Here is a 101,204-nt window from a genome sequence, read left to right on the forward strand (position 1 = left end):
TTATGACAAGTTCTCACATCACTTATACGCCTTCACAAGTTTTCTTTTTCTAGCTTTCCCATCCTCCCCTACAACTTTCCCATCCACCTTTACACGTCAACAGAGCGTTCTACAAAACACTCTTCAACCGTTCACGTGGGCGCTTATCCAGGCAGAGCCGTGAGATGTTCTTTCTTCTTCTAGAGGTGTCCTTGGTTCTCATGCTGTTTATCTTGCTCCGCAGCTGTTGCTATGAACAGTTTTTCGGGTATTCCCATGTTTTGTAGCCTGGGAAGAATATGGGGATGTTGTCCACATGTGCAGAGATGAGAGCAGGAATGGCAAGACACAGGTGAAACTGAACTTGGCGAGGGATGTGAATAATAACAAGAAGGGGTTCTACAGGTACACAGGCAGGAGGCAGACCAAGGAGAGTGTTCCCCTGTGAGAAATGAAGACAGGGTAGTGGCTTCCTTGGACCTGGAAAAAGCTGAGGTGCTCAATAAGTGTTTTGCCTCGGTCTTCACTGGCTCTTCCCCATGTCTGCCAGGACCCTGAACCTCTAGATGCAGGTGAGAGGAGCATTTCCCTCCCACTGTAACAGTGGAACAAGTCTGAGAACCCCTCATGAAAGTGTATGCATGTAACTCCATAGGGCTGGATGACATGCATCCCAGAATTCTGAGAGATGGCCGATGTGCTTGCCGAGCTGCTCTCCTCCATATTTGAAAAATCATGTTTGGGTGAAATCCCTGCTGACTGGAAAAAGGGAGACATTACTTCCATTTTTAAGAAAGGTAGAAAGGATGACCTGGGGAACCACAAGCTGGTGAGCCTCACCTCTGTGCCTGGGAAGGCCATGAAGCAGATCCTCCTAGAAGCTACGGTAAAGCACATACGAGACAGCCAGCATGGCTTCACCAAGGGCAGATTGTGCCTGGTCAATCTGGTGGCTTTCTATGATGGAGAGACAGCATCTGTGGATGGGGAAAGGGCAGTGGATGTCATCTACCTGGACTTCTGCAAAACTTTTGACATGGTCCCTCACCACATCGCTCTCCCCAAATTGGAGAGGTGTGGATTTGAAGGATGGACTGTTTGGTGGATTAGGAATTGGCTGGCTGGACGCAGCCAAAGGGCTGTGATCAATGGGTCTGTGTCAGGATGGAGGCCGGTCACAAGCGGTGCCCCTCAGGGGTTGGTCTTGGGACCGGTGCTCTTCAACATCTTCATCAGTGACACAGACGATGGCATCGAGTGCACCCTCAGCAAGTTTGCAGATAGCACCAAGCTGAGCGGTGCAGTCAATACAGTGTAAGGAAGGGAAGCCACCCAGAAGGACCTGGACAGGCTGGAGAAGTGGAGCCATGAAAACACAAGGAGGTTCAATAAGGCCACGTGCAGGGTGCTCCACGTGAATGGGGGCAATCCCAGGTTGTCACAGAGTTAACTAGATCAATCTATGCCCGTGACAGGGGGGCAGTAGGCCCCTCCCTTCCCCCCTCCCCCTTAACGGCTCCACAAAATGGGAAGGAAAAGGGTAAAGGAATGGGGATATGGGAGCTGGGCTCAAGGAAGGAAAAAAAAAACAGCTGCAACAATGTATGGAGGAAAGCTTATTTTATTAACTACGATATCGGAATACAATATCACACAATATAATACAATCTAATTGAAATTGAGACTAATAAATCAAATAAAATAGGCGAGAGAGAGTCCTGTGACCGAGTCAAACCTGAACAGCTTGGTACCTGGTCAAAAACAGTACCAGAAGCTGGAAGGACCCAAACTGCTTTTCCTAACATGCTCTCTACATGAACTACAGAGACTTTACCTCCCTCTATGGTATGTAGGGAGCTGGATTGAGTAGGACCATCACGACTGATAGATCCTCTGGTATTGACCAACCAGGTGGCTTCTGCCAAATGCTTCTCCCAGTGCTTAAATGTTCTGCCACCCATTGCTTTCAGCATGGTTTTTAACAACCTGTTGTAGTGTTCGATCTTACCAGAGGCTGGTGCATGATAGGGGATATGATAGGACAAATTTCTTTTCATTTTCTGGTAGTTCATTGTATGGTGGGGCCCCTTTAGCACGTGATACTTCTTCTCCTGGTGATGTTCTAAACCTTTTACCTTCAGGCCAGTCCATGATGACCTCTAGGATTCCTGGACAGCAGAGGCTCCCCATCCGTGCTCATTGTGTAATCAGTGCAATCCTCTTACTCCAAGTGGCATCAGTAGCAGGATGGGTGGAGGGAACCTTCCCTTTAGACATCCAGTTCAGCACTGGCAGTCAAGGTGCCAGAAGCAGCTGCATTTCAGTACCAACCACTTCAGAAGCAGCCCGAACCCCCTCATATGCAGCTAACATCTCCTTCTCAGTTGGAGGGCAGCACCCTTTGGACCCCCTGTACGCTCGACCCCAGAATCCCAGGGGTCAGCCTTGGGTCTCTACTGAGACTCTTTACCATGGACTCCAAGTGGGTCATTTCTCTCCAGCAGCAGTGTAGAGGATGTTCTTTGCATCCTGTCCCATCCGTACTGGCCCCAGGGCCACGGCACGGGCTATCTCCTGTTTAATCTGCTCAAAATCCTGCTGCTGCTCAGGGCCCCACAAAAAATTATTATTCTTCCGCGTCAGCTGATAGAGGGGGCTTACAATGAGGCTATAGTTTGGAACATGCCTTCTCCTAAAGCCCACTACACCCCAAAAAGATTGTGTCTCTTCCTTACTAGTGGGTGGAGACATAGCGGTGATTTTGTTGATCACATCTGTCGGGATGTGACGACGGCCATCTTGCCACTTTATACCTAGGAACTGAATCTCCTGGGCAGGTCCTTTCACTTTGCTTCGCTCAATAGCAAAACCAGCACGCAGAATTTGAATTATTCCCTCTCTTTCTGTGAAGACTTCTTCTGCTGTATCGCCCCGCACAGCGATATCTCAGGTGCACTGGCCTGTTCCAGTACAGTTTGGATTAATCCATGGTAAATGGTTGGGCTGTGCTTCCACCCCTGGGGCAAACGGTTCCAGGTGTACTGAATGCCCCTGCAGGTGAAAGCAAAGTGTGGCCTACATTCTGTGGCCAAAGGAATGGAAAAGGAGGTGTTAGCAATGTCAATGGTGGCATACCATTTGGCTGCTTTTGACTCCAGTTCATACTGGAGTTCTAACACGTCTGGCACAGCAGCACTCAGTGGGGCTGTGACTTCATTCTCCACTGGCTTTATGCACTGCCCATATGGGACTGTTAAAAGGCGAATGAGTTTTGCTGATCACTCCCTGACTCTCTAGTTGACGAATCAACTTATGAATGGGGAGCAAGGAATCCCTGTTGGTGCGGTACTGCCGTCTGTGCACCGTTTTTGTGGCAATTGGTACCTGCTGCTCTTTTACTCGTAGCAACCTCACCACAAACAGATCTTCTGACAGGCCAGGCAAAACAGACAGCTGCTTAATGTCTGTTTCTACAGCAGCTATTCCAAAGGCCCATCGATACCCCTTAGGATCCTTGAAATGCCTCCTTCTGAGGTAGTTGATACCAAGTATGCATGGAGCCCCTGGGCCAGTCTTTGCCATAGGATGTTTTTGCCAGTCTTTGCCAGTGAGCCTTATCTCAGCCTCCAACACAGTCAATTCTTGAGAGCCCCCAGTCACTCCACTCCAGAAGCGAGGACACCATTTCTTGCCTTCCACTAAGGGCAACTGACACTGTTACTGGTGTCTCCTGTGATTGATCAGATGTGACTTGGAGATTTTCCCCTTTGGCTTGAACCTCAGCTCAGAAACTCTCTCCCTCCAGAATAGTGTTATATAGGGCACGGTAAGCACAAGCCAAGCCCCAAAGAAGTTGTACCTCCTTAGGTCTGTGTAAGCTGCACCGTCCCTGACTCAAATACTGGCTGAGTTTCTTGGGATCCCACAGGTGTTCAAGAGTGAAATCCCATGACATTGCAAGGCCCCATGCTTCTAAGACTTTTCCTAAACCTCTCCATCTTCCCTGCCAGTCAGCATTCTGTGGTTTTGGAGGAGACTCCTTCCACAGAACACGAATGGAGAGGTTTAGGAAAAATCTTAGAAACCAAAAAAGACAAAACCATGACACAGGTACTTATGCAAACTGGAAAATCTCCTGGACAGCAGCCCTGCAGAGAAGGACTTGGGGGTGCTGGTGGACAAGAAGCTGAACATGAGCCAGCAGTGTGTGCCTGCAGCCCAGAAGGAAAACTGTGTTCTGGGCTGCATTAAAAGGGGTGGCCAGCAGGGAGAGGGAGGTGATTGTCCCCCTCTACACGGCTCCTATGCGGCCCCATCTGCAGCACTGCGTCCAGTCCTGGGTCCCCCAGTACAAGAAGGACGTGGAGCTCTTGGAGCAGGTCCAGAGGAGGGCACTGAGATGGTCAGAGGGCTGGAGCACCTCTCCTATGAGGAAAGGTTGAGGGAACTGGGCTTGCTCAGCACTGAGAAGAGAAGGCTCCAGGGTGACCTCATTGTATCCTTCCTGTACTTGAAGGGAGCATACAAACAACAGGTGGATTCTTTCCTAAGAGATTTCTTTCAGGGAATTCCTTCCAAAGTACATACTTTAGTGGAAGCCTCTTATGCTGTGCTTCTCACGTGTTTTTTTTTTTCTTCTTCTTTTCTGTTGGTGTAACATTCCTGGCCCTCCCCATAAGCCATCAGCGAGTGGTGCCTCAGGTGTCAGTGCACAAGTATTACGGCCTTTTGCAGTGGTCAGCTGCTTCAAGCCACTCCCCCGAAAAAAAGACTCCTTCTCCCGCTTCTGCATGTCTTTGCAATCATAAGCAGAAGCACTGTGGCACGGTGACACCCACTTCTCATCCCCATAGATAATTCTCAGTTGTCAGTTAGAGCCTGATTGCCAGAAAGGCCTCACAAAGCGAGCTATGAGCCAAGGAAAAAAAAGTTTTCAGCAGTCATCTTTCACGCCATACACATACGTAATTTAGAGATAGGGATGTGGTGTGGGATCATGTCAAAGCTCTTTCAGAAGTCCACGTAGAGACTCCTGGGCCCCACAGTTGCAATAAATAAATAAATGAGGGTTTCAGTGTAGGACCGTGCATATAGATTTTGTGGCAGAGGGTGGAGAAAGTTTAACTACAAAGGAGGGGAATGCTGTCTGGGTGGAGCCCCACAGTTCCTTAGTGATGAGGGCCACAGGGATGCTCAGAAGGCTGGAGCGCCTCTCTTCTGAAGACAGGTTGAGAGTTGGGCTTGTTTGACCCAGAGAAGAAGTCTCTGAGGAGACTTCTTTGTGGCCTTCCAGTACCCAAATGCGCCCATAGGGAAGCTGAGAACAACGATTTGTCAGGGACTGTAATATGGAATGGTTTTAAACAATGAGGGGAGACTGAGATTTAGAAAATACCAAGAAATTCTTTAGTCAGAGGGTGCTGAGGCCCTGGCACAGACTGCCCAGAGAAGCTCTGAGTGCCTCATCCCCGGAGGTGCTCAAGACCTTGCTGGATGGGGCTTTGGGCAGCCTGACCAAGTGGGAGGCGTTCCAGCTCTTAGGAGGAGTTGGAAGTGGGTGGGCTTTAAGGTCCCTTCCCACTGAAACAATGCTAAGGTTCCACAGTAATTGTGGCTTAAGTGGAAAGAAAGCACACACAGACCAGTCCAGTCCAACTCTACCAGTTTAATAGCAAAGTCTACAAATGGTTACAGCGAATCACAAAGTCTCCAGGAGGATCAACAGTACTGCTGATGTCTACTGAGGAAGCTGCACAGGTAACTAATTCTCTATGTTGGTTATACAAGCGGCTTTTGCCCAGAATCTAAGCACATGCTAAATGTAGTTGGATTTTCTGCAAGATGGAGGTAAGTTCTCCAGGGGACCTGAGCAGGAGCTCACAGAAGTTGTGGGAAGGATACTTAATGAACATGGATTTAAATCACTATAACGGAGCTGAGAACTAAGTTTAGCAAGAAGGGGTTTTTAGCTCCCCACAAATGTTTACCCGCACTCAGACATCACTGTCCTTTCTTTCAGTGTGACAAGGATTTCCTGCAGGGAAGCTATTCTTTTGCCAGAGTCATTTATTTTTACATAGGTGCAGATAATTTGGTACTTTCTAATGCTGCCTTGGTCTTAACCTTGGTTGTATGCATGAGTGCTGCAGAAATGCATTGTTTCTTTTTTTGCTCTAAGACAAAGCTGATGCGGGCATTTATGGCAAGGAAGGAAAGGAGTTTGACTTTATCATGAAGGAGGAGCATTTCTGAGGAGCGTCAGGAGTAGAACACCTCATTTTGCCCAGCTTTATGAGCAGTTAGATGCAGTCCTTTTGACATTCTTGAAGGCCATAATTTTTGCAACAATATTTTGTGGATATTCTCATGTCATGGTCTTCTAACATGCAGTGCAGTTGCAGATTTTCCTTTGTGTCAACTAAGCCTACCTCAGTTCGTCAAGCGCTTCCTGCTTTGTAATTTTGTGCCACGAAGCAGGGATTTCTCCTCTGCCATCAAATTTACCATTGTAGAATTCTTCTAGCTGTGCCCTGAAATGACACACAAACCATTTCCAGTATTTTTGCATGGATGTGTCAGGAAGAATGTTCCAAGTAGAAAATGGATGTCCTGCATCTCGGTATTTCTTGCATAGGGTCCTAGGGTAACCGGGATGAATGAAGTAACAGTCGCTGGCAACAAGGCTGGAACAAATATTAATGACAAGGTTGTCTGTGTAAACCCATTTGTATCCGCCCAAAAATTGAGGACGATGGAAGACAAATTGGTGGTCTCCATCATGGTTTGGTATAGTGTTTGTGCAAACTGCCCAACAAAATGGACAGTGTGCCTTGCACCCTGGAAACTGTTCCAGCAGTATTGTGTGAGGCTGCTTTTCAAATGAGCTCAAATCAGCACGAGCAAACTCTTCCTTGAGACGATCCCTCAGGGGAGAAAGTGCCTCCGTCATGGCGTTATTCAGGAACTCTATGTCTGTTATCTCCAGATGTTCAATGCCAACCAGGTCACTCCTGGGCAATCTTAGGACCCCTCCAAGTTCTCTGCAGAATTCATCCAGCCAAAGAGAGATTATCTTATTGCTGACTCTTCTGTCTTTAACAACTGTGGTTGATGTAAACACAGCTTTCTGAATTTTTTCATAGTACTGGGTAAGAGTTTCATTTAAAAACATCACCAGTCGACTGTTCTGATCTAAACAGTATGTCTTCACATGTGTCTGAATATAACTCTCCAAAAAGTCTGCTGGGGAACGAATGTACAGCTTGAATTTTTCAAAATTTTCTCCCTGTGCCAGGTATTTCAGTATGCAAACTTCCAGATTGGCCCTACTGCCATTGAAGTCTCGTATTTCACTCCTCATACGTTCAGCTATGACAAGAGCTGTCTTGTCATAGATGGCCAGGCGAAGACCTGGGTCGATCTTGCTGCACAGGAAATCAGCAAATGTTGTGATAGAAGTGGCACCTTGGCAAGAAATCTGGAAACATTTGAAGAAATCTTCTCTCTTGCTTTGTAGGTAGATGACTGGGTCATTTGCTTTCCTGAAGGCTGCGTGCATGTCTTTAAACCTGGCTGCTGCCATTCTGCACAGGTACACTGAAAGATCTATCTCGTAATCTTTTGTAAAATGACATTTTTCCGAGCTAGGGACAGTTTTCACACCTTCCTGCACTTCATTTAGTATTTCATGAATAAAAGTGTGACTGTAATCCATTTTGTCCTTTTCCTTCTGGTCAATGTTTTCCTTCACACGCCTTATGATGCGTTCTGTAATGTGCTGTAAGGTGCTCAAATCAGACTCACGAAAATAAGACATAAATTTGTCCAAAACCTTTTTCTGGGATATGTGTTTCTTCTCATCAAGTGAAAAGGTGGTCTGCTTGGAAGATTTCAAGATTCGATCAGCTATATTTGAACCCTCCTTAAAGTGTTTGAGAAGGACATCGTCTATTTCAAAATCGATGTTCACCTCTTCCAGAGTGGGAGCATTAGAAGACACTTCAGTAACCCAGGTCATCCAGAGGGAATCGAAGTTCCTCCTCAATTCTTGCTCACTTAATTCCTGGCTTTTTAAAGACAGAGCCAGCTCCCTGCTCTTTTTCAGGAGCTCACTTTCATATTCAGATTTCCTCTCATCCAGTCGACTTTGGCTCTTCTTTATTTCTAGAAGTTTCTCACACTTCCTCTTGGTTTCATCAAGAAGGGACGCTTTTAGCTCTTTCAGATTCAGTTCCGTCCTACTTTTCCACTGAATCAGTATCTCACAGTCTCTGTCTTCACTGAAGAACTTCTCCACGTCTTTGGTGATGGCATCACTTGTTTCTTGCACCAGATTTTCAAGCTCTTTCATGGTGACTTTCTCCAGCTCTCCATTCCGAATCTTATTGTCCAGTTGCATTTGCAGGTCTAAGACGTGCCTTCTCAGTTTCCAGGTCCATTGACTAAAGGAGGTTTCCAGTTTCTTGTATGCAGCAATTTCCAACGAGTTCTTGAAGCTGAAAATGAAGTTTTCATTCCGCAAGGCGTTCCACAGGTCACTAATACGAACTTTCAAGCTGGAGAGCCTCAGAACACTGCCCGGAGATTCCTTCTTGGCGTCTTGGAGAATTTTGCTCTTTAATTGCTGGACGTTCTGGCTGTAGGTGGGGTTGGGTGGTGCCATTGGCGGGTTACCCTCCCACAGGTGAGCAAAGTAATGAATGTGGGTGTTCACGTCAAAGCGGATGACATCACTGAAGCAGGTGATGTCACAGAATTCCTGCTGGGCTGCTGTCACTGTCATTTCATCCAGCTTCTGCTGCAGACGCCTTTGTCCTTCCATGTTCTGTTCCTTTGCCGTTATTTCGCCCACATTTTGATGCACAAAGAGGCAGCTTGGGGAAAGCTTGACTTGCTTCATCCTCAGAAAAGCCTGCACTGCAATCTGAAGGATGTCTTGCATTTCGGAAGGGTTCTCTCCCAAGATGTTGATCAGAGTCATGTTGCCAATGCCAATGACAAAGGTGGCCAGCTCGTTGTCATGATTCAGTGAGTGCTTATTGGCCATCTCTATGGCACGAAGTCCTTCCGTGTCCACAACCAGCATGTAATCAAAGTTCACATCCTGCTGTAGTTTCTCGTCCACTTTAATGAGCTGCATAAAAGCTCCCCGGGTGCATCTGCCGGCACTGACATTGAACTGGAGACCGAACATGGTGTTCAGTAGGGTTGACTTCCCTGTGCTCTGGAAGCCAAGCACGGAGAGGACAAAGATTCGCTTGTCACCTAACCTCTCAACCTGTCAAAGATTGCTGCAACCCATTGTAAGGGTACGTAAGAAACATCGCCATCCATCAGCTCAATGGGATACCCTGAAACCATCAGATCAGCTGCAATTTCAGGTAGTTTGAGAATACATACATCTTTGGAGTTTGTTGATTTAAGAGCTTCGTAAATCTGCCCTACCTCTCTCAAAATATGCTCAAGGCCAACGGATGAATCACTGATTTCATTGGAAAGGGAATCTAACTTTTTCATCATTACAGTTTTGGGGTTGTTTTCTTCATTGCTTTTCTTCATTGCCAACATTTGAGACCATAACTGATGATAGTCTCTCTTCAGTTCATCAAGGCGATCGGAGGACAGGTCATCCATGAATATCTTCATCCACTGCAGGAAATATTTCTTGGTGTTGCCTGGCTGCGACTGGAGAAAGCCAAGGAATGACTTCATCAGCTGATTGAGGGGAAATGCTTTGTTCAGTTGCTTTTTTCTTATTGCAGCTTTGTCACATTCAATTTGGCTCCTATGATGTTCTATGCTCTTGTTCCTCTTCTCCTGTAAGCGAGTGAGTTCTTTATCCTTTTTACACCAATTGTACCACAGTTCTCCTTGAAGAGGCAGTAGCTTTGATTTGATCTCAGACAGCTGCTCTCCCTTCAACAGCTTCACCAGCTCGTTTGCCTTTTCTTTGGCTATCACACATGCTTCTGCATCTTCATCGACCAGGAAGCCGTGCTGGCGAGCTGTGCCCAGACACATATCGAGGCTAGAGAGTGTGCTTGAGCCCTCCAGGAGATCTCGGATTGTTTTTGTCAGCTCGCCCATTAATTCTGCTTCGTTCCTGTTCTTGATACCTATTCTTACATTTTGGCTAGATCGGCCAGCTGCAATGTTCTCTTTCTCAGTGAAAAGACAAACCAAGGGCCTCTGAGACTGCCACAGGTCCTGTAAAATTCTCCTGCCTTTCCTATCACCCTGATCAGACTCAGAAACGAGAACCACGTTCACAGCAGAGATCTCCTGCAAGAAGCTCAGCTGTGGCTCGTGATCCCTGGCATCTCCGTGCAGGTTACAGAAAGCAACACAGCTGTCAAAAATGTCATCGTCGCTACCACGGGGACAGTACCAGGAGATCTCCACCACACCTTTCATCAGCAAGCAATCCTTGGTGCTGCCTCTGCAATGCCGATGGAAAAATGTGTCGTGTTTTTGTTTGCTCAGCAGAGCATTCAGGAGCTGAGACTTGGAAGAGGAAGGAGAGCTGCCGATGCGTATGAAGGACACGATGGGTGTCTCTGCCTGATAAATGAGTTTGTTTGTGTAGCTGCTCCTTTCTGTCTGCTCTCCTGATTTTGCAGTTCCTTTCCAGCTCTTTTTGATTTGGCTGAGGGACCAGAGAGGGAACTCAATCTCTGAAGTGCATGGGTTGGGGATCAGGAGGGGGAGTGCAAACTGGCAGAAGGCAAGCTTTGATGAAATGTACTGCCTCATGAAATCATTGGCACAATGAAAAATGGCCATCTGGAGGTCCATAGGGTGCACGTGGCTCTCCCTGGTTGCAGATTCAGGGGCTCCTTCATCCAAATCACTGAAAAAGTCATCAAAGGAATCAGAGGGCTCTTCCTCTGTGGCTTTTGGTGCAGGAGTGACTTCTGGCTTACTCTCATCCTTGCAAGTCAGGTACCTCACGCTGTAGTCCACACACAATAGCTTTTGAAGGAAGTAAAATGGGAGTTCACTCTCCTTGCTGGGCTGGCTGTCACGTACAGATGTCTTGTGTATGATGTGGAAGTCTTCCGACCCCATTTTTCTTGGATAGTATCTTTCCAGCCCAAGGCGCTTAAGTAAGTTGAGGAACTCTGGGTTTGCACTGGCTTGATTACTTTTGGATTCGCTGTCATCTGACTGGGGTTTGGATGGACTGCAAGGCGGTATTCCTTGCAAAGTCTCTTCCATGTCTTTGATTATGCTGTGTTTCTTCAGATCAACAGAGGTGTCCTCCAATTGCCCACTGATGTAGGACTGCAAGTCTCTTTCCAGCCCCTCCCAGTCTCTGAAGGCATTCTGTCTCCTGAGGAGATCTTCTATCTGTGCACACCATGAGTTCTTCATCTTCTCTTCCATGAACACTAAGCGGTCAGTCTTCTGCTCAGGGGACACCTCACTGCTTTCAGATGTTATGGTGAGGCCTGTGAAGAGCAGGAAGGCCTGGGCTCTGTAAACATCCTGCTCCTTCAGGCTCTGATACTCATCATATGCTGTTTGCATTTCCTTGGCCATGAAGTGAATTTCTGGACAACCAAGGAGGTACTGAAAAGTGCTGCTTTCTACTTGGTATCCTATCGTGGTTGTAACTAAGAGCACTAAGAGTTCTGTGTCTCTCTCTGCCCTTTCCTGCAGATACTGGAGCAAAGAATAAACAGCCAGGCTTACAGTCAGGGTGGCTTTGATCTTTGCTTCATGAATGGCAGATACAGAGGTGGCTGGGGAGTAGGTGACTTCCTGAATGTGCTCCTTCATTTGCAGCAATGTCTTGATGAGGTCCTGAATCTCAGAAATATTGGGAGTTTTGGGAAACGTGTGCTCAGTGTTGAAAATCCATTGCATAATGAAGGAAGCCCTGGGGAAGTCCTTAACAGAATAGATGTGAGGATGCAGCAGGCACTGCAGCAGAGATTTGATGTAGATGATGTTTTGTGGAGGCGATTTTTGGCAAAACAGGACAGTATTCACCAGGAACTCCTGCAATGCCTTATGTGACAGGCATACATTGATCCAGACACTGAGATTTTTTGCTTTTTCATTCAGAGCCTGTTTGAAATCAATCAGTGTGAGCAGTTTCCTTTCATCCCCAGTGACCTCCCAGGTCTTCATGTGCTCCAGAAATGCTCTGGCCTCTTCCACAGCACTGGCCAGTTCCTCTCCAAACACTGTGCCAACACTGTGATTTGTGAGTGCTTCATATGCAGCCCTGAGGCTGCTGCTCATCTGATAGGTGGATTTAAAATCACCGCTGTGGTTGGACAGGATTATGTCCCACACTGGGATCAGCTGAAAGCCCCTGTCGATAACACACCAGGTTGTGTTACTGGCCACAAGCCCACACTTCCACTGGGCAAGGCAATCTGTCTCTGATGGACCCCCTGTGTTGGTCACAGAGAGCTGAATCGCTGTGTGGCTGCTGCCTCTATCACTTCTCCCAAGTGATGCCTGTGAGCTGGACTTTGAAACGTCAACATTCATTCCCACACTGACAGCAAAGCTGCTGAAGCTTGCCCTGACAAAGCAGTTCAGTGCTTCAGATGTTTGTTGCTTCATCTCTTCCCTTTGCTCTTCCCTGAATCCTTCGGAAGATGCTTTCCACCAGAATATGCCCCCGAAGTGGAGGGGTCCCTGGTTGAGGTGGGACCCAAACCTGCTGAAGAAGCTGGCACACCTGCTCTTCAGCATGTTGAGCCTGTCTGCCTCCTCGGTGATGCTCAGAAGCTCCTCGATGTGTTGCAGCTCCCTCAGGGCCCCATCTGAGAGGCGAAGCTGGTCCTTTTGGAAGTAGCAGGAGGCCAGAGGGGTGTACTGGTACTTAGTGGTACAAATGTATGTCTGCTCTGAACGTGAGTGGTGAGTGTCTTCCTTGTGTGAGGAGCTGCTGTAATCTTCACCTTCTTCAACACTGATGCCCCAGAATCCGGCTTTGGCAGAAACGCTTAGGCTGAAGCCCAGCTGCTCCATGGACTTGGTGAAATTGGCTTCTGCTGCAGAGGAGGAGAACTCCTTCCTCTCAAGCAATGATCCTTGCTCCGGGCCAGCAAGCTTGAAACCCGTGGGGACTCTGATGAGCTGCTCTCGCTTTGTCAGCACATCTGCCAGGCTGTTGGTTCGGTAAATGCCCTGCAGAGCCAGGCCTCCTGATGCCCGTCTCAGGACCTCCTCATCAGAGACATTCTCACTCCTGCCCAAGGACATCTCCTGCTGCTCCAGTTGCTTCTGGATGCTTGCAAGCACATCTGCCAAGGCCTTCTCTGGTGGTGGCCAGTACTCCCTGGGAATGTCCATGGCTTGCCACAGTGCCTCCTCTTTCTGTGTTATCATCTCCTTGCTATAGCTGTGGCTCTGATGCATATCTTTCAGCTCCTGCATGGCTCGCTTAGTTTCTTCTTGCCTCTGCTTCATCATCTCCAGGCGCTGCTTCTGCAGCTCCTCAGCAGTTGCTTTGTTGTCTGTAATTTGGAGAAGCTTTCGGAGTGCTGTTTTCTCCCAGGGGTACCGTACCTCACTCTCCAGCTTCAGATAATCTTCATATTGCAGATGCTTCAAGGCTTCTTTTGATTTCACACCTAATACCTTCATCAGCTTGGGAAGCCAGTATCCTCCATCCAGTCCTTCGCTCTGAAATGTTTCTGCCAGCAGTTGTTTAGCAAGATTTGCCTTTTCCAAATCCTCTGCTCTCTTCTCCTGGGACTCCATGGCTGTGGAAGAGGTAAACAGATTGCAGTTGAAGGCACATTAGAAGAGCCACCACTTTTTCATAGAAAAGGCCTCTCCACAGCTTCTTCCCAGAGGATTCTTCCCACCTGGCTGCTAGAAACCAAGTTTGGCCACCCAAGAAACAGGTTGGTATGGACAGACACCCAAACACACCCTGGACTTGGCTACACAACCAACCATGGACAGGGAGCTGCCTTCAGCAGCTCCCATGTGTGTCCGCCAGACTGCTCTCACCTGTCACAGGCTCTCCTTCCTTTCAGCGCACAGACATGAGGTAGAGTGGGATTGCACACTGTGAGAAACATGTTCAAAATCAAAAATTTCTAATCAGGCAAATATCTTCATGAATCACATAATCATAGAAATGCTCAGGTTGGAAAAGACTTTAGTGATCATCAAGTCTGACCGCAACCTAAACATACAACCCTAACAACTCTCTGCTAAATCATTATCCCTGAGCACCACATCCAAACGTATTCTAAACACATCCAGGGATGGTGACTCAACCACGTCCCTAGGGAGCCTATTGCAGTGCTTAACAACCCTTTCTGTAAAGAAGTTTTTCCTGATATCTGTCCTAAACCTGCCCTAGCGCAACTTGAGGCCATTTCCCCTTGTCCTGTCACAGGAGCAGTGAAGAGTAGTTTATTCATTATTGCAATAACGGGTGCACACCCCCTACTGACAAGGGAGAAAGTGAGCACCTAATCAGTGAAATCCATTCTGTTATATGCCCTGGGTCTGACGCAGGTAATGCCTCTGCCGGAACTCACTGGTTGAGCGTCTCAGGCTCACAGTCTTTCCAATGTTGTTGCTACAATGCCTTTCCATACAATGTCTGTTAACAACCCACTGTTTTCAGGCTTGTTCTGTACTCTTTGTGGTGATAGGAGGGCAATGTTTCCAAAAATTAGCACATTGTTCTGTCCTGGACTAGGCTCTCCCCTACCCTACATAATGTGCCAAGTCTACCCTGGTCTGAACGCCTCTGTCTCAACTTTACTCTGTTCAGCAGCTTCCTTGGTGAAAAACAACTTATCCTACACAACATACAGAAATACTGGAAATTTCCACAGCAAAAACACAACCTACCTCTCACAACAGGGACAGAGAGGGAAGGATTTAATATGGAGGCCGGACAGAGTGCAGTGACCAAGGCTGGGCTTGCTCAGACAAGTGATCTGCCACTGGTCTCATGACAGCAGCCCCTTTCACATCCTCTTCTTCCTATTCCTCTTTTTTAGTCCCCTTCCGTTTCCCTTCAACATCATTCCACAGGCTGTCCTCAAATATCTCAAAGTTCTCCTGTTCCCTGTGGTTAATCCAAGTTGAGTATCTCCAGAGCAGGGCCCAGAGTGTTCTGTCACCCATGAAGCAGCCATTGGAGACTTTGGGTCATCAGCCTTTGCGGGAATTCAAGATAGAATCTTAAGAGCAGAAGGTGCAGAACAAAATTGACATCAGGAAGGTCAAATGATGAGAACAAAGGACTCCTTCAGGAGACAGAAACAAGAATCAAGCGAGCCACATGATCCGTGCAAAGTAACGACTGTGATTAGAGGAAGACTTTGATTGGATAAATGCCTGCATGCATGGTTAAGGAGTAGACCATGGGTGACTGTGTGAAATGTTTTGTTGACACGTAAAAGTGGGTGGGAAAGTTACAAGAGAGAACATGGGAATGTAGATAAGGGATGTCAGAACCTGCAATGAATTGAACGATTTCGATTGTTCCCACATCTGAGTCTGTGCCCTTAGGTGCTGCAGCTGGTGCCCAGCAAGTCAGTGCTCTCCACCAGCGAGCACTTGATGACAGCCTGCAGCACGGTGACTGATATGGAGTTCATCCCGCCCCACTGTGTCACACAGGTGGGCTGCAGGGAGCTCACCCACTCCAGGATCTCGCTGTACTTGATGGGCTCATCCAAGTTCAGCAGGTTGGGGTTGATGCTGCGGACAGCATGCATGTAGGCCTGCAGCAGCTGAATGTCACACTTCTGCTCCGCTTGCTGATGCTCGTGTTCCACTCTGGTCTTCTCCAGCTCAGTGATTCTGTTCTGCTGCTTGCTGCTCCTCTGATCTTAAATGTTTGATGCAGCTGTGGTTTAGCAGTTCATCTTCAGGCATTTCCAAGCAACATCCCTGCCTTCATGTCACCAAACACTTGTGGTTGTGTTTGCAGTCATTTATGTGAGACATCAGGCTGTAGAGCTGCACTACTGCTGTATAGCTGAAAACAGAGTTGTTACAAGTAACCTGCAGCTTCAAGAGCATATTACGCATAATTCATGGGCCAGGGCGGAGGTGGGTGACCATCACCATGCTGCAGTCCACAGGGTAGGTCTGTTGCTGGGAGAACCACTGGATGATGCTGGCACTGCAGAAGGCTTGTTTACAGTGAGGAGACAGAATCGGCTCCTCCAGGACCCCACTGAAGATGGGGCATAAAAGATCTTCATCAACATCCCCCTGAAATAGTGCTACAGCATTTCCCATTGCTTGTCACCAATGCCAGAACCCAGGGGACTGGAGCACCTCCACTTTGAAGACAGGCTGAGGGAGCTGGGCTTGTTCAGCCTAGAGAAAAGAAGGCTGCGGGGTGACCTCACTGCAGCCTTTCAGTACCTAAAGGGAGCCTACAAAGAAGAGGGGAATCAACTCTTTGAAAGGGTGAGTGACAGCAGGACAAGGGGAAATGGTTTTAAGTGAGGGAGGGAAGATTTTGGTTGGATGTCAGGGGAAGTTCTTTACTATGAGATTGGTGAGGTGCTGGAACAGCTGCCCAGAGAGGCTGTGGATGCCCCGTCCATCCCTGGAGGTGTTCAAGGCCAGGTTGGATGGAGCCCTGGGCAGCCTGGGCTGGTATTGAATGAGGAGGTTGGTGGCCCTGTGTGTGGCAGGGGGTTGGAGATTCATCATCCTTGAGGTCCCTTCCAACCCTGGCCATTCTGTGATTCTGTAACCCTTCCTTTGCAGAATTCCTCCTTGAGTTTTACAGAAGCAGCTGTGGCGATGGGTCACTCTTTTCAGGGAGGTGCTCCCAGCGGCCCATCTTTTCCCTTTCCTTCTCTTACAGTCCAAACATCTTTCTTCGAGGGCTGCGAGCTGCTGCCACTGGAGAGTTGTGAGGCCCAACAGCTCTCCTACACGCACCCGGCCCAGTGCACAGCCATGAGTTCCTTCACACTGCGCATCTCGGGTTGGGAGCAGCACCACACCAAGGCCTCCCACAGTGCTGCTACCAACAAGGAACAGGGGCTAGGGGCAGCCTCTGGAGGATGGAGGCTGCCAGGGAGGGCCAGGAGACGACAAGAAGGGGGACCCTCAGAACAGTACACCATGTGTAGACATTAAATGATATGCAAAATTATTAGGGGGCATCAATTGGTTGCGACCACTTCTGGGTATTACTTCTCAAGAGCTACACCCTCTATTCCCTCAAAGGAGACTCAGATCTAACCTCTAAGCAGCAATTAACACCAAAAGTACTACTTAGACTTAGTTATAATATCATTGCAACATCAATACAGCCATCCTGTTTGTTTATCACTCCTGGTATCTTTTATAATAATATCAAACTCTTACCAATCATGCAGCTTATTATGTCAATGAGATAGTTCAAGAAAAGATCCTTTCATCATCCTCAAATGGATATCTTTACCACACCAATTTTCAAAAACCATTACATCATGAGTGGAGATGTTTGCAATGCTAATACAGCAAGGTCAACATCGTCTCCAAGCTTTATAAGCTTCTGACCTTGATTGCATCTACATAACCACTACTAAAAAGGATTTAGTTTGGATGCTTGTGCATTTGCTCACTTTGCAAACTGCAATGGCTGACAAATTGGACAAATCTACACCCATCCCCTTAGAAAAACCATTCCAAATGACAGAGGATCAAGGCTGTAACGTTTTCTGACATGCCCAGACTGCCAGGCAATTGCCCTTTTGCCTCCAACAGGGACAAATCCCCATGGCACAGCACCTCTTCTACTCTGGCAGACAGATGTAACTCATGTTGAACAATTTGGCTGTCTAGAATATGTGCATGTAACAAGAGATACTCATTGTTCTTACATATTTGCCACAGTGCATACAGGTGAACGTGGTCGTGATACCTGCCAACATTGGTTATCTGCGCTGCTATGGGGATCCCACATACTATAAAATGGATGATGACCCTGCTTATACTTCCAGGGCCATTCATATAGTTCTAGAGGAATGGAGGGTTAGACATGTTACAGGCATTCCCCATTCTCCCACTGGTCAAGCTATCACTGAATGTGCTCATCAAACACTGAAATGAAGATAGATTATGTAAGGCTTTGCTTATGCTGGATTTTTTGAACTGCGATCATACAGATACAACTCATGTAGACCACCATTTTGGGGCCTTCCCAGTGCTCAAGGAATGCTAGATGGTTAATATTCGGAACACGGCCAAAGGGCATTTGGAAGGTTCCTTACCATTGATAACTTGGGTCATGGATATGCTTGTATTTCTATGGGGACTAGCCCTAGGTGGGTTCCAGTGCGATACATTCAGCCTCATCTCAAGGCAGAGAATAGCATCCAACCCTTATAATAACTGAGATTATGTGTTACTTACTAAGTGGTATTGTTTGGTAATTTGTTGTATTGTGGATAACTCATGGGTGCTTCAAGAATTAGAATTATTAGGCACTATCTAGGCTGCTGGGTGATTCTTCCTGAATTTTAGTGTGGTCAAATGTGAATTGAACAGAATTCAGTATTTCTGGTGCTGGAATCTATGAGAAAAGCTCCTTTAGTGTAATTTCACCACCCCATTATCAGTAACGCTGGTCATGGTGCATTTAGATTACCAATTAACCTTTTCTTAATTTGTGGAGGCAGAACCTGGAAAGGAATCCCAGGCAAAGCTAACAGAGGACCCAGTACTATAGGTCGATTAACTCTCTTTCATCCCACTACTCAGCTTTAAAAATATGACCATGCATCACTCAAGACGCACGCTATCTTACTTTGATTCCACATGGGATTGCAATATAGAACTGTGGGATACAAATATTTTGGCTCACTGCTCCCTTCATTTGGCACCTCTGTCAGGGATCTAAAGCCTCCTGACTGAAGAATGATCCTGGCATGGAACAAGTTTTCTGACAGTTTTAAGGAAACTGACATTTGTGGTTGTAGTTGCAAATATCTTGTTCTGTAGAGAGAGCTGACCTTGGTAGTTTATTTCGTTTCTGCAAAGACTGCTTTTGGAAGCCAGTGTTCCACTTGGGCTCTGAATCATGCGCTGGCCATGTGGATACAGCGTGCAAATGGAGAAAGCCTGGGGAGAATAAAAGCAGGAGAGAGGCCGCGGTGGGAGAGAGAAGAAAAGTGCCCCTTGAAGCAGGGGACGCCCTGCTGGCACTGCCTATCGCATCACTGCCAGCACGTGCCTTCTCTCTCCTTTCTGGGGGTTTGCCATCTCTCAAGGGTTGGTAAGTTATAGTGCACCTGCTTAGGGAGTTTCTGCTTCCTGCTTACAGGGATTATCTGAAATGGATGCCTGTGTGTTTGACTGTATGTATGCTGAACAAAACTCATAACCCTCTGTGCAGCTCTGAGTGCATAGTTTGCTTGCCATTGCTCCTGAGACATCCTGTCTCTCAGATCCAAATGCACCCTGAAACAGCACAGCTCAAGCTTCAGCCACACTCACCAAGTTCGGATGCTGGCTGGCTAAGAGAAACAGTGCCCCTAGTGATGCTCTAGCAGGCTTGCCCACTGATGTTGTTTCTATGCGACATGCAACTTCACAGAATCGTGTGGCCTTTGATTTTCTATTATTAAATCAGGGGCATGGTTGTGGGGATTTTAAAAGCATGTGTTGTTATAATCCTAGTGATCATTCAAAATCAGTACATCAGAATATAGAAAAATGATGATTTTCCCTAGTCAGTTACAGCTACACACAGAATGGGACCCTCTGGGATTCTTTTCCAAGTTGCAGGGATTTGGGCCATGGGCCAAACATGTTTGTTCTTTTTTGAGTGGTCTAATAACATTTCTTGGCATTATCCTGTATTCGCCTTGTCTCTTGCGTTCAGCATGTTGTCTGTCAAAGCCTTGATGAAGGAATGATAACCCAAATGCATACAACAGTGCTGTTACACAAAATGGAGGAGAAAGGTCTAAGTCATGCAGTTGGGATGCCGTGTACAAGACATGATCATATTGTTAATCTGATTAGTGCCATTATTTTGAATTTTTTGAATTATGCTAATATTTTGCTCATAAACAAAAAAGGGGGAAATGTGGTAATTCAAGATATGATATTCAGAGCGGAAGCTTCATAAGAAGATTAAGAGCATGAAGATTGGAATGCTGATAACAAAGGATGGCTTCAGGAGACAAGATCAAGAGTCAGTTGAGCCATGTGATGGCAGCAAAATGATCTTCTTGATTGGAGGAAGAGTGCATGGTTTGGAACGACTTATAACTCTGATTGGATAAGTGCCTGCATGCATGGTTAAGGAGTAGACCAGGGGTGACTGTGTGGAATGTTGTGTTGACATGTAAAGAGGGGAGGGAGGGGAAGCTACAAAAGAGAAACTGGGAATGTATATGAGGGATATCAGAACCTGCAATAAATTATTTGGATCGTTACTGCATCTGAGTCCATGCCTCCAGATGCTAATCCCACCAACTACATGCAACAGCCTTTTCATCTCAGGAATTGATGCCTGGCTCTTGTTACTATGTTCTTTTGATTCTTGCAGAGCCTTTGTTCCCTCTTTTCCTTTATGCTAAGGGGAAGATTTAAGAAAAAAACACCAAATGGATTTGTAGTCTGAGTCATCTCACCTCCCAGCAGGAGCTCCTGGTGGTGATGCTTGGCTTTCTAGTGGACGCAGGGCACCAGGGCCCAAGTGAGGCAGCACACAGTCACTTGTCAGGCCTGGTAGAAAACGCAGGGTTGTGAAGAAGGAGAAGCTAAGGACCACTCCAAGAATTCAGTTTATCACTGCCCCCATTACTTATCATTGCATTGGTACTGGAACAGTCCTTAACTGGATAATGGTAAGGAAGCCAATGCTCTCACTGTCTACATACCCTTACCGTGCTGTCATACCGAGCTGACAGTCATCTCTGTCTCTATTCAGGTGAAGAAATTTATTCAGTGCCAAAACCTTCCTGTGCAATCAACTCTCATCCCACCAACAACATGCTACAGCCTTTCCATCTCAGGAATTGATGCCAGGCCCTTATTACTGTGCTCCTTTGACTCACGCAGAGGCTTTGTGCCCTCTTTTCCTTTATGTTCGGGGAAGATTTAAGTAAGAATAATAAATGGATTTGCATTCTGAGTCCTCTCACCTCCCAGCAGGTGCTCCTGGTGGTGACGCTCGGCTTTCCAGCGGACGCAGGGCACCAGGGCACGCGGCCCAAGCGAGGCAGCACACAGCCACTTGTCAGGCCTGGTAGACAAGGCAGGGTTGTGAAGAAGGACTTGGGCACCACTTCAAGAATTCAGGAGGAAAAACACGAGGAAATGTCCAGAATCCTAAGGGAGAAAAACAGGTTCTCAGGAGAGCATAATATTTGAAAAATCATGGCTGACCAGTGAAGTCCCTGGTGATTGCAAAAAAGGAAACATTTCTTCCATTTTTAAGAAAAGTAGAAAGGAAGACCTGGGGAACTACAGGCCAGTGAACCTCACCTCTGTGCCTAGGAAGATCCTGGAGCAGATCATCCTAGAAGCTATGTTAAGGCACATATAAGAGGTGATCTGAGACAGACAGCATGGCTTCACCAAGGGCAATCGTGCCTGACCAATCAGGTGACCTTCTGTGATGGAGTGACAGCATTGGAGGACGGGGGAAGGATAGTGGATGTCATCTTCCTGGATTTCTGCAAGGCCTTTGACATGGTCCCTCACCACATCCTTCTCTTTAAATTGGAGAGGTGTGGATTTGAAGGATGGACTGTTCGGTGGATTAGGAACTAGCTGGCTGGACGCAGCCAAAGGGCTGTGATCAATGGTTCTGTGTCAGAGTGGAGGCCAGTCATAAGCAGTGTCCCTCAGGGGTTGGTCTTGGGACCAGTACTCTTCAACATCTTCATCAGTAAAACAGACGATGGCATTGAGTGCACCCTCAGCAAGTTTGCAGATGACTTGGTTTCATCTGCCATCTCTCATCTGACATGTCTTGCTGAGGGTGCACTCGATGCCATCGAGTTATTGCTGAGCAGTGCAGTCAATTCATTGGAAGGAAGCCAACCAGAGGGACCTGGACAGGTTGAAGAAGTGGGCCCATGTGAACCCTAATAAGGTTCAATCAGGCCAAGTGCAGGGGGCTGCACTTGGGCCAGGGCAATCCCAAGTATTTATACAAACTGGGAGAAGAACTCCTTGACAGCAGCCCTGCAGAGTAGGACTTGGGGGTCCTGGTGGACGAGAAGCTGAACATGAGCCAGCAGTGTGTGCTTGCAGCCCAGAAGGCCAACTGTGTTCTGGGCTGCATTAAAAAAGGGGTGGCCAGCAGGCAGAGGGAGGTGATTGTCCCCCTCTACTCGGCTCTTGTGAGGCCCCATCTGCAGCACTGCGTCCAGGCCTGGGGCCCCCAGTACAGGAAGGACGTGGAGCTCTTGGAGTGGGTCCAGAGGAGGGCACTAAGATGATCGGAGGGCTGGAGCACCTCTCCTATGAGGAAAGGTTGAGGGAACTGGACTTGTTTAGCTTGGAGAAGAGAAGGCTCCAAAAAAGCAAGAGAGCCTGAGAAGCACTTTCAGTTCCACAAGGGTCTGAGCCTATACCAGAAAAGGCTCTGAGTTCCGAGAAGCAGAGAACAGAAGCACGGATGTTGAGTAAAAATGAAAGAACCTTTAAGCACATCTGGAAGCTCTGTATGGAGCAGGGGCTGGGAGAGCAGAGGGCAGGATGCTGTTTGCTGCCTCTGATATCAGGTGGCTCCTGAGGTCACGACCCCAAACCCACATCCTCCCCATTGCCAATTAGTGCCAAGGCCGGGGATGGTATTAACATCAGGGAGTGAGCTTGGGGAGCGTTCCTGTAGGTGTGCATCCCCCATTTATGGGCTGCCAGGCAAAGAGAGTTGAACCAACCCCTTCTCCCTTGGCTGCTGCTAGTTTACATTTAGCTGCTTTCATTCATGACGAGCTCTTTTGGCTCCTGCCAAAGAGCGAGGACAGTGTAGGGGTGCTGGGTCAGCAGGAGCTGCCCCTTCTGCCTTCCTGCCCTCCCTCCTGTGCTTTTGGCTGCTCCTTCAGCACGGCAGCAGTGCTGCTGGTCAATGCTGAGGAACTCAGCTCAGCATCCTGACATGCCCAGGGCTGGGCACAGCGAGGTTCCCACTTGCTCTCCAGCCAACAGGGACATCTTTTCCCCACTTTGTAGAGGGGGTTCCTTTTCTCATGGCAGGAGGAAGCCTAGCAGCCAGTCTTCCCTTGGCCATTCATAGACCAATGGTTAATGCAGGCTGAAATGCATCCTGGTAGGGTGCAGAGTGGGCAGGAAGGAGAAAGCAGCATAGCGCCAGATAAGAGTAAAGGCTCAGCAACAAAAGAAATCCCTCTATCCCAAGAGTGAAGGTGGCAGGGAGAGATGCAGGCACAGCATGTCACACAGACACTGCTGCTAACGATGTCCCAAAGGGGTGAACACTGTGACACACAACTAGCACCGCTGCACTGAGCCCATAGCACAGGAATGAGTGCAGCATGCCAGCATGCAGAGCAGGGCCAAGGGCTGCAGGGCTCTGTGTTGGGCTCTGCTCCACGGCCCCCCTCACTCTGCCTTGGGGATCTGCTTTCAACTCCACTCTTCCACTGCCTTTCCTCTCCCCACGCATTTTGCGCTTCCACCCCTGCCATGTTCAGCCCCTGATCTGGATGCAAAGTTATTCATGCTTCCCTCCCCTCCACTCCTTCCTGCCCCCCAGTGCAGCCACTGCCATCACAGCCCCCACAGCACAGCCTCTTTGCCCCCCACCACAATCCCCTCTTTCCTGCCATCCCTCTCAGCCCAGCATCATAACATGAAGCACCACGCAGAGGACCAAGGGGGTCCCAGTGGGTGTGAGTGCCCCTGCCCCACCCCAGGCACCTCAGCCAGGCCCTACCTGCACTTCTGGTGCTCCGGATCCCTGACGCTTTCTGAGCCTGGCTCTGACCCTGACCCTGCTCTTATATAGCCTGGAACCTCAGCAGAGACTGCAGCTTCCTGCTGGTGAGGCAGAGGAAGGCCTTCTGCTGCCTGAAGCTGCAGCTGGAAGTGAAACTTGGCAGCTGCTGGATGAGATGCTGCCTGGAAATCTTCAGATATGGCCATGCAGTCAATTCCTTATCCATGTGACAGCACAACCACCAAAACCTGCTCTCTGAAAGACTGGGATGCCCAAAGCATTCCTGAAACCATCAGCAATCAGTTCAGGAGTTCTTGTAACACAGGGAAAGCCCAAGGGTGGAGGAGGACAAGCACAGCAGCTCCTGAGAAGAGACACTGAGCTGCTTGTCCTTCTTATTAGTGGTTTCCTATGGCTCTGCATAGGGACTGAGGAGATTGGAATGTTTACAGTGTTTGGGACAACCTGGTGATAGCCCCAAAAATGGCCATGAAGATGCTGTGGGGCCTAGAGCAGCACTGCTGGCAGGAGAGTTGAGAGAGCTGGGGATGTTCAGACCAGAACAGAGGAGGCTCAAGGGGATCCCACCACCTAAATCCTCGCAGGAGGTACAAGGGATTGGAGCCAGGTTCTGCTCTGTGGTGCCCAGGCAGCCATGGGACAGGGCATAGTCTGGAGCCCAGGAGCTGCCCATCAGCAGCACTGCCGTGCTGGGTGGGTGCCGGAGCCCTGGCACAGGGAGCAGAGAGCGGTGGGGGCTCCTCCTGGGGGACCTCCCAAAGTCCCCAGCCGTGGGGCTGGGCGCCCTGCTCTGGGTGGCCCTTCAGGGGGAGGGGGGACCAGACGAACCAAGAGTTATAACCCTCTTGCCCAAGCACCATGGGGTTTTGTGAACCCTGCAGGCTCTTTGTCACCAAGACCACAAGCATGCTGGGAGCTCCCAGGTTGCTGGTTCCTGCCAATAGGTTACAAAGGCATCACCTCTCAGCATCCTCCATCCTTGGGAAAGGTCAGAAAGCCAGCTGGGCCTTTAACAATCAAATCCTGATCTTAGGAAATTTATTGGGTATTCTTCTCTGAAAGAAATGAGCTCAAGAAGCACTTTCAGTTTCACAAGGGCCTGAGCCTCTTCCAGGAATGGCTCTGACTTCTGAGAAGCAGAGTAGGCAGGCACGGACCTGGATGAAAAATAAAGAACTTTAACTGTGTCCAGAAGGTGCATGGAGCAGGGGCTGGGAGAGCAGAGGGCTGGGCGCTGCGCTGTTTGCTGCCTCTGATATCAGGTGGCTCCTGAGGTCACGTCCCCAAACCCGCATCCTCCCCATCACCAATTAGTGCTGAGGCCAGGGATGGCAATGACATCAGGGAGTGAGCTCGGAGAGCATTCCTGTAGGTGTGCATCCCTTGTTTATTGGCTTCCAGACAAAGGGAGATGAGCGAGACCCCCCTCCCTTGGCTACATCCCTTAGACATCGTCTGTTTTTCTCACACACCACCTGCTGCATTGAGGCACCACATTGGGAAGGGCTCTCATTGAGAGGACTGGGACAGGGACAGTCTTAGCAACGAGTCACTCTGAAAAACTCTACTGAGAACCAAAGTAGTGAGGAGGGGTGTGAGGATGAGGAGCTCCCTGCTCTTTGCTGTGGATTAAACCTGGTTGATGTCTGAGCACAACACAGTCCCTTGCTCACTTCCTGCCTCTACCAGTGGATGGGGAAGATGACTGCATGAATCAGAGGAAGATCACTTGTGGGTCAGGACGAAAACTGGAAGGAAGAAAGAAACTAAACAAGTGATGCAAAAGCAATCACTCACCACCTCCTGTGGGCAGGCTGATGCCCAGCCCATACCTGAGCAGAATATAGCAATCTTCTAATCCTCCTCTTCCCTTTTCTTACTGCTGAGCATGAAGTTACAAGGCATGGAATATCTCTTTGCTTAGTTTGGGTCACCTGCCTGGTGGTGCCCCCTCCCATCCTCTTGTTCATCCCTCCATCTATTCACAGTGAGAAACAGAGAAGCACTTGATGCAGTGCAAGCACTGTTCTGCCTCAGCTAAGACATCCCTGTGCTGTCAGCACTGTTTTTGTTCTGAAAACTAAAACACAGCACTTTAAGAGCTGCTATGAAGGAAATTAATTCCATCCCATCTAGACCCAATTTACTCTCTCCTTTAAGGGAAAGCTGATAAAATTGAAAAAAAAAAAAAAAAAGAAGAAGCAGCTTTCTGGTGATCAGAAAGCTAGAATAGGTGAGAGGTGCGATGTCATGGCCTTAAGCTGCACCAGGAGAGGTTCAGGCTGGATGCACTAGATGCACAGTCTGTGTCTCCTGTGCTGAGGACTCCACATCTGGATGCAGTACTCCAGGTGAGGCCTGACAGTACAGAGCAGAGAGCCAGGATCACCTCCCTCGCCCTGCTGGCCACACTTCTTTTGATGCAGCCCAGGATATGGTAGGTGTTCTGGGCTACGAGGGCACATGGCTGGCTCATGTCCAGCTTCCCATCCACCAGTATTTCCACGTCTTTTTCAGCAGGCTGCGCTCAATCCTTTCATCCCCCAACTTGTATTGGCAATGAGGCTTGTCTTGACCCAGATGCAGACCTTGCTTATGGATTTGTTGAACCTCATGAGTTTCTCCTGGACCCACTGTTCAAGCCTGTCTATGCCCCACTGGATGGCATCCCATCCCACTGACGTGTGGACTGTACCCCATGCTTGGTGTCATCAGCAAACTTGCTGAAGGTGCATTCAACCCCACTGTCTATGTCACTGAGGAAAATATTGAAGAGTGTCAGCCCCAGCACTGACTGCTGGGGGACACTACTTGTCACTGATCTCCATCCAGACACGGAGTCATTGACCACTGCTCTCCGGACTCGCAGAGCTCAACCCCCGTGTGCTGACTTGCAGCCAGTTCTTCAGCCATTGGACAGTCCACCCATCAAATCCACATCTTTCCAATTTGGAGAGATGGGTGCTGTGGGGTACCGTTTCATAGGCCTTACTGAAGTTGAGATGGATGACATCAGTGGCTCTTCCCTTGTCCATTGATGCAGTGATCCCATCATAGAAGCCCACTACAGGTAGGTCAAGCAGGATTTGCCCTTGGTGAAGTCATGTTGGTTCTCCTGTATCACCTTCCTGCTTTCCATGTGCCTTAGCACAGCTTCCAGGAGGATCTGCTCCATGATCTTTCCAGGCACAGAGCTGAGGCTGACATGTTGGTAGTTCCCAGGGTCATCCTTTTTACCCTTTTTAAAATAGGTGTGATGTTGGTTTTACCTCTGCTCCTTTCCTATAATGAGCATTCATTAAAGCGCTGCGTGCAGCTCTGCCACTGATCACCTTCGTTTTGTCATTGCAGAGTCTGGGGGTACCTAAGGGGGCTACAGGAAAGCTGGGAGGGACTCTGTCAGGGGGTGTAGTGATAGGACGGAGAGGAGATGGCTTTAAACCAGATTTAGGTCAGATGTTAGGGGGAAATTCTGTACTCAGAGGGCAGTGAGGCACTGGCACTGCTGCCCAGAGAGCTGGAGTGCCCTGTTGGAAATATCCAAATAATTTATCAGGATGGTATCTCTGATAAAGCAGATTTCGTTCGTAATTTCAATGGCTGGCGTCCTGCAAGCAGGAGAGCATGCAGAAAAGAGTGTTACATCTTTTACGCTCTATTACTCAACGCTTATCTCTTTCTCTCCTGGCTCCTCATTGGCTGAGAACTTCAGGTTCACAATCTTCCCGATGCTCAACTAAACACATGGATACTGGATAAACATCAGTTTTTGCTAGCTAAGCATATATCACTAATTATTAGTTAAGTTCTCACACTTGCTCATTCAACACTTGGTCGTTTCTGGACATCTGCTCATCCTAGCATACAGATAAACTTGGAAGGAGGATAGGGGGGAGTATCTTGGTGCCTGCCTGTTGCATCCCAACCTACCCACAGAGCCAGGCAATCCAGCCTTGTGTAGAGGCCTTGGCTTCTTTGATGTTTGTTAAGTCTGTTTTTCTTTTGCTGAAGGTCTCTTGTCCAAACAGAATAAACCTACAATATGCTTTCTAGCCCATAATACTATACCTATATTATCTGGAACACTGAAAAACTACTGCAGTTTTGCAAGCAAGAATTAATCACGCAATTCAGCAACTATATTTCTAAAGTATGTTGCTAACATATATGGTATTTCTACTTTTTCACATCGGCTATTTCTAAGGACAACTTACAGAATACAAATACATTGTGCTCTGCTTCTTCAGATCAATTCCCCCTTTTCAATATCTAATGCAGAAACAACATCCCATTCCTACATGCCCTGTGCCTGGAGCTGCCCAAGGCCATGTGTGAAGCCCTAAAGGAGGTGTCCCTATGTCACGGTTGGGCTTTGAGGTCCGTTCGAACCCAAACCCGTTCTTTGACGCGATGAAAAATATGATTTCGGAGAGAGCCCTCCCCGCCGCCAGGGGGCGCGCTCGGGTAATGCGGCGCCGCCCGGTGGGAGGTGGCGCGGAGTAGTGACGTCACGACCACGCCGGGTGGGCCGATGCGGCGGCGTGAGGCGGCCTACGGTGGCCGGTGGGGGCCGAGCGGGCGCGGCGTGGGGCGGCGTGGGGCGGCCGGGTCGGGTCGGTGCGGGCACCATGGAGTACGTGACGGCCGAGCAGCTGGCCGGCTTCAGCAAGTATAAGGTAGTGCGGCTGAGAGTGTGGCCTGGGGATCCGTGGGAGCCTGGAGGAGGGGGGGAGATGTCGGGAATTTGTGGGGAGTGGGGAGAGTGCAGGGGATCTGGGGCTTGGGGTCCTGCTGCTGGAGGGGGGCACAATGTAGGGCCCTTTGGCTGAGGGTACGGCGACACTATGGGGTCCTTTGGCTGGGGGGTTTGGGGGGCATTATGGCGTCTTTGGGCTGAAGGGGGCAGTGGGACATATGGGGTCCTTTGGCTGGGGGGGGTGGGGGACACTATGGGGTCCTTTGGCTGGGAGGAGTTGAATATACACTGTGGGATCTTTTGGCTGGGGGAGGTTGATACTGTGAAGTCTCTTTGGCTGTAGGTCTGTGCCATGGAGGAGTCTTGCTGCTGCTGCTGGGGGGGGCTGCTGTGAGTCTTGATGCTTTGGAGAGGGTGGGGGTAGTTTCCATGGGGCTCTGCCCCACAAAGGGGATGCAGTGGTCATATGAAGTGTCAGTTGTGGTGCTGTTGTCCTTTTGGGGGCTGATGGGGTGTCATGTTCAGGTTGGATATTATGGTGTATCTGTTCTCTCCGAGAGTGATCAGTCATTGCACAGCAGCTCAGGGAGGTACTGGGACCACCATCCATGGAGATGTTCAAGGAAGGTAGAGATGTGACACTGAGGGACGTGGTCAGTTGGCATGGTGGGATGGGTTGGGGTTGGGCTTGGTGAGCTTAGAGGTGTTTTCCATTATTAATAATTCTGTGATTCTTTAAGAGGGCATGGTGATGATGGGTAGACAGTAAGACTTGGTAATATTAGAGTTTTTTTCCAACCTTAATGATTCTATGTAAGCATGCCGGGAGTGTTTCAGTGCGTCTGTGGAGCAAAGCAGGTGATGAGCTTTCTTGTAGAGCTGGGTAGTGCTGTCCATACTGCTCTGCCCTACTCCTGGAGTGTCTGTGTATTCAAGCATGGCTGGGGCTTACTCATGCCCTCCTTTTCCACCCTCACTTTCCACCACTGTAAGGAATGTGTGAGCCTTGCTGGTACAGAGATTCCATTCCCAGCTGGACCAAGAGGCAGAAGCCAGCAGAGCGTGTGCTCCAGGGGCAGGACTGCGGTCTTCCTGGCAGGAGTTGCCTTGCTCGAAAGATTGTGGTTTTATTGAGTCAATAAGGACTTTGATAAAAGCAGGCAGGTTCACAATTAGCGCTCAGAGCGCATCGTGTCTGCTGTATGATGTCTCTGTCTGCTTGGCAGGGCTCTGCTTGTCTTGTTTGCTCTGGGAGTTTGTTTTTCTATGCTATTTTAGCCTTGATGAAGCGGCACAACCCTGTGATACTGAGTGGCGCGTTCCAGCCTTGCTGTGGGCATTGCAGCTTGTCCTCCTGTGCCCTTTCCTTACCTGGTGACCCTGGGTCTGTCACTGCAGATGCAAAGCTGGTTTCCCTTTTGGGTACAGCCAGAAAACTTCTGTAACAGTGTGAAATGCTCCTAAGGAGAGTGCAGAGTGGGGTATGTGTGAATGGATGTCAATACAAAATGTCAGGAGAGCGTTTTATCTTTTGCTGCGTGGCTTTCTTTGCATCGTGTGTTAAACCTCAGCCATGTAACTTGAATACGTACCCACAGCTGGAAAGTGGTGGGAGCAGCCAAAAAGGTGATGTACAGCCAGTGGCAAACCTGTGCTACAGTAGTCCCTCTGTTCCTGTTGCTGCTTTAGCCAGCATGTTATAGATTGGAGAAAAACCTGGAGGAGGCAGCAAGGGAAGGAGCACAACCCTGCTCTCCCTGCAGTGGTGGTTGGTTTTCCTGGAGCAGAAGCGCTTTCTGCAAGGTTGCTTCTTCCAGGTCTTGCTCCTCCTGTGGCTGCCAGGAGTGCAGATGGTGAGCTGGGAGCCAGATGGCTTCAGTTTTGCAGTGTGCACGTTTCTGGCTGGGGAAGGTAGGTGTGTGCCTTCTGGCATAGGTTGGCTGGATGCTGGTGGGGCTGACGTGGAGGGAACCATCTTCTAGCAGCCTCTCTGCCCTTTGTCTGCTCTTGATAGGACACCAAAGTGCTCTTGTGTACAAGGGAGTTGAGCAGCAAAATGTTCAGCGTTGGCTTAACCTTAAATTGTACATCTGTCACTTCTTCAGCAGGAGGTTGTGCTATTTGGGTACGTACAATTGGATATAACTTAATCCATGGGACAGAAAGGTTTCTCTGCTATACCAAATTTACCCCCTTGCCTGATAGTGCTGAGGCTTCCCCAGGAGATGCTGCTCACAGTGGTCAGAAAGCCAAACAGATCCTAAGTGCTCCAGTATTTCCTCCTGTTTATCGGGTTGGTGCAGAGGACTGATAGTTCTGGCAGATTGGAGGGCTTGTTTTCAGAAATAAAGTTTGCTTTAAGGCTGCAGGGTAATTCATGCCTTGACCTTCCTGTTGAATGCTGAACGTCTTTGGCCAAAAGCAGGTGCTGTTACTGTTCAGCAGCACTGAGTGCCCTCAGCCAGGCTTTGCTGTTCAGGGCTGCAAACCTTGCAGTTGGATGCCAGAAGTCATGATCTGCTTCTTAAAAGCCAGCCTGCAAATCACTTTCTGGCAAGCTTCTATAAAATAGTGAGCAGAGGGGAAAGTGGATCCGTCTGGAACATTCACAGAGATGTCTGGTCCTGTTTCGCATTCTCAAGGAAAAAGACCTTTCTTCCTCCTAGACTGCCTCCAAGTCCTGTTTTTTGCAGAGCAACCCAAACAACTCGCCCTTGTGCAAGCTTTGTTGAGTGTGGTGCCTGGAGCTGGATGCAGAAGAGAGGGGAAGGACACTTTGTGTGTTGCATGCTGCACTGGTATTGCTTCTTCTTCTAGTGCATCTCGATGAGCTGCATGCAGTCTTTGCAGCTCCTGGGACTTATTTCTGGGGGCTGCCACAGCGTCAGGAGTAGCTGCAGAAGGGGAAACTGAATGAGGGCAGAGCGCTGTGGCTTGGTGATAGTGCCAACTTCCACGGCTGGTCACAGTATTCTGGGGTTCCAGTCACGTGTCCCAAAGTTCCTGCAGACTTTCCTGGCTCAGTGTTATCTTTGCTGGGAGTGATTCATGCCCCAGGGTGGAGGGGGTGGACTGGGAAGCAGGGCATTGGAGCACTGCACCTGCATGGCACAGGAGCTGCCCCGAGAGGGGAGGTGATGACACGTGTCTTGCTTGGGTCCAAAGGTGGGATGGGATACTTTGGGAGCAAACTGTGACAGGAAAGTGAAATGGGGGTTTGGGAAATGTTGCACCTTGAAATCCTTCCATGCCTGTGCCTGCACTTTGTGCAGGGGGCAGTGATGACAGCAGCAGCATTGCGGAGGAGGCTGGCAGCTGCCCCCTCACCTGTGCTCTTGTGAAAGGCTTTTTGTTTCCTTACCTGCGTGGGCAGTGGAACAAAGCCCTCATAGTGTTGCTGTCATGTTTGCTGGGCTGAGGATGGCGACAGCACTATGAGTTGTGCCATTGTCCTGATGTTGGGGCCACAGCAGGTCCAAGCATTGGTTGAGTGCCTTGTGTATTGCGCATGGGGAGCTTGAACTGTGATGGGTGATGTCTCTTGCATAGGTGAAGGAAGGAAAGAAGGTTCTTCTCCAGCTGCATGCTTCTAGAGGAGGAGATGTCATGTATGGTGCACAGCAAGCATGCCCTATGCACGTTCCCACATAGCAGATGTTTTATGCCAGGAAGTGCTGGGCTATTACCCCAGTGACAAAGGTGCTCTGTAAAGTGCCACTTAAAATATTATTTGTTAGAGCTGACACTGTGAGAACTGTATAGAGAATCATGTATCTCTTTATATGACAGAATTGCCACAAGTTATTGTAGGGTTTTCTTGCAAGAAAACTTGATTCCTCATTTCCAGAGCCAAACAGAAGGAAACTCATGTGCAAGCATCCCCCAGCTAGAGGCACGGGCATACAGGTACATGGGTGCTTTGCACATGTTTGTTCTGTCCCAGGAAATCCTCTTCGCTTCAGATCCAAGTGCTGTGGAGAGCAGGGCTGCAGATACTGCACTGCAGGAAGCAGATGGCTGGAAGCTGTCCTGGCAGCCTCACAGGCTCCTCTGGAAATACGATCCCTGAAGAGATCCCTGCAGACACCCAAATGTGTGCCAGTGGCTCTTCAGACAGTGGAACAATATCACTGCTGGTAGTGAGAGCAGCAAGAGAGGCTTTTGATGTTAGCAACCTGGATGGGAGGCTTGAGGTTGCTGCTTGGCTTCTCCTGCAGGGTCCTTAGCAGAAAGGGTGCGGTGCAGGAGAAAAGAGCCCTTTGAGCCCTGTTCTTGAATCACTTAACTCCTTCCCCAGTGACTCCTTTAATTGTTCTGAGGCTCTGCATGTGCCTGCCTTTAATCAGCCACTTCCTAAAGTGCTGTGTTGCCTAGGGTGCCCGAAGCCCCAGAGTACTCCCAGATTTCATAACTGCTAAGGTGAGCAGATAGAAAATAGAGGTGCTTTTCTTGGTTTTTTTCCTTTTGTTAAATTCAGGATTTTGAACCTCTGCCAAATTCAGCACCAAAGATATTGAGGCACGTTTTGGCTGGGGATCCCCTAGCTTCATGGAGGTCACTGGGGTTGGACTTGGTCATCTTAGAGGTCTTTTCCAACCTGAATGATTCTGTGATTCTATTCCATGAAGCAATGGCACAAGTTGCCCAGAAAGGTGGTGGATATCCCTGCAGACACCCCAGATCAGGCTGGAAGGGGCTCTGAGCACCTGATTGAGCTGTAGATGTCTCTGTTCATTGCAGGAGTGTTGGACTAGATGACATTTAAAGGTCCCTTCCAACTCAAATGATTCTAGAATCTGTCTTTTGCTTTGCATTTTTGCTTTGGGTGTCTGATAGATCTTTGCACACATCTTCCTCCACTGCTGTCCTGCTCGGTGCTGGGCTGTCTGGATGCACCTTGTGTGGGTGTAGAGCCCATCCCCAGATCAGTGGCTGCGGTGACATGTAAGGATGGAGCAGCTCACCTTTGGGATACCACTTTGTGGCCCAAAGCTTTTGGCTCTCAGAGTTGGCAGGGCTGATCCATGGTGTTAAATGGGTTTAAAAATAGCTTAGGTTGCGTACTGTAGAGGTGGTGGGTGGCTCTTTCAACTCTTTCAAGAGCCATGAAGATGTGGCACTGAGGGACAGTGCATCAGTGGTCATGGTGGGGATGGGCTGATAGTTGGACCTGGTGATCTCAGTGTTTTTTTCCAACCTTCATGATTCAATGATTCTCCAAGAGGTAATCCGTGTGTGTTCTACCACAGCAGTCCTCTGATGGGCGGGGAAGAGATGCTGGGCAATTAATGTAATTAATCTAGAGAGGTTGTAGCTTCCCCCCTGAGGTCTGAGAAACATTTCTGTTTACTATAGAGCATGAGAAACCAAAGGGAGGATCAGTCCACTTCAGGTCTTTTGAATGGCATGGAAAGTCTGCTGTTGTTTTGTTGCCTGTTGAATTTCAGCTGCATCATGAAAGTCACTCTCTGCTAATTAACAGTGAGAACTTGGCTGCTGGGACTGCTTGGAAGTGAACCTTGTGGAAACTGACACCTCCCTTCCCATGCCTGGCTCACAAAATGGCTTCGTTATTAGGGCTTGTGTAACTGCCCCGACTCGCTGTGCTTCGAGCCCTGCACAAAGGAGCTGTCAGGGCTTGCAGAATAATGCATATTTTGCTTTATTTTTGTTAACTATGAATTTCCTCTTTGCAGAAAGGAAGAAAGGAGGCAGGGGAAGGTTAGGAGCTTTGGAGAAAAAAAAAAAAAAGTGTTTTATTTGTCTCTTTCAAAATGCCTCTGTTGAAACTTGAAGGTAGCCCTCCCCCTCCTTTCTGGTGGTGCCTTTCTTCATCTGCAGTCATCTCCTGATGTGCGTGGGTTTGTGTTTTCCTTTGATAGGTATAGTTAAAAATTGGACTGACTTCTTTTTAGGGGAATCACAATGAATTCTCTTTCCACACCAACCTGCCTGCTCCCCTGGTTCTCTTTGGCACCAGGAGCAGGCTCCCAGATCTGTCAGCATGAAATCTCATTCTCCTTTATGTACATCAGCCCTCCTCTTTTAAGCAAGAGTAAGAATGTTTGGTGGTTGTTGCAACATCACACGGAGAGAAACTTCTTCTTAATATTTCTGCTTTTTCTTCTTGCCTGATCCCTTCATTCCCTGTTCCAGGAGCTTGTTGCTGGCTGATCCTCCTCGAGCTATGTCCCTGCCACTGGCCTCTGAGCTCTCCCACCCTGTGCTCACCATCTGTGCAGCCTTCCTGCAACCTCAGATATTTAACACTCCCAAACACAGTGAGCTCCTGGATGTGGCTGAAATAGGCAGGATTCAGCACCAGCTCTGGGTATCAGCTCTGCCTGGATGGCTTTTACTGGTGCTGTGCATCCTGCTGTGTGTTTTCTACCTCTGCAGTACATCTGCTGTGACATAAAGCTGTTGTCCCAATGAGCACTGCTTCTGTGCACTCCTGAGCACCTTTCCTGCCTCCTGATCTGCAGGGAAGAACAAGTGGCTTTGCTGCAGGAGCAGTCCTATGGGTGTGTTGCAGAAGGCAGGGATAATCTCAGCAAGAACTGTGGTTCTGACCATGAGAAGCTGTGGGCAGGGCAGAAATCCTGCTTTCCCAATTTAATTTGCACACCCTGTTGGGCCTGGAGAGTGCAAGCAAGGCTTCTCAGTGTTGTAGGAAAGGAGTTCTTGCAGGAAAGCAGTTCTGACTTTGCTGTATATTTAACCTCTCCAGAATGAGGACTGAAAAATGGCCAAAGGAGGGATATGGTGCCAGCATTGAGGCTTGTAATGTTGGGTAGGGCTTGGGGATGCTGGCATCCCTCCGAGCCAAACCCTCGGTTCATGCGACAGTCCTGTGCTCTCTGTTGCCAGTGTGCTCCATTCTTACACTGCCTGAGAACTGACCTTAGGGAAGATCAGCAGGACTCAAGTTAATAAGTACCATTAAAGCACGATGTGGCTTGTAATGCATCAGCAGAGCGTGGGCATAGTGCAAACGTGGCTTGTTTGTGCTGGCACAGCTCTACTTGATGACAGTTGCTGTGGATTGTCAAGTTCACAGCCTCCTGGCTTACCTTGGGCCCCAAGGGAAGAGGCTCTTAGCCTTGTGCTCCCTTTGCACTTAAGGAGATTTGTAGGAAATAGCCTTATGGATGTGCTGGGGCTCCTTCTGCTTTGTTCTTGCCTCGGGGCTCCCCCAGCCCATCCCAAAGCTCTTTGTGTGTTTTGCACTGGTCGCCAGTATGATGAAGTGCTTTCTGCTGTTGGTAGCTGGGTTACTTAAAAGCTGCATTGTTTTATTGGTTAGGAAAGCTATTAAGAGAATCTGGGCTATAAATATGCATCTCTTCCTTGGACGTGTAATTGGATCTTCCAGAAATCACAGAATGTAATTGAACTACTTGGATTGGAAGGGACCAACCCCTGCTGTGGGTAGGGACTCATCCCATAGAGGTCCCATCCATGGCCTTGGGCACTGCCAGGGATGGGGCACCCACAGCTCTCTGTGCAGCAGTGCCAGAGCCCCACTGCCCTCAGAGTAAAGAATTTCTTCCTTACATCTAACCTAAGCCTCATCTCTTTTGGTTTATAGCCGTTACCCCTTGTCTTATCATTAGCAGACTGTGTCTTTTGTTATAAGCTCCCTTTAAGTGTTGAAAGACCTCAGTGACGTTGCCCCAAAGCCTTCTGTTTTCCAGGCTGAATAACCCCAGCTCTCAGCCTTTCTTTATAGGAGAGAAATGTTCCATTTGCACATTTGATGCTGGTTTTAAGCTGGAAGAGCCACTCCTCTTTCTAACTTCCATAATGATGGGCACCAGCTCAGTGCTGTGCCATGGCAGCTGGGACCATTGTGGTGTCCTATGGACCATTCTAGGGTGCTGCTTGTATTTACAGCCTTTCTTGCAGTTTCCTTTGTTTGGAAATGTTGTCCAGCAGAATTGGAGATGGGATGTGGTGGATGGGGGAAGCCTCAGCCTGGAAGGGGTTTTAGAGTAAATGATACCACTTCACTTGGAAAAAGCCTCCTGGAGGTAAATCTCATTGCAGTGCTGATGGGAAATATCCCTGTGCTGTGTGGCCTGGAATGTGTAGGCAAGAGAGTGCAGGGCATGTGGATAAACTGACTGGATGCAAGGGGCTCAGCTGGCGGGGATGGAGCACAGGGAAGCTGCAATGTGCCGACTGTGAGATTGATGCTACAAAGTTGGCTGGGCTGTATTCTTGTGAAGCTTAAAACCAAAACCCCATGGGAGTGAATCCTTCCTGCCATTGTAAGGAGAAGCACTAACTGTGTGCACGGTGCTATTTTAGAGCAGTGTCCATTACAGCCATCTGTCTGCTCTGAGAAGGAGCCTCTGGGGCATATGAAATTCCTTCTATTTGTCCTTCCTTCCCTGAAAATAAGGCAGAAATCTGAATCCTGACTGCTGGCCCTGATAGAGAAATGACTTGGGGAAGGACAAATGGTGTGTGTTAGTTGTTAGATGGATGTGTAGAGGTTCAGAATGGAGATGGAGATGCTGGTTTGAAGGAAGGATGAGGCAGCTGGAGGACAGCAGGTACATGTGTGGTAAGTGGAGCACTGCTGTAGTTAGAGCCTCATGGCCATCAGCCCCAAGCTTCTGGAAAGGAAACCAGAGCATCAGTGAGCCTCTGCAAAACAGCTGAGCGTTACTCCCCAAAATAGGGTCATTCTGAATCTTTGAGCTCTGCATACAAGTTGGGAGTGTGGGGAAAAGCTGCTTATTGCTTCTTACCCCCAGTGTGTGGAGAGAAGAGAGATGTGCTGGGATGTGGCCTGAAAACCTTCCCAGGGTGCTTTCCAAACAGGAGCAGACTCCAGAGTGCTTCCCCTGCCTTGCACCTGGTGAGGCATCTGTTCTCTTGTTGCAAGCTGTTATGGGGATAATGAGATTTTATCAGTCTCCAGCTCTCCTCCCCTAGTTGGTAGTTAGCCCAAATCCTATTATCTCATAAATTGTTTGAAATTCTGTCCTCTGAAACTGTGCTAAGCTGGGATGGAAATTCCTCATGGCTTAGCCTTTGTCTCATACGATGTCAAGCTCAGGCTTTTGTTGCTCTGCTGTGTCTCCTGTGGGCTTGCTGGTACTGTAAGATCAAGGCGAGTGTCTTAATAGTGCTTGGTTAATTCCTAGTGAAACAGAGTGATCTGTTAGGAGGGGAAGGGCTGGTGGGAGCAAAAATATCTGCTAAAGGTGGGATTGAGCCCATTAGGAATGTGGGAATGGAATGACAAAAGCACTGTGATGGCTGGGAGAAGTAGGTGGGCTTTCTTCTACCCATTGGTTGAAAGCCTGGCAGGGTTGTGCTTGGAGCTGCCCATGATGGATGCAGTGGGAGATCCTATGTGAATATTCACAAATCTTGTCAAAAAAAAAACCAAACAGGTGTGCTCTGATTACTGGAGCACTTCTGTCTCCAAACAACCACTTTCCGGTTTCTGACATGAACAGGCAATCTCCTTTGTTTCCAAGGAATCACAGAATTATTCTGCTTGGAAAAGAGTCCAAGATCGCCAACCCCAACCCACCCCACCATGCCCACTGACCACGTCCCTCAGTACCACATCCCTACAATTCTGGAACACCTCCAGGGATGATGACCCCACCACCTCCCTGGACAGTTCCTTGTTCCTGACCACTCAGAGAAGACATTTTTCCTAAAATCCAACCTGATTTGCAGCCAAAGAGAAGAGCTCTGAGAAGCAACAGCATGGAGAGATAGAGATACTGATTGGTTCAGGGCTAGGAACTGAGCACTGCTGTGCTTCCTTTGAACAACCAAGTTCCCCTTATCTCAGAGAGAGCATAGGTCGTGTCCCAGGTTGGGTGGAGGCTTTGATCACTCTCCCTCCCATTGCTCTTGAGCTTTCCCCTGCTATGGGGTGACAGCAAGCACCAATGCCCAACACTGCGTGGATGATGCTGTTCCAAGGTTCATCACCTGAAGCACGTGAGCTGAGCAGTGTTGTAGTGAATGGAACTGTTTTTCTTGGGGCACTTATCAAAGTGATTATTGGGGAAGAGGACTTTAGACAGAGTGATATTGGCTGGGAAGAGGCTGTGAGCTGGAGAGCAGATAACAGCTTGTGGTGCTTTGAGAGCCAAATGATGTCGAAATTTAACTTTTGAGCTGGAACCCGTTCCATTGTTTGTTTGAGTCTTTTGTTTCTGTGCCCCACGTCTCCATCCAGCCCAGGTCACCTGTGCTGGGGGCTGCCAAATGACCCTTTGCTGCTTAAATTGTAATGGGATGTGTAGGATTTGGAGGTGATTGTGGATATACAGTGGTGTATGTGGCATGGTACTGATGAGTTAACTTAGTGATCTTAGAGGTCTTTTCCAACCTATGATTCTGTGATTTAGGTCCTGCAGAACAAGGCAGGGGGTTGGAGCTCTTGCTCATAAATATCTTCTGGCTTTCTGGAAGGAGAAGATCTCTTCCAAGTGACTGGAGATGAGTGTGACAGTGAGAGCTGTCATCTTGATGGTTTTAATCTGAACTGAAGTGTACCAGCTCTTACGCAGGACTTTTGTGATTGCTCACTGTCCTCTGTTTATAACTGCGTTCCTGGCGCAAGCATTCCTGCAATGCAAAGACTTGGGCAGCAAGTGAAGCCTTGACATTCAGGTTCTTTGACTTGCTTCAAGAAGTCTTGGAGCCCTAACTATTATTTTTTGTCTTTTATTTCCCCTCTCATTCACAGTACAGTGCTGTGGACAGCAACCCTCTGTCTGTGTACGTCATGCATCCCTTCTGGAACACGATAGTGAAGGTGAGACCTCCTCCTGCCCTGTCTGGGACAGCAGAACACCACTTGCTGCCAAGAATTCTGCAGCTGAAAGGCCCCGCTTGTGTGAAAAGACCTGCTTCCTTTGGGGTGTGACTAATTAAGTGGGCATGACCTTCCAGCTGGCAGCCTGCCCTGAGCTCACTGCACTGCAGCCTGAAGCTTCATGCTGCCCATGATGTTGGATGCAAGCAAGCAGTGTTGTCTAACACTCGGATGATTGTAATGAGGTCTCTGTTGCAGCTAGGAGCAGCCTTGTTGCACATTTTAATGAGCTCATTTGTTCTTTTGCTGCTTTCCCATAGATCTTCCCTACTTGGCTGGCCCCAAATCTCATAACATTTTCTGGCTTCCTGCTGCTTGTCTTCAACTTCTTCCTCATGGCATACTTCGACCCTGACTTTTACGCTTCTGGTAAGGCTGCCTTTTTCTGTTTGGATGTAAAGCATCAGAAGGGTGTGTGCTGTCACCTCCTCTGCTGTGACTTCTTGTGCTCGTTGCAAAGCACTTTCAGCCTGGGTGTTCCAAGGCAGATGGCAGTGTCAGGAAAGGATGGTGTTCAGGGCCTGAAGTTTCTGGGCCTTGCAGTGAGGACTTGTCCAAGTGACACCTTCCTGCTGGGTGCATTTGCTCCTGGCTGGCTGTGTGCAAGTGAAAGAGAAAGGAATGGCCAAATCTGAGGAGGATTCAGCTCTGCTTTCACAATGGACTAAATCTAGTGCCCTCATTTTGAAATCAAAAGTGTGGGAAACTCTGCTTTCCTGAAGTCAGCAAGTAGAGCCTTTTAATTTGCATCCCAGCTAATTGCCCTCTTGCAAAAACGTGCTGGCCCCACATTCAAACTAATAAAGACCATTTCACTGTTCTGTATCATGCAAGGATGTGCACAGCTTTAAATGTGTAACAGAACCATTGTTAATCTGTTATTGAATCTGAAAGTTGTTGTCTCCTTGCTCATGAAAATGTCTCAGAGAAAATATTAATACAGCATGTTATAACTCTCAGTCACTTACCAGTATTTTTCTTTCCATGTTTTAGCTTCCTTGACAGATTTGATTTAGGTTGCTCAGAACAGTTCATGGTATCAATCCACAGCAACATTTTGTGGCATAACTGTTGCCCATAGGAGACTTCTATTCATCCTCATGTGAGGCTGTGCCAAGAAGCAGCTTCTTGCTTTTTCAGGTGTACCTTTGGGCTCCCAGAGTTGCAAACAGCTCTGCTGGCTGTCTGCTGAGAGTGCTGGAGGAGAGGTTATTAGGGAAGAACTGAGTTTCAATTGGCAGAGATGCAGGCTGCAGACTGGGTGGGGATTCCCCATGTGTGGCTGCAGAGGCAGTGTGTAACCACGTGGAGTCATGGAATCACACCTCTAAGAGATTCTGCTTGGTGCTCTGAGCGAGTAGTGAAGGAGTGCCTGATCTGCACACACTTCCATGGCATGGTTTTGGGCCATGTTTTCTAGCTGCCATCACAAGATTTTAGACCCTGTGACTGGGCACAGAGGACAAGTATGTGTTGGAAAGCGAAGTCGTAGGTTGTGGAACAGCTCTGCTATCTCATCCTGCAGAGCTACCGTCTCAGTTCCACTCAGTTGTGTGGATACTTTGTCCCGGTGACCTGCTGGTCTATGTTTTGTGCATCTTGTGCCAAAATAAACCCACTGAGCATACACACTGAGCTCTCTACCCCTGAGTCTTTCTGATCCTTGCAGCTCCTGAGCACCAGCACGTTCCAAATGGAGTATGGGTCGTTGTGGGTCTCCTCAACTTCATTGCCTACACGTTAGGTAAGACTTCATCTGGCTGTCTGGGGGGTTTGTGTTGGTTGTGTTCTTGCTGCAGCTGCATGTTCGCTTATCTCTGAGCCCACTGAGGTATCTTTGATTCTGAACTTCAGCCATGCCCTGCTCTAGGGCAGTTGCCAGGGAGTGTTTTGCAAAGTGGATGGAAGGAAGGTGGCCCAGAGCAGCTGATGCCAAAGGAGGATGCTGGAACTGGCTTGGAGGTGATCTGTGGAATTCTGTCACTGGTCTGCTTCAAATAAAGTCTTGTCAGACTTTCCCTCTATTTCATTTTTCAGTCCTGAGGAGAGCTGGGGAGTGGTACTTCCAAAAGCATTGCTTAGAGGATGGAGATCGTGGGAGTTTCTGTTTGCTGGCTGCACACACTTTGTCAGCTGCAATCTGGCCCCTTGCTCTGTGTAGAGATATCCACAAAACTCACTATTTTTGAGTGTGTCCAGTAAAAACTCCTGTTTCTCCTTGCTCTCTTTCCAGATGGTGTTGATGGCAAACAAGCTCGCAGGACCAACTCCAGCACACCCTTAGGAGAGCTTTTTGACCATGGCCTGGACAGCTGGGCTTGTGTGTACTTCGTTGTGACAGTCTACTCCACCTTTGGCCGGGGCTCCACGGGTGTCAGTGTCTTCGTTCTCTACCTCCTGTTATGGGTGGTGTTGTTTTCATTCATCCTCTCCCATTGGGAGAAGTATAACACAGGGATTCTCTTCCTGCCCTGGGGATATGACATCAGCCAGGTGGTAAGTATGCACCCCAGCCTCTGCTTGCCTTCAGCAGAAGCTCAGCAGGTTGCTGATGTGCCTGGAATGTAGTGCTGAAGTGTGAAAGGCCCAAAGCTTTGTAATGCAGTGCTCTGGGGGGGTTGTCTTCAGCAGGAGGCACTCAGCAGCACTAAGAGTCTTGTGTGTGCAGAAGGGAGCAGGCTGTTTGCATCACTTTGAGCTGCAGTTGCATTCATTAATCACTGTCATGTGGCACTAGGAATACGACTTCTCTGTAATCTTAAATTCAAGGAACTTTGGTTCTGGACTCGATGACCTTTATGGATCCCTTCCAACTCAGGATAGTGTATGACTCTGCAAGAAATGAGGCTTGAAGCATGGATGTTGCCTTGTGTTTCCTCTGCCTGGTTCCTAGCTGCTCTCCATGTCCTAACTGCCTAAATTGTTCTCTACTTAGTCTCTAATATAGCTGCTTTCAAGCCTAGAAGTTTAGGGTGCCTTTTGCAATTAGGATGTTTGTCAGAATGGGAGAAGTTCAGCTCTGCTGCTTTCAGCTGCCTGTCCTAGCCAAGGTACACCAAGCAGCACACCATTTGTATTCTGGCTTGCTATATCCTGGGTGGGGAATGAAACAGGCTGGAAGAAGTGTAACCAAAGCAGCTGTGTTAATTGCAATAATTATCTCTACTGGTAAAATGTAGCTATTACCATATTCTAACCCATTCCTCCAAAAATATTGCTCATGCTTTTGGACCTCTGCCTAGCACAGGAAGGCAAGAGGTAATGAACTTCACACAACTTCAGGACTCCACTGCAATTGAAGGATCCCTTCATAGCCCATTCCCAGTAATGGCTTCAGCAGGTGGATAACAGGAATGCAGAGCTGATCACTGCGATGTGTAATACAGAACACATCTCCATGTTACACTTCAAGCTGTGTAAGGGCATCTTTGCTCTAGCTGCAAGGAACGGATCCTGGTTGTGTTGTTCCCTGCAGCAGCAAAACAAGGAATGCTTTTAAATAACTGTTATTTTAAACTTCTGATCATTGGGGATAACTGCACATGATGTAGCTCAAATGCACTTGCTGAGCTGCCATTCCCCTGAGCTACATGCTGCTCATGCCTGCTTGTCCTCTGCTTTCTTTCAGACCATTTCAATTGTCTACATAGTGACAGCCATTGTGGGAGTAGAGGCCTGGTATGCACCTTTCCTGTTTAATTTCTTATATAGAGACCTATTCACTACAATGATTATTGGTAAGAAACTCCATGTTGAAGCCTGTCTTTTAAAAAAAAATCAACTTTTTTTCCCCAAACCTAATGTCTTAATTATTTTATAATGATGTTCTGTTTGTTGTAATGAGAAAAGCTGGGGCTGCTGCAGAGAGGGAGGACATAGCTATGGAATGGGGAAAGCAGCTCTCTTTGGGAGTCCTGTCCTCTGTGCACCCATCCAAAAATTAAATCCAAGGGTGCATAACCTTCCTGCAGAAGGGCTGGCTGCTCTCCCTAGTGGAATCAGAACAAAGCAGAGAATAGTGCAGGTGGAGCCTGGGGAGAGCTATCTTTGCTTAATGTAATTTGGCTTATTCAGAAATCTTCCTCAATTTAACTTTTCTCGCTCTAGGCCCTTTTCTTTAGGGGCTAATTATTACTACTTAATTACAAGTTGATGTGTCTTGGGTTGTTACATTAAGAAAAGTGCAAGCATCAGATTGAAGCAAGTGGATATTCTGAGCTTTCCTTTGGCAGCCACGTACTTTCATATATGAATAATAAATGCACTTTTCCTTTGTGAAAAATAGGGCAGGATGTGTATGTGGACTGGATTTGTGCATCTGAATAGGAGTTAGATGATTAAAAGCAGGGAGATTTACAGCTCTGTTAAAATACCTTCTGCTGTGTAAACACGGAAGAGTTGTGATGTGCTTTCGTGGCTTTGACTGTAGGGTCCCATTAAAGACAATATAATTAAACTTTGCAACTGCTCAAAGCATAACACTGAGCTTCTTAATGCAGCTTTTAAACACTGAAAATTCATTTTATTGAACTCAAATTCCATTAACAGCAGACCTTAGCTTGTAATTACAACTCTTGAACCAGCATCTCAAGCACCTGCTTGGAAACTTGCTGAGCTGCTCTTCGTGCACCTCTGAGCTGTTCTGCTTGCAAGCAGTTGAAAGCAGTGCACAATCACTGTGAGATGCACAGGGTTGCCTCTTCTGCATGGGCAGTAACGTGGCTCTTTCTCTTTCAGCTTGTGCTCTCACTGTGACGCTGCCGATGAGCCTGTATAACTTCTACAAGTAAGTTCTTCCCTCCCCACGTTAACACCTTTGCAAGAGCTCCCAGAGCCTTTTACAGTTTCTTTAGTTATCAGATGAATGTTTTCAGGTTGACAAAGTGGCTTTTGTACATCAGAGGGTTCCACTTTGCAGGGTGCAAACTGCTCAGCGGCTTGCTGAAGGACTCACAGTTTCTGCAGGCTTGTCCCGTTGTTTGCTGCCCACATAATTCAGGAGTTTCTTGGATTTGGGGTTACCAATGAAGGTTTACTTACATCTTCCTCACGTGACTGTGGTTATTGACTGTTTGCTTTTCAGGGCCTATAAAAATAACACCTTGAAGCACCACTCTGTTTATGAGATCATGCTGCCACTGGTGTCCCCAGTGTTGCTTTTTGTTCTCTGCACCAGTTGGATTTTTGTTTCACCTATGGACATCCTGGAGGTCCATCCCAGGCTCTTCTATTTCATGGTTGGAACCGCCTTCGCTAACATTTCTGTGAGTTGTTTGGCTTTATGCTTCAGTTTAGCCCCTGGGAAGTGTGAAACCTCCCTTGACGAGGTAGAACACAGTTTCAGTGAGAGGAAGGAAGGAAGATGTGAAGTTTTAACTTGTGACAATTTTGCTCTGACTGAAAGAATGAGCAGCAAAACAGACAGGGCCTGGGGTCTGCAAATATCACAGGTATTGGTGCTACAGCTCTCAGCTCTTGAGAAACTACAGAAATAATTGTGTGTATTTGTGCACACTCTTTTGGGGGACAAAATTAAAACGGGAGGGGCTGAAGCTTTTGTCCAAATCTGATTTAGCTGCATATTGCATGTGCCTGCTTGAAAGTTGAGCACTGCTATCTGTGCTCGTTATCTCAGATCTGTGTGTCTGTACTGCCTCACGTCCATACTCTAGTCCAGCAGCTCGTATTGCTTACAGTGCAGATAACATGGTAAGGAATTCTGGTATGCAGGCAGATCCTGAAAAAGAAACTGAGTGAAAGGTACATATGTGACTTTCCCCTGTGCTATGTACAGCTGTGGGTTTGCAGGGTTGGTGCTGGTGTGGGCTCTGACTGCTTTCTCTCCCTGCAGTGCCAGCTGATTGTCTGTCAGATGAGCAGCACTCGCTGCCAGCCTCTGAACTGGATGCTGCTGCCCATAGCCCTGGTGCTCTTCGTGGTGGTGTCTGGATTTGCACCCAGCAGCGAAACACTTCTCCTCTACCTGTTAACTGCATTCCTCACCCTGGCACACATCCACTATGGAGTGGTCGTGGTAGGTGAACCTGACACATGGGTGTTGGGCTGAATGCTCAGGAGCTGCTCCTTGGGGCAGAAGATGCTCTGCTTTAAAGTGGTGGTGTCAGTGCACATAGCTCTCATGAGGAACTTGAGCTGAGTGAGAGACTTGGGCTGTAGGTTGGATTTAAAGCAAGCTTCACACAACGTGGGTGGGGGCTCCTATGCCGTGCAGGCATCTAAAACAAATCCTTGCATCTCTGCTGCTGTTTAGTATGCTGTGGCTGTGGTTTTAACCTAGAAACCAGCTCATAGGTCTGCCCATCTGGGTGACCCTCACTCCGAGGCAATGGGAAGGGCTCCCATGGGTACCTACAGCAGTGGATGGTCTGCATGATGGACAGGAGTGCTTAATTTGGGAGTTTTGGTATAAAAAGTTGGTCTGCTGTGGGTGTCATTGTGGTTGAGCTCAATCTGGAGCCACAGGGACACAGAGCTGACTTGGAGCATGGTGATGCTGTGGCTGTGTAGAGATCCAGGGACCGATTTGTTCCCCTTGGTCTGAGCAAACTCTGCCTGAATTTTGATTAAGAGAGAAAACAAATTCAGAGGAGGCCAAATCTCATTAGAAATGCCTCAGGAAGCTGCTGAGGAAGTAGGGCAAGGGCCCCCTGCTGCTGCCATGTCATGCACCCTCTTTAGGTGGCCCTGTGCCCTCAGTGCTGCATCACTGACATAGAGCCTCCATGAGTCAAGTTTGAGCTGTAATTACAGCAAGGAAGTAATACCCACGTTGTCTTGTCTTTCCAATTAGTGTAATGAGACTTATGTGAGAGAAGGATTTGAATAGCTAAGAAGCTTTAAATAAATTTGGTCTTGGAGTCATTGTTGGAGACAGGGCTGAGGACTGTGTAATCCCATCTGCTCAGACTTGCCTATCCCTGCAGTGAGTTTTCCAGCTCTCTACGCCCCTGAGTTTGTGTTGCTCCCACTTCCAGTTTTCCAGGTGCCCATCTGTGTAGTATCCTTTCTCAGGATGGAAGAACCTTGATAGTGATGCATAGCATTTTAGAACAGTGACTGGGACACAATCCCAAATTATTATAAATCTGGGAGCACCATTTTGGAATAGATGCTCTGCCCTGGCTTCCTGCTGGTCTCAGCACTGTTTTCTGTTAGCTTTGCAATGACTGAACACTCATGCCACATTGTAGATTTTATCCACTGTCTGCTGCACTGCTTTTTGTGGTTCTACAGGTGTTGCTCTTTCACCCTGATATTGAAAGGCTGAATACTTTCCCTCACACCACAAAGCAGATCCCCTGCTTTTCCATTGCATCTCTCAGCCCTTTGTGGTGTTCTCATTTCTTAGAAGACACAGTGAAAGCTCAGGCTGGTGTAAAAGGGACCTGGTGATCCAAAACTTGGTATTGCAACCCTCCTGTGTCAATGCCCAGCACTTGACCCCCAGTTCTAACTGTGAACATATTCAGGGACTGCTGTACCTGAAAAGGGCAAGATAAAGATAAGCCTGCTTCAGGGCAGGATAGGCTATTGAATCATAGGATCATTGGAAAAGACCTCTAACATCATCAAGCTCAAATCAACCCATCGTGCCCAATAGCTATCCACTTCCCTCAGTGCCACATCCCAGGGATGGTGACCCCACCAACTCCATGGGCAGCTGTGCTACGGCATCACTGCTCTTTTAGAGAAGAAACTTTTTCCTAATTGTATCTGTTCTTCAGCACTCATCCAGCTGCTGCAGATCTCTGCTGCCTAAAACCTTCCAGGGAAGGGCATGGGGAAATCTGGAGAATTGGGGCAATGCAGTGTGGGCAATGATGGGGAAAGCAAGCACAGTGGGGTAGCAGGGCTCTGCCAGTTTCCTCCTCTTGACATGAGCTTTGCTAACTCTGTCCTTGTTCCCAGGTGAGCCAGCTGAGCAGGCATTTCAATATACGACCCTTCTCACTAAAGAAACCCACGCCGGATTGACTAGGAATGGAGGAAGAGAAAATCAGCTTGCGGTCTGCAGAAGTACTGTAAATATCTGCTGCAAATACCTGTAAATAGTTCAACCATCACCACAGATCTAAACCTATCCTCTGGACAGACATCAGGGCAACGTACACGCGGTATCCAGTGCAGCCAGGGCGGGACTGGTACGGGGCAGCCTCTGCTGCTTTTCAACCAACACAAGCCTACAGTTTTGGGTGAAGCTGGACAAGCTTCAGATCGCCTTCAGGTCACTACTACTGTATTTCAGACCAGCTGAATGTTCCCAGTACAACCTCTATCCCCAGCACTTGTTCAGGTAAAGCCGGTTGGGGATGCAAATGGCTTTACCTGAGCAGAGCACCTTGACCTATCACCAAACCCAGCATAACAGCTGATTTCTGCAAGGTCAGGGGGACATCCTTGTGGTCGAGTTCCTGTCTTTCCCTAACCCTCTTAGCCTTTGACCTGGGCTGGTACTTAAGGAGCAGATGGTGACAGTTCTCTCACATTCTGTCCTGCCTTCTTGCACTCATTTATTTGGACAAATGCTGGCACCTTTTTTTTTTTTAAAGGAGATGTTAAAGCCACAAAACTTACAGTAACGTTTTACTTTAGGAGGCTTAGGAATCAGGGCTCAAAAGGACATAAAAGTGGGAAGGCAGCTTTCCTCCCTTGCCCAAGTGGTGGGTACTGGGACCATGTTGATGCTGTCTTTGTGTGTTCTCTGCCTGCAAGCTGAGCTTTCTGATGGCAGCAAAATGTGGCTTACACCAACCTGTGTAACACAAAGCCAAACCCTTTCAGTGGGATGAACTTGCTGCTCTGGGTTGGCTCTGCTGGGTCCCTGAGCCTCTCCTTGCATAGCAGTGCAGCCAGGCTGCACATCACCCTTCCACCAGATCACCAATAGCAGCAAATCCACAGCTTGGAGAAGCACCTTAATGTATGTCATGTTGGTTCTGTGTGCACTTTCAGAAAGCTCACAGGTTGCGTGTATGTGTCTGTGCGTGTGGTGACTTTCCAGACATCACTTTGTTTTCAAGCTCGTTGTCCACAGCAGCTGCATGTCTCATCCAGGGATATCTTTGTTTACTGTCCATTTGTAAAAGACATGTTTGCATTAATTTTTTTTTTTTTTTTTTTTAAAGAACATTTTTATAATTGAGTTAATGGGTGGTGAAGACTGAACGCTGATTTTCTTTTCTGTTCAATTTATTTAATGAAGATCTGTGCTTGAATGAAGAGTGTAGCTTAAACCCAGGCTCTGGAAAGGCTGCATCCGGAAGCAAACAAGCACAGCAGGTTGTGCATATGTAATCTACCACGGGAACAAAGTCTCTTACACACTGATCATTGTACGGCGTGGTTCGTGGATGCCCGGTCACAGCATTTTCCTTCTGCAGGTGAAGTCCCTTCTTCCTGCTTTAGGGAACCTTCAAACTGTTAACTACTATTTAATGCTTTTTATTTTTTGGTGTGTTTTTGGTTGTTTTTTTTTTTTTTTTTTTTTGGTGAATTTGAATCATTGTCATACAGACTTGAAACCCCGAGGCAGCACCTGGTGGTCGGTCTGTCTGTGTGTCTGTCTGGCTCCGTGTCTGTGAAGGTGGCTCGCCTGGGAGAGGGGGTAAATGGTTTTCAGAGTTATTAAATAAAGTAGCATACACGGTATGTTTTACTGACATTGTACAGAAAAAAAAACAAACAAACCCAAAGCATCCAAAATGCACAGAAAGAATTGGGCAGTGCTTGAATTTTTGATGAAAATGCAACAAACTACAATCATGGAGGGAGATAAATGTAAGTCATGCTAGCACAAGGCTCACAGGGATTGGTGGGATGGGCCATGTTCAGGTAGCAGCATTGTGCTGGCAGCACGGGGCAGAAGTGGCAGTTGGATGGTTGATTTTTCTGGAGCTTGTGTTATCCTGGCTCTTCTCACGTGCTGTGAGATGTCCCACCTTACCCTTAGGATGTCACTTTGTCTCCTTAGCACCTATGCAGCATCTGTTGACTGTGAGCTGGTGCAGCCCATAAGAACATACCCTGAACAGCAAAATTGAAGTTACAAATACATGGAAGCAGGGCTTCCTCTCTTAAAATCCTGCAATTACGTGTTGTGCTGGAGGAGAAAGATGCCTCTGAAAAACTGGAACCACTTCCTATCTGCACAGGCTTCATCTTTTGGAGAGTCCTGGATTTTCGGTGCCTTAATGTGATGCACCTTGAAGCTAGAAAAGTATCTGCTTAATTCTGTGCTGGAAAGCAGGCTGGCTCATCTCTGCTGCTGCCAGGCTTGTGGCAAAGCCAGGTGAGAGCAGCCCTGGTCTCAGTGTACGTCCAACACCGTTTCCAACTCGTGCTGCTGTGAAGCTGGGTGGGTTTCTGTCTGAGCTGTTGGAAATGATGCAATTGCTGAACCCAGCTTCTTGGGGGAGCAGAAAAACTTGAATGGGAAGACCAAACCATCTTGCCATGGTGGGGTGTGGCATGCGGAGAAACAAATTATTTATTAATAATAATGGTTTTAAGTCTTAAAAATAAATTTATTCCTTGCTAACTGCATCTGAGGGTACTTGTGTTCTGGTGGTGGTGTCTCTTTGGGTGCTTGGGGGCTGGTCTGTGTCATTGCTTATTCCAGAGATACTTCTTCCATTGCTGGTGGACATGCTGAGTTGATAAAAGGAATGTCTTATTACATTTCTTCTATCTCAATCCAGCCTGATAGCAGGAAGAAACCTGTTCAGGGTTCATTGCCAGGGCTGGTCCAGGAGAGCAGCTGCCTTGTGCACAAGTGGGAGTTATAAATGAAGCTTTTGGTCATCGTGCTTTATGGCAAAACTGTGTGGGGCTTTTGTTGTGTGGTTTGTGGTTCCTTTTTATTAAGTTGTTCACTCTTTCTACCATCCCGTTTGATTGAGGGTGGTATGGAGTATGACATACCCCATTGCATTCTCTCTTGTTTTTCCCAATCTTGTACTTTCTTACATGAGAAATGTGAGTGATTGTCACTTCGGATGGTGTCAGGGTAGGTAGATTTGAGAACCAAGACAACAACCCCCACACTGTATTTCACCCACCAGCTTTCCAACACTTCGTCACCATAAGCAATCCAGAGGCTGCTTCCATTCTTGTGAGGATTTACTGACATCCCACAGAGGGTTTAAATGATCCCATATAATCTATTTGCTGTGTGGACCATAAAGTTTTTCGCTCATTAATAAGTGACCATTCTCCAACCAGCATCACCCAGGATCTAAGGTTGTTTTCTTGATTTTTAGATAACTCATCAATACTTTCTGATTGCATTTTGGGGCAGACTGATTATCTTTAATGTGAGCTTTTTACTCATCCCATCTTGAAAGATGTTTCCTAGCTACATTTAGTTATAATTACCAGTCTTTCTTTTTCCAAACTGAGGCTCTATTTACTTCCCAACTCAAGGCTTCCCACTGACAGCCACAGTGTGGCACCAGCCCGTACAGCATAAAAGGCTACAGATAGGAACAGCTACTCTTATGTCTGCTACTTGTGGACTGCCATCCCCTTCTTCTATTACTTGTTTGCTGATGGTAATACCTAATGTGAGGTCTTACATTTACCATTTGCCCTTTTGCTGAGGCACCCTTGAAACAAATGTTTTCTGTTGGTGTATCCTCAGTAAGTACCCTCAGTAAACTCAGGTTTTAAAGGTTGTAGCACTAAAGGTTCTGTGTTTATGACCATCTGTAATTTGGAAACCTGATTGTATCCTTCAGCATATTTTTTGCAACTCCTGTAAGGTTGGCAGACCGTTTTCTGACTTTTTTTGCAGTTTCTTCTAGGGGAGCCATCTCCAGTTAGAGATTTAACCGCCTCTCTGTTCTTAATTTCCACTCCTATTATTTGCTTCTCTACAAGAGTGAGTATAATGGTCAGGGTGTCAAAGGTTTACGGGCTGGTTCGGCCCAGTTCTGTGACCAGCGGGGCGGAGGGATCCGCAGATCCGCACCTCCGGAAAAAGGGAACAGGGGACCCCAAAATAATTAAAAACAGCGGCAACGATCTGAGGAGAAACAAACTAATTTACTAAATATAGTATCAGAATGCAAGATAACACACTCTAATACAATATAATTAAATTTGAAGCTAATAAATCAAATATAATGAGAGAGAGAATGTCCGAAAGGTGGGTAGGCCTCACCACAACGCGGAGAGCTGAGGTGAGATGCGCAGTCCAGCTGAGCAGCAGGGAGAAAAGGGGAGGAGAGCCGACGAAGAGCAGGCTAAGAAGAGCGCATCAGGTGACCTTGCCAGGAGTTGTATCTCGAGACTCTCTGTGACCGCAAAGTCCCCTGGGGAATGTAGTTCTTCTTCTCTTCCAGGCAGGTACCCAGAGCTTGAGCACCAACAGTTCAACTCCCACTGCCCCACATGATGTTATGATGTGGAATACCGAAAACCAAAAATCACAAAACCATGACATTCCACCCCTTATTCTACATCACTACATCATGCTTAACATATACAAACAAAATATAATTACCAAACACTAAACACATGCACACACAAACCTGTATATATACATGGAATTACTGACTGCACTCCCCCAACATCAAATTCCTTTGTGGTACACATTGAACATCCCCGTTTTTCTGCATCACCCACCAAGTGGACCCAGGTCCCTGGGCAAAAACAGTTCCACGAAGAGGTTTGCCCTTCCCAGAAGCTGGAAAGACTCAAACCGCTTTTCCCAGCATGTTCTTTACATGTACTACAGGGACCTTATCTCCCTTGACAGTATGTAGGGAGCTAGCAGGACCATCACGATTGATAGATCCTCTAGTATTGACCAACCAGGTGGCTTCTGCCAAATGCTTCTCCCAGTGCTTAGATGTTCCGCCACCTATTGCTTTCAACATGATTTTTAACAGCCCATTGTAGAGTTCAATTTTACCAGAGGCTGGTGCATGGTAGGGGATATGATAAATCCACTCAATGCCATGATCTTTGGCCCAAGTATTTACAAGAGAATTTTTGAAATGAGTCCCATTATCTGACTCAATTCTTTCTGGGGTGCCATGTCGCCAAAGGACTTGTTTCTCAAGACCTAATATGGTGTTTCGGGCAGTAGCATGGGGTACTGCATATGTTTCAAGCCACCCAGTGGTTGCCTCTACCATAGTAAGTACGTAACGCTTACCACTGCGAGATCGTGGCAAGGTGATATAATCAACCTGCCATGCCTCCCCATATTTATACTTTTGCCATTGTTGCTCCTCCCAGAGAGGTTTCATCCTCTTGGCTTGTTTAATTGTGGCGCATGTGTCACAGTCATGGATAACCTGTGAAACAGCATCCATAGTTAAGTCCACCCCTCAGTCTCTAGCCCATTTGTATGTTGCATCTCTTCCTTGATGACCCGAGGTCTCATGGGCCCACCGAGCTAGAAATAATTCACCCTTGTTCTGCCAATCCAGGTCTACTTGAGCCTCAATTTTGGCGGCTCGATCTACCTGATGGTTATTTTGCTGTTCTTCAGTAGCCCGACTCTTGGGCACGTGAGCATCTACATGGCGCACCTTTACAACAGTATTCTTTATTCGGGCAGCAATGTCTTTCCACAGTTCAGTAGCCCAAATGGGTTTACCCCTTCTTTGCCAGTTGTTCTGTTCCCACTGCTGTAACCACCCCCACAAAGCATTTGCCACCATCCATGAGTCAGTGTAAAGATAAAGCATTGGCCACCTCTCCCGTTCAGCAACATCCAAGGCCAACTGGACAGCCTTTACCTCTGCAAATTGGCTTGATTCTCCTTTCCCTTCAGTGGCCTCTGCAACTTGTCGTGTGGGGCTCCACGCAGCAGCTTTCCATCTGCGATGCTTCCCCACAATACGACACGATCCATCAGTGAACAGGGCATATGTCTTTTCATTTTCTGGTAGTTCATTGTATGGTGGGGCCTCTTTAGCACGTGATACCTCTTCTGCTGGTGGTGTTCCAAACTTTTTGCCTTCAGGCCAATCCATGATCACCTCTAGGATCCCTGGACGGCTGAGGTTCCCCATCCGAGCTCGCTGCGTAATCAGCGCAATCCACTTACTCCAAGTGGCATCAGTAGCATGATGGGTGGAAGGAACCTTTCCCTTGAACATCCAGTTCAGCACTGGCAGTCGAGGTGCCAGAAGGAGCTGTGTTTCAGTACCAACTACTTCAGAAGCAGCCCGAACCCCCTCATACGCGGCTAAGATCTCCTTTTCAGTTGGAGTGTAGCCCTCTTCCGACCCCCTGTAGGCCCGACTCCAGAATCCCAGGGGTTGGCCTCGGGTCTCTCCTGAGGCTCTTTGCCACAAACTCCAAGTGGGACCTTTCTCTCCAGCAGCAGTGTAGAGGATGTTCTTTACATCGTGCTCCGTCCGTACTGGCCCCAGGGCCACGGCACGGGCTATCTCTTGCTTAATCTGCTCAAAAGCCTGCTGCTGCTCGGGGCCCCATGTAAACTCATTCTTCATTCTTGTCACATGATAAAGGGGGCTTACAATGAGGCTCTAGTTTGGAACATGCATTCTCCAAAAACCCACTACGCCCAGAAACGATTGTGTCTCTTTCTTATTAGTGGGCGGAGACATGGCAGTGATTTTGTCGATCACATCTGTCGGGATGTAACGACGGCCATCTTGCCACTTTATACCTAGGAACTGAATTTCCTGGGCAGGTCCTTTCACTTTGCTTCGCTTAATAGCAAAACCAGCACGCAGAAGGATCTGGATTATTTGCTCTCCTTTCTCAAAAACTTCCTTTGCTGTGTTGCCCCACACAATGATGTCATCAATATACTGTAAGTGCTCAGGAGCACTGCCCTGTTCCAGTGCAGCTTGGATCAACCCATGGCAAATGGTTGGGCTATGTTTCCACCCCTGGGGCAAACGATTCCAGGTATACTGATTGCCCCTCCAGGTGAAAGCAAACTGTGGCCTACATTCTTTGTCCAAAGGAATGGAGAAAAAGGCATTAGCAATGTCAATGGTGGCATACCATTTTGCTGCTTTTGACTCCAATTCATATTGGAGTTCTAACATGTCCGGCACAGCAGCACTCAGTGGGGGTGTGACTTCATTCAGGCCACGGTAATCTATTGTCAACCTCCATTCTCCACTGGCTTTACGCACTGGCCATATGGGACTATTAAAAGGCGAGTGAGTTTTGCTGATCACTCCCTGACTCTCTAGTTGACGAATCAGTTTCTGAATGGGGAGCAAGGAATCCCTGTTGGTGCGGTACTGCCGTCTGTGCACCGTTTTTGTAGCAATCGGTACCTGTTGCTCTTTTACTCGTAGCAACCCCACAACAAACGGATCTTCTGACAGGCCAGGCAAAACAGACAACTGCTTAACACCTTCCGTGTCTACAGCAGCTATTCCAAAGGCCCATCGATACCCTTTGGGATCCTTAAAGTATCCCCTTCTGAGGTAATCAATACCATAACTGAAACGTTACTGACTTTTATGCACAGTAAAACACCTGGAAACACAAACACTGACCAACAGGAATGGGTTACTTCTACTGAGAGGGATTTAAAATGTTCAATGTTAAATTAACTAGCAAGTATCAGGCTAAACTTAACAATTCCAGTGCATTTACTTCAGCAATTACTTTTCATACCAAATGTAAAGACACCCAAAATATTTATCTGCAATAAGCATATAGAAATAATTTCTTACTCTCTTATTTGCTGTACCAGTTTATGACTTCCTTTTGTCGCTTTCCATCGCCCTAGCCAAAATAAGTTAGTACAATCATTTGGATGGGCTGCCTGCACACCGGGCAGGGTTTGTTCCTCTTCTTCAGCTTTCTTGCACATGTAAAACATGACATGAGATGGCCTGTTTTGCCATGTACTATGCAGCCATTTTTTGGCCTGCTTTGGCATATGACACAGGGCTCTACGCTGCTAACAAGCAGACTGGACTCCATACCTTCCTCTTTGTCTTTCATTTCTTTCTTCTCTTCTAACTGAGTCGAGATTTGTTTCATTTTCCGTCCTCTCACAGGGGCAACTGATATCAATTGTGGTGCCTCCTGTGGTTGATCAGGTTGGTCAGTTCCAATGCTCTCACCCTCCAGTTCGGCTTGGAGTCTGTCTTTTTCAATCATGAGAGCATTTAGTTCAGATTGAAGGGTGTCTCGCTCAGTTTGGACAATGTCCCGTTCAGATTGGAGAGTGTCGAGTTTGGATTGCAGGGAGTCTCTCTCGATTTGGAGGGCATCTCGTTGAGATTGGAGATCCCTTCTCTCAGTTTGAAGATTTTCCCTTTCGGCTTGGAGACTTTCTTTCTCAGTTTGGAGACACTCTTGCCAGGTTTTGAGATTCTCTCTCCTGGCTAGGAGACTCTTTTTCTCAACCTGGAGATTCTCTGTCTCGCCTTGGAGACTCTCTCTTTGGGATTGCAGAGAGTCTCTCTCAATTCGGAGGGCATCCTGTTCGGACTTGAGGCTATCCCTCTCAGACCGGAGGGCATCTCTCTCAGATTGGAGGTCTTTTCCCTTGACCAGGAGACTCTCTCGCTCAGCCCGGAGATTCTCCCTCTCTGCTCGGAGTCTCTCCTGCAAACTCTCCCTTTCAGCTTGGAGACTCTCTCCCTCATTTCGTACTGTCTCCCTGAGACTCTCCATTTCAGCTCTCAGACGCTCTCTCTCAATTTCACAAACTCTCTCCCTCTCTGGGATACTATTGAATAAGGCCCGATAAGCGTTAGCTAGGCCCCAAATCATTTGTGCCTCCTCAGATCTGCCTGAGCCGCAACATTCCTGTTTCAAGTATGCATTTAAGCTCTCAGGGTCTTTCAGGTGTTCAGGAGTGAAGTTCCATGACACCGAAAATGTCCATCTCTCTAAAGTCTCTCCCAAGCCTCTCCACACTCCCTGCCACTCAGTATTCTCTGGTTTTGGGGAAGGCTTCCTCAAAATATGATAAATACAAATACTGAGTGAAATGATGAGAAGAACATTCAGGGAGATTGACAACATGATCAGGTGAGCATTCAAAAACTGCATAAAGGATTCAAAGGAGAGACTGGGAGCCTGCTTAAAAATCCCAAGTTCTGTAAAATTAGCAGCTCCCTCTGCAAACAGGTTTAAAAGAGAAAGCAGAATCATTTTTTTCTCTTTCTTTACAAAAACAAGATAGCAGTGCTCAAAGTTTACAAATATCCCAGAGTATTGGCAGTCTGCCCAGACTTTCAAGGTCAAGTTCTCAGCGAGCACCTGTGAAAAAGATAAACTTTCCCAACGAAACTCTCCGAGAGCAGAGAGAGATTGGTTCTAAAAAACTAAAAAGAAGCATTTGCCCGCATTCTCCACCAAGAATGTCAACGGTTTACGGGCTGGTTCGGCCCAGTTCTGTGACCAGCGGGGCGGAGGGATCCGCAGATCCGCGCCTCCGGAAAAAGGGAACAGGGGACCCCAAAATAATTAAAAACAGCGGCAACGATCTGAGGAGAAACAAACTAATTTACTAAATATAGTATCGGAATGCAAGATAACACACTCTAATACAATATAATTAAATTTGAAGCTAATAAATCAAATATAATGAGAGAGAGAATGTCTGAAAGGTGGGTAGGCCTCACCACAACGCGGAGAGCTGAGGTGAGATGCGCAGTCCAGTTGAGCAGCAGGGAGAAAAGGGGAGGAGAGCCGACGAAGAGCAGGCTAAGAAGAGCGCATCAGGTGACCTTGCCAGGAGTTGTATCTCGAGACTCTCTGTGACCGCAAAGTCCCCTGGGGAATGTAGTTCTTCTTCTCTTCCAGGCAGGTACCCAGAGCTTGAGCACCAACAGTTCAACTCCCACTGCCCCACATGATGTTATGATGTGGAATACCGAAAACCAAAAATCACAAAACCATGACACAGGGAATGCTAGAAAACTCAGGTATATGCTTCTTTCAGTATCCTATAGTTCCCATTAACATTTTACATTTCCTTGATTTGGACATCTATCAGCATTCCTGATCAACTGGAGAGCTCCCAGAGGACTGGAGGCTTGCCAGCGTGTCTCCCATCTTACAAGAAGGTTGTAAAGAGGATCCAGGGAACTACAGGCCTCTCAGCATCCTGCTGCGTACCCTCAGTAAGTTTGCAGATGATATAGATTTGAGGGGAAGTGTTAATCTGCCTGGGGGTAGCAAGGCCCTGCAGAGGGCTGGATAGCTGGGCTGAGACCAGTGTGATGAGGCTCAAAAAGACCTTGTGCCAGGTCCTGCACTTTGGCCACAATAACCCCATGCATGGCTGTAGGCTTGAGGCAGAGTGGCTGGAAGACTGTATAGGGGAAACAGACCTAGGGGTATTGATTGATGCTCGGCTGAACATGAGCCAGCAGTGTGCCCAGGTGGCCAAGAAGGCATCCTGGCTTGGATCAGAAATAGTGTAACCAGCAGGAGCAGGGAAGTGATTGTCCCTCTGTCCTCAGCATTGGTGAGGTTGTGCCTCAGAGAGCAAGAAAGCATCTTCATCACTTTGCAGACTTCTCAGGGCAGCAGTCAGGGCTCCTCTGAGGAGAACAGCATCTGCTCAGGACTTTGTCCCCTGCTCTCACCCAGCAGCTTTTGGTGAAGGGCTGCCCTTGCAATGAAGGTGTTCCCTGTGGCAGTTGGGTCTGGATCTGGCCTTGCTCCATGCAACCTGACCTGCTCTGCTCTGCTTTGCAATGCAGCATGTGTACCTGGATCAGCCTTAAGTCCTGCATGTGTGGTTAAACCTCTAGTGAGCCTGTAACAGTTGGGATATCTTGGGCAGAATGGCGATGTGGCCACAGGGCTGCTGCTGCAGCATCTGAGGATGCTCCAGATGCAGAGAGCAGGCAGAGATGCTGCATTTCACCCAGCAATCTTTTCCTGCTCTCTCGAAGCACAGATGATACCCTGCTTCAACCGCAGCTCATCGATTGTGGTGCTCACCCCTATTCTGCTTGGTGTTCCAAGAGAAGGAGGAAACTGTGTATTGTGGAAATGGTGTTTTCTCAGCTCTAACTGGACTGCCCAGATCCTCTTAGCAGAAACAGACAAGTCAGGACACAGCTCTGCCCCAGTGGAACCTGAGCTCACAGTGAGCTCTCAGCTGTTGGCTTCAGCACTAATCGTGGTGATCCCCACTTTATCCTCATGCCAGCATGACTGGAGCTGTTATACAGGGCAATAAGCTGCTCTTGGTGCTGCAGCCACCTGATTTAGCTGGGGAGGTGCTGAGGCCAGGAATTAGGGAGATGTTCTCATGTGCCCCAGCACAGCATTCTGCAATCACCCTGGTTTACCGAATTATAGAATCACAGAACCGTAGGGGTTGGAAGGGACCTCTGGAGATTATCAGTCCAACCCCTTGCTAAAGCAGGTTTCCTACAGCAGGTTACACACACAGGAAAGCATCCAAGTGGATTTGGAATATCTCCAGAGAAGGAGACCCCACCACCTGTCTGGGCAGTATTCCATCACCCTCACAGTGAAGAGGTTTTTTCTCATGTTCAGATGGAACTCCCTGGGTTCCAGTTTGTGCCTGTTGCCCCTTCTTTTTGGCCACCACCAAAAAGAGCCTGGCCTTCTGACCCCTTCCATTTAGATATTAATCAGCATCAATCATCCCCTCTCCTCTTCCCCAGGCTGAACAGCCCCAGGGCTCTCATCCTCTCCCCATCAGAGATGCTCCAGGCCCCCACCATCTCTGCTCTGCCCAGCCCTCCGCTGAGCTCTCTACAGCAGTTCCCTGTCCCCCTTGATCTGATGAGCCCAGCACTGAGCTCAGTGCTCCAGAGAGCTCAGTATGAGATTATTTATAAGATAAAGTGATTGGCTTGTGGTCCTGGCTTAGAATTTTACCACGTCATTTGTGACCTCTTGATGTAATATGTGATTTCACCCCAAGGGTTTCCAATGGGTCACCTGTTCTAGGGATGTATTGCTTCTGTTTGGGGTCATGGTTGTGAGCACACATCTGGTACTTTGTTTTTTATGAGCGCATCGAGGGTTGCTGTGGCTCACCAGCCTGAGCAAAACTTACGTTAACTGCAGGAGCTGAACATATCCACGTGGGGCCGCCAGATTGCACCAAAGATGAGCTGGATGCTGAGGTCTGAATCACAGCTCTGCAGTCCTTCCATTAAGAAGGCTGACAGGAGATGTGGAACTACATGGCGAGAGATGGGCTGGTGACAGCTCTAGCTGGGGCCAAGGGATGCTGCTCCCCCCCACCAGTAACTCAAGCCCACATGTGTGCAGGATGGGACAAAGCCTGGAAGAAGCCCAAGAGCCCTGTTGCCTCTTCCCATGCCCTGGGCCATGCTCTTTCCATCCAGACTAACACCTAGGTGTATTTAAATGACACCCTGCCCTTTGTCAGCCGTCTTGACAGCTTCCTCTAAGAGGATTGTTGCGGTAGGTGTAATATACTTAAGGGATTGTTAAGAACAATAGCATTTCAGCAGCACTCTGTGGACAGGCAGCACAGGCTGCCAGCCTCGGGAAGCCCAGTTTGGCCACCCAAGGCACTGGAACTAGCCATGAGGCATGTCTACCTCCTTTGGACTCTCTGACGTGTGTCCAGAACAGGGGATCCAAATGCTGGTGACACTTGGGGATTGATAATCACCTATTTTTCCCTCATGTTCCTGAACATCTTTTCTAGGAGGATCAGCTCCATGATCTTCCTTGCACGGAGGTGAGGTTCACTGCCCTGTAGTCCCCCAGGTCCTCCTTTCTCCCCTTCTTAAAAATGGGATCGATGTTTCCCCTTTCCAGGCCTCAGGGACTTTGCCTGATGACTTTTCAAATGTGATGGAGAGATCATCATCATGACAGAGAGTCGCCATCAGCAGCAGTAGCCAACAGGGGTGTTGGTATGGCTGTGTGGAGGGGAATGGGAGAGATTGGCTCCTCAAATCAAACACCTACACAGTATGCCGTGGTCCTCTTTATTGCTAGTGCTCCCTGCATTGTAGCTGAGAAATCAAAATCAAGCAGCAGAGGGGTGGGCAGCAGCTGGTCCCTTCCCACAGTGTCATCAGATGCTGATCTGCCTGCTGCCCTCAGCTGCCCCCACTTTGTTCAGGTTCTTCACTTTGCTCTTCATCTTCCACCAGAAGCAGAGGAGGCACTGCGTTGTGCTGCTGTGCCCCAGGCCCCTGTACTCCACCTGGGGCATGGGCTCCACCCCCGCTCTCTGCAACCTTTCCAGGGCATCTGGGGGAATTGGCTGTGCCCATGGGGGCAAGGGCCAGACGGGAGCTGTGGTGGGAAGGGAGGACTCCCCTTGTTGCATCCCCCAGTTTTTGGGACTTCTGGGCAGAGGCTCTCCACACTCCTCGCAGTATTCCTCACTGCCACAACATTTGGGCAGCCACACGTTTTTCCCCCATGCATGCAATGTCTTTCCACTGTTGGACAGCTCAAAGAGCAACCCAACCTTCAGCTTTACCTTCTCCTCCTGCACCATCACATCCAGGGAGAAGATCAAGGCAGTCAGCATGGCCGTGGCTGCAGTGGCTGAGGAGGTGCTGTGGTGTGGGCAGCTGTTGTCCAGGCACCGACAGCACTGCATGCAGACGGGGTATTTGCTCCTGTAGCTCCCGCGTGTCCTTTGAGCACCGCTGTCATTGTTTTTTTCCATTTTGGCCAGCAGGCTGAGGCAGATTTGTGTGGTGTCCAAGGACTCCATCAGGGTTGTGGAGAGGTCCTCCATGCTGGAAGTGGAGGGTAAGTTCCTGAGGAGCCCTGAGTTGGCGGCTGGACTTGAAGTTCCTTCTTGTCTCTCCTGTGGCAAGCTTCTTCCAGAGGCTGATTTGCTTTGCAGTCTGCTTCTATGCTGTCTTTTTTGATGTGACCTCAACTGGCTGCATGTGGAACTCCTGGTGGGACAGCGGGTTCTGCTGTCAGACAGGAAAGGTGCAGCACCATCACTCAGGTCTTCTGACAGATTGCCCTGGCAGCTCTGAGATGCTTCGGCCCAGAAAGGTTCTTGGGGATATGGGGAGAGCCCACCACAGCAGCACGAGGTGTGCAATGTGGGGCCAGGCCCCTTCCTGCCCCTCTGCTCCGTCCTCCTGTCCATCTGCTTGCTCTCTGTTGCTGACGTGCCCTGCTCCACAAACAAGCTTGTCTTCGTGGGGAATGCCAGCCTTGGTGGGCACTGCTTGGGAAGCAAGGACCTGGGAAGGGGAATGGAGTCACAGGGATAGGAATGTCTTCAGCTTCAGCCTGGTGCAAAGCTGAGCCCTCCACCCCACCCCGCTCCATTTCATTTCATTTAGTTTCATTTCATTTCATTTTGTTCTACCTAATTTTAGTCCATTCATCTCCTCTTCTTCCTTCCATCCCATCCCATCACTTCATCCCATCATTTCATCCCATCCCATGCCCCTGTACCAGGCTGTGCCCAGGCAGCATTTGGAGGACACCAGCTTGTCATTGGTGCAGTGCCTCCTGACCACCAGGATGGCCAGCACTGCTATGCCCAGCAGAGGAATGGTGCAGCACACCCAGTGGCCCCAGCAACCCCAAATGCTGAGGCTGGGAGGACTGTCATGACTGCCAGAATCCATAGCTTCATCTTCTGCTTGGAAGTCACATTACGTGTGTGGCCACCAGCATGACCACAAAGCTCTTAACAACAGCCCTGTGATGGTGGCATGGACACAACCAGCCTGAAGGGTGTCTGGGCTTTGGGATTTTGGAGGCTGACTGACGAGGTGAGCACTCTGCTCCTACCCACCTCCTCCTCCCAGCTGCTCTTCTGATAGAGGGCCACCAAATGAGCCACTCTAAACAGGGCCATGTCTGTGACACGGTGGTGACATCCCTCAAACACACAATGGCTGCTGTGGCCCCAACTCCCAATCAGTGCACTCAGTCACCTCCCAGCAGGGAAGCTCAGGGGCAGCCACTGCCCATCTTTACCTGGCCTGATTCCTGGTGATGGTGCACGAGAAAGAGAGGGTGCCTCATGAGTGTGCCCTGCACAGACTGATCTGCTGGGGGGCTCCCCACTTGCTCCCACTGCTCCTCCATGCTCTGCCCCAAGAGTACTGGCAATGCTGCACTGTGTCACCCTGCTCCAGGCCCTTGTCCTCTTGGTGGCCCTCTTCATCCACAGCACTGTGTGCTGGTGATGTGTTGAATATGTGTGTATTCACGTGGATGCAAGAAATCAGTCATAAATCTGTTTGCTGCTATACTAGTGGTGAGCTTGTTCCTTGGGAGAGGTGATGTCAGTCCTAGATTCAAGAAGTGCAAGGAGGAGAACCTGGGGAGCTCTGGGTCAGTCCAACTCCTGACTCCTCACTGCAGGACCTGGGGACGTGCTGGTGGCCCTGGCAGCAGCCCCCCATTCCCAACCTCCTTCTCTCTCCATGGCAACAGCAGAGACAAATACCATGGCAACCCCATGGCAACAGCACAGGCGATGCCACTGGTTCCCACAGCCCAGAGGCAAGTGGATGCCAGGGCATCCTGGAGCAGCCTTACAATCACAGAATGGTTGGGTTGGAAGGGACCTCAATGACCATGCAGGACCAAACCCCTACTGTGGGCCGGGTGCCCCCGCACCATCTCCTCCACCAGCAGCACAATGGGACATCATGTCCTACCTGGCACCCAGGGAACCCCTTTCCAACAGCAGGTGTTTTCCCTGGGGTGGGAGCCAGCTGTAACCAAAGGGCATCCCCCAAGGGGGAAATTAGGGTTGCTCCAAGCCCCTGCAGGGTCTCAGCTCGACTGGGCAGGGTGGGCCCATAGTAGCTGTCCCAAGGTACAAACAGGAGGTGAGCTGCGCTGGGTGAGGGAGGAGACCCCAGGGTTTGTAGGCATGGGCTGAATGGGGTCAATGAACAGGAGTAGGTCAGTGGTTACTTTGTGGGGGATGGAGGTGTTCAGGAACTGTGGAGATGTGGCACTGATGGATGTGGTCAGTGGGCATGGTGGGGTGCGCATGACGGGTGATCTTTGGGGTGTTTTCCAACATTAACCATAGAGTCACAGAATCATTGAACTGTTTGAGTTGGAAGGGACCCTTAAAGGCTACCTGGTCCGACTGCCTGCAATGAGCAGGGATGCCCACAGCTCCATCAGTGCTTAGAGTCCCATCCAGCCTGACCTTGGCTGTCTGTAGGGACATCCATCACATCTCTAGGCAACCTGTGCCACTGCTTATAGTGACAGCCCCTCCAAAACCCCCTGGGTGCCACAAACCTCACTTGGGCAAGCTGTGCCACCCCCTGTGGTATCCCCATCACCCAGTGCTGCCGAGCAGCTGGCACTGGGGGCTGCATGAAGGGCGATCTGCCTTTCCCCCTGTTGTTCTCAGAGCACGGGAAAATGGATTTTTCAGCCCTGAAAAAAAAAAAAAAAAAAAAAAAAGGCAGACTTTCAAAGCACATCGCTAACTGCATACCTTGAACTTGCTGGCAGGAGCCCGAAGGGTACCTCTCCTCCAGCTGAGGTCGGCCAGCCTGCAGATGGCAGCAACTACCTGCAGCAACCGAACCGGTGGGGACCGCGGCCACCCACCCTACAGCTCGGAGGACACCCCCAGCACCGCTCCTGGGAGTCTCTCCCTGCTCCTTCAGCACCACTTCTCCTTCTCCATCCCAACACCAGCTGGAAGCCCCCCAGAGCCCTCCCACCGCCCGGACCCTCCATCTCTCGGACAAAAGTAAGTTGGTGCCTTCTGGCCTCCGACAGCCGCTGCTCGAAGCCGTTTCCCAAAGCGCTGCTCGCTCCCTGGTGATGGGAGAGGTGCTATTAATAAATCCCGTCAGCTTTTATCGCTTCTCTCTGTGCCAATGAAGAGGGCGGTTTGGGGAAAGGGGGGAGGCGGGGGGGGGGGGGGGGGAAACCTGTTTCTCTCCGGCGTTTCGTAGCTACAAGCTCGGCGCGGGAGCATGGGATGGCTCAGCAGGCTGTTGAACCAGCTCTCCTGTGAGTCCGGGATGAAGGTGGGGAGGGAGGGTTAAGGGGAGAAGGGTTGCTTGGTTTTTGGTGCATTGGGTTCATTTTTGGCATGGCTTAACCAAACCCTGGTCCATGGGGCTGTGCTGGCCAGGGCGCAGCAGTGGCATCGCAGTGTCCGTCCCAAACTTGCACCTCCTCGGGAGCGCATGGAGAGGGAAAGGTGCACGTGGAGCTGTGCACCTCCCTGGGCAGAGCGATGCCTGGAGCTGCTGTCCCCTGCTGTTCCTGCTGGTGGGGGGACACCTATCGCCTATCCGCTGCCCCCTGCCCTTTGCTGGGAGATGTTGGCCTGTGTTAGAGTGGCCCTGTGATGTTCAGCATCGGAATTGCTTGGGGTTGGGCTGCCAGTATGGCTCTGTGTGCGTGGGAGGGCCGCCAGTGGCACAGGGGGACAGCGGTCCTCAGTGCTCCTGGCCCCTAAGTGGGGGGTTGCCATGCCCTGAAACCTTCCTTGACTCTTTCCTCCAATTCTCAGGGTGCAAAGGGACCCTTCAGCACCTGCCTGTGGGGTGCTTGGCTTGTGTCCGGTGGCTGCGTTGCACCTCACAGGGGTCAGAACCAGTAGGGACCCTCCAAGCACTGTGTAGGGGACCCCTAGAGGCTGCTTCTTCCAGTGATGGGGATCCATATGGGAGCAGGGGCAGCATCTCCCCTCCCCATGCCAACACCCAACTTGCCTTCGTGCAGGGAAACCGCTATGGGGCAGGAGGTGGCTGTGGAGGGGAATTCCCAGTAAGAACCCATTCGCCCTACGGCTGCTGCCTGCAGCTGTGCAGTCCCTGTGGTTTGCAGAGCCTGAGGCCGAGAGAAAGGTGCCTGCATATGGGCTTTGGGGAACTGCCTGTCTGCGGCTTTGCCTTGCTGCTTCCCCTACCGTGCTCAGCTTCCTGCATGGAAACCAGCCCATGTGGCAGTGCCCACCGCCCCCATAGCACCCCGCTGCTGGGAGCACAGTGCTGCGTTGTGATGGGGAGGGGGGAAGGGAGAGCACCCCACTGCTCCCCCTTTCCTCCTCCTCCTCCTCCAGCCCTCAATATCCAACACCCCCAATGCCGTATTGTGGGGCTGGGGGCTGTGTGCTGCTGTGTGATCAAAGAGGGGCTCAGGTAGTGGGGTGTCCCCAGTGCACCCCACAAACAGGGCGGTGTGCTGAGGGTGGTGGTGCTGCCAGAGCCCTCCCTGCTGCCCCGGACGTTGGCACAGCGGTTCTTGCACCATCCTCATTCCTTCCTCATCCCCTTGCAGAGCGCCGGGCTCCATGGGGGCCGCTTGCCAGCTCTTCCCAGGTAGGAGAGGCCCCATACGCTGGGCCCCGTGCCCAAATTCCCAACCTGTCCCAACCTGTTACGGGGTCAAGGGAGTGAGCAGGTGAGGGGTCCTGCTGCCTTCCTCGCCTCCCGCCCTCCTCTTCCTTCCCGGCGTCGTGGCCTCATCCGGAAGCGGGCGGTGGGGAGGAGTGGTTTCAACACCGGTTCCAGCACGGGACACGCTGCCCCAGGGCCAGTGGGGGCGAAGGCAGCGCCAAGGTGAGCAGCTCTGCTCACTTTGGGGAGCACGGTGCAAAAAAAGAAGGGGGAAACGCAGAGCCGAGGGCAGGAAGTGGGAGTGGGACGTTGCGTCTCGGTGCTCGGGGCGAGCTGGGCCGCAGCGGGGTGGGAGGTGCTGTGATGTTTGCCCAAGGGTTGGGTGGTGTGTGCCAGCATCGTCGTCACGGGGAGAACCCTGGGGATGGGAGCGCTGGGAGGGCGAGAGGGGCTGATGCAACACTGGGTGCCTGCGGGCTGCTCTGGGTGCTGCTCGGTGGAGTTTATCCATCGCCGTTGGCTTTGGGATGGGTCATCCCAGCAGGATGTGTTGCTCCTCCAAACCTGGCCCTATGCAGGTGGTGCTGCGGGGAACTGCCTGCATCTCCTGGTGGGGAGGGTCCTGTTGCTGGGTCTCCCAAGAGTGAGAGTGTCTGAGGGCTGGGCCAGGGCTGGGAGGACATGTCCAGAGCAGGGGGTGGGATGGAGCACCAGGCATGGGGCTCTGGTGTTATGTGAGAGGTGGGGAGGGCTCAGCCAGGCCGGGTATCCTAGGGCTTCCTGAGCAGGAGTGCTGTGAGAGCCATCCTGAGTGGGGCAGGGCCTTGGTGAAGAACAGGGACACACCAGGAGTGGTCCCATTTCCACCCATTGCACCTACAGCAGATGTACCCACCAGCCTGGGTGCGTGGGGATGGCTGCACGGGGCAGCAGTGTCCATGCAGGAGCACGCCGTATGGGATGCACAGTGCAGAGGTGTCCACGCAGGAGCACCCAAGTGGGATGGGGGCTGCAGGCCGCCCAGTCTGCAAAAGACAGGGAGGGATGCATAAGCCCATGGTGTTGCTGGTGCATGCTTGGGGCACAGTGCTGCTGCCCCCAGGCTCCACATCTCCATGCCTTTGTGCTCAGCTGTTTTTCAGTGCTCCATGCTCAGGCTCGTGCAGACGGTGGGGGCTGGGGAAGCGCCATCTGAATCATGTTGCTTTTTCCCTGGCACACTTATTACTCACGAGGAATAGACGTGAACCTTCCGTGGGAAGTGTTGCTACGTTCCATCCTGCAGCAGCATGCCGTGCTCAGGTCCCTTTCTCTGAGGATCAGCAGAAGGGAGCTCAGCCCAAAACCCACAGGGATGTGTTTCCCTGTGAAATTGTGAGGGGCAAAATTTGGGGGTTTTGTTCATATGGGGGCAGCACACTGCTGGAGGGAAGGGCCACAGTGCTCTGTTTGGGGAAGAGGCTGCAAAGGGGGAAGAGGAACACTTGGGGATGCACACAACTCCCGTGAGCCACTGGGAAACCTCCCAGTCCCCACTGAAGTTTCAGTCAGCGGCCACAGCTGGGAGCTGCACCACTTCCTGAGCCCTGTGCATCTACACAGTGCTTTGCACCTGCACTGCCGCAGTGTGCAACCACCACAATGCAGATCTGACACAATGCACATCGAATGCAATGCACAACTAATGCAGTGCACATCTAACAAACACAATGCACATCTAACAAGCACGACGCACAGCCACCACCGTGCACAACCACCACTGTGCACAACCATCACTGTGCACAACCACCACCGTGCACAACCATCACCGTGCACAACCATCATGCAGACGCAGCCATGTTGCATCCAGCCCAGATAATGTGAGGGGCACTGCAGGATGTGATCCTACAAATGTTGCACAAACATTTTGTGGTGCATTGTGGCCATTGGAAAGGGGAAATGGCCTTGGGAAGGGCCTCGGGTGATTTCTGTGTATGAGGTGACTGATGATTTTTCCAGGGTTTGGGGCTGTGGTTTGGGCTTGAGATGCAACTCTGGAAATGGGGGTACATCTCCTAAAATGGGAGATGTCTGTCTCTGAAAATGGGGATACATCTGAGAGTAGAGATGTGTCTCTGAATATGTGTTGGATGTCTGAAAATAGGGATGAAACTCTGAAAATAGAGGTGGATCCCTGCAAATGGAGTGCATGTCTGGAAACAGAGGTGTATCTCTGAAAGTGGGGAGGTACGTCTCTGGAAATAGAGGTGCATCTTTGAAAATAGGGTTGCATGTCTGGAAATAGAGATCCCTATTTTCAGGGAAGCATTTCTGAAAATAAGAGTGGATCACTGAAAATGGGAGCACGTCTCTGAACATATGAGTACATCACTGGAAATGGGGGTGTGTCTCTGAAAATGGAGATGCATCTCTGAAAATTCCTGGTGCCGGAGGGAAAGGGCTGTGCTGCAGAACCTGCAGCTTTGCATTCTTTTGTGTGATTTCTGCCAAAAATGCCATGGCCTGCCCGGGAATTTTAAAGTTTTGGAGGAAATGAGTTTCCCTAATGAAACTGGTGTGAATATGACAGCTGTAATTAGCTCTAGCACCCATCAGCCTGGCAGAAACAGGTACTGGGGGCTGTATGGTTTTGTAGCAGTGCCTGCAGCGGGGTGGGGCACAGTCTGGGCTGCTGCCCCGTGCCCCCATTCCCTGCCCACCCCAAGGATGCAGGAGCAACATCGTGTTCCTGCAGGTTGCCTGGTGACGGGGATGCCTAGAGACCAGTACCAGCCGTGCCAACCAATGATGCTGCAAAGCCCTCCGCTTCCTTCTGGCGCAGAAAGGTTACCGGGAAATACGCCCACCCTGTTCCTGGGAAGCTGCTCCCCTCCCCAAGCTTTCGGTGCTGTTCGGGGTTATTTTTAGGCTGGCAGAGCTGCGGGAGCAGTGCTGGATGGGGAAGGCTGCAGCTGAACCCTGCTGCTGCCCTGGTACTGTTCTCAGCCCCATCCTCCCTCATCCCCCATGGATGCCCTCACCCCCACAGCCCAATTTTGGGAGCTGCTGGTATGATCAACTCTCGTGTTCCGTGCTGCCGTGCTTTGGTTTTCTTGGGGAAATCCAAGAAATAACCAAGTGGTAGTTGCATTATTACTTGGCCAAGTGGTAATTGCATTGTTAATTGTGAGAGTGAGTGAGAGCACTGAGATTCGGTGCAGGGTTAGGGCACACCTATGGGGTGCCCTGCGAACGTGGTCCTGCAGGTCCCATAGACTGGAAACATTCACCAGGGAAAACTATTGATTTTATCCCATTTCACTCAAGGTTTTGATGGAAAACTGCAGGTTCCACGTGGTTGCTGCTGATGTTGGAGGCTTTTAGGGAGGACTCTGCAGTGGGGTCAGGTTTGAGACCCCCTCAAGGGGAGCGCTGACAGCAACTCACTGGGGACATTTTGCCTCCAAACCCACGTCCCTGCTTCCCTCTCCCCATTGCCTTGCACTGGGGGGGGAGTGGGGAGTGGAGATGTACTGAGGAGCCTCGTAGGGAGCCCAGATGGCCCTGCCTTGTCCCCTTGCTGGGACAGAAACACAGCGCAGACAGAACACGCAGATCTTTCCCCCGTGCCTGAGTCACCTCTTCAGCGAGCTCCGGCCGTGGGCGTGATGGCAGCACAGCGTCTCGATTCTGATTCCTCAGCAGTGCTGCACGTATCGACGTACCCAGCTGCTTGGTGCAGATCTGGGGCTGGGGGGGAGGGGGCTTCCTGAGCTGTTCCTGCACCCAGAAACACCCGTAGCAGTGTTTTCGCACTTGGAAAATGGGATTGCATCTCTGAAAATAGGGGCATGTCTCTGAAAATGGGGTGCATCTCTGAAAATGGGGTGCATCTCTGGAAATAGGGGTGCATCTCTGGAAATAGGGGTGCATCTCTGGAAATAAGAGCGCCTCTCTTAAAATAGGGGTGGTTCTCTGAAAATGAGAGTGCATCCCTGGAAATAGGAGTGTGTCTCTGAAAACAGGAGTGCATCTCTGAAAATGAGGATGGATCTCTGAAAATGGGAATGCTTCCCTGACAGTGGGATACATCTCTGAAAATGGGGGTGTGTCTCTGAAAATGGAGGTGCATTTCTGAAATTGTGTTACATGTCTGGAAATGGGAGTGATTTTCTGAAAGTGGGAGCACACCTCTGAAAATAGAGGTACATCTCTGAAAATAGGGTACATTTCTGAAAATGATGTGCATTTCTGAAAATGGGGGATCACTTCTGAAAATGGGGTACATATCTGAAAATGGAGATTCATCTCTGAAAATATGAGTGTGTCTCTGAAAATGGGGGATCACTTCTGAAAATGGGGGTTCATTTCTGAAAATGAAGTACACGTCTGAAAATGGGGGTGCATCTCTAAAAGTGGGGGGTGATTCTCTGAAAATGAAGGTGCATCTCTGAAAACAAAAGTGCATCCTGGCAGAATGCTTAAACCCTCCATAGGAGACACAACGAAGGGAGTTGTAGTTGTACTAAGCAAAGCACGGATGGAAATGTATTCGGAGCTAGCCTTGATACTGAGGATGTCCAATGGATGCTTGTTGGGGCTGGCATTTTGGGCCATTGAGTTTTTGGTGCTTTGGGCTGTCTGCCAGTATTTTGGGGGTCTACAAGTGGTTTGGGGATCTGCAAATGATGTTGGGGTCTGCAAACAGAGAGGGCAGCCCTCCAACCCCCCTGGGGCAGCCTGTCCCACCGTTGCAGCATGTGTCACTTCCTTTTCTTTGCGAAACACGTTCTTCCTTTGCTGTTGCTGTGGCCCAAACCCAGCACTCCAAACCCATCCAGCAGGCACCCAGCACCAACAACTGTTGAAGTTGCTGCCAGGGTTCTCCTCCTCCACACTGTCCCACTACAGGGCTGGAATGAATGCAGACCCCTGGATTTGGGAGTTGGATGCATTAGGAGGGGGGTTGGGTGGTGACATCCTGCTCCCCGCTGGGGATAGGGCTGAAGTGATGGATGGGAGCTGGGCAGATTGGGGCAGATATGGGGAGCAGGCGTTTGAGATAAGGCAGGTGTGCCCCCAGAGCATTCCTTGGTGTCCAGATTCCTCTGCCCTGGGGCTGACAGAAGGCAGGAAAAACTGAGGAACGCAGCCAGTGCTGTGGGTCTGCGTGGGGTGGTGCAGCCCCGGTTATAGGACGCAGCCTCCAAGTGTGGGTGCTGCAGTGCAGTGCTTATAGGTGCCACTGCTTCAACCCCTGCAGGAGCCTCTCTGCTCCCCCGGAACCATAACAATCCACCATGAGTCACTGAAATACCTGCACCGATGGGGCAGGGCCAGGGCGAGGCAGACGGCTGTAGGGTCCCCCTGTCTGTCCCACACCATGGCATGGAAACGGGACACTGCTGAAAGGACGAGGTAAATGGTGGGTGGATCCTAGTTGTCCCTGTGCTTGGGGAGGAGGGGGGCTTGCAGCCCCAAAGCTGACATTTAGGGGGTGGAAATGCAATGGGTTGGGGGCAACGCAGTAGGTTTGGGACAATGTGTGTGGGGGGGGGTTGGGGTGAGCCGTGCCTCAGTTTCCCCACCTACGCACATGTGGGCACATGCGTGAGCCGCCTGTTGGGTGCTATGCAAATGCCTCCGCACACAGCAGGAAGCAGCAGCAGCTCCGTCAGCTCGGGGTGGGGACAAGCAACGGCCACCTCACCGTAAGTGCCGCTCACCCCCTCCTGCCCTTGCCCTGGGTGTCCTACAGGGAGCAGTGGGGCACAGACCTTCGCCCTTTGTGCCGGTGTTGGGGTGGGAGGCGAGCTGAGAACGGGCAAACTCGTCACACCGAGCTGAGGTCCAGGGGGGTCCAACCCATCCCCCGGTGCGTGAGGATGGGTCGCTCCATGACGTGGCTGAGATTTGGGGTAGGGTTGGAGGGAACAGCGCGGAGTGTGAAAACTTTTCCACGTCTCAGGAGTGCATGGGAGCACCCAGAGGGACTTCCTGGTATGGGGCAGAGCACAGCGAGGACGTCGGGGGTGTCCCAGCCCTGAGGGGAGGGGAAGGGGCGGTGGGGGCACAGGGCTTGGTGATGGAAGCATTGCATGGTCATCTCTGTCCACTTATGGTGGGTTGTCCCCAAGTGCCACTGCTGCAATGGGGACAGAGCCGTGCTGCTGTGGGCTGTGTCACTGTGCTGATGTGAGGTGGGGGCGGGGGGTGTGGGGATGGGGTTGGGGCTCCTTCTCCACCCAAAGGGCTGCACATAGTCAGGTCCTCGTGGGGGCAGTGCCCCAGGGGGTGTCCAAGGGGTGGGGGCATCAGCTCAGTCCCACACAAAGGGATGCATTGGGATGGTGATGCTGTGTGAACGAATTTGGTGAGGGGAGAAGCCAAGGTTGGGAGGAGAGGCGTCACTTTTGTGCACTGAGCTTTTGTAGCAAACCCCAAAAGGAAAGCTGAGGGTTGGGCTGGGGGTTAATTCTGTTCAACCCTATGGCCGTTTTCAGCACGGCAGGCAGGAAGCCACTAGCTAACACCTCAAGACCCCCTTCACACCATGAGAAGTAACACGGTGTGAATGTGTGCAAGAGCACGTGCACATGCTGGTGCCCCCCCAGGTTGTGGTTGCACTGTAGCACCACCAGAGCAAAACCAGACCCTGGGAAATGCTGCCTGTCCCCTGCTTGCGTCCATTCAGGCACCACAGGATGGCTGTCACACTGTCCCCAGCTGCACCAGAGAGTGTCAGAACCCCACAGTGCCATGGGGAGAGCTGGTGCCACCCATGCTGTGCCCTGTCTGCAGCACCCTGCAGGTCCCCATGTCATCCACCTGCCTCCATGTCTCCATAGAACATGCTGCAGGGCAGACCCCCAGCACCGTCCCTGTCCTCTTTGAGCCTTCCCAGTCCCTCTCACCTCCTCCCCACACCCAGGACTCCCTCCTTGGGGCCATTCCCTCCAGCAGACCTGGGGTGACCCATGGGCCACCTGTGCTCCTGTTTGCAAACAGCTCTGGACCTGTTTAATGAGTAACCGGAGGGCTGAGCTCGGGGAGGGAGAGGCCCCCGGGCTGAGCTTCCATGTTGGCTGTTTCATGGCTGAGAAGTGCCTCTTGGCTGCTGGTGATATGTGTGCACTGAGTGTGCCTGGCCTCAGTCTGGCTGCACGCAAAGGGATGGGGCAAGCGGTGCCTTTGCCATCCCTTGTGCCCTGCTCACGGCCCAGAAATCCCCACAGAATAAAGGAGGACAACTGAGACTTGCTTGGGATCTGTTAGATCAGCGCAGGCTAAATGTGGTTTCCAGTAGTTCTCAGCAAAATGAAAAGCCAAACCACTTCTGTTCCGGCCCAAGGGACGTTTCTGAGCAGTCTTCTAGATTGTTTGCCCTCTAAAAATAAAAGAGCTGATCAATATAAATAAATATCGCCTTTCCGGGTGCTGATGAGTTTTCCGGGGCTGCTTGCCCCGTTTCGCTCTGATCTCTGCAAAAAGCCCTCTGCTAACTGCAGCTCTGCCAGGGGGGTCACACTGCACTGTCCCACACTGCAGAGCACGCACTGGCATGCCTTGGATTTTGGGGGTGAGTGAGGGGCTGGGTGAGGGATGCTGGAGCAGGAAGGATTAATTATTCCAGCTAATGGAGATGGGGACACGTGGGCACACTGCTCTGGAGGTGATGGGGGTGAAAGGTGTTGTTTGTGAGGGGATGGGATCACAGAGGTATTGCTCTGGAGGTGATGGGGACATTTAGGTGTTACTCTGGAGGTGATAGAGGCATAGAGGTGTTGCCCCAGAGGTGCTGGGGACATGTGGGCACATTGTTCTGGAGGTTCTGGGGACATAGAGACATAGCTCCAGATGTGATGGGAACAAAGAGCTGTTGCTTCAGAGGTAACAGAGACACAGCTATGTTGCTCTGGAGGTGGTAGGGACACAAGGGTGTTGCTCTGAAGGCGATGGGAACACAAATGCATTGCTCCAGAAGTGCAAAAACATGCTGGGGGCACAAAGACGTTGCTCCAGAGGTGCTGGGGACATAGGGACATTGCTCTGGTGGTGCTGGGGGTGCAAAGCTTTTGCACTGGTGGTGCTGGGACCAAATGGGCACATTGCCATGGAGGTGCTGGACAAGTGGAGGTGTTGGTTGTGGAGGTGCTGGAAACATAGGGGCATTGCTCTGGGGGTGACAGATACAGAGATGTTACTCTGGAAGTGACATGGATGCAGAGGTGTTTCTTCAGAAGTCCCCTTCGTCGCACTCCTTTGTCTCTGTCTCCATCATCTCCTTCCCAGCCCTCCTTCCTCTCCCCCCCTCCCCACCCACCCCAGTTGTCCCCACCTGGTGACACAGCGCTTGTCTCCCCGCAGGGAAGGGATGCTCAGCCCCTAGCACCCCCCCAGCCATGAGCATGTCAGCCCTCCCTGAGCCCCTGGGCCGCCCACGGAGCAGCTCCTTCCGCAGCCTGGCTGGGACTCTGGAGGCCAAAGTGGGCATGGGGATGCTGGAGGAGGACAGGGAGGAGATGCGCATCCTCAAGGTGTGCTTCTACAGCAACAGCTTCAACATGGGCAAGAATTTCAAGCTGGTCAAGTGCCCCGTGACGACGGAGATCCGGGTATGTAGGCATGGGGCTCACAGGGATGGGGAAGGTGATGGGGACCTTTTTGTCCATCTGGTGGCAGAGGGAGCATCCATAGTCCTATGGCTCTAAAACCTGGAGAGCAAGGAGATGATCTAGACATGACCAGCAGGCCAGTAGTCCCCTTTCTGGGCAGCAAAAAGCAGTTCCCATGCTGTGGAGTAGGCATAGAATCAATGAAGTTGGAAGACCTTTAGGATCATCAAGTCCAACTGTCAACCCATCACCACCGTGCCGACTAGAATCAGTGGGGTTGGAAAAGACTTCCAGGATCACCAAGTCCAACTGTTGGCCCACCCCCATCTTGCCCACACTACATCTCCAAACAGAATCATAGAATGACTAAGGCTGGAAAAGACACCTAAGATCATCAAGTTCAACTGTTGACCTATGCCCACCATACCCTCTAAACCATGTCCCTAAATAGAATCACAGAATCATTAAGGTTGGAAAAGACCTCCAGGGTCATCAAGTCCAACTGTAGCCCCATCACCACCACACCTACTAAACCACGTCCTGGGATGCTTGGAGGGTTGGGTTGGTATTGTAGCTCAGAGGGAGGCTTGGGTCTGCAGCAGCTCCTGTGTTCCCTCCACCCCAAAGACCTGGTGGAGAAGGGGTTGGAGATGTCTCAGCATCTTCCCACAGACGTGGTGTGGTGTCTCCATGTCGAGGGCCACATCCATGGGGAGATGCTGGGACCTCCCCTGCCCCTTCTCCAGGGATGGACTCTACCACCTCCCTAGGCAGCCTCTCCCAATGCATCACCACTCTTTTGGAGATGAATTATTTCCTAATAGCACATCTGAACCTCCCCTGGTGCAAGCTGAGGCCATCACCTCTGTCCTAAAGTGTCTGTGCTGTCCTCACACCCTACTGCGGACACCAATGCTCTGCATGCTGCAGCTGATGCTATGCATCAGGGGTAGCTCTGCTGAGGTACAAGGGTGGAAACAACCTGATCAGGCTTTTACCCCTCACTACAACACACCAGAGAGCTCGGGTGAGACGTGCAGGCTGCGGGTTGGTGTAGGGAGGGCTGAAGGCATCTCCGGAACCTCAGGTGGAGACTGCAGAGGCTGTGGTCTTGCAAAGGGGCTGTGGGTTTGTAGCATTTCCTTCTCGTTTTTGAGATCTGTTGGCTCGTGCAGAACATGAAGGCTTGGGATCGAGTCCCTTTCACAGGGGCAGTTTGTATTTGAGAGGGCATGGGAGGACACGGTACTTCGTAAGGGCGAAGCCGCAGCAACCGAGGGGTCAGCCCTTGGCAGCTGCAGGGCTCTGAGCCCTGCTTGCTGCATCCCTGCCCCCAGGAGGTGATCAGATCCATCCTGGTGAGCGGCCGCATCGGGCCTGACATCCAGCTGTCCGAGTGCTACGGGCTGCGCCTGAAGCACGTCAAGTCAGACGAGATTCACTGGCTGCACCCCGAGCTGACGGTGGGCGAGGTGCAGGAGAAGTACGAGTGCCTGCACCTGGAGGCCGAGTGGAGGTAGGGGATGGGGACCTGGGCACGGGGTGGGGGTCCCTCTGTGTGCCCCCCACAGCTCTGCAGGACTGTGCTGTGCCCCCAGGTACGACCTGCAGATCCGCTATCTGCCTGAGGACTACGTGGAGCGTTTCTTAGAGGACAGGACCACACTTCTCTACTTCTACCAGCAGGTTCTCCAAAGCCCCCTACCCACCCCTGGCATTTCTGGGCTTCATCTCTCCCCCAGCCCAGCACACCCCAAGGAGGGATCCCAAAGTGCATGCACCCTGTGAGCATCCCCACCCCCTGCCCCCACCCCCTGAGCTCTGTTTCTTCCCATTAGCTCCGCAGCGAGTACATGCAGAACTACGCCAGCAAGGTGAGCGAGGGCATGGCCCTGCAGCTGGGCTGCCTCGAGCTCAGGTACGTGCTGCTGGGTGCTTGGGGAGCGGGAGCAGGAGGGGGCTTCCAGCACCCAACTCGGGGGGCAGAGCCCTGGGGGGAAGCACGTGGAGAAGGGATGCACGAGAATGTACAAACAGTCTGACATCGCATCCTTCCTGCAGGCGGTTTTATAAGGACATGCCCCAAAATGCGCTGGATAAGAAGTCCAACTTTGAGTTCCTGGAGTGAGTAGGCACGGCTCATCCTGCAGCCCCTGTGCTGGGAGCAGCCCTGCTGCACCATGCATCCCCTGCTTTGTTGATGCAGCCCCCAGCGTGTTCTCAGTCTGCACGTGGCCCTTGACATGTGCATGGTCTCTGCTCTGCAGGAAGGAGGTGGGCTTGGACCTGTTCTTCCCCAGCCAGATGCAGGAGAACCTGAAGGTGAGGGACGTACACATGGGGATGGCTGATTGCCTGCAACGGGCAGCTCTGGGTGCAGGCTGGGTGTGCGTGCATGTGTCAGTGCCTGGGGGTGGTCTTGTGTGTGTGCATACATGGTTGTGCATGCAGATGCATGTGCATGTCTGCAGCTGAGTGCATGCATGTCTGTGTGCATGTGTGCACCCCATGGCATAAACCACATCCCTCTCTGCCCGCAGCCCAAGCAGTTCCGCAAGATGATCCAGCAGACGTTCCAGCAGTACGCGCTGCTGCGGGAGGAGGAGTGCATCCTCAAGTTCCTGCATACACTCTCCACCTTTGCCAACATTGACCAGGAGAGCTATCGTTGTGAGCTCATTGTGAGTGCACAGTGAAGGGTGCACTGGGGTCTTTTTGGGGTTGGGGGCACTGTGGGGGGCTGCTGCTGCACCCATGCAATCAAGGTGGGTGTGCGTTGCCTCTCCAGGGCATCACAGTGGGGAGGGGAGAGATGGATTTGGGGAAAATCCCCCCAAAATGTGCATCCTCTCTCTGTCCCATGCACAGCAAGGGTGGAACATCACGGTGGACCTTGTCATTGGGCCGAAGGGCATCCGGCAGATGACAAGCAAGGAGGCCAAGGTAGGGGGGCCCAGAGGGGTGAGGACACCCCCAGGGCAAATACTGGAGTCTGACAGCACTTTTGCCTGCAGCCCACCTGCCTGGCTGAGTTCAAACACATCAAATCCATCAAGTGCTCCAGCACGGAGGATGGCCAGGCTGTGCTGCAGCTGGGGCTGAGCGGCACCCCCCAGGTGAGGCAGCTTTGGCACTGGCGAGGGGACATTTGTAGGATTTTGTAAGTGGGGTGGGGATGGCCATGGGACGGTGTCTTGTCCCTGCAATGGACAGCCCCGTTCCAACTGGGGGCTAGGTTAGGGTTAGGGTTAAGGTTAGGGTTAGGTTTAGGGCTCCTTCCTAGAGCCATAGCCATGATGGTGCTCTGGCCCCCACCAAAGTGCCTGGAGTGGCCCTGCCAGGCGATGGGGTTGAAGATGGGGTGCTAGTTTGGGATGATGCTGTGTGATATGGGGAGGTGGTACCCAAATCATCCCAAGATGCAGAAGAGGGGACATCCCCTGGGCTCTAGGTTTTGGAGGCAATAACCAACCTCTGTCCCTATCACCTGCCCCAGTCCCTGGCCATCAAAACGTCGTCTCTGGCTGAGGCAGAGAACATGGCTGACCTCATTGATGGCTACTGCCGGATACAGGGGGGCCTGGACACATCGCTCATCGTCTTCCCCAGGAGAGGTGAGTCGTCTATGGGTACCTATAGGTGCATGCATCTCCCTACATTGGATGTCCCCACCAAGCCCCATTGGCAGCCCACCCATGCCCCATTCCATGCCTTCCTCCCCTGCTCCAAGGGCTTTCTCTGGAGCTGCAACATCATCCTCAACTTCCCAGCCATTAGCCCAACCTGAGACCCTGCACACACTTTGCATGCGTGCTTGCACCCAGTTCACTCTAGCCAAGGGGTGGTGGCATTTCCATAGCAAGAGTTGGCCTAACGCCTTCCCAGACATCATGGGGAGCTGCTGGGGAGCAGGGGGTTGGCTGCCCCTTGTCTGCATTGGAAAGAGGGACACAGGTTGCAAACTTGCACTCCCCTGGGGTGCATGGCCCAGCTGGGAGGTGACTGCCTGTTGTTCTCCCACAGAGAGGGAGAAGAGGAGCAGCCTTCCACGGATCCCCATCCCGTGAGTATTGCAGGGGGTGCTGGGACCCCTGCCCTGCCCCACTGTGCCCTGCTTGCTGACCCCAACCTCTCCCTGCCCGCAGGCACCTGGAGGAGCGGCACTCTGCTGTGTCTGACAGCCTCAGTGTGGGTGAGTTGGGGATCCCCTTCTTCTCCACCAACTATGGGTGGGGAGCTCTGAGATGGGCACTTTGGTTTTCCCTGGTTGCATCTCTGCCTGCTGACTTCTTCTTGCCCCAGACTCTGAGATTTATGCTGAAATCCCCGATGAGACCTCACGCCCGAGATCTGGAGGTGGGTGTCACCCCTTGGGTACCCTCCTGCCCATCTCCCTCCAGCTACCATCTTCCTATTCTCCCCTTCCTCGTGCTTGTCCCAATTTCCCACCCCATCTTCAACAGTGCCAGAATGTGGGGGCTAGGTTTTGCCCACTCTGCCCACCCAATCCATGATCTTCAATCCCTATGTCCATCATCTCCCTATGCCATACATCTCCTTTCCCTGTGTCCATCATCTCATCTCCTTACGCCCACCATCTCCCTATGCTCAACATTTTCATATTTTCCCCTTTCCCTTGCCCACTCAACTTCCCACCCCAACCCCACCAGATCTGGGGTCTAAGTTTTGCCCACTCTGCCCACCTTACCTCCCTGGAGGTACACGCTATGGAGCAGGACCCATGGGGCTCTGTCTTGGCCAAGGGGATGATGGAGCAGATGTGCACTCAAAACCTCCCGCTTAGCATAGGGAGGGGTGCAAGCAGCTCCCCTTGGCCCAGCATCCACCAGTGCAACCCTCTCCTCTCAGCCCAGCACTATGGGATCTGCCGGGAGGACGTCACACTGGGAAGGATCCTGGGGGAAGGCTTCTTCGGCGAGGTGTACGAGGGCACCTACACCAACCCGGTGGGTGTGCAGTGTTACCTCCTCCCCACCCACCTCCTCTGTGCTCGGGGGGAGTGGGGTTGAGCTGCCCCCATCTCTGCTTGCAGAAAGGGGAGAGGGTGAATGTGGCTGTGAAGACGTGCAAGAAGGACTGCAGCCCCGAGAACAAGGACAAGTTCCTGAGTGAGGCAGGTATGTCACTGCAATGCAGAGTAGAGCAGGATGAAGAAGGGGTCCCATACCCTCTGTGTTGTAACAGGGTTTCCCCAGATAACTGTCTTCTGGGGGAAGAGATCTTCTGGAATCTTGTGTGAGGGGAGGTGGGCACCCTCTGTGTGTAAACCCATTGGAACCCAATTGTGGACAGCAGGAGCTCCCTGGCTGTTCTTGCTGCTGTGGCTCTGTCTGCATGTCACAGAGCTTCCCCTGCCACCCCTGGTGGGGTTGGGGCTGCTGGAGGTTCCCCTGTGGTAGGGAACCTGAGGCAGGGTCTCCCCACAGTGCTGATGAAGAAGTTGGACCACCCCCACATCGTGAAGCTCATTGGCATTGCAGAGGAAGAACCCACCTGGATCATCATGGAGCTGTACCCCTATGGGGAGGTGCAGTGGCTGATGCTGCTGGGGGCTGTTCCCCCCACCTTGGTGCTGCCTTCCAGCCCCTGAGCCCCCCACCTGTCCTCTTGCAGCTGGGTCAATACCTGGAGCAGAACAAGCACTGCCTCGCTGTGCCCACGCTCGTCCTGTATGCTCTGCAGATCAGCAAAGCCTTGGCGTACCTGGAGGCCATCAACTGTGTGCACAGGTGAGGTGGGAGCAGCAGGGCAGCAGCAGGGGCTGGTAGCACCCCTTGCAGACTCGTTTTGCAGCCAGAGGAGCTGGTTTCTTTGGATGTGATGGTCCAGCCCTCCTTCCCAGTCAAAGCACTGTCCTTGCAGGGACATTGCGGTGAGGAATATCCTGGTGGCCACCCCAGAGTGTGTGAAGCTGGGTGACTTTGGGCTCTCCAGGTACATCGAGGATGAGGAGTACTATAAAGGTAAAGCAGTGTAGGATGTGGGCTTGTGTCAGCCCATCTGCAGCCATGAGCATGGCTGCCACCTATCTGTCTCTCCAGCGTCTGTCACCCGTCTCCCCATCAAGTGGATGTCCCCTGAGTCCATCAACTTCCGGCGCTTCACAACAGCCAGTGATGTCTGGATGTTTGGTAGGCAGTGGGATGGAGATGGGACAGGTCCTGGGCACATCTGGAGGCAGCATCATGGTGCACAGGGACATATCCTGCTCTGGTGTGGCAGTGGTAGCTCAGCCTTGGGGAGAGGCTCCTGGAGCAGAACCTTTGCAGTTCCAACTCTTGAATTTGGGATGCTCTACCATCATTGGAAGCATCCTACACTTAACCTGTTACCCTGGAGATGTTCAAGGAACGTTTAGACTTTGTGCTGAGGGACATGGTTTAGTGAGGGCTATTGGTGATCGGTGGATGGTTGGACTGGGTGATCCTGTGGGTCTTTTCCAACCTTGGTGATTCTATGGTTCTATGATTCTAACTACCACTGGGGGCATTCTACATGCAAGATGCTTAACCATCACTGGGGCATCCCAAACTGGAGATGCTCAACCATCATTGGGAGCAACCTACATTTAAGGTGCTCAGCCATTATTGGGGGCATCCCACATTCAAGATGTCTACTGCCACTGGGGGCATCCGTCATTCAAAATGCTTAGCCATCACTGGGGGCATCCTGCATTCAAGATGCTCAACCATCATTGAGGGCATACTGAATTTGAGATGCTCAAGGATCTGGATTAAACATTACTCCCTGAAAACATCCAGAGCCTGGCTCTGTCACCAGGTCCCCAAAACCTTGGGCAAGGAGATGGTCCCTAGAGTGGTAACTCTGGCATCATCTGTGATTTCTCCCCTGTGCCTCGCAGCCGTGTGCATGTGGGAGATCCTGAGCTATGGCCGGCAGCCTTTCTTCTGGCTGGAGAACAAGGATGTGATCGGGGTTTTGGAGAGGGGTGACCGCCTGCCCAAGCCCGACCTCTGCCCACCCATCCTCTACACCCTGATGACGCGCTGCTGGGACTACGACCCCAGCGAGAGGCCCAAGTTCAAGGACCTGGTTTGCAGCTTGAGGTAATGGGAGAGATTTTGGGGCACCTTCCTCTTCCACCCACCCATCCCATTTATCAAAGTGCATCAGGGCATGGCACTGAGGTCCCCTCCCTCTCCCCCTGCAGTGACATTTACCTGATGGAGAAGGAGCTGGCCAAGGAGCAGGAGCGGAACAACCGCCACCGGCCTCCCAAAATCATGGAGCCACCAACTCCCCAGGAGCCTCCCCCAAAGGTGGGACATGGGCAGAATGCTGCAGGGCAAAATGGGGTGTCTTCTTGTTGCACCCCCCTCACCTTTCTCCCTCTGCTCCCACAGCCCAGCAGACCCAGGTACAAACCTCCACCCCAGAGCAACCTCCTGGCACCCAAACTGCAGTTCCAGGTAAGGCTGTATGCCCCAAGCAATCCACGGGGAACACAAGGGCTTGGCCCCAAGAAGCTGTGCCCAGAGCTCCAGCCCTCAGAACTGGTGGCTTTTGGGTCTCAGAGCCACCAAGTGCCAGCAGGACAGTGTGCTGCTTCGGGCTCAGCCTTGTCTCTGCCTCAGAGTGGCTTTTGCCCCAGGGCAGTTTGCAAAGCTCCCCTCATCCCGTTGGCAATGCTCCCCCCATCCTGTTTGCAATGCTCTTCCCATTCTGTTAGCAATGCTCCCCCATCCTTTTGGCAATGCTCTCGCAGTCCCATGTGTATGCACAGGTACAAGGAGAGGAGGTTTGCTGCACTCTAGTGCTGCCTGCAGCTGAGTTTGCACCGTTCCTTGGAGCGTCCCTACACTCTTGGATGCTTTTTGGATCCAGGCAGGGGTTTGGGCAGGAGCATAATTTTGGGAGCGAGCGTTGTGGTGAAGATGGTCCTATGCTGCTCCTCTGTGATGTTCTGCTGTGAAAGCCTCTGTCCCACACTCTTTGCTCTGTCCGTGTGTCCGTCTGTCTGCCTGCTCCCATGGCTTTGTCCCGTGCCCGCCTTGCCACAGGTGCCCGAGGGTCTGTGTGCGAGCTCACCCACCCTCACCAGCCCTGCCGAGTACCAGTCTCCAGCCAGCTCCTTGCACACCCCTCCGCTTCACCGCCACCACGTCTTCAAGCGCCACAGCATGCGGGTAAGACAAGGAGCCAAGGGCGTCACGAGGAACACATCGAGGAAGGGGCTCGGCGGGGGAATGCTCTGTGCTTGGCACTGCAGCCTGTGCTGCTTCCATCTGTGTACCCAATCCTGCGCTGCACTGCTTGAGCTGGAAAGGCTGCCATGATGTTTGCATGCATGCACACCAAAGTAGAGGTGTGGTGGTGAAGGAGATGCTGGCATGGAGTACCCAAAATCCAGCTGGGGTGCTCCGGGGATGGGTGGCTGCAGCATTGTCTCCTGGCGTTTAGCTCCTCAGCACCACTGCATGGCCCCAAAATCAGGGGCAGGTGTTGCCCTGCATCTGGCAATGATCTGCAGGATGGTTTGGCACAATCTCAGCACCGTGAGCATCTGCACCGTGGGCAAAATGCACTGCTCCGGTGCTGAACTGCATGCCCAGGAGGCTGGAGCATGGCTTTGCATGTGTGGAGCTGTGCCAAAACCGCATGGGGAGGCTCCTGGTGCTGAGCCCCCCCATCTCTGCCTGCTCCATGCGCCAGGAGGAAGACTTCCTGCGTCCCAGCAGCAGGGAGGAGGCACAGAAGCTGTGGGAGATGGAGAGGCTGAAGATGCGGCAGGTGCTGGACAAGCAGCAGAAGCAGATGGTGGAGGACTACCAGTGGCTGCGGCAGGAGGAGAAATCCCTGGTGGGTAACACTGGGTTGGGGACAGACTTTGGGCTGGGTGCTCCCAGCTCTCGCATTGCCACCATGCACCGAGCTGCAGCTTGCTTCATGCACTATAACCACAATTGCAGCACGCTGCAGGTCTCACAGCAGGCGTGCAGCTCCAGCGGTTTGTGCACAGCCGGAGGTGTCAGGGCAGCCCCCATCACCATCCCACTCACACCTCTCTGTGTTCTGCACCTCGCCGAGCTGTGATGGGAAGCAAACACTTTGACACCTGCGCAATTTTTCAAACGCAATTGTGTCTTCACGAGCTTTTATAATGCTTTTTAAAGCCAGCATCAAGGTAGCTAATGTGTGACTAATGCACCAGCGGCAGCGAGATGGAAAATCTTTTATTAGCACGACTGACGCAGCCATGGAGCAATGCCCAGCTCTGGTGCTGCAGCAGCATTTTGGGGAGCAGCAGCATTTTGAGGGGCAGCAGCTCGGGGTCCTGGTGCCCCATGGAAGGGATGAGGACAGGGACAGGGCCATGAGGGGCTGTGGGGCTGCAGAGATGGGCCATGCTCCTGGGGTATGCATTTGGGGTCTTCTGGAGGCAGGAAAACCATGAAGGTCTCCAGAGATCAGAGATGGATTTTCCTGGGTGATGTTGGGCAAAGTGAAGGAGGGAGCGCTTCTTTTTCTGTTGGGAATTGGGATGAAAGAATCAGAATTTGGGAAAGTTTTGCCATGAAGAGAGTAGAGGGAAGGGAACAGTTCTCCGGAGGTCCCCATTTTTCCCTTTCCTTCCCTTTTCCCTTATCTTTTCCTTTTCCCATCACCTCTCACAAACCTTCTCCCCTTTTTCAGGACCCAACAGTGTTCATGAACAACAACACTGCTCTGGTGAGTGCTGTCAGCCCCAGAGAACCCTGTTGACTGCATTCATCTGCAGAGGGGCCCTTCTCCTGGGGGTGGGCAAGAGATACGTACAGCTTGCAGCGGTCCCTGCTGCTCATTTTCCAGCCCTGCTCTTGGAAGCATTTAGGGATTGCTGGGGTCAAATCGCTTTCTGTTATCATGCTGGGAAAACCCTGTGCCCCAGTTGCAGAAAACTTGTCCAAAACTTTTAATGGGGTACAATGCTTGCAGTCCAGACCTGCCCCCAGAAGCCCTCTGGAATGAGGATGCCTCCACCCTGAGGCAATGCCTCCTCCACTCTTGCTTCTCTGAACAGGATTTCTCACCTCTCATTTGCTGCTGTTTCTTCCCCTGCAGCTGCTCCCGGAGAAGGAGACAGATTACAGTGAGTGTCCCTGCTGCCTTTTGCACCAGCCCTGTTCCAGCAATCCCAGATCATCACCAGAAGTGGCTCTGCCTGCCCCAAGGGCTCTGCCTGTTCCACAAGTGGGGGGCTGAGCTGCAGGCATCCCCTTTTCCTTGCCCTGATGGTGGAGGGGAGGTGGCATACAGCTGTATCAATTTGGGGTGCCCTGAGCGGTGTGGGGCATGAGGAACATGCACACACATCCAGGGAGCATCCAGAGTAACTCTCCTTCCTTTCCCTTACTGATGGTGTAGCGGAGTTCACGGCCCCCCCCCAGAAGCCTCCAAGACTTGGGGCACAGGTAAGACTTCCTCAGACAGTCCAAGTCTTCCTCCACAGCCGTTTACTTCTGTTCATCTGTAAGATAGGACTTCTTGGAACAACTAAACAGTGTCCAAGTTGCGGGTGGGAGGTGGATGGGTCTGGGGTGCAGACACTGGCCAGGGCTCCCCACCGATGTTGGTCTATTCCTTCCTTGCTCCCTTGCTGTCCTGAGTCCACCATGGCCCTATTCTCTGCCAGTCCATCCAGCCGGCCCCCACTGCCAACCTGGACCGCACGGATGACACGGTGTACAGCAACGTCATGGACCTGGTGAGGGCTGTCCTGCAGCTGAAGAATGAGATCAGCCTCCTGCCCCCAGAGGGGTATATCCTCGTGGTGAAGGTAGGGGAAGCAAAGGGGCAGGCCTCCTGCAGGGATCGTGGAGGGAGCTGGGAATCAGTCTGCTGAGCAGCTCCCACCGAGAATTCTTTTTGAAAAGACTTACATGTATAGGAGGGAGCATTAGCAACACACCTTGGGTCCTTGGGTCAATGGTGGGAGCAATTCTAGGATGCCTTGCTCCTTCAGTGAGTCCTAGGGTCAATGATAGGAGAATTTCCAACGTGCCCTGCTTCTTCCCTGTGACCTTGTGTCAGTAAAGGAGCATTTCCAACATGTCTTGCTCCTCCAACGTGTCCTTGTGCCAATAGCAGGAGGAATTCCAACATGCCCTGCTCCTCCACTGAGTCTTTGGATCAGTGGTAGGAGAAATTCCAGCATGCTGTGCTCCTCCATTGGGTTCTTGGGTCAAGAGTGGGAATGTTTCCAACATGTCTGGCTCCTCCATTGGGTCCTTGGATAATGCAGAGCATTTCCAATATATCCTGATCCTGTTGCATCCTTGGGTCAGTGATCGGAGCACTTCCAATATATCCTGCTCCTTCTTTTGGTCAGTGGGAGAGCATTTCCAACATACCCCACTCTTCTCTTCCATTGAGTCCTTGGACCAATGGTGAGAGCATTTCCAAAACATCCTTGTGTCCAGGTATCAATTCCAGTATGCCCTGTTCCTCCATTGGGTCCTTAGGTCCAAGGAGAGCATTTCCCCCCATTCTTCTCTCCCCAATGGGATTCTTAAATCAGCATCAGGGATTGTGCACCACTGTCCTGTGCCTGGAGCCATTCTAACCCTACCACTCACCCCACAGAACGTGGGCCTGTCCCTCCGCAAGCTGATCGGCAGCGTGGATGAGATCCTGCCCATCCTGCCCGCCACTTCCCGCACCGAGGTAGGTCTGCAGCATGCCCCGTGGGGATGGGGATGAGGGAGGAGGCTTGGGGACACCTCCAGCTATAACCTGTGTATGTCATGGCCAGATTGAAGGGACCCAGAAGTTGCTCAACAAGGACTTGGCTGAGCTCATAAATAAGATGCGCCTGGCACAGCAGAACGCCGTCACCTCGCTGAGCGAGGAGTGCAAGAAGCAGATGCTGACGGCCTCCCATACCTTGGCTGTGGACGCCAAGAACCTGCTGGACGCTGTGGACCAAGCCAAGGTCCAGGCCAACCTGGTGAAGCTGTGTTTGGAGTGAGGGAACATGAAGGGGTGGGGAAGGAGAAGAGGAGGTGAGGCAACGCCGCATTAGTTGGTGGCAATGGGAGGAGAGCGGTGTGGACGAGCTGGCTTCTGTGTGTCTCCTGTGGCCTCGCCACCCTGTCCTCCATGTCCCCCTCCTCCTGCAGCTGCTTGTGTCTTTAGCATCATCTCGTCAGTCTTCTGAAGAAAGGAGGTGCCTGGTGACGCATCCCTCCAAAGGACTGGGGGTGGCCTGGCTGTCCCCAAGGGTGGATGAAGGTCCCTTTGGCTCGGTGGCACCAACGGGGCTGTGTGTCCATTCAGTGGGCCCAATAGGGCTGTCCAGTGGGTCCATGTGTCTATCCAATGGGTCCGCATGTCCGTCCCATGGCCCCTCCCAGGAGCAGCACATCCAACTGGGGACCTGCGCCCTGCTGCTCGGTGCTGGGAGCTGGGGACACGGTGACCAGGGGAGCTGGCTTCCCAGGAGGGGCTCGCTGGAGGGACTGTTTGCATTTCCTTGTACATTATATAGAAGAGTTTATTTAATGATGGGCGTGCGTCGGGTCGGTTCTCGCATCCAGCCCCAGCCTGGGGAGTGTGGGAGGGATGGGTCCCTGTGCCCACAGCCGTCAGTGCCACAAACCAGCCGGGAGAATGGGGCCCCTTCCAGCTGAGTTTGCTCCAAGCTACTCTATGTAAACGACAACAGCAACAAATTCTCTGTTCGGTTTGTGCTTGAATTGGAAATCGTACGGTTCGGGCTTTTCCCCAGCATCTTCCCACAACGCTGCTCGCGCTGGCTGAGATAAACCATGCACCAAGTCCTGCTGTGCCTTTGCTTGCTGACGTCCCCCTCTCCTGGAAAAGAATGCAGGCTGGACTCCAGAACCCTGCAACAAGGGTGTCCCTTGTTCATCTCTGGTCGTAGAATCATTGAATCATTCAGGTTGGAGAAGACCTCCAAGATCCATGAGTCCAACCCCACCCACCCCCCATGCCCATCCCTCGGTGCCACATCCCCATGGTTCTGGAACACCTCCAGTGACCTCACCACCTCCCTGGGCAGCTGTGCCACTGCATCACTGCTCTTTATGAGAAGAAATGTTTCTTAATATCCAACCTGGGTCTGCCATCTCTGGAGCCCCACCAACTCCCAAATCCATGCAAGGTGCCACTTTCTGTTTCCATCCCAGGTCTCGCTAAGCAGAACTATTTTTGGATATTTGTGCTTTGCCTTTCAAAGAGCATCAGGAAATCATAGCAAGTTCAGGGTGGAGGCAGCTGGGAGAGGTTCTGGGGGACAGTACAGTCAAGAGCATGGGTTCCCCATAGAGAAGGGTGTTTGAGGTGCTTGCTGTGTCACACTGGGGTTCACCCCAGAACTTCTGCTCCATCCCCAGCCAGGCAGAGCTTTGCTGAAAGGGGGATTTTGGTTCGGGAGGCAACCAGCAAGGAGTTTAGGAGGGCTGATGTGGAGAGGAGGTGAGCACACTGGGCTTTGCAGAGCCACAAAACTGGGATGTGTTGGGTCAGATGCACACAGACTCATGCATACATCCAGCTTGCTGCCTTGCACATCCCTTATCTCAGCCCTGTGTGCACACAGCAGAGGATGCATGAGCAGCTGCAACACCCTTGGGATGTGCATTTTTCTCAGTGGCATCATTTATTCCAGCCCATTTCACTCCTGATAGCACAAAGTGTTTTCTGAAACCCGTCAGGTCACATCCAGCTCCTGGGTTGGTCTCCTGGAGGAAAAACCCCGCAGGGAAAGCCTGGCTTCAGGGCACAGATAAGAGTAGATCTTTGCAAGCACGTGTCCCTTAGGGTGCATGGAAGATAGAAATTAAAGCTGGGTTGCAGCAGTCATCAGAGCGGGGGGGTTTGGGGTCTGCTTGTTATCACAGGTATAGGATAGAGAGGACAATTTGCCCAGGATCCCTGTGCTGACAAACCCACCAGCACACACGTGGGCTGGTGCAGTGTGATCGCTTGTGCTGTTGGGTTTTGCAGAGCAGAGAAGAGCAGAGCCCCTGAGCTGTGTAGTGTGAGCAGGAACTTCTGCCCCCTCCCACTGTCACACCCCAAAGCACTGTGTCCTGCCCCACATTGTGATGGCTGTGGTCCTGAGGCAGGATGCATCCAGAAGCAGCTGTGATATCCTCTCTTGGAGTCACAACCAGACGTGTCTCTTGGGTTCCAGATGGAACCTGCAGCAGCTGCAAGAAGTGAATGCCTGTTCTAGATGCCTCCATTCCATGTTTGGCTGGTGGAGAGGCTGTGCTGAGCTTTCCTTGAGGCCATGATAGCCACCACCATGAGCAGGACAACAAGAAGCAGGGCACTCCCAGCACACCTTTTGCTACCCTCCCCACTGCTGCACGTCCCACCCAAGGGTCCTCCATGGTCATGATGCTGTGAGAGGTACCCACATCACCCACTGATCCCTAAATCATCCCTGCCAGGTAGGGTGGGAGGAAGAGCCCCACGGTTCCCAGCAAGCAGACGATGATGAACATCCAGAGGAAGATGCGGTCTATCACCATGGCCACGTACTTCCAGTCCTCCTTCACCTGCCAGGAGGAGAGGGGCTGTGAGCTGTGGGTAGAGGGTGAAGCCTCCAAGAGTTAGGACATGTCTCAAGCATAAGGTGTGGGGATGGATCTCTACAGGGAGGCTGCTGGGGGCACAGCAAACCCCACCCAGGTGTTCCCAAATTGTGGGTTGGGATGCAGGCTCTGAGCTGGGTGATGGATACTGACATGATGTAGAGCAGTGAGCCTGAGGAACACTGAGCTGACCTGGTAGAACCCATATTTCATAGAATCATAGAATCAATAAGGTTGGAAAGAGCACTAAGATCATCAAGCCCGACCACCAACCCATGCCTGTAATTGCTGTGACTGGTCTAGACCATGTTGCTCAGTGCAACATCTATCCTTATTTCCCAGCAGGTGATCATAGATCCCCTGAACTAAGGCCCTCAGCATGCATGGATACAACTGGATATCCCCATCACTGACCCCGTGGAGGGAGCACTGGGTTGGGGAATCCCCCTCACCCCCAGCCCTCAGTTGCCCCCCACTCACCGAGAAGTCAGCATCCTCTGCTCGCAGGTGGTCTGCGATGTACTGCACACCCTCCAGGGCCCGCAGGATGCTGGGTGACAGTGTCAGCCCTTGATCAGAGCCCACCTCCTCCCCCTTGAGGGGCACCTGGGGGGCCGGGCCCCCTGATGCTTTGCCCGCTTGGCGTCCGCAGCTGTAGCGGCACTGGGTGCCCTGGGATCCCCCTGAGGGCACACGGCTGGGATACGTCTTCTCCTCCTCTTCTTCTTCCTCCTCTTCCTCTTCTTCTTCCTCCTCCTCCTCCTCCCACTTGTCATCCACATCGGTCTCCAGCCAGCAGCGGGAGGTGCTGAGCCTGGTCCCCGGAGGGTCATATTGGCCCGTTGTCCCCTCGGCAGGGAGCAGCACCGGGGGTCGCTTCATGAAGAGCCAACGGGGGATGAAGCCCAGGAAGAAGCTACGCACCCAGTGGGGCATGGTGTGGGTGCTGGGGGAGCGGTGGTGCACATTGAGGACAAAGACAGTGATGATGATGGAGAGCGTGACGAAGATCATGGTGAAGAGGAGATACTCGCCAATGAGCGGGATGACCAGAGAGGTGGAGGGGATGATTTCGGTGATGAGCAGCAGGAAAACGGTGAGGGACAGAAGGACGGAGATGCAGAGTGTGATCTTCTCACCGCAGTCGGAGGGCAGGTAGAAGACCAGCACGGTGAGGCAGGAGATGAGCAGGCAGGGGATGATAAGGTTGATGGTGTAGAAGAGCGGGAGGCGGCGGATGACGAAGTAGAAGGTGATGTCTGGGTAGATCTCAGTGCAGCAGTCGTACTTCTTGGAGTTGTACCTGCCAATGGCGTTTATGATGGCCCACTCGCCACTCTCCCAGTAGTCCTTGAGGTCCACGTGGTGTTCCATGTTCTCCAGGTCGATCTTGGCCTTGTCATATGTCCAGGAGCCAAACTTCATCTTGCAGTTCTGCTGGTCGAAGGGGAAGTAGGTGACGTCAATGCTGCACGAGCTCTTGTAGATGGCGGGTGGCACCCACTTCACTTTCCCATTGGAGAAGAGGTGGGCCTTTGTCATGTGTGTCACAGCAAACTCCCCGTCGGCACTGTGGGGACAGAGAGGGTGAAGGGTTCCCCTCAGGAAACAGGGGCAGGAGCTCCATCCATCTGGAATGGGATGGGTTGTGTTGGGATGGGGTGGGATGGGATAGAATGGGATACAATGGGATGGGATCCAATGGAATGGGATGGGATAGGATGAGCTGGGATGGAATGTGGTGCGATGGGATGTGATACTATGGAATGGGATGAGGTATGATGGGGTGGGATGAATGTGATGGAGATGAGGTAGAATGAGAGGATTGGTCCTAGGGATGCATCATCTCACTTGTTGTAGAGCACGATGTCGGGGATCCAGATCATCTCAGAGGGCACCCTGATGGAGGTGACATTGTCAAAGTCCTCCGGGTTCCAGCGCAGTTTGTAGTCACTCCACTCCTGGAAGGAGGCAAGGAGGGCACCAGGTGACCCTGGGTCTGGTGGGACTGAGCTCCCCAGTACCATCCTCCTCCTTTTTTATTCTCTCCATCCTGGGCCCCACGGATGGCACAGACTCCTACCTGCTTCAGCCAAACGTTTGTGGTCATCATTTGGTTCTTCTCATCCTGCAGTGGGAAATGGAGATATGAGAGGAGAAGGACAGAGAAGGTTCATCCCAACACTGCATCAATTCCCATATTACCCTTCTGCCTATCCTGCTCATGCTGCCGAGCTCCCATTCTGCCTCTAGGGTTCAGTTCCTTAAAGCAATTGATACCAGTGCAAGGTGCAGGAGAAATTGGATATTTGCTCACTAGATGGCAGCAAACAATAGTATATTATGGCAGCAAGCTCGGAGAAGTTCTGGTGGGTAGACAAGTGCAAATGCCAGGGATAAATGGGCAGATGGATGGATAGATAAATATATGGATAGATGAATGGGATGATGGATTTATCTAGGCTCTGTGTAGCAGATAGTAGATAGACTATAGATAGTAAAGAGTGGCTGGGCACCCTGCTCTGGGTGACCCCTCTGGGGCAGGGGGGCAGGGGGATGAGACCAGAGGGACCTGGGGTACCTTCAGTGCCAAGCACCCTAAAGGTCTGGGGGTTCTGTGATGGCAGGTGGGTGGGTTGATGGATGGATGGACAGATGGGCGTGTGTGACAGTAACAAACAAGGCATGGATGGAAAAACAAGCCCAGGGATAGCCCTATAGGTATAGATGGTGAGAAGATAAGAATGGGGATAGAGAGCTGTGCAGTTTTCCTTGATGCTCTCTTGCTCTCAGGGGAAGGGACAGCTTGGGATGGAGCAGTGATGAGCAATGTCACCTGCTCACTGGAGGTTTTGTGGAGGCAGGGGGATGGCTTGTCCCCTACTGGGGACAGACAACAGCATGGAGGGCAGAAGAAATGGCTCAGGGGTCCTAGGATGAAATCCCTGTTTAAGCACCTTACCACATCGATCAGTTGTGCTATTGACAGCCCAAACTTCACTATGACCACATCAGAGGTGTTGGGCACTGGCCGTGACCACCGGTTGTAGCCTGTGAAAAGATGCTTGAAGAGACGGTCCTCAGCAAAGCCGTGGGGCTGCTTCTGCTCCCGGGCAGCTGTGGAGACATGCAGCAAGTGCAGAAAGGGTCCCAAAAATTCCCAAAAGTGGACTGTGCACATCACAGGACTCCCCAAAATAAAAGCAATTATGAATGTCGCACTGTCCCTGCAGTGGAGGCTTTCCACTCTGCCTCTTTACTGCTCCATCTCAGCACTGCTTGAGGGAGAGGGCAGGAGCTCCCCTCACAAATCACTGGGTGAAGATTTGGGGTCCTCTCCACCATTTTGGAAGGGGACATTTCTGGGCATGGAAGTGGGAAGAGGGGAATTGGCCTCTGCAACTGTGCCTGCTTTCTGGGCTGTGCAAGGTCAACTTAGTAATGTTAGCTTGGAAGTTGGTAAGAAAATCCTGCTCCTGAATAGCCAAGGGTCACCTCACAGCCCCCTCTAGCAGCTCTTACTGGTGTAAACTGGTTGGGCTTTGCAAGCTGGAGGTTGCAGCTGGTGCAGAGCTTGGGACTAGTGCAGACTTCCCAGAGAGCAGCCATTGGGCTCAACTGGAGGATGGAGGATAGAGATTGAAGGGTGAAGAATGGAGGTTGGAGGATGGAGGATGGGGACTGGGGGAAGGATGGAGGATGGAGGGTAGAGGATGGAGGATGGAGGTTGGAAGAAGGATGGAGGATAGAGGATGGAGGTTGGAAGATAGAGGATGGAGCGTGAAGAATAGAGGGTGGAGGATGGGAGATAGAGGATGGAAACTCCTAGCTGTGTGGAGCAATCATTGGCATTGCTCTCTGGTGCCACTAGCCAGCCCACGTGCTTGTGCTGCATCGCACAGCATCGCTCGCATCTGTCCTTGCTTGCTGCGGAGCCCCATAAATTTCTTCTGTGAAACACTTTACATAGCAAAGCACAGCCAAAAAGGCATTGTACGGGTGGCTGTGCTCAGCAGCAGGACGGATGTACAGCTCCACAGCTGGAGCATCCCCTGTGCCCTGTGCAAGCTCTCCCCACTGCTCAGCCTGGGGCAGGCAAACCCAGAGAGGGACCCTGGTTTTCCCTTGCACATTGCTGGGGGTTGAGCAGTGAGCAGCAGGGGTGTATGGGGAGGAATGCTGCTGGATGAAGGAAGAAGCAAGATGCTCAGCTCCCGGGAGCTCTTAGACTGATGGGAGATTGGGACTCAGGGGAAGGCTGGGCCCAAGGGAAGGGCATTCAGGTACCCCAGAAAAAGAAAGGAGAGCCCTTACCTGCCTGGAAGATGGCAAAGCACCACATGAGGAGGGGTAGGATGCTGCGGCATGGCAACCCCATGCTCCCTGCAGTGTGAGCCCAGATGTGGGCACAGCGACTCAGTTGGAAAAGCCATCATAGTGCAGCTCCAGCAGGGTGTCCTGTGTGTCCCCACCACCAGCAAGCTCCAGAGGAGCCATGGACAGAGCTGGATAGTGTGGTCAAATCTCTTGATCAAGATTTCCTCCCTTTTTTTTCTGGAAAAAACAGCAGAGAGTGGCTCTGTCACTGTGATGCCACCCCAATGCAGTTCTAGGAGGTGGAGTGGTCCACTCTTCCTACAACCAACAGAGAAACCAGTTTCTGACTCGTACTGGGCCCGGACGAAAATGTCTCCGGAGCATTCTCTCCTTATTCAGTGGGTGCAGTGTGGGTTGTGGGACTCCTCTGGGGAGCTCCATCTCTTTGCAGCAGCTGGACCCTATGCTGTCATGGGCAAAGCCAAAGCAGAATTAAAAAGAGACTCCTTGCAGGGGCACTGAGGGTGTGGATGGGCTGACTGTATGCCTTGCTGCAAAACTTCAGAGGACCCAGGAGGAAACATTCCCAAGCCCCTGCCCATGGGACAGAACCATCCCTGGCGGATGCTTTGTTCCAGCTGCTTTTGGGATACAGCACTGGCAGTTTGGTGATGTGCTGGCAGCATGCTCTGTGTCTCAGGGATGGCCTCAGTGATCCTGTCGAGACCTCTGGGAAAGGCTCTGGGTGCTCTGGGGGCACCTGGGGGTTGTCTTGAAGCTGGATATCCACTCATCCGCCATCCATCCATCAACACAACCATCCATCCATCCATCCACCCATCCATCCATCCATCTGTCCATCCGTCCATCCATCCATCCATCCATCCATCCATCCATCCATCCATCCATCCACCCATCCATCCATCCATCTGTCCATCCGTCCGTCCGTCCATCCATCCATCCACCCACCCATCCATCCATCCACCCATCCACCCATCCATCCATCCATCTGTCCATCCGTCCATCCATCCATCCATCCACCCACCCACCCATCCATCCATCTGTCCATCTGTCCATCCATCCGTCCATCCAATCAACCATCCATGCGTATGCTCAGATTCCCTCTACTTTGTACATCAAATCTCTGCAATGGGGAAAATCTCTTGCTCTGCAGCAGTCCCAGACTTCTAGCTCATGACTCCCCCATGACCAGCTTGTGCCCTACCAGCAGCTTCTACACTCTGGACAGGCAATTGCCTTATCCCCAAAGCAATAGATCAATGGATCTTCCCAGCCCAGTGCTGATTTTGGTGAGCGAGGACATCCTTTGAATTCCCACCCAGTCAAACCAAGGAGCCTTCATTAACTTGTCATTGCTGGGTTTTTTTTTGCGCAGTTTTCAACTTGTGGCCATGCTGATTAATACACGGATGGTGGAGGGGGTGGAAAACAGGAGGAGAAACAACGGTCACCGCACTGAGATAAAAATGACAGATGTGGCTGAGATATCTAAAAACATGGGAGCGAACCAGGCTGCTGGGGAGCTGCTCCTTGGGCTTGATTGCAGAGTGTGACATAAGAGAAAGTTGAGGATTTAGGGGTTCTCCCAAGGATAAACATTGGAGAAGAGAAAAAGGTGCCCAGGCTGATGGGAAGCAGTGCAGGGAACAGCCGATACCTGTCAGGGATGGGGAGCTCTGCAGGGAGCACAAGGCTGGGGATGTGCACCCATGTCTTGAGGTTTGGTTGGGGATAGGGAAGGTGATAAGGGAACTGCCTGGGGGGCTGCACCCCTAAAAGCACACTGTGTGATACCTGCATCCCCACAGCATCCCTATCTCCATCGCTGCCCCTCCTGCATCCCCATCACCACTCCCCTGTATCCCCATCACTAACCTTAATGCATCCCCATCCCATCGTTGCCCCTCCTGCATCCTCATCACCACCCTTAATGCATCCCTGTCCTATTGCTCCCCCTCTTGCATCCCCATCACTGCCCTTAATGCACCCCCATCTCATCGCTGCCCCTGCTGCATCCACATCACTGCCCTTAAAGCATCCCCATGCCATCACTGCCCCTCTTGCATCCCCATCACTGCCCTTAATGCATCCCCATCCCATCGCTGCCACTCCTGCATTTCCATTGCTGCCCCTCCTGCATCCCCACTGCTACCCTTAATGCACCCCCATCCCATCACTGCCCCTCTTATGTCCCCATCACTGTCCCTCCTGCATCCCCATCCTTCATCACCCCATGTCCAAACAATTTCCCCGATGGATTTCCCATCTCTTCATGACACCAAGTGCACTGACCCCTCTGCAGCACTGCCCCAGGGGACATGAAATGCTCACTCGGGCTGTGCCAGGCGCATTCCCCCAGGGCTCCAGCAGCCGCTCAAGGCTGAACCTTGGGATGCCTGCAGGCGATCCCAGCTGAGCCCTCAGCAACAAACGTGCAGTCAGGGCAGCAGCAGGAATAAATAACTTCCAGAGAGCTCATTGCTTTTGTGCTCTTCTGCTTCGTTTTAAAGGGAGAGCGTGGGGGATTTTCAGATGAGAACTTCACGCGCAGATGGGAAACTTTCCCTGCTGCTCCGAGCATTGAGGCAGTGCTCTGCATTCAAAGAGGAGGATTTCCCAGGGAATAACCGCGTCTCTCCTCCCCACCCAGCCCTGCCCTTTACCTGGAGAGAAGTCCTGTGCTCCGTTCCCTTCGCTGAGCCCACGAACGGGGGGGGATGCTGTGCCGCGGAGGCTCCGGCGTGCAATGGGCTCCAGTGGAGGATGTTCTGCTGTCCTCAGAGCGGTGACGAAAGGGGAGGAGGGAGGAGGGTGAGCCCAGAGCGCTGCGAGGAGGAGGAGAAGAGGGGAGGAAGGCTCTCTGTGGCCCCCTGCCCCCCTCCTTGTCCTCCTGTGTCTGGGTGGGATGTAGGATGTGCAGCAGGGCAGTGGGGCTGCAGCACGGCGTGGGGCACTGCACTGGGCACTGCGTGGGATACTGCAGTGGGCATTGCATGGGGTATTGCAAGGGGCATCGTGTGGGGGCACTGCATGGGGCATTGCATGGGGCATTGCAGGGAGACTTTGCATGGGGAATTGCATGGGGGTATTGAATAGGGCATTGCACAGAGTGCTCCCTGGTGTACAGTGAGGGGCATCACATGGAGTTCTGAATGGGGTGTTATAGGGGAGACTGCATGAAGTATTCCATAGGCAGTCCAAAGGGCACTGCACAGAGTGTTGCAAGGGGCATTGCATGGGGTGTTCCATGCGGTACTGCAGGGAGGTGGGGGCAGCTGCCCCCCACTAGCTTAGGGTTTGTTCACTCACCCACCTGCCCTGAGCTGGTTTTGGGGCCAACCTGCTCATGGGCAGCTCCCACAAAATGCTGCCAAGGAGAATGTCACAAAATTGGGAAAGCATCCTGAGTCTCCCCCACCTTGCAGGACTATTTTCCCTTCCACCTACAGCCAGACTGAGATGCCCATTTAGTGCAAACAGATGGATGGGGACAGAGCTTTGACAGGGGGTCTCTCTCCATCTGAAGGAGATGGGAAACCCTGAGCTCACCCTTCTCACCTCCTTCCTGGGTAAAGGCACAGCCCTGACCCAGACCACTCTCCTTTCTTCCTTCCTGCTAGGAAATGTACTGCACAACCTTCCTGCGACTGATGCCCAGGACTGCAATTTCCAGCCCTGGGGGACCTGGAGAACAGTTTGCATCCTTTCCCCTGGGAAGTGAACAAGGAGGCAGAGTCAGGCTTGGGGACACCAGAATGTGCTTCTCTTCCCATTCTGCAGCCCAATGTTGGGCCCCAGCTCACCTGCACGGACTGAAATCAGGGCAGTGGGTGCCACCTCTGGATGCTGAGCACCCAAAATACCCGAGGAGAGGAGCACTGAAGTGGTGGCATCACCACTCTGGGTGCTGTCCTTCACTGAGGAAGGAGACAAAGCAGACGTGGCAATAACGCTGACGCCTGGCAGAGCGCAATGCATCTTTATTGTGTTGCCTGCAGCTCCTGGAGATGTGTCATTGCTGCTGCCCGAGGTGTTCCTTTTGCCCAGCCCCAGGGTTGTACAGTGCACACCTATGGTGCCCCCAGGCCCTGTGATGGTGTGTCCAGGACGTGTCCTCCTTGTGTTTAAACAGATCAGAGTTTTCTGCCTCTAGCTATTTTCCTAATGCCCAACCCTCTGTAGGTTCAGTGCACTCTGGTTGCCAGCTTCAATTTACTGCTGGGCTGCTTGTATTCATCTCCCACAGCTCCAACCCAGCACTTCTCTGCCTGTGTGTGTGCAGCCACACCATCCCCATCCCCATCCCCATCCCCATCCCCATCCCCATCCCCATCCCCATCCCCATCCCCATCCCCCCCCATCCCCATCCCCATCCCCATCCCCATCCCCATCCCCATCCCCATCCCCATCCAATCCCCATCCCCGACCCCATCACCATCCATGCCCCAGAGGAGACGGCGATCATTTGTAGAAAGGAACGGCATGGATGAAGACAGGCATCGCGTTTGGATTTTTGGGGTTGCACACAGTAATCCTCGGAGTGCCCTTCCAGCTTGAGATGTTCCATGTTTCTCAGATTTTGGCTGATTTTGGCTGGTTGCAAATGGTTGCATGGGCATAGCATGTTCAGGGAGAAGCAAAGGGGCTCAGAGCTCTGCTGGAGAAGGAAGGAGCCTGCAGCAGGGGACACACGCAGTGCCATGGGGCTCTGCCATACACAGGCAGAGCTCCTACAAGATAAATGTATTAAATACTCGGGGTGATGGGCATCATGTGGATGAGGACTTGCACAGCAGGCTGCAGCCCTCAACCCCACCCAGCTTGCTTTGCAAATGCCCTCTGCGAAAGGACTCCTTGAAAGCAATACAGCATGAGTGCAAAGCAGCATCCTACCAGCAAGCGAGGTTGTACAGTGGGCAAAGGCAGAGCTCAGCCCATGTCCTATGGCTGGGCAGCAGCAGCACGGGTGGCCGAGCGCTGCAGGCGGAGGCTCAGCTCATCCTGGAGGCGCTGGGAAGAGGCGTCGAGGACGTGGGCAAGGTGGGAGGTGAGATTCAGCACATGGGCCACCAGGCGGATGTCCTTGCGCAGCCTGTGGGTTCAGGGCAGGGACATGGGTGGGTATCAATGGCATGAGGTGGCTGAGCCTCCAAATCCTATGGCTTCAGGCAAGGGATATGTGTCTGGATGTCAATGACGTGGGGTGTGGTTTAGGGGCATGGTGGTGATGGGTTGGGCTTGACCTTGGAGGTCTTTTCCAATCGTGATGATTTTCCAACCTTCATGATTCTCTCATTCTGTTTGGAAAGAATATGGCTGAGCCTCCAGACCCAATGGGTGGATATCAGTGGCGTGGGACATGGTGGGGATGGGTTGGGGTTGGACTTGGTGATCTTAGAGATCTTTTCCAACCTTAGTGATTCTACAATTCTATGTCAATGGCAGGGGATGGGGGAGCTCCAAATGCTATGGGTTCAAGGCAGGGACACATGCATGGCATGAGATGACTGAGACAACAAACCCTGAGGGTTCAGGCCAGGGATACATATCTAGATATCAGTGGCATGAGACATGGTGGGGATGGATCAATGGTTGGACTTGATGATCTTGGAGGCCTTTTGAACACCCAGTGATTCTACGATTCTGTATCAATGATGTGGAGTGACAGGCCCTCCATATCCTACCTGATACAAACCAACCAACCACATGTGCTCACCAACAGCACTGAGCATCCTTAGGGCCACGCAGAGCAGCACCCTGACGTGGTAACGCCCACCTGTGGAGTTTGGGATGATGCTTCCTCCTACCTCCATCACCTGCAGGAAGCATCTCCCCTGCCTCCCCCCTACCAGGGACCTCCAGATTTCAGCAGAACTCCCCAAGAACCATTCATTTCTCTACGCCCATAAGAACAGATGACTGTTGGGATTTGGAGTGCTGCTCACTTACTTCTCCCTCTTCTCCACCACCTGTGGGTGATCGCTCTGGGCCATGTGAGCCTCCAGCTCCCTGCGCACGTTGTCCAAGCTCTCCCCAAATTCCTGGTTGGCCCCACGGATTGCAGGCAGTGCCTCATTGATCACATCCTGGTACCGGGGTTGGGGTTCCTCCAGCACAGCCGCCGCCTCCACATCCTGCAGCGTGGCCTTGTTCTGCTGCAGGAGGCTCTGCAGGTGCTCCAGCTCCTCGCGGGATGCAAGAGGGGATGGCACACGGGGTGGACCGCAAGGATTTGGGGCATGGAAAGTGATGCCACATTGCTCAGGGTCCCCAAGGGGGTCCTGCTGGGGGGTGGCATGAGGGAGCAGGGCGCACAGCCCCACCAGCAGGCAGCAGGCCCACGGGACCATGGTGTCCTATGGGGAGAGGTGGGCGTCAGCACCCCGCAGTGGGGCTGGGATGCTCTTTGGGTCCCTTCTGCATCCCACCAGGGACCCTCAGATTTCAGTTTGCATCAGCAAAATCCCTCAGGGACACTTCTTTTCCTATAAGGGATTGAAAACTTTTCGGCTGCTGGGATTTAGGATCTGAGAAGTGCTATGTCCCAAAATGCAAATGGGGGGGGAAACTGAAACACAAGGGGGCTGGCGCTGATCCTGCCCCTCCAAATCCCCTCCATGGAGGAGAGAGGGGCCGTGATGGGGAGCAGCAGACAGCTCGGCTCTTCCAAAACCAACGCTGGAAACCACTGGAAACTGCTGGCAGCGGGGCTGGAGGGGCGGGGACCAAAGCAAAGCGCCCTGAAGCATTGGGGAAGGACCGGAGATGCCATTCGGAGACCGCAGCGCCGTGGCACCCGGCCCTGCCATGAGCTGGCTGGGTCTCAGCACAGCGTCTGCTGGCACAGAGAGCCAGGCTCCATCCTGGCCAAAGCCAGCAAAACTCTTCTTTTCCTCTCCTTCCTCCCCAAAATGCTTTCGGATTTTTGCTCTGGGGAACTCTCTGCCTGTCGGGGGTCTGGGCTGTGCCAGAAGCTGGGTAAGGAGCTTTTATCCGGGTGGGGCACGGGTGGATGGGGGACACTCAGCAAAGCAACTGGATGCCCATAGCTGGAAAAAGCACAGCTCATGGGGACTCACATCCCACCCAGAGCAACTCTTTCCTCCAACCCCCCCAAATTCCCACCCTCCCCACCCCCTAAGCAGGGAATGGCCCCCGGCCCCCCATGCGCTTTGTTTGCAACGCTGCAATAACCCCCCCTCCCCGACACACAGTCTACAACCCCCCTTTTTCCAGCATTTCAGCCCCACTGCTCATTTTGCAGTTGGGGAAACTGAGGCACCAGAGTGGCACTGCTCCCCTCCCGTCCCCCACAGCCCCCATCCCACTCACTGCAAGGCGAGGCGATGATCCTGCAATGGGATCTGTGCTCTGGAGGCTGGGCCAGCCCACGCACATGTGCACACGCATGTGCACACATACACTGTGCTCAGCACTGAGTGGGCCATGCTTTGAGGTCTGGGGTGGGATGTATGGGGTCATGCAGCCCCCCGGAGGGGGATCTGTGTGTATTACAAAGCTGGGAGGGGTACAGGTGTGAGCAACATGTCCAGACAGCATGCACGTGTGTGCACGCATGTGCTAAGCGTGTGGATGTGCTCAGTGTGCACGCGTGTGGGGCATACGGGTGCTCAGCTTGCACGTTTCTATGCATGCTTGTGTGGATGTGTCTGCCAGCTTGTGCATGCAGACCTGCATTTGTGTGTGTGCGTACACATGTGCATGCAGATGTGCACGTTTGTGTGCGTGTGCACAGGCACGCAGGTGTGCAGGTGTGCGTGTATGTGCAGGTGTGTATGCACGTATATATGTGTGCATACGTGTGTAAACCCGAGGGGTGCAGCAGGAGCCGAGATTTCTGCAGGACCTCTTTGTTAACGCCCCCTAAAATGTTATTTGTGGCAAAACCCACCGGATTTGGGCACCCATGAGGACCTGTGAGACCTCCACCCCAAAACCATGGGGTATGAGGGGTCCCACAGCCCCAG

At 51.3% G+C, this 101,204-nt stretch overlaps 6 protein-coding genes and 2 pseudogenes across 20 annotated transcripts; 2 read left to right on the forward strand and 6 right to left on the reverse strand.

The window, feature by feature from the left end:
• Nucleotides 1–5,624: 5,624 nt before the first annotated feature.
• LOC116235649 (interferon-induced very large GTPase 1-like) lies at nucleotides 5,625–21,213 on the reverse strand (annotated as a pseudogene). Its single transcript, XR_016464565.1, has 2 exons — nucleotides 21,081–21,213; nucleotides 5,625–13,706 (listed from the first exon to the last, which is right to left on the reverse strand). The product of XR_016464565.1 is annotated as an interferon-induced very large GTPase 1-like (transcript).
• On the reverse strand, nucleotides 13,960–21,217 carry LOC149919251 (E3 ubiquitin-protein ligase NRDP1 pseudogene; annotated as a pseudogene). The gene is made up of 4 exons (XR_016464566.1): nucleotides 21,081–21,217; nucleotides 20,568–20,661; nucleotides 14,818–19,047; nucleotides 13,960–14,017 (listed from the first exon to the last, which is right to left on the reverse strand). The product of XR_016464566.1 is annotated as an E3 ubiquitin-protein ligase NRDP1 pseudogene (transcript).
• Nucleotides 21,218–28,377: 7,160 nt separating this feature from the next.
• Nucleotides 28,378–48,562, forward strand: SELENOI (selenoprotein I). The gene is made up of 10 exons (XM_031603917.2): nucleotides 28,378–28,545; nucleotides 39,295–39,363; nucleotides 39,684–39,792; nucleotides 41,093–41,167; nucleotides 41,657–41,919; nucleotides 43,052–43,160; nucleotides 44,161–44,209; nucleotides 44,507–44,687; nucleotides 45,275–45,457; nucleotides 47,353–48,562. Exons 1-10 carry the CDS (start codon nucleotides 28,498–28,500, stop codon nucleotides 47,467–47,469), a joined length of 1,203 nt encoding a protein of 400 aa, XP_031459777.1. The 5' UTR covers nucleotides 28,378–28,497; the 3' UTR covers nucleotides 47,470–48,562.
• Nucleotides 48,563–51,451: 2,889 nt separating this feature from the next.
• On the reverse strand, nucleotides 51,452–55,165 carry LOC149919252 (uncharacterized). The gene has a single exon (XM_090136528.1). The coding sequence runs from the start codon at nucleotides 53,910–53,912 to the stop codon at nucleotides 52,779–52,781; it is 1,134 nt and encodes a 377-aa protein (XP_089992654.1). The 5' UTR covers nucleotides 53,913–55,165; the 3' UTR covers nucleotides 51,452–52,778.
• Nucleotides 55,166–60,313: 5,148 nt separating this feature from the next.
• LOC116235643 (uncharacterized) lies at nucleotides 60,314–65,824 on the reverse strand. 5 transcript variants are annotated; one of them, XM_090136526.1, is made up of 2 exons: nucleotides 65,737–65,824; nucleotides 60,314–61,595 (listed from the first exon to the last, which is right to left on the reverse strand). In XM_090136526.1, exon 2 carries the CDS (start codon nucleotides 61,496–61,498, stop codon nucleotides 60,452–60,454), a length of 1,047 nt encoding a protein of 348 aa, XP_089992652.1. In that variant the 5' UTR covers nucleotides 61,499–61,595; nucleotides 65,737–65,824; the 3' UTR covers nucleotides 60,314–60,451. The 5 variants fall into 5 exon arrangements, with proteins under 5 accessions (XP_089992652.1, XP_089992651.1, XP_031459775.1 ...); XM_090136525.1 differs by lacking the exon at nucleotides 65,737–65,824 and adding an exon at nucleotides 63,634–63,760; XM_031603915.2 differs by lacking the exon at nucleotides 65,737–65,824 and adding an exon at nucleotides 62,690–63,506.
• Nucleotides 63,867–87,092, forward strand: PTK2B (protein tyrosine kinase 2 beta). 7 transcript variants are annotated; one of them, XM_090136521.1, is made up of 31 exons: nucleotides 63,867–64,096; nucleotides 74,046–74,293; nucleotides 75,631–75,809; nucleotides 75,892–75,979; nucleotides 76,132–76,211; nucleotides 76,355–76,417; nucleotides 76,561–76,615; nucleotides 76,834–76,974; nucleotides 77,162–77,236; nucleotides 77,308–77,409; nucleotides 77,790–77,907; nucleotides 78,317–78,356; nucleotides 78,439–78,485; nucleotides 78,596–78,649; nucleotides 79,163–79,260; nucleotides 79,347–79,431; nucleotides 79,741–79,841; nucleotides 79,928–80,043; nucleotides 80,177–80,277; nucleotides 80,356–80,445; nucleotides 81,177–81,381; nucleotides 81,486–81,594; nucleotides 81,679–81,744; nucleotides 82,336–82,461; nucleotides 82,988–83,134; nucleotides 83,969–84,004; nucleotides 84,377–84,404; nucleotides 84,671–84,726; nucleotides 84,948–85,091; nucleotides 85,898–85,978; nucleotides 86,067–87,092. In XM_090136521.1, the coding sequence occupies exons 2-31, from the start codon at nucleotides 74,081–74,083 to the stop codon at nucleotides 86,280–86,282; spliced, it is 3,060 nt and encodes a 1,019-aa protein (XP_089992647.1). In that variant the 5' UTR covers nucleotides 63,867–64,096; nucleotides 74,046–74,080; the 3' UTR covers nucleotides 86,283–87,092. The 7 variants fall into 7 exon arrangements, with proteins under 7 accessions (XP_089992647.1, XP_089992642.1, XP_089992643.1 ...); XM_090136516.1 differs by lacking the exon at nucleotides 63,867–64,096 and adding an exon at nucleotides 64,274–64,362; XM_090136517.1 differs by lacking the exon at nucleotides 63,867–64,096 and adding an exon at nucleotides 64,274–64,362 and having other exon boundaries at nucleotides 84,680–84,726.
• A 103-nt stretch (nucleotides 87,093–87,195) lies between these two features.
• CHRNA2 (cholinergic receptor nicotinic alpha 2 subunit) lies at nucleotides 87,196–95,964 on the reverse strand. 2 transcript variants are annotated; one of them, XM_031603913.2, is made up of 7 exons: nucleotides 95,880–95,964; nucleotides 93,193–93,432; nucleotides 91,841–91,995; nucleotides 90,962–91,006; nucleotides 90,730–90,839; nucleotides 89,359–90,448; nucleotides 87,196–88,842 (listed from the first exon to the last, which is right to left on the reverse strand). In XM_031603913.2, exons 2-7 carry the CDS (start codon nucleotides 93,254–93,256, stop codon nucleotides 88,717–88,719), a joined length of 1,590 nt encoding a protein of 529 aa, XP_031459773.1. In that variant the 5' UTR covers nucleotides 93,257–93,432; nucleotides 95,880–95,964; the 3' UTR covers nucleotides 87,196–88,716. The 2 variants fall into 2 exon arrangements, with proteins under 2 accessions (XP_031459773.1, XP_089992650.1); XM_090136524.1 differs by lacking the exon at nucleotides 87,196–88,842 and having other exon boundaries at nucleotides 89,076–90,448.
• A 1,711-nt stretch (nucleotides 95,965–97,675) lies between these two features.
• Nucleotides 97,676–100,626, reverse strand: LOC149919253 (uncharacterized). Of its 2 annotated transcripts, XM_090136729.1 has the most exons (4): nucleotides 100,549–100,626; nucleotides 99,166–99,572; nucleotides 98,110–98,308; nucleotides 97,676–97,870 (listed from the first exon to the last, which is right to left on the reverse strand). In XM_090136729.1, exons 1-3 carry the CDS (start codon nucleotides 100,624–100,626, stop codon nucleotides 98,158–98,160), a joined length of 636 nt encoding a protein of 211 aa, XP_089992855.1. In that variant the 3' UTR covers nucleotides 97,676–97,870; nucleotides 98,110–98,157. The 2 variants fall into 2 exon arrangements, with proteins under 2 accessions (XP_089992855.1, XP_089992854.1); XM_090136728.1 differs by having other exon boundaries at nucleotides 97,676–98,308.
• Nucleotides 100,627–101,204: the final 578 nt, after the last annotated feature.

Source organism: Phasianus colchicus, chromosome 2, assembly GCF_987193195.1.
Source record: "Phasianus colchicus chromosome 2, bPhaCol1.hap1.1, whole genome shotgun sequence".
Classification (NCBI taxonomy): domain Eukaryota; kingdom Metazoa; phylum Chordata; class Aves; order Galliformes; family Phasianidae; genus Phasianus; species Phasianus colchicus.

Bases quoted from the DNA above. Each gene is read 5' to 3' on its own strand.
- LOC116235643 (XM_090136525.1), bottom strand. From the start codon at position 63,713: ATGCAGCCCCCAGTGCCAGCTGCTCGGCAGCACTGGGTGATGGGGATA. The intron at 61,596-63,633 runs GTTTGTGGCACC...TCCCCTTCCCAG, and splicing joins GCACAGCTTGCCCAAGTGAG to GTCCTTGCTTCCCAAGCAGT.
- LOC149919252 (XM_090136528.1), bottom strand. From the start codon at position 53,912: ATGAAGAATGAGTTTACATGGGGCCCCGAGCAGCAGCAGGCTTTTGAG.
- PTK2B (XM_090136516.1), top strand. From the start codon at position 64,326: ATGGGATGGCTCAGCAGGCTGTTGAACCAGCTCTCCT. The intron at 76,418-76,560 runs GTGAGTAGGCAC...TCTGCTCTGCAG, and splicing joins TCCAACTTTGAGTTCCTGGA to GAAGGAGGTGGGCTTGGACC. The intron at 79,432-79,740 runs GTATGTCACTGC...GTCTCCCCACAG, and splicing joins CAAGTTCCTGAGTGAGGCAG to TGCTGATGAAGAAGTTGGAC.
- CHRNA2 (XM_090136524.1), bottom strand. From the start codon at position 93,256: ATGGGGTTGCCATGCCGCAGCATCCTACCCCTCCTCATGTGGTGCTTT. The intron at 91,996-93,192 runs GTAAGGGCTCTC...ATGTCTCCACAG, and splicing joins CTTTGCCATCTTCCAGGCAG to CTGCCCGGGAGCAGAAGCAG. The intron at 90,840-90,961 runs GTAGGAGTCTGT...GCCTCCTTCCAG, and splicing joins CAAACGTTTGGCTGAAGCAG to GAGTGGAGTGACTACAAACT.
- LOC149919253 (XM_090136729.1), bottom strand. From the start codon at position 100,626: ATGCGTGTGCACATGTGCGTGGGCTGGCCCAGCCTCCAGAGCACAGAT. The intron at 99,573-100,548 runs GTGAGTGGGATG...CTCTCCCCATAG, and splicing joins GATCATCGCCTCGCCTTGCA to GACACCATGGTCCCGTGGGC. The intron at 98,309-99,165 runs GTAAGTGAGCAG...CTGAACCCACAG, and splicing joins GTGGTGGAGAAGAGGGAGAA to GCTGCGCAAGGACATCCGCC.